General features: G+C 37.3%; 2 protein-coding genes across 7 annotated transcripts in view; both read right to left on the bottom strand.

Moving 5' to 3' along the window:
• The window catches only part of FSD1L (fibronectin type III and SPRY domain containing 1 like), a 38396-nt gene extending 19173 nt beyond the window's left edge, over positions 1–19223 (bottom strand). For 2 of the 5 annotated variants that reach the window (XM_087926463.1, XM_087926464.1), the window contains exons 1-5: positions 19034–19220; positions 12255–12350; positions 10054–10185; positions 5630–5731; positions 1579–1601 (exon numbers count right to left, since the gene is read on the bottom strand). In XM_087926463.1, coding sequence (XP_087782589.1) covers positions 1579–1601; positions 5630–5731; positions 10054–10185; positions 12255–12350; positions 19034–19048 — 368 coding nt within the window. In that variant the 5' untranslated portion in view covers positions 19049–19220. Of the gene's footprint in view, positions 1–1578; positions 1602–5629; positions 5732–10053; positions 10186–12254; positions 12351–19033 lie in introns of all 5 variants that reach the window. The other 3 variants (XM_026718560.2, XM_026718559.2, XM_087926465.1) reach the window with 3 other exon arrangements.
• A 21835-nt stretch (positions 19224–41058) lies between these two features.
• Positions 41059–134607, bottom strand: SLC44A1 (solute carrier family 44 member 1). 2 transcript variants are annotated; one of them, XM_026718547.2, is made up of 16 exons: positions 134270–134607; positions 113411–113500; positions 112118–112260; positions 105529–105665; positions 87668–87761; positions 74953–75122; positions 72457–72546; positions 63167–63306; positions 62426–62612; positions 60549–60714; positions 58846–59002; positions 57005–57088; positions 55572–55709; positions 49731–49967; positions 48773–48853; positions 41059–45306 (listed from the first exon to the last, which is right to left on the bottom strand). In XM_026718547.2, exons 1-16 carry the CDS (start codon positions 134297–134299, stop codon positions 45283–45285), a joined length of 1968 nt encoding a protein of 655 aa, XP_026574332.1. In that variant the 5' UTR covers positions 134300–134607; the 3' UTR covers positions 41059–45282. The 2 variants fall into 2 exon arrangements, with proteins under 2 accessions (XP_026574332.1, XP_026574331.1); XM_026718546.2 differs by lacking the exon at positions 41059–45306 and having other exon boundaries at positions 48539–48853.
• Positions 134608–144179: the final 9572 nt, after the last annotated feature.

Below are 144179 nucleotides of genomic sequence, written 5' to 3'. Positions count from 1 at the left end.
AGTACTGAAACTATAAAACTATAAAGAAAGGAGCTTTAAGAAAGGGCAAATTATTATAATGGACTTTGATTGCAGAAGAATTAAAAGATAGAATAACTTTTTCTGAATAGAAAGAAATTTGGAACTTGCACAATTATAACAATTGTGTACTCCTCTGCAAAGGATGCCACTGTTTTCAGAATCACTTTAATAACTAGTAACTCTTAAACTTCTTTTCTAAGGCTTGTGAAAAAAGAGCATGAATGTTTTAATTAGTACAGCAGAAATGCTATGCAACTGTATATATCATTAATATATATTCATACATATGCCTACACACAAATATGCAAATATGTCTCAAAAGGGGCATTTATTGCAAGAGAAAATATCTTCCTGATTGGTTATTGAACTTAAAAACTCTAGGTTGACAGATGAGGCACATAACAGATATTTATTTTATGTTTCTTTAGGTTTGTTACATTTCCTTTTGGAGCATAATATTCTTAAGTCTTGTTCCTTTTATTAAGGGTGTCCTATAAGATATTTTAAAAAGAAAGCTATATGTGAGCAAAGTATAACCACACAAGTATAAAAAATAATAACAATGGTTCATAAATGGTAGTTATTCTTGCTATCTAACAGGAAAACATAAAAGTAGAACAACAGCCATTTTATGAACCATTTGATTTGCTCTATGCTCCCTTAATAAGAAATAAACTGCCTTGGTTTGTGTAATAGAAGTGGACACGGTTCATTTTTATGCTCAGTATTCCATGACCTGAATCTATTTAAAATTCCAAATATTTTGTATATATAAAAAAACAATCTATTCACCTATATGAAGTACAAGTATAAAGAGCAAATGTAGAAAAGCTCTACTTGAAATCTCTTCTAGAAATCTGATTATTTTGGAAATATGTTCCATATCAAATTTCAACTTACTAGGTCACACTGAAGAATACTAACAAATCGCAATATTTATATCTAGCATCATGGAAACAAACATCTTGAGATCGTCTATCACAGGGGTCTTCAACCTATGGGACTGTGGCCCATTACCAGGCTGTGGCCTTTTGGCCACTAGGCCACACAAGTGGCTGGCCAGTGCGCACGTGTGTATGTGTGCCCACGCATCCCCCACTTGTGCTAGCATCGCCGCGAATGTTGCACAGGCACTTGCAGCCCCATTTGCATTGTGTGGGGGCTCGCAGCCCCATTCGTGCATGGGGGGGCTGTTTGTGCATGCACATGTGCGCCTAAAAGTGCCTGCCCTTCCCCCCCCGCTTCCAGGCTACCAATTCTGATCTACCAGAACCTCCAACCAAATTTTAAATTTCTCTTGAGATAACAGACTAACATAAAATAAAATATTATCTTACCTAATAACATTTCTGTTTAAAAAATCCTTTTTGCAAGTGAAAGTTAATACACACCACAGGCATAGGGAAACATAAGGCCAAACAGAGCAATGCAGCATGTCACCATGCAAAGCATAATCTTTTGGTTGCATAAATCACATCAGAAAAATGGCCTGATTCTAGAATTCTCAACTCTAATTAAGAATAATTACAAACAGAATCAAATGAGTTTGTACTGTACCTATCCTTGATCTGTCTGGCAGCCTTGAGGTGCATCAGGAAGAAGAGAGAGAAGGTAGTTAATGGTTTCATGCAAGTTTCATCTGCAGTAACATGCAAGAAAGAGTTAGTGAATGATTCACAAGGTCAATCGGAAGGTTATAATTGAAGATTTTGTATCATAAGCCATTGTTAATTCAAATTAGACATTCAGTAATAAGCAACAAAGCCACTGAAAGTACACACGAACTGCACATAATATGCCATCAAATGTCTGAGATATTAAGGAATTGCCCAACTCAGGAACATCGAAGAGATTCTTGTTGATTCCTTGGGCACAATAGTAATCAACTGGTGTTAGGACGACACAAATATTTCAAAAGAGGTAACATGCAGGACCATGTACTAAGCACCCCATTTTGAATAAAGCAACTCCATATTCTTTTCAGGCTTGTGTAGCTTTTTGGAAACTGCCCCCAACCAACTCCAAAGGTTTGTGCATCACAGCAAAAGATCTACTGCAGCAGTTTCTGAAGCACCCGTGTAAGCCTGAAAAACAATGGGCCTGCTTCAGCTGTTTGAAAAGAGGTGCATCGTACATGCTAAAGTATCTTTTGCAGAATCTGTGCAGCCCAAATAAATGCAAATTACTTTGCTAGACAGTTGTGTGAATGCCACTTATATAGTTACAGGTATACTTTATTTTTTTATCTGTACAATCAAAATATATTCTGCACCTCAAACAATATTATTACTTAGTTTTGGACAGAAAATATATTAACATATTCTGGTTGTGAGGTAATTATTATTTTTTGAAATAGTTAACAGAAAATGAAACAAAATATTGGAGTAAAAATGTTAAAACTCAGCCCGATAAAATTTGAAATTGAATTTAACATTTAAAGAATTACTGGTTCTTTTTTTGTTAACCTATAATTCTCCTTAGAAGTTGCATGTGGAAAAATACTCAAGATTATAATTCGATATTAATTTTGCACAAATGCATATTCTCATAGGATAGGGGTGTCAAACTCGATTTCATTGAGGGCCGCATCAGGGTTGTGTTTGACCTCAAGGGGCCAGAGTGGGCGTGGCCAGCTCAACATCACTCATGTCACGGACGCCTAGCACTCTGCCAGAAAAAAAGGCTCCTGATCTCTGTTTGCAGGTGCAATGGCCTCCTGCAACCCACTGTCAGCAAAAACAGAGATCAGGAAGACCCACCTCCGGCCATCCCGAGCTCTGTTTTTGCTGGCAGAGGCACTGCGGGCCAGCCCTGTTTCCAGAGTGGCTCTATGGGCCAGATCTAAACACCCTGTGGGCTGGATCTGGCCCCTGGGCCTTGAGTTTGACACCCCTGTTATAGGAGAACCATTTAATATAAGGGAAAAAAAGAAATTGCTACAATCAGCAATTTCCTTGCTGAGTATTTGATGGAACATCCATATTCACTGAACAATGGATAACAACAATGAATAGGGAAAACAAATATGGAAAACTTGCACGTTCTCGAAAGCTGGGAATTTGAAATAGTTTGGATAAAGAAAATGCTAGTTCCTAAGGATCTCATATCCACATTTTAGTTTTCCTGTAGAGGTAGCCTTCGACTTAAAACCACAATTGACCCCCAAATTTCTGTTGCTAAGCAAGACAGTTGTTAACTGAATTTTGCCCCATTTCATAACCTTTCTTGCCACAGCTGTGAAGTGAATCACTGCAGTTGTTAATTTGGTAACATGGTTATTAGGTGAATCTGGCTTCCCCATTGACTTTGCTTCTCAAAAGGTTGCAAAAGATGATCACATGACCCAGGGACACTGCAACTGTCATAAATATGAGTCAATTGCCAAATGTCTGAATTCTGATTGTGTGACGATGAAAATGCTAGGTGTAAGTGTGAAAACAGTCAAAAGTCACTTTTTTCAGTCTGTTGTAACTTCAAATGGTCACTAAATGAACTGTTGTAACTCAAGGGCTACCTATACCTGCCCATCACAAATGCACTAGGAAATGTGATATATTCCAATGAACTTCACAGCCTACCAATGTAAATATTTTCTCTCTTAAAGTCAGTGCTGTCAGTGGCACCATTGCCTGATTCGTAAATGCCTGTGAATTATTTTCTTATGTTTCTAGCTAAAATAATTATTTTATGAAGTTCTTGTTTGTTATGACTACACCATTATACCTCAATTTAAGCTTCCTTATTGAATAAATATTTACTGGATGATGGATCTAAAAAGTGGATTACTCAACGTCTTTAGCTAGAAGAAAAATGATATGCAATACATATATTGCTACTTCAGCAGGTAACTATGTACAATGGCCATGTATTTCATGGTAATGTCATTAACATCAATCATTTCTGGTAGTCAGAGCTAAAGACTAGCAATAAAATAAACACAATAGAACTATGAAACTAAGTTTCTTCCCAGATATTAACTACAAAAGGAACAGGGAGAAAGATCCTGCTCCTCCAAAAAGATTTCTCATATTTTGGAAGCCAAACAGAGTACCTATTAGCTGACAGGCATTATTTTATTTGTTTGTTTGTTTGTTTGTTTATTTATTGAATTTATATTGCTGTCTATTCGCCCATGGCAACTCGAGGTGACTTACAGAACGTAAAACCATATTTAAAATAAAAAATACAATAAAAACTAACAAAAAGAATCAAATAAATTAATAAAATACAATAGAACAAAATCTGGAAAAAAATAAATAAAAAATCACCCCCAATTCCCACCCACTCCGCCCCAACAACAGCAGATTACATGAACCATTTGATGGGCTCCATCCTGCTCGGAGTTTCCCAAGCCTGCTGGCAGAACCAGGTGTTCAGTGCCTTCCGGATGAGTATTAGTGGGGGGAGGGGATTCTAATCTCTGGGGGAATGATATTCCAGAGAGAGACGGAACCACCATAGAAAAGAGCTGTTATTACTATTATTGGGCTAAGCTCATCAAAAAGTTCATAAATAAAGAAATTGCTGAAGTAGCAACATTTCAACACACATTGATAAATTTGCAGGTCTATGCTCTTTGGATCTAAAGAGGTTTGGCAATTATAAAAGGATGGGATAACGGAATGTAAAAACCATGTTTTGTTGACAAGCATGGGTAGGAATGGGGAAATACTGCAGCCAGAAACATGTCACAATCTGAGAGAAAATAATATGAGTTATGTGGAATTTTAAAGAAAGAAAGGATGAGTTATTATGGAGACCAGAAAGAAAACAAATGGGACTTGAGAAAGCAAAGTGTATGTTTTACTATTTATATCTTTGCTTTTCATTTAATTTACAGGAAAACAACAGACTTGTAGCTCTTTTTTCACATAACAGAAGAAAGTCAGATACCAAAGTTGGTCTTTTGATTGATTCAAAATTATTTCAATTATTCATTTTAATACATTCTTACTTGCCTTAGTCAGGAACATTCAATATATACAAAGAAATGATAAGAAAAATACAAATAACAGGATTCAGAGCTGATTTAGCACTGTTAAATATAAATAAGATGAAAACACAAAAACACTGAAAAGCTAATAAGAGAAAGCCAAAAAATTAAATGTGGCAGCCTCCTATATTGCTAAGATAAATTGATTATCCAAAAGTATATTATACTCCTAGTTTTACTCATTCAATATAAGGGACAGCATTTTACTCTTAGTTTGCAGATTTGCCCATTGAGCTATAAATATATGATTTTATAAATGAATAATACTAACCTCATTCTTTTGGGTTCAAAAAGGCATACAATTATGCAGATATACATATTCTAAACTTTCTAACTGTAAGGCATTTTTACTAAAGCAAAACAAACTCAGCTTTTTAAGATTTAAAATTATATTATTTTATTACATATATGAAATATATTTTGGGTTTCAAATCTTGTTTTATGAATTCTGTTCTCATGAGTAAGTTTAAATACATTCCCTTGAAATACATAAGAATGAAATGTTTAAGAAATGCTAGTTTTTCCACAAAGTTTTATTATACACTACTGAAGTAACTGCAGACAAATGATACTATATAGTTTTTATTTTTTGTTCATGTCTGGCAAGTTATATACCTTAGAAAATTCTTCTGACTCTTTTATATCCAAGGATCGTGCAGCAAATTCCAACAATTCTTCAGAGTTCTCCAGGGCATTACTACATTGACTAAGTTGATTCTAGGAAAAGAATATGAATGAGTTCAATATGCCAGCCTATTCATGAACATATTTCTTATCTGGTTCATATCTCCTTTTTCCAAATTTGTCTATTCAGAAGAATAAAGGGGTCTTCAGTCTAGTGATAAAGCAAAGGGTTTTTTATTTAAAATGTTCCAAGGTTGATTATTTTACATAAAGAAAAGCTTGGGGAATTGTAAAAACTTAGTAGTTGATATAAAAGTTTAAGTAGCTTTGTCATATAACAAGTCTATTATCAACCAGAAACAAAACTGGCCTAGATGGAAAAGCATATATTTGCAAATATCAAAAATAGGTAAACTTCCTTTATCATATTTGCCATCTTTTTTTTTTTTTGCTGTATTTGTCCAAACACTAAAAAAAACAACTCCTGTAATATACCAGCCTCATTTACATTATTTTCTGCTAGCTAACAGCTAACAGCTTTTGATTCAGCTCCATATGGTTATTCCAGATTCCCAGCAGACAACTATCTTAATGTGGAAACTATCCTTGTCTAATCTTAAATTTAATCATTGATTTTTGTCTCCTTATGGTAAATAAATGTGATCAAATAATAACTATTTAAAACAGTGATTTCTTAGGACTATTAAGGTATAAGAAAGTTTTATATCAGACAAATAACATGAAGACCTGGCTCAGCTGGTTGGGGAAGTTCCACACTGGAGGTGGCTGCTAGATTGATGGCAGACTCCACTTCCCCCAAACCCCCACGGTCATTTTTTTGGTTATCATATTGATATATTATATTGACATATTATATTGATATATTATTCCCATTGTGTTCCTTTGTCATTGTTCATTTTATTGTTCTATTATTCTATTTCTGTTATTTACATTCTTTTCATTTTCCTAGCTTTTTATTATTGTAAGCTGCCTAGAATAGTCTGCGATGAGATAAGCAGCAAATAAACAAATAAATAAATATAATGGAACAGTTTATTCAACCACTGACAGAAATTATCCTGTTTATAGTCCAGTCTGAATTTGTCATCTTTTTCGAAAACAGTTTGATACTTGAACTGTCTTGGAAAATGATAACAAAAATAATTTCCCCGACTCTAAGGGAACAATCTCGAACTTTTCTATTGTTGATATTCTATACAACCTCCCCTCCAAACATCATAATAGAATGATATGTATAAAAGCATTACTGATAAATCGCTTAGTGAGGCAGCATATAGGGTTGATGGGAGGTTTTTGGGAGGGAAACATTCTCCATTTTTGAATAAACAATTTAGTCTAGCCTAGAAATGCTGGTGATTATTATTATTCTTTAAGTCACAGAGAACTATTAATTGGCCTTAACTGGATAATTAATAAAAATAGTTAATTCCAAATATAGATGGAATAATTCCAAATATAGATGGAATAATTCCAAATATAGGCTAGATATACCTTTACAATGTTTAGAACATATCTTCTTAAGTTTCTTGAGTTTTATTGTGTTGATATTTCTACTCCCTTATCTTATGTTGTCCTGCATGCAGTGGCTGTACACTACTGTTAAGCTTTGGAGGACATCATCTGCTAAATGACATTTTAGCTATGCAATATTAAAATTTCAGTGCTCAATATGGCTTCAATAAAACATGTTTCCAGTACTTTATCCTCAAGACTTCTGTTCAGTTATAAATCTATTATTTCAATCTTTTCACTGCCTTACATAATTGAACATACTAAAAGTTTGACTGTGTGACAAATGATGGAGGTGGCTTACAAAACAATTGATTTTGCTATGATGTTACTTGCAGGAGGACCAATCCAGAATATCAGCTGTTTTCAATCTTCATTTTGATTTCAACAATAAGTGGAAATATTGTAGAAATAACAAGTGGTTCTTGGTTAATGAACACTAATTCTGCAACCATTCAAAATTATGACTATGCTAATAAGTAGTACCAGCACACCCCCTTTCACCCGACAGCAGCCACCCCCTGCCTGCACCAGCCACTTACTTGCCTGCTGGTCTGCTTGTAAGCAGCCCTGAACTTGTGATTTCTGGCTGGCTTCCAATTGGCTTTGCTTTTTTGGAAGCCAGCAAGAAGTTGCAAGTTGGTTCTCACTTAAGAACCCACAATCTTCACTTAGGGTTAGCAATGAGAACTGCTGGGACTGCCACTGCTAAGCAATGTGGTCACATAATAACATACTTTACAACCATATCACTTAGCAATGGAAATTCTAGTCCCAATTACAGTTGTTAGGCAAGGACAACCTGTACATGTTGCCTTTATAAACTCTTACAATTCGGCTGAAAGGTCTCACAAACTGACTTGCATATACTGCCAGAACACACAAAGGACACAACATTTTTAGTAATACTCAAATTACTTTGTGGACTGACAAAGATATCTCTAAAAAGAACAATAGATTCACTGAAGATTTACCCAAGACAAGTGCTTCATCTTTTATTTTGAATAATTTTATTAAGAACTATACTGAACAGGCTTCCGGTTTCGCAAGGCTTCAGCGGCGGCAGGAATTCGCGACTCTCCGTGATTCCTGCAGCGCTCGCTGCTGAGGTGCCTCCAATCCAAACGGATCTGGAGGATATGGTTGCCCTGTAGAGGCAACCAAAGAGAGAGGGGATCCAGATTGGGGTTTGGGGGTACTGCAAACCCCCTCCTCAGCCAGCAAACCCCCTTTTTCCCAAGGCGGTGGAGCGGCGGTCAGCAATGGCCGTCACAAAGAAGCCTGCAGCCGGGTAAGATTCGTGCTGGAGGAAGTAGGAGAAAGCGAAAGTGAACCGGGATAACAAGAAACTCTTAAACACCCTAGAAACTAAATCGTTTGAAGGATACATTGTCTCCCAAAGAAGATTGTAAAAGTGGCGGAAGAAAGATGGAAAGGGAAAGTTATTTTCTTTCACTCTCCCTTCCCACCGAAACAGCAGACGGAAATCTGAAAAATCTACTTGGGCATAGAAGGTAATCTAACTTGAAATTTAAAGCCAAGGGGATAAAAGATTTCTGGACATTGGAATTAAAAACCTAAAAAAAAAATTATTTGCTATAAGTGGAAGGGAAGAGATAAAGACTTATTTTAAGATTGTACTGAAGGAGACTGCTTTGAGTTTATAAGATCAGAAATAAAAGATATTACGATTTCTAGAAGACTACTTTGGAACTGTGTATTTGAATTCTACCCTAAGAAGTGAAAATATAGAAAGAAGAAAGTGCTAAATGAAACTGTTTGCTTTGATTTGGATTGCTTTGTGACTTTGGATTTTTGTGAACTATTTCTTGAAAGATTAAAGATATTTGGGTTGTTTTAAAAGAAAAAAGAAAAAATGGCATTATCTTTTGAAGAATTACAAATAGAATTTCAAAAACTGAAAGAAGAGGAACAAGAAGACAAGGGCTCTTCTGGATCTATTTTCCACTTTTTAGAAATGTCGATTTCTACCTATCAAGAAATACAACAACGACAGGATGGCTGGGATGAAGAAGGAGAAGCCATCTTTAATGGACAAATACTCTTAGTGGAGGAAGAAAAGCGAAAGGGGGGCAAGGAAAAGGTGAACTCAGGACTTAAAAAAGCAACCAAGAAAAAGAAAAAAAAAGAACTATACTGAACTGATAAAACTAAGAAAGAAACCTAATACACTCTCGCACACACACACCTCACATACATACACGACTAAATGTGAGAAAAAAGAAACAACCCCCCAAATATTGAGAAAAAGAAACTTCCCCTTCATCCCCAGTCAACATTAACAATTACCAGTCTCTTAAAGCATAACCAGATACCTTTTCATTCCATACCTCACCCCATCTCTAGGTCTTCAACTCCCCTTATTAATCAACAAGCTCAATAAAAATTAACATATATACTTAGCAGAATATGCTTATAATTCCCCTTTCCATTTAATATAAATCCCCCTCATCCCTTTCTTAAATATTACAAAAAAATCAAAACTATTACACATTAAAAAAACTCCAAAAATAGAGACCTAAATATTACACATACTAGTCCATTATACCACTGAACATTTCTAAAAAAGAAACTATCCAATCCAGATAACCACATAAGAACTTCATCTTTTAGAAGGGCATTATCTCAAGAAAATTGCTTTAACACTTTAAAAACTCCATCATTATGTTTTTTGTACACAGAGTCTAATTAAAATTTTATTTTCCAAATCAATATAATTTAACCATCAGAGATTAGGGGACAAAGAATTAGGGTTGAACCTGTATATAAAAATATTTAAGTAATAAACTATTTTCTTTAATCAGTAAAATTCTCCTAGAAGAATTTAAGAAAATATTCTAGGAATTTATTATATAAATAATTACCTGAAGTTCCTGGATTTTATGTGCTTGTTCTTGCTTGATATTAGTTGTCATGATACCCTTCATTTCATCAAGTATTGCGTATAAGCCATCAAATTCCTCTTCCAACTCAGAAATAACACTGGAAGAATTAGTCTGTAAAATGATTTTAGTGCTTTATCAATATCCCTGGTATTTTGTATACTTATTTAACAGAAATTGTAAATAAAAGTAACATAGTTTAATGATACACTTCATTTACTAAACATAATAGTAAAGTTAATATTATATATTAACATTCACACATTTAGCCATACACATAAGACTTGACCTATTGCTTTAATAATCTTTATCAAATGTAAGACATGAATTTCCTATACAAGCCAACATTCAATTTAGCAAATTAATTGTTTAGCACCCACTTTAAAAGAAAGTAGTAAATGCTACTGCTACACTGTGCAGTGGTATGTATTTATTATGAGGTTGTATAGGGAAAATACAGGCATAGTTCAAGTGTTATATCTAACAAAGTTAAGAACATTTTAAATACATCATTTACGAATCTAATTTATAAATCCTGATCTTCAAGGAGTATTAGGATAGGCCACAAAAAGTCCCTTCACCCCAGTTTACACATTTTATGTTACTACACATAGCTGATTAATATTGAATAAATACACCATAATTTTATATCAAATAGGAAAGATGTGTATCAAGTCAGTTTCCTCAACAATATTTACAAAAACTACTCATGTAATATGTTTCTAATGCAATTCATCAAACAGTACTGCCAAAACATACAATCTTCACTAAAATCCATGCTTTGAGCAGAAGACTAGTTTTGCTGCTACTTTGCATTACCAGGCAGCTACTACTCAATTCGGGCAATAAAGTATCCCAACTCTTGCAAGGTTTTGCTATGCCTATGGCAAAGTATCACAAGATTTACTCTCCCTACATGACTTAAGCCTCAGTGTGTGAACAATTGATATCTGTAAAGACTTGTTATGGGTTGGCAGAGGAATGCCAGCCAAGATAGCTGCTACCAATATGTTGAAAACTGAGGAAGGAGGGAGTACCATCAATTCAGCAGCAGAAGTTCTGTCAGATAATATAGGTATGTGCGTATGGGGTTATTCTACATTCTTTCCATCTAAAATCATTATTTCAGTATCAGAGGTAAAATGATAATAGCTATGGAACAGTGGAAATTTTGGTTTCATGACAAAGAAGTCAGTTAGCCATATCAGATTCATAAATCAACTCCTGCAATTAACTTTAATTAGTTTTATTTATAACATACACATAAAGAATTAACAGAAAGTTCTCTGGCCTCTCTGTTAAGACTACTGGCTTTCTATGCTAAACACATACTACTGGATTTTGTTACATTCCCAGCAGATAAATCAGTGGACTAGCAGCAAAGGTACCTGCCTCAATCTTGTCTCCACAAGACTATTGTTCTTTTGCAAGATGTATGAGGTTGCTTGCACTATACCAACCACAGAAATAAGCTGGTTAGCCTTACAAAGATGAAACTTCATTACCGCTGTTAACCTGCTATGCTCCTATGCCATATATTTAAAGAGGAACCTTATATCTCATGTCCAATATGAAAATGTGGTGAATTAGTAGAAAAGAAATAACACATTCTTTGCCACTACTGTACTAGAAACTTCCTTTGCTTAATAGTATTGCATTCTCTCAATGCCCAGAGTAGCGAAGTAACAGTTGCTGAATACCATTTCACTTCTACTAGAAATTTCAATTTAGCCATAATACCAGTCACCTTTGGGAATGAGGAAAGTAGCAAAAAACCAAGTAGCAATGTTTTATAAAGCATTTGAACATGCTCTTTGGGGATATTGCTTCTTGATTTCATAAACATCCATGGACAAAGTATTTTTCTTGTATATGCGTTATTCACATAAAATGTACGAATGTGCACATTTTTTTTATGAAACGTGGGTGTTAGGAATTAATGTCGCCATTCTTTAACTCTAAGTTTTCTAAACAACTCCCTTCCATCTTAGTCTAGCCTTGCCCAGAAGGAGAATGGGTGATTCAGCATCACCTATTTATTTTTTTAAAAAAAGTTTCTAATTAGAACTCCTACTGCTTTTTCCTTGCTGGAGTGGTCAGAAAGATTGATCATTAACTTGTATTATTTCATATATTTCATACTATTAAAGAAACATCAATCAGTTTACAAGGATCCAACATACCTGTACTCCTTCCAAAATGTGATTTAAAGTTTCAATAAAGTTCTGAATTTCATCATTTTTATGTGCCAATGTGGAAATAATTCTTTGCAACGCTTCCTAAAAACAGAATACATTTGTCAAACCATGTATATTCATTTTCTTAGAATCAGAACAAATTCAACAAAGTATACAATATTTTCATATTTATTTATATAAGGAGACATAGATCAAAGGAAGAAAACAAAAATGAGATGTACAATTAAAAGATTTAAAAAAACACAAGCAGTAATATTTGAAGCATAACAGAAGTCCAGATAATAAGTCGAACCTGACAAGGGATAAAATGTTGTAAAATATAACAAGATTCTGTATACAGATAGATGGAAAGGCTTGGAAAAAGGCAGCCCACAGACTTCTGAAGACAGGTATGAAAAGATATACAGCCTGGGCTTAGTTGGTTGTAAAGCATACCCCTAGTTTCTAATTGGCATAGCTATAATTAGGAATTGTGTGACTTTTTTCGATAGTTCAGTCCACTGATCTTAGCTGCTGATCATGATACTCGCAAATCAATGGTTCAATAAGACTGCAATGTCAAGTAAGAGATAAGAGGCAGTCTAATAACACATGAACTACCAACTTAACTTTGTGGTCTGAGCATATGCAAAGATGATCCTGATAAGAAATATTGTGGTATCTACACTATTGATAAGGAGAGAGGTGCATCAAATTGCTCAGTATGAGTGTGAGGCATGAAGAAAATGATAAAAGTATCTGTGTATGTAAAAAGAAGCACACAGTAATATTTACTTTGAATCTGAAAAGTTACTGAAATCTATTCACTGGCCTTTGTTGTCAAAGGTAGGAAAAAATCTCCAAGAAACACTTGAAAGAAGCAAAATGGAGCAAGTCTCTTACACTTAAATTTTATACAATTTATAGCAAATATGCAACTGTCAGGTTTTCAGGCTGCCTGCACCTCAAATCTCATTCAATATTTTTTTTCAAATTATCTTTGTAAATATGTCCTATAAATTCTTCATTACAAATTAAACAGTCAGAAAAATTATCCTCTTTTTCTCATTACTGCATTATGTACAAGACCTGCAAGTTCAAGCAGACTCTAAACATGTATTAATTCTGACAGTTATACAGTAGTTTTCTTTTGCAATGTTAGAACCGCCTTTGGTCATGACACTTAGAATTCCAGTCCTAAGAGAAGTGGAGGTGTTACAGTGGGGAAAGCTACAGGATAATCTACAGGATAGTGTGATGATTATCAGCAATTGTAATACTGACTTGCTCATGCCTTGTGCCGATCTTATCCAGATGTGGATTATGTCCTAAAACACATCTACAAGCCAGATTTATTATATGACAAAGAATTTTATCTTACTCAGCTGCAAAAATGCCTGTTAAGCAAAAATATGAAAGAGGCTTTGGCACATTGTACTAAACATTACTTTGACATTTTCATTTAAGACAATGTGCATTATTAAAACTTCAAATAATGTTCAGTTGGTCCAAACTAATTTGACATTAGACACAAATAGAATTTAATTAAAGGGGATTGGAGATCTTAAAAGGTGCTACAATTAGGATGTTGAACATTTCAGAGTGGAAACCCCTAAAGGCTAATCTAGTAAATGGTCCACAATGATTTTGCCTCCTTTGACAAACTGGTTATGATACTAAGACTGCCTCTCAGTTGACATAGGATATCTGAACATGAAGAATGGAATTACTGGTATAATGGGGAAAGTGTTAAAGAAATACAAGTAGTCCTCCTTTAGCCATAACTGAGCCCAGAATTACAGTTGTAAATCATTGCAGTTGTTTCTGCAAGAGTCATTAAGTGAATGCCATGGCGATTTAAGCACATAAATTTTACCCCATAGCCATTTTGGGGGGGCTGGAAACTGGAAGTAAATCCTAGAAACCAACAAAAAATGTCAAAAACCATGGTCACAAACCCCAGGACACTGCAAACGGCCATAAAGGTGAGCCAGTTGCCAAGCAACCAAAATATGCTTATGACCGTGGGTGTGTGTGCACACGCATGCGCGTGTGTGTGCAGCAACTGTAACTTCTAAATTGGGTTGTAAGTTCCATTTAGGGGGGTATTCATTGTAATTCTGAACAACAGCTAAGCTACCGGTTGTAAGTTGAGAACTATCAATAAGGTTTATCTTCAATAAAGGAAATGCAAGATGATAATACCAGCCTTATAAGGGACAAACTCAAATGGAGAAGATCCTTTGATCCCAATTGACAGAAATGTCACAAAGAAAAGATATGACTTTTGATATGATGGGTACTAGTGGAATTAACACTGAATGGTGGTGCATACTATTAATTCAGACAAAACAGTTGGTTTGAAGCAACAACTGTTCTGATATAAAAATTATAAGATAGAGTCACCATATTATCATCCCAGTGATTTTTTACTAATTTTTTAAATTAGTGAATTATATGTCATGCATTTGAAAACCATGATGATGGATTAATTAAGGGCAAAAGAAAAACATGCAACAATATCCATAAATAGATCAACGTTCTTGATAAACCACCTCTTTAAATGATTTCCTAGAAACCCATAATCTAGAAGGGGATTTATGTAATATGGACCCAGGAGGAAAGAGAGATATATCAAAATACATGCTAGCACCCACTTGTTCATATTAAGGTATACACCATACATTATCATCTTTGGCAGAAGAATGCTGCCAACTCATTATGTTTGCTGTACTGCTATCACAACTTAAAATAGTTTGCAAAGGATGAAGAGATTTTCACTCTATTGCAGAGTGTCCAAAATTTTCTAGGGTTATGGCACCCTTAGCAATTCCCTACTACGTATGGCAGTGCTCTGGGGCACTGCAGCAAACTCAGTAATAGTTTTGCTTATAAAGTAACCAAATATCCTATGACACCCTGTGAGTTTGCTATAACATCCCTATTTGAAACACTATTGTTTAAAAATTAACTATAGGCTCTAGGTCTAGCATTCTAATATACAAAGTAATAATATTTTCTTTGAAAGGCCATACTTTTATCCTTTGCTATATTTAATTAGCCATAGACTTCGAGTGTACTACATTCTGTTCAGTCTCAAACTTTATATAATGTATACTGCTTATGTCCTAGAGATTACATTGTCTCAACTTGGAATGACATGCTGCCTTTATTACCGATCAGACTCCGATTAGGTGAATAGTATGGCTAATGGCCTTTGGTTATACTTTAGATCCAATAAACATTTATAGTCTTTCATTTTCATCGCAGTCTTTACAACATGGAAATAATTTCATATTTATTTATATCCCACTTTTATTTTACGAATAACTCAAGGTGCCAAACATATCTATCATACCTCCAACCTCCTTCTGTCTCCCACAACAATAACCCTGTGAAGTCAGTTGGGTTGAGAGTGTGACTGGCTCAAGGTCACCCAACTGCTTTCATGGCTAAGGTGGGACTAGAACTCACACTCTCCTAGTAGAAAGGTAGAATCTAATTTGAAGATATAAAAGTTTCTATTGAAAGGTGCCAAAAATATCCAGTTGTCTTTCTTAAATTATAAGCATGTTGTATTGTTTTCATTTATCAACTATCTCACTACGTAACTTTAGATCCAATAAACATTTATAGACTTTCATTTTGATTGCAGTCTTTACAACATAGAAATAATTTCATATTTATTTATATCCCATTTTTATTATTTTACAAATAACTCAAGGTGCCAAACATATCCAACATACTTTCCTCCTACTTTTTAGACTAGAAAGTGAAGGTTATCAAATGAAGACAGATATTTAAAGTTAATATTATTGTATATCACAGATGTAACTTCCAAATTATCCATTATATTGGTTACAAAGCAAAATCCAGTGTGAATTTAAACTCAGATACCTTGCAATGGCCTCAGTCAGCCAGTTAATCCAGCAGTATTTTGCTAATTGGATCAGCATTGTTTTAATTAATTTTAAAGATATTAAGCTGAAACCCACAAAAGTTTAAATAATTGTAAGAATAAAAAAGATTTGCAATTTATGGACAAATCAAAATTATCATTCTGCCCAGATTTTCCTAGTTATGAACAATAATTATGTATACTTCCATTAAAGAACAAAACCCTGAAAAATTTCCAGACATACTTATGACAGAAATCTTAAGACTTTAAAAAGAAATCACTGGGAAGAATTCCAAGCTGATTATCAAAAATATTACTTTTAAAAGCAACATCTGCTGATTGTTATGAATTAAAAAGAAATGATTTCTGTATATGACTATCACTAAGTGATAGTCTATAATATATCACTAAAAGTTGTATCTTACGATTCTTGATTAATGTATTCTATTTTTCCTTTATGTACACTGAGAGCATATGTACCAGACAAATTCCTTGTGTGTCCAATCACACTTGGACAAAAAAGAATTCTGTTCTATTCTATTCAGCAGCTGTTAAGACTTTAGTTATTCAAATTAACAGGTAGGCTGTAGCAAATGGCATTTTTTTAATCATTAAAAGCAAAGAAATGCCATCTGATCCATGTTATAGGAATTATATTCTCTGCTGCCACTGAAGATAATCTAGGTAGTCCTCAATTTACAACCATAATCAAGCCCAAAATTTCTGTTGCTGAGACAGCTATTGAGCTTTGACCCATTTTATGACATTTCTTGCCACACTTGTTGAGTCACTGTAGTTCTTAAGTTGTTAACACAGTTGTTAGGTGCTTCTAGCTTCCTCATTGACTTTGCTTGTCAGAAGATCACAAAACCCTGGGACACATGACCCTGGGACACTACAACCATCATAAATATGAAACAGTTGCCAAGTATCCAAATTTTGATCACGTGACCCTGGGGATGCTATAAGTGTGAAAAATATTTTTTCACTTTTTTCAGTGCCATTGTAACTTCAAATAATCAAATGAATAACTGTAAGTCAATGACCCCTATAGTCACAAATGATTTACAATTTTTAGCCTTTTTTTACACACAATTATACTGTAGGAATCTAGTCATCATCAAGAAAAAAACGGAATCTATTTCTATTTCCTTACATTATGCTACTTAGATACAAAGCATCTAAAACCTGATACTTCAAATGAACAGCCTCAGTATATGTAGTGTCTAGTATAATGAAACCTACTCCTATTCCCAACTCATATCAAGTAGTAAGAGACAAATTAGCAAAGTAATTTATATTTTAATACTATTAATAAGTTCCAAGAAACTCATGCAATAAAAATGAATACAGAACATCAAATTCATAACTAAGCACCTGGATTTTCAAGGGTTCCCTTCTCTTATTCATGGAAAGTCCCATCCATCCATTCTAATGAATTTACTACACATGAAAAAAAAAATCATGTTGTATTGTAAAAAGAATAGAAAAGTTGTGGTTCATTTTTCCTTTCTTCAAAATTAAAACAATATTTCACTAAGTATTTTAAAAATCTATCTAAAAGTTCACAACACTTAAAATATTAAAGTTCCTTTTGGGTTCCACTTTAGTCTTGCTTGAGACTGCAAACAAGTAGAATATGCTTAAGCAATATGCTTATATTACAAATGCACTTGGTAGAATTTGCATGCAAAATGTTTTTTTTTTCTGTTTTAATCCATGTGCCTATAATTTCACAGTGTCAGATTATGACTAGGCAATACTTATTAAGTATTATAAAGATGGTTAATATTCAATTAGGGCCATTCCCTGCCTAAATGACAACATCACCTTTTATGAGATTGAAGGATGGAAATGGAATTCCTACAGGAAGAATACAAGTGCAGGAAATAAAGCTATTTTAATTGCATTGTGATTTATGTGCAAATAAATGCCTTTGGGACTTAACTATTTTGCTAGCCAACTTGACAAACATCTTGTACATCCTACTAGCAGTACTGTCACCAGGCAATGTAGAATTGGAGAAATCCATTCAGGTTTTATTGGGCTATCTCAAATATAAATCATTATTTGCTCCATCCCCCAAAACTGTATTTAAGGAAAGCTCTTTTTCATCTTACTAGTCTCCCACCAACCTATTTGGAAGAAGGCGAGGAAAAGATTGGCAGTTCACATAGTAATAATCACAGTTTTGAGGGTTTTTTTTTTTTAAAAAAAACAGAACCAGCAGTTCCCAGGTGCCCTTTTCCCCGACAGGACCCCTCTCTCTTCCATGAAGCAATTGGATCCAACCTCCACCCTCCTCCCTTGTCACCAGAGAAAGTGGAAAGCGGCCCACGCCCAGAAAGCAGCCTTGCACTCCCAGACCAGAGAAAGCAGTGTCATGCTAGCTGCTTTGGGGATGGAGAATAGGAGTTGCAGGTCTAACCACCACCACCCTTCAAGAACAGAGGCTGCTTCGGAGTTCCTAATCCTTCCACCCCCACACCCCCAAAAAAGAAAAAGCATTCAGAAGGCGAGGTCTCATTGCATTATAAGTCCTCCATTAAAGCGCCTGGGGGGGTGCCCGTGAACGGGCCCCGTCCTCTACCGGGCATCACTTGCTCGCCAGGTAGGGAGGAGTTGCCTCGCGCCAGCCAACGAATAACGGGGGGGGTCGACGGCTAGGAGGGAGCAGCCGCGAGATGGCTCGAGACGCTCGGAAGGTAAGGACTTTCTTCGCAGAGGAGAGGCCCACTCGACTCAGGAGTCCCCTCACGGCCTCCTCGTCCTTCTCTCGGGGCCCCGCTCTTCCCCCCCCCCCCTCCGGGAGGTTGCAGCCGGACGTTTAGCGCTTCCTTTCCCTCCCCCCGCCCCACGCCTCCTCTCGGCTCCCCCCCTCACTTACTTTCTGCACCTCCATGGCGGGGGCCGATTCCAGGCAGGTGAATGAGGGAGGAGGGAAGAGAAGGAGCGACGGCTGAAGGGAAACGTCGCCGCGCAGACCCTCCCACCAATCCAAACGGCCGCCGCTGTTCAAGCCCGACACCGGAGCAAAAGCAGCATTAGTACCAGTCAAGCCCCGCCTCCTTCCAACCCCCCCCAACCCCACCCCGCCTTGCCTAGTTCTGGTGTGAGCATGCGTGCTGACTCCGGCTGATTTTTTCCCCGGTTGGTGGGGGCTCTAGTGAGCCTGCGTGATCGAGTCCGTCGAGCGCCGCCCGTGGATTTCGCCTCCTTTTTCCTGCGAGGGCGGGGCTCCAGACAGGCGGAGAGAGAGAGAGAGAGAGAGAGAGATGGGGTCGGCTTAACCTGAGTGGCGGTGCAAAAGGGGACCCGCCCGATGCGCGCTCGCAGGCGTGGCTCTTTGCCTCTGGCTAAAGGGACTGTAGTACCAGGATGCTTGCAGAAAAACGCAGGGCGGCTGTATGCAGCCTTGCGTGTAATTCTTTTCAGAGCCAGGCTAAACATGGGCCCTGCGTGCCTAGGGCTGAATGGGGTATGCAGCTTTCCTTATTATTGGACGGGACTTGCAGGATCTTATAGTAGAATAACCGAGTTGGAAGGGACCTTGTGGCTAGTCCAACCCCCTGCACAAGCAGGAGACCCTACCATTGTAGACAAGTGGCTGTCCGGTCTCTTAAAAGCCTCCAGGGATGGACCACCCACAACTTCTGAAGGCAAGCTGTTCTATTAGTTGATTGTTTTCACTTTTAGAAATTTCTCCTTATTTCTAAGTTGAATCTTTCCTTGATCAGTTTCCATCCATTATTCCTTGGCTGGCCTTCAGGTACTTTGGAGGATAAGTTGACCCCCTCCTCTCTGTGACAAGCCTCTCAAATATTGGAACATGTCTCCCCTGGTCCTTCTCTTTGCTAGACTAGCCATGCCCAGTTCCTACAACGGTTCTTCATATGTTTTAGCCTGTACATGGAGCTGCAGAATGCAATTGCTGCTAACATTTCTTTAATACGTAAATGACACTAGGGAAGAATAATGTTGTGGGTCTCTATGCTTCGTAAACATACTGTTTTTTAATCTTTCCTGGTAATATAGTAGTCCTCAACTTACAACAGTTTGTTTAGTTACCGTTCAAAGTTACAACAGCACTGAAAACTGACTTATGACAATTTTTCACAATTATGTCCTTTGTAGCATCCCTATGATCATGTGATCAAAATTCAGATGCTTGGCAACTGATTCATATTTATGACTGTCCCAAGGTCATGTAATCCACTCTTGTAACCTTCTGACCAGCAAAATCATTGAGGAAGCCAGATTCATTTAACAACCATGTTACAAACTTATCAACTGCAATGATTCACCGAACAAATGTGTCACGAAAGGTCATAAAATGGGGCAAAACTCACTTAAATGTCTTGCTTAACAGAAGAAATTTGGGGCTCAATTGTGATCGTAAGTCGAGGACTACCTGTAGTTCTGGAATAATGGAATACTTCAACCCCACTCTCTGGGGCCCTTTCTGTTGATCCTTGCAAAGGTATTTCAGAAGAACACAATGGGAAATCACTTCCGTGTTGCTATAGAGACCAGGAATTAAATTTCAGTGAAGAAAACCTTTGACTTTTTTTTATAATGGTGTTGCTCCATACAAGTATAGACAGTTTTTTTCTCATAGACCAACCCAGCTTTTTATGTACGTTACGTGTAGTAAAGGAGCTCCCAAAAACCAATATTAGCATGGGATTTTACTTCAAGTGTAAAATATTTGCACACCGGGGGTTCGCGGTATTGTACTTGAAGAATGTTGACCTATCAAGAGATTGAATTCCTAATACAAGTAGCTGAATCTTAGTGACTATTCCTTCAGCAATTGTTTGATGTTTCAGTGGCACTGAACAGGTAGTACTTATGCTCAGTCCCTAAAATTACAACTGTCGCATGTCTGTTGGCCACATGATCAAAATTTGGCCTCCCATATTTGCAGTCTATCTACAACTCCCCCCCCCCCAGTCTATCCCTTCCCTCCTCCCCCATTTCTGCCCTTTTGGCTGCTCTCCACAATAGTGGTGGCACTGGAACTGCAGTAGAAGTCAATCTCAGAACTGGCTGCCCCAAAACTCTTTTTTCAGCTCTACACTTCCAAGGAGTACTACCTTGAGTGTCATAGCCAGCCACCTCGGCGCAAAGCTCCCACTGTCCTGCAGTCCACCAGTCCTCCTGCACCCAAATGACTTTTGCTGTCTTCTTTCTCCCACTGCTGACTAGGCATGCTGGGCCTAGCACCTATACATGGCAGCTGCTGGCTGTACCAGGTTTTCTTCCTGAGGCCACGTGCACCATTCCAAAAACCATGTGAAGCCTTCTCACAAAGTTTCAGAAGGCCTCAGAAGCTTTCTTAAGCATCACAAGAAGGGTGTGTGCAATTTGGAGAACGGCATGCACAGCCTTTGAAAAAAGGCCCGGCACGGCTAGCATCTGCTTTGCATAGGACCAGGCCGAGTATGAGAGGAAGAAGGTGGCAAAAGTCAGCGGAGTGTGGCAAGGCTGGCAGAATAAAGGCAATGGGGGCTTTATGCTGGGACACTGGGATGGCTACTACAGTATGGGGCTTGAGACAGCACTCCTTGGCAGTGGGTGGGCCCAGTGGTGCTGGGGCTGAAATAGAGATATTACAGCAGTTGGCTGAGACTCCTGAAGGGCCTTCAGGCCCACAGCCCCTCCCAAGTAATACCACTAGGCAGGGCAGCCAAAAGAGCAGAGATGTGGGGAGATAGTCTTGTGTGGAGAGTGCTGAAGGAGGCAGTTCCTTACAAAGACTTAAGGATGGAAATCACTTGGATCAGGCTAAGTCCTACTGTAATATTGTTATGTTATTGTGTTATATTTTATATCATGTTACATTCCTCCCTTTATTGTTTTATATGTAATTCAAGGTGACAAATACCCCTTCTCCTATTTTCCCCACAACGTCACTCAGGTGAGTTGGGCTGAGAGAAACTGACTGACCCAAAGTCACTCAGGTGGTTTTCATGCCTAAAATGGGATTAGAACTCACAGTCTCCTGATTTGTAGGCCAGCACCTTAACAATTACATCAAACTGGCTCTCCTAACAACTCCTCGGATTCAGTTAATGATAGCAACATGGATTCCCAGGATTCCCATTATTAAGTGATGTGGTCATGTGAGTTCACCTTTTACAATCACAATGTTTTATGAGGGAATTTCTGGTCCCAGTTGCTAATGTTAACCAAGGATTTCTTGTATGGATGGTGTATATGCAGCATATGAACATAAACAGCGTACGTTTTATACCATTCTAGTGTCCATACATTTAAATTTAAAGCAGGGGTGTCAACTGGCGTAGGTATCATGTGCAGGCCACACCCACCCCAGTTCCACGAATGGGAAAAACATTGTGAAATGTCATAGGATGGCAATGTGATGCTGCAAATTTGACACCCGTGATTTAAAGGATGTTGAGTTCTAACTTACAAATAACATTTTTGGTGAGGAGCCTAAATCTGAAACTAAAAGCCCTGAAAAGGCAAAAGTATGGCTAAATTGTCACATGTTGTATCAGGAAAAAGGGAGTACCATGAATAGTTAGGAAAAGATGAAATACTGCAAATGTTTTTTGGATTTGCATAATACACGGGTGTCAAACTCATGGTGTCACGTTGCTGTCATGTAACATATCGCGATGTTTTGCCCTTCGCAGAGCTGGGGTGGGTGTGGCCTGCGCGTGATGCATACGGCCTGTGAGATGCCAGTTTTACATTCCTGGCATAATACATTGAATCATAAATTAATTAGAACAGGTTCACATAACACTCCAGAACACTCAGAAGATAATTAAGGTCAAAACAAATGTTTGTTCTATGAACTTAGAATTTCTAGAAAAAGTAATTCTGTGTTTATTGTTTAAAAAAGGACTGGAGACTTATTCCATTGCTACAAAATCTATTATCCTCCTTCAACACATAACATTGTAGGAATGGAGAGCATCATGTTGGAGAAAGCTGACATACCCTTTTCCTAATAATGCAAAATGCTCCATCCATATAGACTGAGTTTGAATGTTGCTCAAAGCCATTCTGTACATGGTTTACTTTTACTTAGTGCATTGTATGAATCCAGTCATTGTGTTCACAGTGTAGCCTGTTGTATGAGCCCAGCCAGGTGGGATTTATGCAATAAATTCTGGCTTGCTACAATGTGGGAACTCAGTAATCTTCACAATAACCCAGTGAAGTAGATGGCTTGTGAATGCACACATAATTGAGTGGGATTGCTTGAATACATGCACAGCATTCCTGTTAGGAAGAAAAAAAGAATTTTACAGTAAGAGGTAATGTGAAGCATATGGGAGATGTTGGCTTTCTCTTCAGAGGGGTGGAGGTAAAGTAGTGGTGTTGTCACTTGGGTGGTTACAGTAATGAAGACTTGCTAACATCAACTATAATTGCATTTCTTCACATCCATTGTCATTCTCCTTCAGGGCAAAGCACCAAGTGTCATCACAGACATTGCACATGCCCAAATCCCAGTATTACTGAAAGGTCATTTCTATTATTTGCAGCTTGTCTCAATAAGTAAACAGGCTCCTGTTAATGCTGCATTGTCATGCTATAGACTCAATTGTTTCAACCAATTAGAAGCCTGGATTTTCGAAAGCTCTTATCCAATATGGATTATCGCCTTGTTCTGTTAACTAGCTTAAGCCACTTTTTGTTCTATAGGCTAGTTCCTCAATAGGTTAAAGAAATGAGCGAACTATCGTCTGTCTGTCTATCCATCTATCTTTTTATAAGATAATGTTATTAAACTTATTAGAGTATAAGATACAAATGAAACTGAAAATACTTGGAAAGGGGAAAGGTGGGAAAGAGAAGTGTAGGAGAAATAAAAAGAAAGAGAAAGCATTCACTGCCAACTCTTCAGTGCAGTAGAATAAATATAATGTTACAGCCTCAACTTTTTACTTTGCATACTCAGTATATATTAATCATTTCTATAACAAAACAAAAATTCCTTGTCTAATCAGTGAATCCCAAAATCAATTTCATTGTTTTTTTTATCTCAAGCACAAAATCCAGAAGCAATTTCCAGATAGAAACAAAGTTAGGTACATTCTTCTCTTTGATTAAAGCAGCTAATTTGGCCATCTCAACAAGTTCCATCAGTTTCTCCAATCATTCTTCCGTCTTTCCATTTTTCCACATAAAACATTCTACACATATTACAAAAAAATCCATTTCCCCCCCAAGTTCATTACAAAGCTCCATTTTTTTCAAGTTCTCTGTCTTCTTCTTCTTCCTTAAAATTGTGGATTGGTGACATAGGTTGGCAAATTTAGTATACTAACAGATGAAAAGTAGAATGACTTGTCTGAACGTGTAGGCAAAAACTAATTACCTCTTTATTTTATTTGTCATATTTAAGAACAACCCATCACTCTCACAGAAGGACTCTGGGTGGTGTACAATAAAATATTAAAAGCATAAAAAACAATATGTATAATTTAAAAGAAGTAAAGGGTGTTAAAATGGATTAAAAGGCAGAGGGGAAATTTCTCAAGGGATCAGCCAATCCCATTCTGGGCTCCCCAGATGTGCCCCTCTGGACTCCCCATGTGAGGCCACAGAGTCATGTTTTGATGCTTTCTGGAAGACCAGGAGAGTGGAGGCCTGCCTCACTTTTGGAGGGTGGGGAGAATATTCCACAAGAATACATTTTCAGCTGGCACTAAAACTTCTAAGACTTAGCACGACTGTAACTGATCAGGGATTCAGGGTACTTGAATCAAAAAGCTCTCCAAATCTCTGATAGATGCAAATCACCATCAGCTCTGAGTTGATGGGCAGGGGTACTAAGAAATACCCAGGTTCTAGAACCATATATAGCTAATCCTTGTCCTACAACCATCATTGGGACTAGAATTTTGATTGCTGAGTGATACAATCATTAAGTCATCACACAACCAGAACTTTATCATAGTTAAATGTTTGTCACATGGTCATTAAAAGAACCATACGGTTGTTAAGCAAATCCAGTTTCCCCAACTGACTTGTCAGAAACTGGCTGGGGAGGTCATAAGTCACAATCACGTGACCACAAGACACTGCAGCCATCATATGTGGGAGCTGGTTGCCAAGCACCTTAATTACAATCGTGTAGTTGTAGCTTCAAGAATAGGTCGTAAGTTAGTTTTTCTAAGGCCACTGTAACTTGAATCAATGAATGGTCATAAATCAAAGGACTACTTGTAGCTTTTATATTACAACAAATACTCAGATTTTAGCTCAGTAACAAACAACCAGCTACCCCAGTACCTTCCAAATAAACGTGTTGGGTTATCATAGAACTCATTATGGAACTGATGACTATAAATGTGATGGGTTATAATAGAACTGGTGACTCACCTATCATTGCTCCTTTATTCTTCCAGTGGTCTCACAGCGTATATGAAATAGTGTAGTATATCACATAACTCTGAATCACAGGAGATCATTGTGGCCTTCTTACGCTCACTTATTAAAGTGTTCATTTTGGTGCGCATTTCTGTTTTTTGACAGTTTCAATTTTTTCTGAGTTTCTACTTCTTGCACTTTATGTTCTTAACGCTCTTGTAAATATTGTCAGTCTTGGTACTACCAATGATTACATTTTCTTGCAGCTTTAGTTTGATTATCTTGTCTTCAGATCTCCTGGTGATGCTTTTCCCCAGAGCCATTTGGCCTGGAAATCTCATCCCTCAATATACAACTTGTCTAAATGTTATGTCCACATAGGTAATGTTCACCTGAAATCAATTCTTCAGTGATAACAATTAGTTCTTATCGTTTCATAATATCATCCTGGGCTAAATAATAAATACAAGTTAATCCTCAAGTTATGACTACAACTGTGCCCAAAATTAATGTTGCTAAGTGAAACATAAGTGAGTTTTCCCCATTTTATGACTTTTCTTGCCACATCTGTGAAGCGAATCATTGCATTTGTTAAGTTAGTAATGTGGTTGTTAAGCTAATCTGGTTTCCTCATTGACTTTGCTTGACAGAAGGTCGCAAAAAAAGGTCACGTGACTCTGGGACACTACAACGGTCATAGATATGAACTAGTTGCCAAACCTCTGAATTTTGATCCTGTCACCATGGGGATGCTGCAACGGTCATGTGTGAAAAATGGTCATAAGCTGCTTTTTTCATTGCCGTTGTAACTTTGAATAGTCACTAAATGAACTGTTGTAAATAAAGAACTACCTGTACCATTTGTCTGTTGCTATACACTGGCAGTATTTGCAGTATTTATTCGTTGACATCTTGATTTGGATTGACAGCATTTTCAGCTTTAGAGTCATGTGAATTATTAGAAGTGATTGCTAAATCTTATCAAAGAAGCCATTGATTAGACTTTAATAAATGTATTATAAAAGGTATTTTAAAATGCTATAAATGTGTAATATCAAAAGAATATAATCAAATGAATATTAAGACTGGAATAAGGAACAAGAAATTCCCACAAAATTTCAACTCTTGACAGTTGAATCAAACATTTCTAAGGTTTGTTCAATGCAAAAATATTATTTCAGTCTTATTGATGCTTGTATAGGAACGGAATTAATTTATCAGGCTGTTGGAGATGCAATAGAATAGTGCTTCATTGTAGCATAAGTTTTCACACTATCCTAAATTGTTTATGTTCTGGGGGAAAGTTCATTTAATTTTGAGCTACGGTTTAATATTTGAAGTGTCCATGTCCCTTTGAACTATATATTTATTACATGGTAGAAGAATGATGTTAGACTAGTGTATGGGTGGTAAAAAGCCAGGAGAGATCTGGTATTGTAGTGAATTGGAGCTCGGGAAAGCTTTTGCCTTGAGGTAAAATGTGTTACTGTAATGGGGAAAAGGTACTACTAAACTCCTCCTGATATCTGTTTCATGAAATTGATACTTGGACAATGGAAACTGATTCCCTACACTGAACTTATTGCTAAGAGACTTGTCCTTCAACATTGGTAAGATAAAGCCGCTTATCCCTCCTGGTATATCAAGGCAACAGACCCCAAGGGGCAGGGGAAAGGGTTATGTATATATTGGCAAGCGGTAGCTTACTTCTTGGCTAATTACAGTCAGTGGTTGATTTAGTACATCACATTAAATTACAATGTGGCTTGCTTATTTGAAGCTTAGCTACTGCAGTTAACCAGAAATGGTTGGTGGCAGGTTACTCAAATTGTGTGGTATCCAGAGGCAGTGAATGTATTTGTGTAACAACCCCTCCCACCCTTCCCCAGTCATCAATTAAAAAAAAAAAAATCGGGCAATGTTTGGGCAGCATTATTAGTTTGGCAGCAATAATATAGCAGACAGATTTGCATATCCTGGTTATTAATTAAATTTCTGTTTATTTAATATTTAACATTTTCATGTTTGTATCGTCATTTTTATAGCATTTGCAAGTTGCCCAGAGTCACTTGACAGTGAGATAGCTGGTGTGTGTGTGTGTGTGTGTGTGTAAAAACATTCAAAGCTGGATTGCTGTCATCACAGGGAAGAATATCATCAACAGGGTAAACCCAAATAGAGGTTTGACAGAAGCACATCCCCATCAGAGTTGGTTGATTTACAGATGTACGGATAAATATTTCGATTCTAGAACCATGTGACTTTTGTTGTGCAATAAAGACCCTGAATTTAGCTCACTAGCAAATTGGTAGCCACCCCATTAAAGGGCGCTCCTTAACTAGCTGCCAAGCATACTAGATTCTTTGTTACAAGGTATGATTTTCCTGCCAGGGGTAGAAGAAGTGCCCAATCTCATTTTCCTGGGTTTCCACATGAGGAACTGTGCTGGGTTCAAGTGCTGAGTCGACATTGTTCCTCTCAGCAGCTGAAGGGCTGCTGCGTCTCTTCTGCTTCCTGCAGAAGGGCGGTACTCCCAATGAAGAAGCCCTTGAAGAGGAGGAAAGTAGCACTAGGCCAGGTCATCTTGAGCCAGGCCTGTTTGTTGTCAGGATTAAGGAGTGGGTTGGGCTGTGGCAGGGGCTGCTGCCATTGCAACACCTTCAGGGGAGAAGCTTGGCTCTCATGCATGGCCTGATGCACTGCTGTAGCTTCATGAAGGCCACTTATATTGAGACAGAAAGAAGCCAGGATGACTCTCCACAAATTCAGTAGCTCTCCTGCTTCATGGTTTCAGATATCTGTGTGAATCTAGGCAGGTGTGGCCAACAGAGAAAAAAATCATGATTAGCCACATTGAGGCTTCTTGATGTAATTAGCTGAATCAGGACATTGTAAATTTAATTTTCTCAGAGTTGATTAGAAAAAAATTGCTTAAAGATTTTATCTTGATTTTAATGATATTGTTCTTATATTATTAAGATGCCTGGAGCGTTGTATAAGCAGGCAGTCAGGATACAAATTTAATTAATAAATAACACATTTTATAAACCATATTCTGTTATTTTTAGTAGAGGTGCCGGATCTTCCTCCCTTCAGTTTCCTTTTTCTTGTTCTAAATATTGATACTTTGATGGAATCTGGCACTGACTTATAGGAGGGAAGAGCAAAGAGACAGATCGGTCTTGAATCATTTGCATGCTGGAAGAGACTAAGAAAGAATCTTCCCTAATTCTTCCACAGCATCTATCTGATTAGTTATGCAAAGTGTGCCTTAGTCTGGCAAGATTCCTGTCTATGGATGAACTGTAATAAAGAAACTGCTTGAGCAATTCCTTATGTTATCTTGATTTCCTGCACCTGACATTAATTTTGCCGTACTCCAGGCTCCTTTGTAGGAGAGAAACTTGAAGAATTAGGGAGAATATTTTCTTACTTTCTTCCTGCAACGAATTTTGGCCACTTGGAAAATGGTTTCTGCTTGCAGGATCTCACCACAGGAAAATGTTTCCTTCCCAAGAAAACCTTAGGCTTTTAATTTTGACTCTATGCTGCCAGCTTGTAGATTTTAATCCCCCCACCCATCCTAAAGATGCCACTAGTACCACCCTCAGAAATATAAATAAATAAATAAAAAGGACCAAGTCTGTTCTTATTCGGGATAATGGCCCAAGTTCAAACCCTGTTTGACCCGCAGATGAACTGCTATGGTACAAAGCTATGTAACTAGAATTTGCAGGTGACTTTCTTTCCCAAAGTCTGCCATGAGGAATGGTCTTGGTTAGCTAACCAAATTCATAACTTATTATAACAGTGTGGGTACTTTTCAACCATATTGTAGATATATATGAGATAAGAGTATGTGATATTAGTTGGATGCCTATTCTGTAGAATTTTTTGCTACTCTGATTACATGGCCAGTAGAGGGTACTGTGGGATTGTTCTACTCTCATACCACCACTTTCTAACACTGGTGAGCAGGTATCTAATTCTCTGATGACTCCCGGTCATGATATACAGGGCATGAACAATATAAATCTCTTCCAAAATCAACACAAATGACCTAGACTGCCACCCATTGACGCTTTGCATTGGCAGGGGATGAGCTAGATGCCCTTTGGTGAAGCTTCCAAACTTGTGGATACTGAGATTTAATATGCATTGCTTGTGTTCTTGTCTTAACTAGTAATAAAACCATTTGAATATGCACTGGCTGACTGGAAGTGACGGGAAAGTACAATGGCGAAACATCTTATGAGAGTTGGCAATGCGGACCATTGGTTGGATGGGAGAGTAGATGAAGATCACTGAAGGGAAAAATGGAGAAAGTTGATGTTTGACTGAGAAAGATTTTATCTAAGGGGTCTGCCACAGATGGTAATTTGCTCAATTTGAACAAGGTGTGAACTTTGTTTATATTTGCATTCAATGTGTCATATTAGTGACGCTAAATGTTACTAAAAATGTATTCTTTAATGTTGAACATACTCATTGAGGACTAGTTCCTTAAGAAGCACGACCGGTGAAAATCACCTTCCATATTTGCTCACCCACAGAACTCAAGCCTCATGCTAAACTTACAAAGTGGGGCTACTTGTTTTAAGCAGTACAGAAAGGACCCCCACTTTCCCCCCATAATAGCAGTTTGGAAGCTTCACCAAAGGCCATCTAGCTCATCCCCTGCCAATGCAAAGCGTCAATGGGTGGCAGTATAGATCATTTGTGTTGATTTTGGAAGGGGTTTAGATTGTTCATGCCCTCTATATCAGGACCAGGAGTCATCAGAGAATTAGATAACTGCTCACCAGTGTTAGAAAGTGGTGGTATGAGAGTAGAACAATCCCACAGTCCCCTCTACTGGCCACGTAATCAGACCAGCAAAAAATTCTACGGAATAGGCATCCAAATAATAGAGGCCCTTTGCCTTGTTTTAGCCAGGGATTGAAAAGGAAGCGTGGGTTTGAACGCCACACCGGAGCACAGAATTATAAGAGAAGTTAATCCAAGGGAAGGAAAAGACTCTTTTAAGAGCACGAGGAAGCGGTGCCCCTTAACACAGCCATGGAAATCATTCTGTGAATTGAAAGGAAGAGGCCAGAACTGTTGGCAGAGAGCAGAATCAGCTGGTCTCAAATTTGGGGTTTGGCACATTCCGGCACAGGCAATGGGGCAGGAGGAGGGCCTGTCTGTCTTAGAAAGGGCTTGGTTCTCCCGTTGAACCTACGGGGGGTGGGGGAGCAGGCTGTGATTTTGATGCGCCCCCTGGGAAGAGAAGCAATGGCTTGGGGCTTGTTGACTCAAAAGCACATGCCTGATAAGCAAGCAGATCTTGTCAAGGACAGCTGGAGGGGACAGGTCACGTCCCCAGAGAGCCATTGCGTTGGGGACTGATGAATTCTCTCCTGATTGCTGGCTGAGCCAGTCCCTGGGCAGCATTTTATCAATGCTGGAAGCTCCCCACGTTCATAGGTTCAAGATTGCTTGGAAAGGGATAAGGTCAGAGATTTAAACAGCAGGAAGCAAATATTGACACAAATGTCAACCCTTTCTAACACAGTAGATAGGAAATCGGGTATTGATTCCCAGGAACATCCAAAGCAAGAAATTGCTGAGGCTGCAGACATTTCACTTATTGGCAAGGACCCTCTGTAGATTCCTGCCTCCTCCATCACAGCTGTTCGGGGTCCAGTTTAAATAATGCCCCTTCCTCCCCAAGGACATACTAAAATGGAGAAGGCATGGTCTTTATTTTGGAGGGCCCCAGGAGAAAGAAAGAAGTTAAAAAAAAAAATCAGACACTGCAAGGATAAGAGCACATGTGGCATTTACTCACACGCACGGAGAGCCGATTTGGGAGGGCTTTATTCTTTTGCATTTTCAGATTCTATGAATTTGTTTAAAATCAGCCCCTTTTTGCTTTTGATATCAGAATAAAAGCCAACTACAATGACACAGAAGCTTAGTGCTTTTCAAAAACCCAAGAGTTGCCTCTTGTGTGTGTTTGTGCCCGTGAGTACGTGCTCTTAATGCCAACTATTTTGCAGAGTTCGGCTGTACAGGCAGTCCTCGGCTTACAGCAGTTCATTTAGTGACCGTTCCAAGTTACTATGACACTGAAGCAATGGCTTGTGACCAGCTTTCACACTTACAACCGTTGTAGCATCCCCATGGTCACGTGATCAAAATTCAGGTGCTTGGCAACTGACTCATATTTATGACGGTTGCAGTGTCCCGGGGGTCATGCGATCACTTTTGTGACCTTCTGCCAAGCAAAGTCCATGGAGAAGCCAGATTCACTTAACAACAGTGTGATTAATCTAACAACCGCAGCGATTCACTTAACACCTGTGGCAAGAAAAGTCGTAAAATGGGGCAAAATTCACTTAACAAATGTTTCCCTTAGCAACAGTAATGTTGGGCTCAGTTGTGGTCATAAGTCAAGGACTACCTATATTCTGTTCTTTGACCTAACGGTAGCTTCAGGAATTTCATGACTAAAATGGGGACCAGAATTTCCGTTGCTAAGCATTGTTAAATGAGTGATATCTGATTTTATGACCTTTTTAAGCAAAACATTGAAGTTGTTAAGTGAACCGTGTGGTTGCAGGTCACAGGTGACAATTACATGATTCCAGGGCACTGCAGCTGTTGTAAAAATATGCCAATTGCCAAATGGCTGGATTTTGATCATGTGACTGTGGGAATGCTGTGATGGTTGTAAGTGCGAGGACTGATCATAAGTCACTTTTTCAGTGTCGTTGTAACTTCAAACAGTCACTATAGGAATGATTATAAGTCATGGACTACCTGACTAGCTCAGAGGGAGTGACTGGCCCACAGTCTCCTGGCTGGCTTTCGTGCAGGAGGTGAAACCAGAACTCAAGTCTCCTGCGTTCTAAGCCAGCACCTTTACCAACAACACCAAATTATATTCTGCTTTATCAAGAAGAACAATCCCAGCGTGTTCCATGACAGGCTGTAAATGCAAATGTCTGCGATTAGGTCCAGAAAAGACCTTCAGTAAAGCGTTAGCTAGAACAAGGGCCTGGCTGAGCATCACATTTTGCACTTATTAAATTGAGGCAAGCAAAGAAAGAGAAGATAGATTCTGCTTGCTTCCTCTGCAGACTGCCAGGAACAATGGGTCTTAAAAGGGAGCCAATGTGGACACTGCACATTGGCTATCTATCATAGCTTAGGTAGAACTTGAATGATTGCTACCCATGATGTTCCTAATCTGCTGTTTTATGGCTTAATTTGTTAGCGTTCATTGCTTTGTTCATCCTCCCTATTTATCCCTGCAAATCTGTCAGTTGGCACGAGATCAACCCAGCCTTCTTGGATAACTGAGACATATTCTATATAGACAAGATTATAGATTTCCCTCCAGAATAATTAACATATATAATTACACATTGGAGATGTCTCTGTTCTTCCGAAAATCCTGCATAGAAAACTGTGTTTCTCCAACTGGCTTACCCTTATTCATGTACCCATAAACAACATTTTATATACACTATGGTAACTGTGACTGATGCGCTCAGAGATTTAGCTAAACATACTTTAACAGATCAAACAGACACAAGACAGTGTTGGATTGTGTTGGTGTGCAAAAAGCATGATAGCCCAGCTACACACACCCCCATCTATACCATAAATGTTCTCTGAAAGTTGTATTTTTAATTGCTATGAGTTGACACTGATTTGACAGCATTCAATGAAAGAACTTGCGAGGGCTCCTAACAAGGAACCAGTATCGTTCATGATTTATTTACAGGTAGTTCTCGACTTGCAACCACATTTGGGACCATACACTAAGTGATGAGTTTGTTAAGTGTGTCTGATTTTATGACCTTTTTTTGATATGGTGGTTAAGAAAATCTCACTTCCTCCCACTTGTTGGGAGCCGACTGAGAAAGCAATCGTGTAAGTGCGAGGACCAATAATAAAGTCCCTGTTTTTCAGTGCCACATAATGCCATTTGTATGGTATAAACTGTAATGGGCTGAATATGCATATCATGATAACTAATAAACCACAATGACTAGCTAAACAGTAAGTTACAACTAAATACAGTGTGACTTTGTGCTGTGTCTGAGTCCAAATTGGGTTAATCTTTAAGTAAGACTGGCTTTTAACTGAAATAGCTATTTCTTTTTCAAGCTATTTTTTTCCTTCTGAGACTGAAGTCCAAAGGATACTTACTTGGTGATAGTGGTGGGTAAATTTTGTTAATTTCATTTAACTGAATGGGGGTGGGTGGGGGTGTATTCAAAACATTTCATATATATTCCCTTTTCATATCTTTATTGAGTCAATATTGTTGATTCCACATTGAAATGGGGAGAAAAGGCAGAAGCTATTCAATGAGTTCAGGCCATGGATGAAATCCCAGATATTTATAAAGCAGTAAATTCATCAAGTTTAGCTTTCTTCAAATTCAGCAGGGATAGGCTTGCAACTAAATCTAATCTGGTCAGTGTGAATTCAGTATGAACAAGAATGATAAACTTTCCGTTTTTCAGATCTCTTCACCAGGCAGGATAATACAGTTAAAGAATAAAAGTTTCCTCTGTTCATTTGGGTCCAACTCTAGGGAGCGTTGCTTATCTTCGTTTCTTTGCTGAGGGAAGCATTGTTGTTCGAAGATCCTTTCCATCATCATGTGGCCAGCATGACTATACCCTAAAGCACACAGAACGCTGTTACCTTCCCACGGAAGTGGTACCTATTTATCTACTCGCATTCGCATGCTTTCAAACTGCTAGGTGGGCAGCAGCAGAGGCAAATACAGAAGCTCACCCCATCGCACAGCACTCAGGTCTCAAACCTGGACTGTCAGCTTTCCAGCTAACAAGCTCAGGGAGGGTCTTTAACTGCTGACCTATCATGCCCCCTCCAAATACCAAAATAGAGAAAGGGAAAACAACCCACCCAATCCAAAGTTTGAACAGCATCGTGAGTTTACTCACAAGATGGCCCTGAATTCATCTGTATTTAGGTGAAGAACATTACCTAGTTGGAAGATTGTTTTTTTTTTTACAATTTTTTATTAATGAACAAACAGAAAAAAGAACATTAAAAACAATGAACGTGGTGCATACATAACACAAAATACAAATTTACATATGTGCATAAATATTAATAATCTTTGCTACAATTACTCCTTTCTTTTTTTAAACCAGTGGTAAAACTTCTCCCAAATTCTGTAATAATCAGATTCAATCTTATCTTTTAATTCTTGAGTTATTCTATCCATTTCAGCGAACGGCCAAATTTTTCTGATTATTTCCATCTCTTCTGGCATTATCATTTCCTTTCCACCTTTGGGCAAGAGCTAATCTCGCGGCAGTGATGAGATGGATTATTAGGTATATTATCTCTTTATTGTATTTCCCCACATTAATTCCCAGTAAGAAAATTTCAGGTCTGAACTCTATTTTAATTTTACACATCTCTTCTAACCAGTTTCTGATTTTTATCCAATATATTTGGGCTTTTTCACATTTCCACCATACATGGTAATATGTTCCAATTTCTTCATTACATTTCCTAGTTGGAAGATTGTAATGTCCTTGTTCAATTTCCTGGTTGGTATGTTCTCTGAACCAGGGGTTGCCAACCTTTTGGACCTCAGGGACCACCAAACTCATAATTTTAAATCCCGCGGACCAGGGACCCTGGGAAAATCCCCCCCAAAGTCTGCAGGAAAATCCCCCACCCCGTTTTCCTACCGATCGATCATTCTTTATTTGGAATCGCAGGATACTGTTTCCAGCTTTGTTTTTTTGGCGGGGGGAGGGAGGAGAGACTTTTGGCTTCATGCAAGCAAAGCAGCAGAAGCAGCAGCAGTTTTTCTTTCTCTGCTCCAAAATCCACCAGAAATGAGTCTTTGCTGGTGCAGCCTCTTGGAGCATGATGCCTTGCAGGGTCCCAATGACACATTTCTGGTGGAGTTTGTGGGAGAGAAAGAAAGACTTTTGCTGCTTTCCTTGCATGCAGCCAAAAGGAGAAGAAAGAAGCAGAAAGAAGCAGCCCGGTGGCCAGCGAGGCACGTGGGGCAAGTTCCCCACTCTGCTCTTTCCCCACTCCCCTCACTACCTTGTGTTGTTTGCAATGCAAGGGACACAAGCCTTGTGTTCTGCGGGCCATGTCAGCAGTGCAGCCTTGTGTTCCCTTGCAGCCTGGATTAATTGCTTTGGGGGGTGCTTTGGGGGTGACATTTCTCTGCGGACCACCAAAATTTTCTCGTGGACCACCAGTGGTCCCTGGCTCACTGGTTGGTGATGACTGATCTGAACATTGTAGATGTCCTTCTATCTGTCTATAATATATACCGTGTTTCTCACAAAATAAGGCCGGGCCTTTTTTTTTTTTTGACCCCCGAAAAAACGGCTAGGCTGTCTTTTCGGCATGATTTAAATTTCTCCCCCACCTAGATCGGCCTATATGCACGTACCTCGCCGCAAGGCCGCTTCTATCGGCTGACGAAAGCTCCCCGAAGGCAAAGTCCCCAGCCGCTTTGGGGCGAGGCGTGGCTGCCCATGTTCCCTCACCATTAGGCATTCTCTTTCGGGCAATGGAAGCTCCCCAAGTGCAGTCACTAGCCACTTCGATCGGACAATAGAAGCGGCCTCAGGGCGAGCGCGCACACACACTCCCCTTGCTGCGAAGCCACTTCTATTGGCTGACGAAAGCTCCCGAAGGCAGAGTCCCCAGCCGTTTCGGGGCGAGGCATGGCTGCCCATGTCCTCTCGCCATTAGGCATTCTCTTTCGGGCGATGGAAGCTCCCCAAGTGCAATCACCAGCCACTTCAATCAGCCGGTAGAAGCAGCCTCAGGGCGAGTGCACACACACACTCCCCTCACCGTGAGGCCGTTTCTATCAGCTGACGAAAGCTCCCTTGAAGGCAGAGTCTCCAGCTGCTTCAGGGCGTGGCATGGCTGCCCATGTCCCCTCGCCTTTAGGCAGTCTCTTTCAGGCGATGGAAGCTCCCCAAGTGCAGTCACCAGCCACTTCGATCGGCTGATGGAAACAGCCTCACGGTGAGGGGAGTGTATGTGTGTGTGCGCGCTCGCCCCGAGGCCACTTCTTTCAACTACACTGTGCACCCCAGGAAAAGCTCTTCGCGCTCTGCCCAACGCCAGGCAGGGATGGCAGCTGGATGCTTCTCCTGGGGTGGGCCAATCCTGCACTGCAGCTCCAGGAGATTCACCTCCCCATGTGGGGTTGGGCTGCCCTCTCAGGCAGGGGAGGCTTTGTTGTAGTAGGGTGTCATTTTTAAAAGAATGGGCTTTGCCTTAAACGATGCCTGGGAAGCGCCTGAAGCCGAGTCGGGCTCCAGTTGCAGGGAGGAGCCCTGGCCGGCCCCCATGTGGCTGCACCAAATGCCACGTGGCTGCGCCAAATGCCGCGTGGCTGCACCAAACACCACGGGATTGCCCTAAACACCGCGGCAGCATGGGGAGAAAGGAAAGCAATGGTGGCAGAAGGTCTCCCGATATGAAGTGCCCCACCAATGCCGAGGTCAACATCCAAGTCGCCGCCTGCCCACCCGAGATGCAAGGGGGGGAATTAAGTCACCCCCAAAAAGATGGCCTAGGGGGTAAAAAAAAAATAAGTCCTGGCCTTATTTTGTGAGAAGCACAGTATGATCTAAAATGCTATCTGTTCTTGACACAAGACCTACAGCTAGATAAAAGTTTTAAGACAGCAGTCGCCAATCATTGGGCCACTGGTGGGCCGTGAGAAAATTTTGGTGGGCCACAGAGAAATCTCACCCCCAGAGCAACCCCCCAAAGCAATTAATCCAGGCTGCGCAGAAACACAAGGCTGCGCCATCCACATGGCCCGCAGGAACCCTCCCCACCCACTCACTCCTTACTTGGCAAACTTGCCTGCTAAAATTGCTATTTTTCCTTTTTCCGACCATCATCTGTTCTGCTGTGTCGGGAGATTTAGATTAGCTAGGAAGCAGGAAATGGTTGGAGTTCTTTCTTTCTAGCTAGTCTTTAGATCTTCAGCTCAGCACAGCCGAACCTCCCTTAGGACTGAAGGTTTTTATTCAGTGCAGACTCATGGCAGGCAAATTTTATGTGACAGACTGAGCTAGCTGATGGCAGATAGATTGATCACTGAATGATTCTGTGAGCAATTCAATCTGCCTGCCTGCTTTGCCTGATTTTGGGTAAAAGTTGCTCTTTTTTTATAAAAATTTCAGTATTTACATACATGGCGTGTTGAGTTAATTGTATGAGTTTACTTGCAAGCAAATTTTATATGACAGACTGAATTAGCCAATGGCAGATAGATAGATTTCTGAACGAATCTGTGATTCTATGAGCAACTCAATCTGCCTGCCTGCTTTGCCTGATTTTGGGTAAAAGTTGCTCTTTTTTATTAAAAAATTCAATATTTATATAAATATTTATATTTACATACTAGCCATGCACAACCAGTCACATGACCAAGCCACACCCACAAATTAGGCCACACCCACAGAACCAGTTAATGGTCCCTGGGATTTAAAATTATGAGTTTGGTGGTCCCTGAGGTCCAAAAGGTTAGTGACCCGTTTTACACTGGAGAGATACTTTAGGTTGGAGGTAGCACTACTACCCTCTGCTCAAACCTGCCATTTTTAAACTCTATTTATTCCTCATCATTTTAATTATTTTTATATTTCTATTTTTACTACATTGTAAGCTGCCCAGTCACCTTGGGCGGCTTGCGATGTAATAAAAATAGAAATGTAAAAACAATTAGAGCTACAAGAACAATCTTAGTTATAAAGTGATTTATGAAGTCAATTTGGATAGTGACAGACGATTCCCGCATAAATTCTTCTCTGATTGAAATCCAGCTATGTCTGTGTTTTTATAAGCTGCTTTTTACTGGTCATTGACTGAATACTTCTGGACTCTCTTCAGCTGAATATCTGCCAATGAAATAAGTAAAAATGATGCTTTCTTAATCTGTTGCTTTCTCATGGTTTCCCCAAAAATCATGTTTTGGGGTGGGACAAAGTAAGCTTAAGAGCAGGGAAGCGTTTTTATTTTATTGTAGGAGTGGTCTCCTCATCTGATTGAATGTTCCCACTGCCTGCAGTTTGCTTTAAAATAGAAATTATAGGGGAGATGGGTATTAAGGTCTTCGAATTTAAGAGCTGACGAGCAGTGAATTTGATACAATATAGGCTGATGCAATAAGAATGTATCAGCATAGCATGGGTATTTCCCTTTAAGACTGGGGTGTTTATATAGACAGCCATTAGAGTGTGTGTTCTCCCTCGTGTCCGGTATTCATTGCAGAGTTCTCCGAGCAGAGTTAAGAAAAAGAAAGGTTGCTTGTAAGGCATTTTGCCTATCACGCATATGTCTGTATATAACTGTTGTATATAAACCACTGTTAAATGTCTAAGTCTCTGCTGTGTTTTGCTCCTGGGTTGTCTCATAATAAAGTCATGCTGCAAACACTGACAATGGGCGGCATAAAAGTTAATAAATAATAAATTAGGAAGTGGTGGTCCTTCATTCTTTTGTAAACTACAATTCCCAGGAGCCCTACTCAACATGCCCAATGATGTGTGAAGTTGTAGTTTCTGACCTCTGGTTTACACTATGTAGTCAGTACAAAATGCCTGTTTCCAGAATAGAAATTGTGTTCTAATTTAGAATATAGCACTTAATAATTTTAATAGGGGAAATATAAATTCATTTAAGAATAACTGATTCCATAGTGTGCGGCACCAAATGCAAAAAAAAAAAAAAGAAATAAATAAATCTTGGTTGCTTAAGATCAATAAAAACCATCCCAATTTCATGGTATCTTTCAGAATGCTTGTACATAGTCCCCATAAATACATTAATGCATAATGGCTTCTTAAAGGGAACAGGAAAAACTTCCATTTGCTTTGCTCCAATTAATTTTTCAGCTAGGAATCACCAAAAGAAGCAATCAACAGTGGAAGAGATGACAGATGTAACTTGAAAAGCATAAAGATAAAGTGTGATAAAGAGTGAAAAACCCTGTCCAACTGGCTTCGAAATCCAAGCCATGTTCAGTGCTGAAGAAATTTCAGCAAATCCCAATTAAAACAATGGAGATGGTTTCCATGGCTTTTACAAGAGCTTGTTATTTTACAAGGGATCTGATAGACCTTCACAAGCTCATGGAAATACGGAGACCTCTAGGGGGTAGACGGAGTTCTACTATTAAAATAAGCATTATTCAGACAAATGAAACCAAGTAGGAAGATAATCAAATCAAGATTTCCTGTCTTCCAGTCTGGCCAAAACAAGCATGAAAGATATTTACAATCAGAAGAAAAATCAGGTTGTTTTAAAAATCTTTTTTTGTGTAAAGTACTATATCATGTGGTTGCTTAAAATAATATGGAAGTTGTATCCCTTTCTCTTGACTCCAAATTGAACAAAGTTGTCTAGCAATTTTGTTCCCTATAACAATAGAAGAAATGTGCAGTCAGGGACTTAACTATCAAAACAGAAGCAGAAATGAGAAAATATTTTAAAGAAATAAGCCAAGGAATTAGAGTTCTTTAATATCATGATCAAGTAAAACCATGTTTAATTTAACCGAGAACATTAACTTTTTTAAAAAATGTAATACTTGATTACTTCTGAATTAAAAAATCAATACACTGTTTTTGGTATCGCCAGTTAAATAGTTATATTGCAAGAATTAAGAATCCAATTGAAAAAAAAATATGGGAGAGGTGATTTTCAGGACATGCATGAAAATTAAATTTTGCTGCTGGATCATCATAGCATGTCATCATAAAATCATGTTCCATTAGTCTTATGGAAGACTAAACAGAATTAATGGAATTGTAACTGATTAGAGGTAGTGATGTACCCAGTTGGGAAATAATTTTATTAATGAATTTATGAGATTCATAAATGAGAAAATGTACATTTCAAAATAAAAGTACTTTGGAGGAAAATATTGCTACTTCTTGGTTAAAACTAAAATGTTAGAAGCATCAGCATTTTGCTTTGCAAAACTATTAGGTTGGATCTTCTTAAAAACACCCCAATTGCATTTATTTATTTGTAAAATTTATTGCCCCCTCCCCTTTGTGTGTTTTAATGACCCCATAATCCCTTACTTTGAGGTGGAGTCTGGGCAACTGAATGAAGCTGAATGTTTACTGCCCGGATGCCCTTCCTGTCGCCGACGCAGAGTTCACAGCCGATAATTACTCGTTGTGCCCAGAGAGAGAAATATCTGCCGCTACCTAGGATCAAACTCACAGCCTCCCGATTGTGAGGCGAGATCTCCACCTCTAGGCCACTGCACTATTGCCCCCCATTACCAGAGAGTAACTCTATTTTTTTATGACGTTCTGCCTAAAAATATCACTGCTTAAACAAGTAATTTGACCAGTCGGGTGCCATTTCATGCTTGGTAAAATATCTCAAAAATCTCCAGGTCCTACCAGCCTGAAGTGTACCTTTCTGCCTGAAAATAGGAGATATGTTCACCTTGAAGATCACAGCTCCTAAGAGAAGTAATATCCATAAAACTTTTTAAACACCAGGTTAAGAAACCAATTTTATTTGTAAAACAGGACCTGTATATAAAAATGCTGCACAATCAAGGTATACAAAAATACAAAAATTTGTTTCTCTTTACAATTCTAGTTGCAAGTTCAAACCCAAAAGCATCTCTTTTCTCACGGCTTTCAGCAAGCAGGGAACACAGGTTTGTAGAGCCTGGAATGCAGGAATTGGGATGATATCAGTGGTGAGTCTAATCCAGGTCTCCTATCTTGAGTCATTGTTGAAGTAGAACTCGATGGCAGATAACCTTGGAGGAGCTACTTAAGTGTCTTGCCGTTCCTTTTCTGTTGGTGGTCCAACTGCTGTGGTTTTCAATCTGCTAAGTCCAGATTTCTTTCATAATAAATATCACTTTAGTGACTTACAACAATCTACATCTGAAGTTAAGTGCCAGGGCAAAGCTACATAACTTCCTCCTGTATATTAAGGCTCCTCCTCATAATTCTCCTCCAATATCATTACAGTAACATGTAATATTTACATTTAAAGAGATTTAAAGCAGTGCTCTAGTTTAAGCCTAGACTATTACCTTGGTTCCTGATAAGACGTGCATTTCAAACCTTGATTTGTGTCAGCTACCTTAAAATGAAATTTCATGATATAATTCACATTGGTAAAATCAGCATGTTAGCAGGAACAGAGGCTAATCTACTTTGCTAAACTTACAGTTTCATAATTGGATTATGTGACTGACTGAGAAAAGATTATTCTTGTTTTAAACTGTCCTGATTTTTATTGCAAGTAGCCTGAAAAGATTGAGATGTTATATGATTTATAAAAATTAACTGAAGCATTTAGTTACACAGCAAAGACCACCAGTTAATTACAGAATGCTATGTTTCATTCAGCAGCAGTTTGAAAAGGTCTCATCCTTTGAAAGGAAGCACAGAATTAAAACAGCCATATATAAAAACACTGGTAGCCAGTCACCTTGTCGCTACACCTATTTTCATAACTGTTTGCTAAGCTTACCTAGAGCAGTAGCTCTCCTCCCAAAAGATTCTCTGGAGTGATTCAACTACTGAGGCATTCCTTTTTTCTCTCTCCACATCTGCATTTAGTGCAATAAAGTTTAAAAATTTTACTCTGAAATATTTACTTTTATATTAACAAAAATAGTTTCTTTAAAAAATTGTAACAAAAGAATATATAGCATAAAACAGATCATGAAATTATTCTCTGCAATTACACTATAAGCATTTATCGTTACATTAAGCCAAACAGAGAAATATTAGCATTCATTACATAGTAAATTTCAGAATGAAGAAAGGAATTTAACACACAAAACTGATTACTTGATAAATGAAAGCTACCAACAGGCAATGAAGTTCTTCCAGAGGTCTCTGGCTATTCATATTAATAGGGAAGGAGCCTTTTCAAACTCTGGAACCTTCTGGAAAGCAAGATTTACCAATCATGCTTTTGGCTTGATCTAGTTCAAAAACCAGAAGCAGAAACACGTTCCTGGTTATTACTTCAAACTACAGGATGTTTCCCCATAAAAATATTACCTTGCATCCTAAAGACACCTAAAATAGTTGTTCTGGCCCAATCATGCTAGCTTTTGGTGTATAATGGTATTTGGTGAGATGATCAGGAACACTCTTACTAGTTTGTGTCCTGGTTATGGACCCCATGCAAAAGAAGCAGCCAGTTTTCTCAATTGCTTCCTCAATTACTTACAAAGTTATAACTTGACTAACATAAAAGTTGACGATCTCAAGGACTATACTGTATCTTACAGCATCCCTAGAAAGCTGATCTAGAATAAGAGTCAACCTTCTAATGAATGAGGGACATGGATCAAGCCTTCAGAATTTATCAGAAGCAATACCCTAAAAGTGAAAAGCTATTGATAAAAAGGAAGAAAATGATCCCAACTATTAGAAGTTAGAAACTTAATGAAATTAGGGCATGAAGATTATCTATTCTCAAGAACATTTCAAAAATCAATTTCCATTACAGATCAATCATTCAAATATCTGACATGGTACCGAATGCCTTCTCATAGTTCTATCCAGAAACCAACATGATCAAAGGAAAACCAAGGTGTGATTTCCAGAATGTATGCTTAATATGAGAGTATCCCGAGGGTTCTAAGCATCTGTATATCAAAAAACTTCCATGTGTCAAATAGGAGACAAACTGTACATGTCAAGCAAACAACTATCATAGATGTTCAATGAGAGTTGTGCAGAAAGGTAAATGGATTTAAAGTACAGCATAGACTGGTAGTAAAAGTTGCTGAATTATTCTCCTATCTGTGCTTACTTTTCTATTTTCTTCTAGTGAAATCCCAAAATAACACTTACTACAGTTTGGGGCAGGGTAGAGATAAGGGCTGATAGAAGAATAAAACAATCTATTAGGATACAAGTAGAGTTATCAGACCTTTGCTTTATGAAACTGGGAAGGGGATAAAGGATACTGTAAAAGGCATTGGTTAGACTGACTAAAAGCAGGGAATGCAAAAGAAAAAGATACCTATTTCTCAGAGGAGAAAAGACTGGTAACGTACTACTAAAACAAATGAAATAACATTTGGCAGTTAAGCACAAAGAAATGTTGTTGATATATTTCTTTAAAGAGAAACATCCCCAATAGTATCTCCTCATATTTGTCATTAAATATTTGAAAGGTTTATTATCCATTTATCATCTGAATGAATGGATGAACTTTCCACCTCAAGTTTAAGATACTATGTTATCAGGAAAAGAAAAGATTAAAAGGGCCAACAATATCTATTTAAGATCAAGATTCAATGTAAGAGTTCTATGTTTGCATTCTTGGTACCAAAGACTGAAAAGATATTTACCAATTCCCAAATAAACTTAGAACAATAATATTATTACCATTCAAACAAATCTTGGTTTGGCACACACAAAAAATCACTTTCTACATACCCAAGAAATTCTGATATTCTCCCCATCCCACTGCAAGAAGCAGAGCCTTTTAGGAGGGCAAGAGTTTCAGTATTTAGCCTGTTACTAAAACAATTAGAAAAAAATATATTCTAAAAATGAAGGAAGATGGAATGGGAGAGAAATATTGCTTTCTGGAAGTTTCTGAAGTATTCATGTGGCTCTCAGATCCTCTGACCATGAATATACAGAGACTACTTTAAGACCTACATTATATACTAAGACAGTGACATTTCAAAAAGATGTTCATGTGCTCTTTCCTACTATACTCCACTAAATTATCAAATGTATAATGAAATATGTCCCAGATAGGGGGGTCAACAGTAACAAAAAAAACCCACAAGCAACTTACAGTACTTATTTTTTGTATAGTAGTACAATTTGTCTCTACTCTTAAAATCTTTCCATATTGTTATGAATGAACAACAATGGAGCATATCTCAGGCTGAGCATCAGAATGTTGTTATTGTTTAAATGAAGAATCTGCTTAGTTCAAAGAAAAAACAATGTGCAAAGGACAAGATTAAACCTAACAGGGAAAATAAGATAACACAGGACGGAAGTTGCATATTAAACTCATTCTTCCTCATACATCTTTAGTTTGTCCTTCACAGATTCAGGGGCTGTCTCAATATCTTAATACCTGAGGAGTTAGGATGTGTTGTGTGTTTTTTTTTAAATGTCTTAAATTATATAATACAAAAAAAATCTGAATATGCTAAACTTACTAAATCCTATTTGTATTCCATTACAAGGAAGCAACAAAATCCAACATGGTTAATGTATTATCCATTATGATTCTAATTAATAAAAAGTTTTAACAAAGGATTTTTTCCCCTCCCAGAACAGTCATTACTCACTGAATTATAAAGTATTATGTTAAAAATAAAAATGTGGGGAAATTATTTAACCTACTTATGTTATTCCAAATCTGAAAATCTTGCATTATTATTTTTAAATATTATGGAATTCTCCTCCAAATTTTGAAAACTCTATCGGATTACAATCATAACATCACCATGAATCACAATGATTTTTTTAAAAATGGAACAATGATAAAAGTTGCTTGTAAAAGCCACCCGTATGAAAAGAGTACATGTTTCACAAAAATAATCATTAAAAAAGTATTAAATCCCTGTTCCTTTTCTCTGATTTTGGCTGCTTTTTAAATAATATAGATATATATATATAGAGAGAGAGTGCTAGAGAAAGAGAAAGAGAAATAGAGAAATAGATAGTATTGTTTTGGAATGTCAATGCTTTCCATATCGGCTGACCAACTTCATGATGAACTTGCTCCAGAGACCTGGAAAAGAAGTTATAAATTGGGGTGGGTGGGTTAAAAATTAAACATTGCATTTCTAGATCAAGAACATAATTAAGAAACCATGCTAATTTTAAAATTATAACCGCAGTTAAATTTTGAAAAAACACAATGCTGTATCTCTTTGACAAAAAAAATGTGGGAAATTGGAGGTTTTTAAAACAAACACACATGTATCATAGCAGTAGTATGCAGAGAAGAAGAAGAATCTGTTTCTTTGGCACAAATGTTTAAAGTTCAACTTGAAAGCTGTAGACAATATTTATGCATATACACTGCTCAAAAAAATAAAGGGAACACAAAAATAAGACATCCTAGATCTGAATGAATGAAATATTCTTATTAAATACTTTGTTTATTACATAGTTGAATGTGCTGACAACAAAATCACACAAAAATTATCAATGGAAATCAAATTTAGTAACCCATGGAGGTCTGGATTTGGAGTTACACTCAAAATTAAAGTGGAAAAAAAACACTACAGGCTGATCCAACTTTGATGTAATGTCCTTAAAACAAGTCAAAATGAGGCTCAGTAGTGTGTGTGGCCTCCACGTGCCTGTATGACCTCCCTACAATGCCTGAGCGTGCTCCTGATGAGGTGGCGGATGATCTCCTGAGGGATCTCCTCCCACACCTGGACTAAAGCATCCCCCAACTCCTGGACAGTCTGTGGTGCAACATGGCGTTGGTGGATGGAGCGAGACATGATGTCCCAGATGTGCTCAATTGGATTCAGGTCTGGGGAACGGGCGGGCCAGTCCATAGCATTAATGCCTTCATCTTGCAGGAACTGTTGACACACAGTCCAGCCACATGAGGTCTAGCATTATTGTGCATTAGGAGGAACCCAGGGCCAACCGCACCAGCATATGGTCTCACAAGGGGTCTGAGGATCTCATCTCGGTACCCAACGGCAGTCAGGCCACCTCTGGCGAGCACATGGAGGGCTGTGCGGCCCCCTAAAGAAATGCCACCTCACACCATTACTGACCCACTGCCAAACCAGTCATGCTGGAGGATGCTGCAGGCAGCAGAACGTTCTCCACGGCGTCTCCAGACTCTCTTACGTGTGTCACATGTGCTCAGTGTGAACCTGCTTTCATCTGTGAAGAGCATAGGGCACCAGTGGCGAATTTGCCAATCTTGGTGTTCTCTGGCAAATGCCAAGCGTCCTGCATGGTGTTGGGCTGTAAGCACAACCCCCACCTGTGGACATCGGGCCCTCATACCACCCTCATGGAGTCTGTTTCTGACCGTTTGAGCAGCCACATGCACACTTGTGGCCCGCTGCAGGTCATTTTGTAGGGCTCTGGCAGTGTTCCTCCTGTCCCTCCTTGCACAAAGGCAGAGGTAGTGGTCCTGATGCTGGGTTGTTGCCCTCCTACGGCCTCCTTCACATCTCCTGATGTACTGGCCTCTCTCCTGGTAGCGCCTCCATGCTCTGGACACTAGTCTGACAGACACAGCAAACCTTCTTGCCACAGCTCGCATTAATGTGCCATCCTGGATGAGCTGCACTACCTGAGCCACTTGTGCAGGTTGTAGACTCCATCTCATGCTACCACTAGAGTGAAAGCACTGCCAGCATTCAAAAGTGACCAAACCATCAGCCAGAAAGCATAGGAACTGAGAAGTGGTCTGTGGCCACCACCTGCAGAACCACTCCTTTATTGGGGATGTCTTGCTTTCCACCTGATGTCTATTCCATTCTCACAACAGAATGTGAAATTGATCGTTAATCAGTGTTGCTACCTAAGTGGACAGTTTGATTTCACAGAAATGTGATTGACTTGGAGTTACATTGTGTTGTTTAAGTGTTCCCTTTATTTTTTTGAGCACTGTATATTTATGGACTGCAGTTGTTTACTATAATTTATTTCATTGCATTTCTTTCAAGGAGCTTAGGATGGCTTCCATGGTTCTCATCCCAGAAGGGGCCATTTGGGCCACCAAACCTAATGCCAACTGTACAGGATTAAAATATGTTCAACAAATGACTGTCCAGTCTCTGAGGTCTCTCTTGGATGCAGAGAACTGGTTGTAGGCCCTGCTGTTTTGGACTGGTCATTTTAATTGTAAATTTGCATGTGAGTCAGTTCGGGGAAAAGAGCACAGAGGAAAACCTTCTTACCCAATGTAATATCTCCAAAGCAGGTGCTGATTCAGGAAGAAAAAAAGCAAGTACCCATATGTTTTAATTCCAATCCGACTACAAACTACAGTAATAATGCTATGTTAATGAACCTGCTCTTGTCTCTGAGTTATTGATACTCAGTTATAAGCAATGAAGCTTTTCCAACCAAGGAAGCCTACATTATATATTTATTCATAAGTCATAAAACATAGAAGAACAATGGTAAAGAAAGGAAATAGGGAGGGGATAAGAAGCAAAACTAGGAAAAATGATATTTTAGCAGGTTGGAAGGAGTTGCTATATCTATTTCCTATCTGGTAGGGGAGAATAGCAACTTAAAATGAAGCCTAAATGAATTGCTTACAGTATGAAGACTACACATGACTGCTTTTAATTGTTTCAGAGAGAGGCTCTACATTGGCTCACTGAGGCAAAGCTGTGATAAAATTTACTAAGATGGTTTGTTCAAGCCTTCATCAAAGCAGAACATCCTTTCAAGGACCTGATTGTTGATACTAACAGAAATAAAATATGACAGTGAATTAGATAGGACCACTTCCATTCACCCCTGAGCTTTCCAACCAAATATATCAGAAGATCAGTTGCAGCCAAATGGAAATCACGGATCTGGTGTGAATGTTCTCCATCTTTGCAGTGAGGGGGGGTCATGTGATCTGGGTGTGGCTGCAGGCTCTTGCAGAATTCCATTAGCAACCCAGGACAGAGCAGGGGAAGAGAGAGAATAGCTAGGCAATTTACTCGTAGGTCTGATATTTCAAGATATTGCAGTGGTTAGAATGCAGTCTTGCAGGCTAACTCTGCTCACAGCCAGGAGTTCAATCCTGACTGGCTCAAGGTTGACTCAGCCTTCCATCTTTCTGAGGTTGGTAAAATGACCCCAGATAGTTGGGGGCAACAGGCTGACTCTGTAAACCATTTAAAGAGAGCTATAAAGCATTATGAAGTGGTATATAAGTCTATGTGCTATTGCTATTGTTAAAATAAGCACTTTCCCTCTGTTTTTAGCCCTTAGAACACTGTGAATACTACTAGTAGCCTTGGTGACATAAACGCAGAAGAATGAAGATACCATTCCTTTCAGCTTACTTTTATGGGAGGCGCTCTCAGCTGTGACAAAAACTCTGCCATCCAGGTAAAAGGCAAGCTCACAAACAGAAAAAGCAGGACATCTTGAGTGACACAAATGACAAACGCTTCTTCTGAAGAAGCACAGTCAGTGAAAATCGAAAGGAATAGGAAGTACAAATGAAATTCTTGGAAAAGAGCAGCTGTCTCTTCTCTTGGACCTACCATTGGTTTGAGCTCCTTGCCTTCACCTCCACTCCCCCGGCCAGCTTCTTTCAATGCTTTTCTGCTGTTCTCCACAAATTCCTGAAAAATAGTTGGGGAAAATTCACTGCATTATTCTCTGGAACCTAAATACTAAAACCTTTTCCATCATGGTTTTAAAGAACTGACTCCAACTCCCAGATAGGACAAGAAAAATTATCTGCTGCTTGGGCAATTGTGCTGTTGCTCTCTAAAGACTTTCCACTCTTCAATTTCCTCCCAGCATTAGCTTAGTTGTCTGGGCAAATGTCCTGATGCTAATGCGCTTATTGGACACCCTCTTCCCTTTGGCTGCTAGGAAGTAGTAATGTCAGTTGATCCTTGACATTTATCCAAAGAACCCTTATGATGATCACATGTTAAAGGTTAAGCCATTTGAAATGCCAAATTATGGCTAATGTTCTTGAAACAAATTCTATAACTGATGCACTTTCCCTAATGCTTTCTGCTTTTTAGCATTTATTAATTTTATTTATTACATATTTAATGAGATAAGCATGTGCTGTCATGGTTAAGTTGCATCAGGTCCTACTTTTCACTCTCTTCCCAGCTCAACCTACCTCCTAACATTGTTTTGAGAAGAAAACAGGAGGAGATGCTCTATATATGCTTCTATGTGGTCTAAAAACTCAAGTAGCTTGTAATATATGTCACAAAAAAGAACCACTGAAAAGTCTTAGGTTTTACACACACACACACACACACACACACACACACACATAGGTATGGAAGCTTGTCAAATAACTTCCAACATGGTGTGGCATAAAAACAAATAGCTGTTAACATCAAATAAACTAGCAAACATTTCAAAACATAGTTCCTAAGGGAAACAACATTCAACAACCACTGGACTGGTGTTTTTGCAGTTAATGATTCCTCCCACTTAGGAGAGTGCAGGAATATAGAAGAAGGGCCTCACCATCAGGACTTTATCCATGTAGAACTCCTTTCCAGGACTGCCATCATTATACTTGGTGTCAATGGCAAAGCACAAGAAGAGAACATCCACTACCATCTCATAAATAGACAGGAAACAGTGAGCAACCAGGAATGCAAACAGGCAGACAATGATAAGGGGCAGCACCCACACTGTGTAGTCTCGCTGGTAATTCAGCAGCATGACCCCTGCCAAGCCTGTGCTGCACACTATTAAGACCTAGGGAAACAAGAAAGCAGAGTTGAGAAAGCACAGAGCATCACTGATTGCCAAAGGACACCTCGCCTCCAGGATTTAGGTGACCAGCTGAACTACTAAAGTCTGTCAAATCTCTGCCTAATAACAATGGACTTTAATGATGAAGTATTCCTTCTCCCTCTCTTTTCATATGTTATGCTAACTTTTTAATTACTTTTTCGATCAGGACTTTACAGCAGAACAAATGTTACCTCTTTTTAAGATAATCAAAAAATAAAACGTTTAGTTGTACTAATTCTTAATTCTTCCTTAATGGACAGTTTGTCTTCTATTCATATCATTTCTAGCCAACATAGCAAGGCATCAGACTTGGTAAGGACTGGGCCTGAAACTAAAATTATTAAGAAAGGTTCAGTTCTCATATATGTATTATTTAACCCAAGCTTTAATTCTAATAATATAATGACTTTTTCCTAATAATTAGTGCTAACTATATATCACACACACATTCCAAGATGGCAATTTTCTTGGATTTTTTTTTTTTTTTTGAAAATTTTATTTGGGTTTCACAAAGAAAAAAACATAATATAAATAAAACATCTTTTTTTGAAAATAGCATGGTCCCGGGTTATCACTTCTTCATACAGACACAAACTCAATTTCATGCTCATTTTTGTGTTCTATTCCATATCTTATTCCTGTTTTACATTTTGTACATAGTTTTTCCCCTCTTTTAATTTTTTCAACTTTATTTTGATTATCTCATCTCGATTCAAATCATTATATTATACTTTTGTCTGTCCTGTTTCAATTTCATATTATCTTTTCTCATTAAACAAATTTTTCCCTGTAGTTACTAATTGGAGTAAGACACCTTTATATCTTTTAATTTTATCCATTCAACTCTTATTTAGGCTTCAATGTATACATTTAAGATTATAACATTCAATATAATACATAACTTCCAAACGAATTCTGCTTGGTACATTCTTAAAATACACACTATATTCTTTTAAAAATAATATATATATATATATATATATATATATATATATATATAATATATATATATCGTTTAAAAGAATATAGTATTTTATAAGAATATAGTGTGTATTCTTTTAAAAACGATATATATATATATATATATATATATATATATAAATATATATATGTATTTTAAAAGAATATAGTGTGTAAAGAATGTACCAAGCAGCAGGGCCTATATATATATATCACTCATTCCATTCCAATTCAATTCTATCATTAATAATCATTAAAACCTTAACATCTTCATTAATAATAGTTAAAATGTTCCCATCCTTTCCTAATTTAATTCTCTCATTCACTTTATTTCATTTATTTATTAACAAACATTCCACTAGATTACGATATTTTATCCATCATTTTAATCATATTTTCTAAAATTATTTCTATTTGTAATATAACAATACTATCTTATGTACCTTTGCAGAATCCCTTTTACAATTAAGTTTTCACCCATTGTCTCTAAACAGGTTTATACTGTATAAAGGTATACTTATACCTTTTCTCTGTTTCTCTATCTTGTTTCTGTTCTTTATAACTTCTTTTCCTTTCCTTCTTCCCCTCTTCTTCTTCCTTCCCTTTTTACCTCGTCTCTACTTCTTTTTATTTTATCTTTTTTTTAAGAAAAACTTTATTAATCTCTCTACTTCTAATTCTCTCTTCTGTAATCCCCTCTTCTGTTGCTTTCTAATGTTATACTTATTTTTCAAACTATTCTTTTCTTTTGGTTGTTTTTTCAAATCTTAAACTTTTCATTCTCTTTCCCCCCCTTTCCTCTTTTTCCCCCACATAAAATTACTTGATCATTAAAGATGGCTTCTTCTTTGTCTCAATCTTCTTGTTCTGCAAGCATTTCTTGTTGTTTCTCATAGTTCCAGATCTCCATTTCTAAGAGTTGAAATACAAAGCCAAAAGAACTTCTCCCTTCTTGTGCATCTTCTTTGTACTTTTTAAGTTCCATTTTCAGTTCTTCAAAAAGTGGTGCCATTTTAAACACTTTTAAACAACCACCCAATTGATTTTAGTCATTTAAATGCAATAAGCAAAAATCCAAAGATCCAAAGGTCACCAAGTAATCCAAAGAATGTTTCTTCTTCCTTCTTTTTTCCACTTTCTCTTCCTGGGGTTCTATTATTTTGTTGCCAGGTTTCAGTTCAAATGTATCTTTTAGGAATCTTGTTGAGATTTCACTGTAATTTCCTTTTAATTCCAGGCAGTCTCCTCCATTTTTCCAGATCCTGCCCCTTTATGCTTTTTCTCTCCTTTCCTGCTTTTAAAAGCTTTTAAGTATCCAGAAATCTTGATTATCCCTTTGACATTTTATTTTCAGCTTAAATGCCTATTGATGTCAAAGTGGATTTTTTTTCCAATTTCTTGCTTACGTCTCTTAGCTGTCAGCATAAGGAAGGAAAGAAAAAAAAACCAAGTCCTTTCCCTTCCCTCTCTCCTTCGCTGCTTCAAAATCTTCTTTGGGAACAATGTTATTTTTTTTTATATTTTAAATTCCAGGGTACCTTACGTTGTTGCTTTTGCGGTTTAACCCGGTCAACCAAAACTTTATCTTCTTATCTTCCTCCTGCACATTCTTTTCCGGTCGAGTTCTTCTTTGAGGTGGTCATTTCTGACCACCGCTGCAACCGCCTTCGGGAAAGGGAGTAATGGCCAGCTGAGGAGGAGAGATGCGGCTCTCCTCAACCCTGCTGGCAATCTCCCCCCTCTTCACCACCTCTATGGGGTGGCTTAGCCCCAAAACTAGCCGGCTTGGGGCACTCCAGTGGCGAACACAGATTGAAACTGCATAGGATCGCGGTTTCGGTCTGTCAGCGAAGAGACTCAAACCAGAAGTCCCGGGATTATTTTTCTTAAAATTTGCGGTGTAGAGATTCGTTATATTTTTCCAAACAATTGTAGTATGCATTTTTAAAAAAATAATAATAATAATAAAATATTCACAATTGAAATTGAGGAGCACTAAAGGCCAATTAAAGTTGACCTGAAGACTTGAACGCTATAACAGCAAGAGAATCACTGTGATAATTTAAAATGTGTGTGTAAGAAAATTTAGTTAACTATTGCACTATTTTCTGAAGTATTCCCTGGAGATAGAGAGCCAGGCCTATCCCCAAATCTCTTCAGCTGTTTGAAAATGGAAAATTAATTTAATTCTATATTTGTTTTAGAAAAGTAATATGATCAGTTTCAATATTTTTTTCACTTATCTAAGAAATGCAAGCCTTGAAAAGAGGATTTCAAATGCATTTTCAAAGTGCAAGTCATGCTGTTTATGAAAGATACTTATAAAAATAGATCTTTACATCCTACAACAATGTGAACGTTGGCTTAAACAAAAGAAACAGAGATGCACTGATTTGATACTGCTATATTGGTTAACTGGAATTAAAGATGAGTTTCAGTATTTCTAATCAGTATTGTTAGTTCTGGTAAGCAGAATAACAGAGTTGGAAGGGATCTTGGAGGTCTTCTAGTCCAACCCCCTGCTTAAGCAGGAAACTATATAACATTTCGGAAAAATGGTTGTCCAATCTCTTCTAAAAAACCTGTGTTGGAACACCCACAAATGGGAGGCAAGTCTGATATCTGTTCTAACTGTCAGGAAATTTCCCCTTACTTCTAGGTTGCTTCTCTCCTTGATTGGTTCCCATCCATTGCTTCGTGTCCTGACTTCAGGTGTTTTGGAGAATAGCTTGACTCCCTCTTCTTTATGGCAACCCCTTAGATATTGGAACACTGCTGTCATGTCTCCCGCTAGTCTTTCTTTTCATTAAACTAGACATACCCTGCAATCAATCTTCATATGTTTTAATCTCCAGTCCCCTAATCATCTTGTTACTCTTCTCTGTACTTTTTCTAAAACCTCAACATTTTTAAAATGTTGTGACAACCAAAACTGGATGCAGTATTCCAGGTATGGTCTTACTTAAGGCATTATAAAGTGATACTAACATTTCAAGTGATCTTGATTCTATCCCTCTGTTAATGCAGCCTTGGACTGAAATCTAAAATATGTAACTTCCCTGCCCTTTCTTTGCCTTTTTAACACATGTCAAATCCAATTCTAAATTAATGCTCCAATGCACATTATGGCAGGCATATTTTATTTATTATATTTATTATCTCAACTTACAACTATCATATATTGATGATCTCACTATGTAGTATATTAGTGGGATTACAAAGCCTTCACTTGGAAGTTTAATTGCTACAGCATGAATTCCTTAATTATAATGAGCAGAAATGACTTCATAACTATGACTCTAATGCTTTATGAAGATGTGAGATGTATTTGTTTGACAATTCAGGTACTTAATATTTTTCAGTTAAAGGAAAACTTTTTTAATATGTGATCAAATCATGCCTTGTTCTCTAATTATATAGAGACAATATTAAGTTTATCACCAATCCAACTGGAATTCTAGAAAATATGGTAGGAAAGGCCCCAAATCATTAGCATTCAAGTGCATATGCAAGTTTCAGTTCCTTTTCACATCTCATGGTAACATCTGCATTATACCACACAATTGGTCAGCTTCTCCCTATTTGAAATGAGAATACTCACTAATCCTCAGGTCCCTGATTAAAAAGGAACACAAAATATAATATCACAATGAGCAGCACAGGCACCTGTGTTGTCAAGTGGGGAACTCATTTGACTGTGAATCATTTAACTGAATCTAGTCCACACAATGTTTCTCCCCCTCCCCCTCTGCTTGGGGGTGGGGGGGGGAGAATGTCCTTGCTGCTGTGGATATACTTTTTAACAATTGTAGACATCTGTTCACATTGCTTCATTTAAACAGAAGACATACTCTGGGTGTAACTGTATCAGTAATGGGATAGTGTAATGCAGAGGTTTCTCAAAGCATAGAATTTGTTACTTTTTTAAAAAAAAAATGAAATAGTTCTGTATAGAAAATTGTCTCTCTTCCAGTGAATTTTGTGGTGGTTTTTCTCTTGAAACAGAACCCCACTATATTGTTATGGAACCCCACCAAGTGCTGCATGACACTGATTGAATAACCTGCTGAAATGTACTATGAGAGGTGCTTTTAAATCCTCCAGACTGCAGAAGCAGGTACAATAGCACTTTATGCCACAAAAAATAAGTAAACATTATGTATATACTGATTTCCAGGCCATTAAGAGGTGCTTCATTACAATTCAGATTTCATACTGTCCGGAAATCATCTCTCTGCTTTGGAGCCAATGACTTAGGTCAACCTGGACACCTCACTGGCCTTTGTTTCCTCTGACAGATGTGCCAAAACTGTTTCCACAAAGCAGCCACCTTAACGTTTTTAGTTGAAGGCATCAAGGCCCACCTTTTCCATGCGGAGACAGCTCGAAGAAGCAGTGTCACTGTGCAAAGCCCACTGGATACCAACAAATATCAGAACTGGAATCCTCACATATCATCCAACCATTCTTGGTACAGATTTAAAATTCAGCATCTAGGCAATTTTAGTGATTTAGCGTTTAAAATCACAGCATGTGTATTGCTTTGGGTTCAAATAAAGAAAGGCTGGAGAGGATTCTTGACATTTTTTTCCCACTCAATCCTACCTTTCCAAGAAAGAGCATGAAGTCTCCCACTGTGTTTATAGCAGCCACTCGCAATGCATTCTCTACTAGTATCACAAAGGCATCCTTTGCTGAAGTGCAGAAATTGGTACTGTTGATAGCTGTAGCTGTATATGCATTCTGGGCAAGAAAGATACCGTATTATTGGTCAGATCCTCTTCTACTCGTATTTTAAGCTCTTCCTGTTTAAAATCTTTACAACATTACATTGACAAATATCTCTCACCCCTCAGTCGTTAATATTATCAGAATGAAGATCTATATGAAACTGCTCAATAGACCAAATTAGTTTTTAGCAAGATATGAACAGCCAAATTGATACACTTCCAATATCCCCTCTATTTTTCCTGCAAGGTTGCCAATGTACTTAGTGTTAACTACGTCAGCATAAACATGTTTGCTTCAGAAACTATATTTTGTGGCAGCAAGAGATAAAAGCAAATAGAGGGATATAAACTGGGATGTGGTTAAACTTGTTTATATCTGGATAACCCATAGTGTAATGCCTATACCAATTCTTTTGGGGACTAATAAAAAAAGACTTTGTTTTCAGTTAATTCTTGCATAAGAATGGTTAGTCTCTGCAAGCTGATTTTTTTTAAAGGTGTACCTTAGGAAGGAAGGGAAGGATATTAATAATTTTAAAGTACTGAAACACAGGAGAATGTAGTCCAATATTTTCATATTGAATTTGAACTTTATTTTTCTATTTTAGAATTTAGGTTTTTTTTTGGGGGGGGGATGAGGACAACTAGGTTGAATAGATCTAAGTAACAAATTATATAACTAACTCATTATACAAGCATTTGCATAAAACTGGTAAATACCATATGGTTAGAGCAAAAAGTGTAAAATGATAATAAGGCAGTCAAATTGTATTTGATGTAATTCAGTGAAGGCCTCCTTAAACAACATGAGATTATAATTCTTTGTTTTCTAAAACAATACCTAAATATGAAAAAAAAAAGTTTTTACTCTTTCTGTTACAAGTTCATTCTGCAATCTCTATACAAATTTCTCTCAGCATTCAAACCTCAGTCATGGTGGTGCAGCGATTAGAATGCAGGATTGCAGGCTAAATACAGTTTTGCAGGATAACTCACTGCTTACTGACAGCTCAAGGTTGACTCAGCCACCCATCCTTCCAAGGTGGGTAAAATGAGGACCCATACTATTTGGGGCAATATGCTGACCCTGTAAACCACTTAGAGAGGGCTGTAAAGCACTGTGAAGCAGTATATAAGTCTAAGTGGTATTGCTATTTTTTTTTACAAGCGCCATCCTATCTAAAACATATTTATTCTTATTTTCTGCCAAGGAATCTTTTGCATTTTAATTTCAGTAAAGGCATTTATGTCTTTAGTGCACAGGTACTGGAATAATTATTTCATCCTCTGCTTTAAGTATGATCTTACCTGATTTAAGTAAGTCAGGCACTTTTCTAAACACCAAAGGCAGCAAATGCAGGCTTTTAGAATACATCGAGCACAGACATTTTCCTAAGGTAATAATATTAATAACAATAATCAGAAAAAAAGAAATTGAATAGACACGGAATGCTTTTTTAGATGAAAAGTTTCAAATATAGGATGTTTACATAATACTTTCTTGAAGATAAGACCTAATTTTAATAATTATTATAGCTATGTTATATAAAGCCAAATCAAATATGCAAGACACCCACTACTTCTTTCCATAAAAGGGAATTTATATACTTAAAGGGAAAAATCTCTGGGTAAACTTGTCTACAGTGGGGATTACTGGAACACTACCATTTCCATTATTGGAATGATGATAAAAGTTATGGCTGCTAACCAAGAAATGGTTATAGCTTATACCAGCTTAGATCGTAAGCATCTTCCTTGTATACCATTCAGAATTAGGTAATATCCAAACATTTTTTACAATTTATAAACAGAATTGCTGAACGTCTTTGCTTAGTGACCCTAATTAGGGCTGGAATTTCCATTGCTAAGCAATATGATTGTTAATAGAAACACCATACGATCCCATCGTTTATATTGGCAGTTTCAGTAGTCCTGGTCAGTCCTCTTAGGCCAGGACTTAATACCTTCTGCCCTACTGGGTTCACCCTTGCTTCAATTTCCCCCACCCATCTGTCTCCTGGCATTTCTGCCCTTTTGACCACCCTACCCTCTCCCATCCCAGCTGCCCACTGTTCTCATGTTCTTCCTCCTGCTGCTATTAAGATATGCCTGACCTGTCCCTTCACATAGCAGCTTCTGCCTACATAAGGTCTTCATTCCAAAGCTGTGCAAGGCTTCGAGAAGGCCTTGTGAAGGAGAAGGAAGAAGATGAAGAAGGTTTAGTCAACATTGGGATGAAGAAAGTGACAAAGGTCATTGAGGGGTGGCAGCGGCAATAAGATAGCAGAGGGTGGCCAAAAGAAATAATAGAATAAGAGTTGGAACGGACCTTGGAGGTTTTCTAGTCCAACCTCTTGCTCAGGCAGAAACTCTAGACCATTTTGGATAACTGATATCCAATCTCTTCTTTAAAACCTCCAGTGTTGGATCATCCACAACTTCTCCCAAGTTCTAGATTGCTTCTCTCCTTGATTAGTTTCCACCCATTGCTTCTTGTTCTGCCTTTCGGTGCTTTGGAGAATAGATTAACCCCTCTCTTCCTTGTGGCAACCCCTGAGATATTGGAACACTACTATCATGTCACCTCTAGTCCTTCTTTTCTTTAAACTAGACATATCCAATTCCTGCAACCATTCTTTATATATTTTAACCTCCAATCCCCTAATCATCTTTGTTGCTCTTCTCTGTACTGTTTCCAGAGTCTCAACATGTTTTGTTTTGGTTACCAAAACCGGATGCAGTATTGCAAATGTGGTCTTAACATAGCATTAAAAAGTAATATTAACACTTCGTGTGATCTTAATTTTTTCACCACTGAATTTTATTTTACGAGATAGGGCCCAGTGTTCAAATCTGTCCATATCCTTCTATATCTTAAGCTTATCTTGTGGAGTGTTGGCTATTCCTGACAGCTTGGTGTCATCTGCAAACACACTGTCCCCAAAAAACGGTTTGTGGTTTGTTTGTTTTTAATCTGAGAAGGCTGATTTTACACATATGGGAGGTATAGCTGGTCCACATCCCATTCCCACTTCATGGCACATGAACTGATTGCATGGGTCTCTGTTCTGATCTGTCAGAGCATTTTTCTTATTTTTTCCTGTTTTATTAATATTTTTGCTTATATATCAAATTTAGTTTCCCCTTACTTTTCCTTTGACTTGGCTATGAATATACATGAGAATCATTCTTGGAATCTTCACTAAGGTAATAATGAAAGAACCTTTAGCCACAGTTCCAAGGTGGTAACAGATCAAGCGATTGACAGATGCCAGAATTGGTGTGAATGGCAGATTCCGTTTTTCTCTGTGGGGAAAAATGTAAAAATTGCAAAGTGTGAGAGTGCACTGCATTTATAGGCAAACGTAGATGGCAATGTGAAGAGTTCAAGTCTTAATTTTGTCAGGCCTCAAATTTGTAAATGCTGCTTTTGTCAAGGGTAGAGTTATAGTGAACTAATTTTTTTCTTACAACAAAGTGGTGATGAAACTGAGTAATCCTGACCTGTGCTTAAAAATAAGCGGTGACTTGGGCCAGCAAAATGACTGCAAATGTTTGGCAACAAATTACTGAAAGGAATTTTATCTGAGAAGCCGAAATTAAATGATTGATCACTTCAGCAAATAAGACAGAAAAACACACTGATTAGAAATAAATTCAGCAATTTATGAAGAATATACAGTATATGAGTTTATATTTGAACTGACTTACAGAAAGAATGTCTTTTTCTGGGTCAGATTTTTTTTTTTTAAAAAAAAAAAGCTCCACAGAGAAGTAAAGAATTTTGGGAGCTGAGCTTTCAACATACGGCTGGATGAAAGTTCACACTGAGCTTGCATCTTTGAGATCGAGACACCTTTCTGTTTGCTTAATTGCTCTCAGTTTAGGTGAGGATCAAAAGAGTATCATATCAAGGACTCCACTCTTCTCTCCATTGCAGAGAGTAAACAGACATTTGATAGTTGTCAAGATTGCGAGCCAGTACCTCAAGTGCAGAAATCCATTATTCTGCACAGCAGGGACTATTTCAATTGGTTTCTCATCCAGGCAGGGAATAAACTACCCATAATCTAAACCTCACAAGGAATGGGGCTTTTGAATCATTGATAGATTCAGCTACTGATTGGAAGGTGGAGAATAAAAGTCAGATCTCCTATCTTTAAACATATCTTCCAGCAGAGTGGGAAAACTAAACCTTATATCCTCCTGATAAATTTGATGAGTCAATTATGTTTTAAGAGATTTCTCCAATGACATGTATCAAAGCAATTGCATTTTGATCAATTACATTTTTTAATGTCATGGGAACCATGAAACCACTGATGTTAAGGTCAAGCCCAAGATAACTTCCATTAGCTTAAGCAAGAAAGCTACTGAATAGCAACTGATACCAATTGTCAAGATACAAAAACCTTAGATTGGTACTAACTAGAATAGAAACCTGGGTTTGGAGTGGAACCCACTTGAATGACAATAGTTCCTGCTAATGATCCTCAAAGAATCCTCTACATAGGAACACTCCTGATCAAAAGAAATTGGGGATTAAGGATTTTATGTTACTCATCAATATACAGCTGCAATCTTATAGATAAGATTTAATTTTAAGAATTCTAAGAATTAGTTTTTCGGAATTCCATATAATGTATTTATGAGCTGACGGTGTTACATTCACTCTTTATTTGCTACAAAGACTATAAAGGACAAAGCATTATTCCAGAACTACTCTCCCCAGTTCTAAACTAGCTGAAATGAGAATTTGCTTTTCTTCCGTTCTATCATTTCACCTAATCCAGTTACTTTTGAAATTTCAGAAGTAGGATCACTCATGATTCGATTGTCCAGACTCACTCACCTTGTAAAATAATATGTCACAACAGCTCCTGCTACAGTCATCTGCTGACAGGCAAGAATAAATTCACTGATCCAAACTAACCCCACGATGTGGTACCACCACATGTACTTCAGTGGTCCTGTAATTTGGAACTCCACTAAGCCCTGTTTATTTGGAACAGGGCTACCTGGAAGGAAACGAAGGCAGGAAGATTTTATAATATTAATTCTATGCGAAAGCTGTCCTTTTAATATTTGCATACAAGACTACAATTATGCTTGTTTTATGCTTGTTGTTAATAAAATAATAATATATAAACTGCCTTTCAGAACACCAGTATGACAAAAATATTTTAGTAAAAATAGTACAAATAAAAATTTTAAAAAGGCTAACCGGTCAGTTGGAAGGAATATGGGAAATCTTTTAATCCAACCTACTGCATAGTACAGAGATCCTCATACCATCCTAGACAATGACTGTACAATATTTTCTTGAAAATTTCCACTGATAGGGCACCCATGACTTTAGGAGAGAAGAACCCATTTACAATTTGGTTCCTGGTTTGGCTAAGCAATGCTGTTGCACTCAAGTCCCAATGTCTGAAGACTCTACAGGCAGTCCTTGATATACAACTGGACACTTAACAGCCATTCAAAGTTATTAAGGATCTCCCTAGTGCTATTTACAAAGCACTTTCAACATCATAGCAGCTTCAACTCCACCCCCACCCTTTGTTCACGTGTTCTTATTTGAGCACTTGACAACTGGCTCACCATCATGGCTATTTGCGGCATCCTATGGTGATTTGTGGCCTTTTTTGTGGGCATCCAGTGTTTACTTCTGGTTTCCAACAAAAACCGCCTGGTGGGGAAAATGGATTTGCTTAATGACTGGTGCAAAAAATGCCAAAACAAGGCTCCAGTCGTGTGATCCCTTGACTTATGATCTCAACAATTTATGACAACAATTCCAGGCTCAACTATGGTCATAAGTTAGGGCTATCTATAATGGTTTGGATAGGGAGGAAAATCTCAAACTCAATCCTAGCAAGACTGGGTGATGATATGTGTTTGAGCCTTCTGGTGTCAAGTTCAACCTATTTCATGCAAATTAGGATTCTCTGGGGGAAAAATGAAAAGGTGCTAATACTTTCGATTGCATCTGTACATATACTGTGGAATTACTGCTCAGTCAGTGGGAAAGCAATAGAAACAATACATGTCAATATTTCAAAGATGGTGAATAAAGCCTCTTTTGGTGCGAGTCGAGTCTATGCTGCTTGCGACCTCACCTCACGATTCCTAGGTAGTTGGTAGGTAGCCATTTGCCAAGAATTAGAGAAAGGAAAACAGAGGTCTTTCCTCGTGGCTGGCTGAATTACAGCCGCCCAAAATCTGAGTCGGAGCTTGTTTTACTATCCTGCCGGCCAGCTGGTTTTAATTGCTGTGGCCGTTTCTGAGGGAAATTATATAGCGCCATCTGAGCGGCACTCCACTCGCCTTTGAAGCCCTGACTGAGGGCTTAGTACTTGCCATGGCCAGCTAATGATAATATTGGCTGTCAATAGCTATAAAGATTTATTGCTGAGCTACTGCCCCCCCCCTTTTTTTTTGCTTTAACGAGCTGCGTTTTGTTTTCTTACTGCTTTTGCTGTTGGTTTCAGAGAATCCAGCCAAGTCAAGAATGTCCATCTCTTATGAAGGCTGAGCAAAAACTGGGGACACCTTCAAGGAGGAAGCCTATCAGATGAGAGAAGAAAGTACTTCCCATATATGGATGTTCTGAACAGCTCATCTAGAGAACCTTAGGTTTCTTAAATTTAATTCGACCCAATATAAAATATTTTTCTGCAACTGAAAGTAAAGAAACAGGGGGGAAAAAAACTACACAGCACATACCAGTAGTACCTAGGAACAGCAAGACCATAATCCAATATATCCAGAAAAGTATGAGGGCAAAAAAAGTCCAAAATGGCTGGAAGACAAGCAGTGGCAGGTGAATGAAAACCTTGCCAGCCACATGGAACAAGGCAATGGTGAGAGCTACTCTTTTGCGCATAACTAGCATTATTAAAAGAAAGATAACCTGAAAAAGAAAAGAGATTCCATAATAAACTTTAGGAAAACGTATTGAAATAAAGTAAAATATGTCACCTATTCAAATCCCCAATTTTTTTATAATTACATAATTTAAAATGTCAACACAAATATATGAAGTAAACTTAATTCCAGTAGCAACCTACTAATAACAGTTGGTCTCAGGGCATTTTCCAATATTAGCGTAAGGAAATAATCTTATATCTTGGTTATATATGATCAGAATGCTTTTTTTTGCAATTTTTTTTTGTGCTTATTGTATTTTGTACTTATTTACAATAATAAAATCAACACCCAAAGGTGTATATTTTATTACCCACTTTCCCTGATAAGAGATCCAGTTTGGTGTAGTGGTTAAGCCAAGTCACTTTCTCTCAGTCCCAGGAAGCAGGCAAGGGCAAACCAGTTCCAAAAAGCCTTGCTAAGAAAATTGCAGGCAGTCACCGGGAGCCAACACTGAACTGAAGGCACAAATGTAAATTTCACCCTCCCTTACAGAGGCCTTCTTCACATGCCCTAATTTGACAGCCATCAAATACTCACTGTGAAGATGGTAGCCGCAATGGCATAAATCAGGAGGGCCTGACGATTGTCTTTGGCTATTTGAAGCTGTTCATCATTAAGAGTGTCACTGGGAGATTTCCACATTTTAATATACAGCCACCACAATACTCCTGTGCCACCTGTGTCCACATAGAGAAAAATATAGTGCATGGCAATTTCAGAAAAGAAAAGAAATATGTATGCAAATAATTTGTAGTTTCATTTTCTACTACATCAGGCCATATTGAGATACACCTAGGGTTGACTTTAAATATGGAAAACAGAATGGTACTTTGATTTCCCAAAAGACAACTAATTAAAAAAGGTCTGGCTTCACAAAGCACATACTTATATTCCATAATTAGAAGAGATTAAAGTTTTCTATGCCAGGAGTATCACAGTCAGCTTCATTGAGATACTGAGCAGTCTGCTTTGGAGGTACCACTTAGTGTCTCCTTCAGAATGAGCAATGAAGCCCCTGAGACTGACTCTGCAACCATCCAGAGTAGTTGCTCTTAAGAGTCTGACGATGAAGAAGATAATCCAGGGGAACTGTCCAATCCCTATGTGCTGAGCAAACCAAAGATGCTCTGCTTGCTTTCTCACCTGGTTCCCATCCTTCCACTCAGAAGCCGCTCTAATAAAAGCCACTGCTTTTTATCTGGAAATAAATATTCGGGAACAACTGTTCTTATTTGGATTTCATGTGCTTTTTGCCTCCTGAAACTCTGGGAACTGACCTTACTTTTATATTTTGAATAATTTGCAGGCAAGCTTATGTGCATTTGGAATTTTGCTGAGAGGGACTTGCAACTGCACACAGACTTTGCTGGTTGCTGCCACCACTTCCTGAATGTGAAATCAAAGTCTGAAACCTGGTCTCTGTTTATATACGGATTTGGTCTGAATTGGACAAGAAGACATGGTTTATGAAACAGTAACAGACAAAATAAACAATAGATTCGACTATGCAGATTTGGCCTTGTTCCACCTGTTTTACTGGCTAGAACTGAGATTTTCAACTGTGACCAATAAAGTACCCATTTTATTTTCCCATCATCCACCAAATACATATTTTGCCACTAACTAAACTATTCCATTCTCTTTGAAATATACAATTATGGTTGAAGCAATAACTTGACAGGTACTACTTTTCATCTTAAAGAAGACAGAAACATTTAACATTTTAAAAACAATGTTATTATTTTTATAGATTTTTATAAAAACTGCTTTGAGTATATTCTATATACTGAAAAAATCTCAAGCATTGTATAAACACTGTTTTGTTTTGTTTTCTTATATCCCAACTGAATACCAGAGAGCCAGTTTGGTGTATTTGTTTAAGGTGCTGATCTAGAAACCAGGAGACTGTGAATTCTAGGCTTACCTTAGGCACAAAGCTATTAGGGTGACCTTGGGCCAGTCATACTCTCTCAGCCCAAGTCACATCATAGGATTGTTGTGGGAAAAATAGGCAGGAATATGAGGTAAGTTTTCCCCTTGAGTTATGTACAGTTTATAAAAAGTTTGGATAAAATATCAATATCGCTACCACAATTACCACCAGAGATTGCTAATCTCCTGCCTTTTATTATTTCATTAGAATATTGTTTAAAAATATTAGAAATACTACCTTTTATTTTATTAAACATATTTTAAGCAGTGCATATGTAAAAAGAGTGGCAATTAAATTAGAGTATGGAAAATCTACATAACTTTTAAAGGTTTCTGTAGCTTATATCACTACTTATCATTTTCCTCACTTTTGTACTTTTATATTCTATGGTGTAACTCCCTGAATTCATTAATATGAAGTCATTCTGCAATATAAATATTACTTTCTGCAGGGTAAGCATTGTCACTACTATAATATTTTTGTCTGATTTCTAATAATTGTCAATAACCTTATTCTGTTTAATAAATCTTTATGTAAACTTTGATGATTAACCAAATTGATACTGATGTTTTGCAACTTGCTGTTTCCACCATGGCAATGATTTTTTTTTATTATACAAGCTTCCACCATGACATCCTTGTGAGAGAACACTCCCACATACTTTCAAAACCCCAAATTTGCTCACCAACCTGAAAGGCTTCCTATCTCTGAGATAATCTTAATTATATGTACACAATCTATTTAGACAGATGATTTCCCAGAACAGACTGCAAGTCCTTTTTGAATCATAAAGAACCATTAAACACCATGTTGACAACAATGACAATTAGAGCTAAGCAATCTTTCCTCAAAAAGGACTGGAAAGAGATTCAAACTCACGACTGAAATCTTAAATTGGGCATCAAACTTTCTTATTAGTAGCTTTAGAATCGAAACAATGTTTAACTATTGTTGAAGCTGGTTTGCCTGCCCCCAATTTGCAATCCGTGTCTTCTTATTTCTTTAATTCTGGCTAAATAATATGGTGTATGCTACATATATAGAATACATATTCTATTCTATCTATTCTATTATGTGATAAAAATGCTCAAAGGCAGTGGCTACTATTCAATTTTTTTCTCTTCACAAAAGCAGAACAATACATCCCAGAAACAGCAAAACTTTATTCAGCTAAAGTTCATACACAGCTACTTTTTTAGTGGCAAGCTAGGACTTTACACTTCCTTTACTCCTTGAATTCCAAACACAGTATTAAGCAGACTCAGAGCTATCTACTCAAAATAGGTGCATACAACTATATCACAACACAATGGTTGAAGTTATAGTTTTTTCCCACAGGTTGTGTTCTTCCACTGCTAAGGCAATTATAAAGCAATATGGTCAGGGGTGGGATTCAAATTTCTTAACCGGTTCTCTGGGTGTGGCCTAGTTTGTGGGTGTGGCTTGGTGATCATGTGACTGGCTGGGTGTGGCTTGCTGACTGGCATGGCTGGGTGGTCATGTGATGGGGTGGGCATGGCCAGGCAGTCATATGACTGGGGTGGGCGTAGCTAGGTGGCCATGTTACTGGCAAACCAAATATAAGTGGTCTTCGCTTAACGGCCAATTGCTTAGCAAACGTTCTAATTTATGACTGACCTCCCCAGAGCTACTTGACCTGTTTTTGGTGTTTTGACAGCCATACACACACACACACACACACACACACACACACACTTATGACCAGTTACAACATCCCACACAGTCTTGTGACTGAGGTTTTCTATGTTTTTTTGCCAGTTTCCAACAATTCCTAATGGTTTCTGGTTAAAAATGCCCATTGGGGAAAATGGACTTGTTTAACAGCCAGTGTTTGGTTAATGACCACAAGGTGCACTTAACGATCATGGTGTTTGCCTAACCCAGGGATCTGCTACCTTAAATACTCAAAGAGCCATTTTTATATTTTCTTTTAAAAAGGTATCTCTGTCTCTGTCTTTCTTTCTTTCTCCCTCTCTCTTTCTCATCTCTCTCTCTATCTCTTTCTCCCTCTCTGTTTTTCATTTCTCTTCCTCTCTCTCATCTATAACTGCTAAGATTGGAAGCTGTATTTTTATAATCCTATTTGCAGTTTTTTTTCACACACATTTGGGTATATGTATCCAATACTTTCTTCCTTTCCGCTATGTATTCAAAATGGGCAATGATTTTGTGTGTGTGTGTGTGTGTGTGTGTTTGTGTGTGTAACATGTGTATATGTGTGTTATGTATGCGTATGGATATGTACATATATTTCACTTTTAATGTGTGCCAGTGTACTTACAGTAAAAAAATGACAATAAAAATGATCTTATCCTATCTTCCTTCTTTCCTTCCCAGCCCCATTCCTTCCCATACCCTATTTTGTGTTGGCTTCCCAACCAAGTACTGATCCAGGTCTGATCCTGTTTAGCTTTCTAAAATCAGCTTACTGAAATAAATACCAAACTAAACTGTCCAATAATTTACCTACCATCACTATCTTGCACCTGATTTCAATGTAAACAGCCAAACTGTAGTATTACTAAATTTTGCTAGGCATCTGCTGCATGTTATTCTCTCTTCCTTGATAATCTAGTCAAGAGGTCTCCAAACTTGGCAACTTTAAGACTTGTGGACTTCAACTCCCAGAATTCTACAGCCAGCTATGTCCACAAGTCTTAAAGTTGTCAAGTTTGGAGACCCCTGACATAGATCAACCACATGTACATGAAGTACATACAAAGCACTTCCACACCATACAAATGGATTACAAAGACAAAATGATGAAAAATGGGAGACACTGATTACAACATAGACCAAAAAAATCATATATAATTATTGGGTAGGGGATGATAGCAAAAAAGTAACTTAAACCACTCGTGGTTAGAACTTGCTTCCTAGCGTCCCAGCACTTTAGGATTGTGCAGTCCATTGGCAGCCGTGCAAAGCCATCCAGTCCCTTAGAATTATCCATTCACTTTAGACACATATACACACACATCCCTTATCCTTGCAAGAAGGCATCGAGTTCCGAGGGAAGCTCACCTGTTTGCGCCCCAGGTAAACTGAAAGCCCTGCAGGGAGTGGAGGATGCAGCAGCAGCGAGGTGGCAATGGCGATGGCGATTTCGACGGCATAGGGGCTTCCAGGATCATTTTCCACCCACCCCCGCCACCCATGCAGCTGCACACATGGTGCATCAGGGGTTCTAGGCTCTTCTCCCCCCCGCAGCCACTGTCAGCTGTCCTGGAATTGATTAAGGGGCACCTTGCTGACACAACCCTCTGGCCCAAGAGAGGAGAGAATGTTCTCTCGCTGGCAAGCATGGCCCCAGCCCCACGGCGGCTTTTCTGTGGCCAGAGGGGCAGGAGAACGCTCTCCCTGCTCACTGGCAAGCACAGCCCCAGCCCCGCGGTGGCTTTTCTGTGGCTAGCGGGGCAGGAGAACACTCTCCCTTCTCACTGGCAAGCACAGCCCCAGCCCCGCAGCAGCTTTTCCGTGGCCAGTGGGGGCAGGAGAAGGCTCTCTCCTCTCCCTGGCAAGCACAGCCCCAGCCCAGGCAAGCGGGGTGTTTGGAGACAGCGCAGGAGCCTAGGCTGGCCCAGGTTGGGTGTAGACTCGACTGGGGCTTGCTTGTAGGCTCACTCACCCAGGGAGATCAGGGCCACAGTGGAAAGCAGGCAGCAATGGTGGGCAAAGGCAGGTTAGCAATGGCGGGTGAAATGAGGAATAACTGGGCAGGGCAGGGAGTGGGTGGGCAGGAAGGGGTGGGGCCAACCAGGGGCATGATTTATTGGTTCTCCGAACTGCTCAGACTCATAACATCCGGTTCTATAGAACTGGTCCGAACCGGTAGAAACCCACTCCTGAATATGGTTCAGGACTATCTTACAAAAACACCAATACCTCGGGCTTCTCCATGGAGGCTTTCCAAATGATGAATTGTGAAATGCACTCAGTATATTTAAACAACGTATCCAAGACTTGGAAGCCCAATAGGTCCGGTCTGCTTTACTTAAGAACATATTTCTCAACACCACACAACTGTGTCCAAATTCTGAAGAGCACTAATGCTAGTTGGCTTTAACATTCTCCCCACAGCAATTTTGGAGTGCCAATACAAAAACTCCCCTATGAGCTTAAGACTGTGCTCCTATGGACAAGGAGCTATTGAAAACATAGAAATCTACACACTCTATTAAAATGCCCTGTTTTTGAGTGGTAAAAAAATCAGGTTAGACAAATGGTTATCCAACTTTTTCTTAAAAACTTTCAGTATTGGGAGCATTTACAACTTCTGGAGGCAAGTTGTTCCACTGATTCATTGTTCTGTCAGGAAATTTCTCCTTAGTTCTAGGTTGCCTCTCTGGTTTCCTTCCATTGCTTCTTGTCCTGCCTTCAGGTGCTTTGGAGAATACCTTGACTCCCTCTTCCTTGTGGCAGCCCTTGAGATATCAGAACACTGCTATCATGTCACCCTCAGTTCTTATTTTCATCAAACTAGAGTCCCATAATTATCTTTGTTCTCTTCTCTGCACTCTTTCTAGAGTCTCAGCACCTTTTTACATCGTGGCGACCAAAACTGGATGCAGTATTCCAAGTGTGGCCTTACCAAGGCATTATAAAGTGGTATTAACACTTCACGTGATCTTGATTCTATCCCTCTGTTTATACAGCCTAGAACTGTGTTGGCTTTTTTGGCAGCTGCAGCACACTGCTGGCTCATATTAAAATGATTGTCCACGAGGACTCCAAGATCCCTCTCAGTTACTACTATTGAGCAAGGTACCACATATACTGTATCTATGCATTTTGTTTTTCTTGCCTAAATGTAGAACCTTACTTCTTCCACCACTGAATTTCATTTTGTTCGATGGTGGCCAATGTTCAAGTCTGTCAAGATCCTTCTGTATCTTAAGCCTATCTTCTGAAGTGTTGGCTATTCCTCCTAGCTTGGTATCATCTGCAAATTTAATGAGTTCCCCATCTATCCCCTCATCCAAATCATTGATGAAGATGTTGAAGAGTACTGGGTCAAGTTAAGTCACTTTAGAATTCTTTCCACCTTTAATATAATATATAAGCTATCCAATTCAATTGAAAACAAAATCTTTTAGTGGGAAAAAATCCTAAAATAATGTGGCTGCATAAGCATTCACACCCTCTTATAAGTAGGGATATGGCTGTGTTCAGAATTAAACAATCACAATCCAAATGATATTAAACGGTAGTCAGTACACATTTGCCATCAATTAAAGGGATTCTGATCAAGCCTGTATAAAGTTCAGCTGTTCTAACAGTTTCTTACAGCAAAGTCATGGTCTGCAAAGAGCTTACAGAGTACCAAAGGGACCTCATTGTTAGAAAGTATCAGTCAGGAAAAGGGTATAAAAAATGTCCAAGGAATTGTGAAGTGAAGAGTCATCAACAAGTGGAGAAATATGGTGCCACAGTGACATGACCAAGAACTGGTTGTCCCTCCAAAATTGATGAAAAAGAAAAAAAACTGGTCCAGGAGGCCTACAGCAACATTAAAAGAACTGCAGGAATTTTTGGCATGTGCTGATTGTTTACTATGTATGACAACAAGCTCCCATATTCTTCAGATGTCTGGGCTATGTGGTAAGTTGGCAATACAATACCCTTTTTTCACAAAGAAAAGCATCCAAACCTGGCTACACTTTGCAAAAATCTACTCATGTCAGACAAAAGCATGTAGGAAAATGTTTTATGGCCTGATGAGACCAAGGTTGAACTTTTTGGCCACAATTCCAAAAAGTATGTTTGGCACAGAAACTATACATCACCAAAAGTACATCATACCCACAGTAAAGCATAATGGTGGGAGCATTATGTTTGGGGGCTGCTTTTCTTCAGTTGGAAATGGGACTCTAGTCAAGATGGAGGGAATTATGGACAGTTCCAAATATAAGTAAATTTTGGTACAAAACTTTCAGGCCTCTGCTGAAATGCAGGCCTCTGTTAAAATGCTAAGTATGAAGTATCACCTGTCAACATAACAACAATCCAAAGCATTCCTCCAAAGAGAGAAAATAATGGGTTTACCAGAAGATCACCAAAGTTTTGGAATGCCCCAGTATAGCCTAGACCTGAATCCAATTGAAAATCTGGATGACCAAAGAAGTCTGTGCACAGGAGACGCCCTCATAATCTGTCAGATTTGGAGTGTTTTTGCAAGGAAAAGTGGGCAAAGATTCCCAAGACAAAATCAAAGGCTGTCAGGGTTCCAGAAAAACCCAACTCCAATTAAAAATTCAGGGGCAGGCATTTTCTCAAAGTTTCTCAAAAGTAATATGGCTTCCAAAGCTGACAAAGATGCTTCAGTAAAGTACATAGTACTTTAAAGATAGGTGTGTTATTGTGCATTTTATTGATATTTTCCCCCTTAAAATATTTCATTTTGTTTTTCAACTGAATTATATTGCTTATATGTTACATTAAAGGTAGAAAGAATTCTGAAGTGATTTATCTTGGTCCGGCTTTTTTTTTTTACACCTCAAAATGGCATTTTAATAAGGGTATGTAGACTTTCTATACCCTATGTATAATGTACCCTCTGTGATAAAACACTTGGGAAATTATTATCCTTTTTATGTACAGGTTTTGTTATAAGCATGATTCATGATATACTCTTTGAATATAGTTAAATTTTGTTATACTGCCTACAAAAATAGGCAAGCTTATTAACCTCTAAAGTATCTATAACCCATAATATTTTATCTTGTTTTATTTTTACTTTATTTTTCTCAATAATTCTGGTCAGTGGCCATACTAAAAATATTCATTCATTTGAGCTGTATGTTTTCAACAGATGGGCTAGTTGGATTGTATGCAATAGCTAAAGAAAATGCCAATTTACTAAACTCTAATTCCAGAATACAATTTGATATATAATTTTTCTTTGGCTACCATTTTAACCACTTTATTTCTAATTGTCTATAAGGAAATAGGCTCTGTAATATTGTAATATCCTGTTAGCTCAGGAATTCTGGGAGTTGAAGTCCACAAGTCTTAAACTTGCCAAATTTGAAGACCCTTGGATTAGAACATTACATCAGAAACAGGACTGAAATATCTATCCCATATATACAACTCACCATGTATACTGAGCCACCCTCACAAAATCTGGTTTGACTTGTAACTGCTACCAAGTATTTTCTACCCCCAAATCTTCTAGCATATAAAAATGACTTGGGAGACAGGCAGTGATATGGTGGTGGAATGTGAAGAAGGTAAAAATGTATATTTTATTGTTTTGAATGTTTTTCCCTTTCTTCCAATGTAGTGTAAATGGATAGGGTTGAAGAAACTACTAGAGACATTTCTAATCCCAGGGCCCAGGTCACTGTTTTACAAGTTGCTCCATTCTTGTCAATAAATAACACTGATGTAGACTGTAGTGAAACTCATGAAATTATTATTTTAACTCCTAAGGTTTGCAGTGGAAAAGGTAAACTTGTTTTGATGATATGTTCCTTTAGCAAATGTAACACCTAAACTTGTTCTTAATGCTATCTGGAAATATCCTCTATTCTAAACTAATAAAAAAGGCTGCTCTGTTTTTCAGATAGTAGTTTTAGGGTTACTTTCCAATAAAACAACACCAATTATATTCTTCACTGTACTAGCCATTACATGCGGCCTATTTGAACAATTATCACTTTCATTACTTTATTGCCAGGATCACGTAATAAAGGAAGCATGGGAGTAGAGGCTTTTTCTGATTATTTCAATTATCATAAAGCAGAGAGAATGGTTTTGAGAAAACTCTTGAAACAATAGCAAAATAGTTCTGCAGCAAAAAAAGGTTTAAACACATGAGGAAAGGTACACATATGTAGTCTGAGGAGACCGAATACTTTCATTTACTTACCAAGTGAACCCAAAACAACAACAATTGTTAAGATCCAGACAAGTACTCTTGAAATATATCTGATTATCACCATCAAAATCATGGAAAGCACTGCAGAGAAACAAAAGGGAATAGATTAATTACTCCAACTACAAATAGCCAAAAATAATGGCTGTCATAATATAATTTAAAATTAGTAAAAAAAAATGCATTTACCTTCAACAATGTGCAGATTAAGCTATTCTATTCTGCTTCCCAGTTGTAAATTAAATAAAACAAGCCTATATGCAGATTAATATCAATTTTTATATACACACACCTATAATATACAAAGAGATGCAGGCACATACAACAAAAGATTAAATGACATGATAGAACAGCACATTTATTATCATGAGTTGCAAAAGTATCATACAACTCATGGTGAGCAAAAACCAAAATGTTCCATGCAGACACACATGCTTAACATCATGTCAACGATGAATAAGGATGTAAAAACTGTGAGAAGAACCATGTAGTACTTTATGCTTCAATTTGATCAGTGTGATTCATTTAGCTAACTCTTACGTATGTAATGCTTTGTTTGGAATGTGAAAATCTTGCCTTTTCACTGTATTGTTTGTGACATTTTGTTTCATACTGAAACATATCAAAAATGCCAACAACAGATAGGGTGGCTTAGAAAAGATGAGAAGTTGCAACTCCTTCTGGACTGCATGTATCATTTGGTAGGGATGCTACTTTTAATGTAATTAACAAAAGTAATGAATTATATTAAATTATGTATGAATGTGCGTCCAAGTGCACATAAATACATAAACATAAATTGCAGCATAATGAATATGTAATATTTAGCAAGTATCAGCAAAGTGAGGAATGCATGGGTGAACTGTTTCCGAAATGTGATCTTTAATGTACTTAATTTTAGCAAGCACTGATACTGTGGAGAAGATTAAGTTATACACTTTTGCTCATTTGCTAACTTTAGCTGAGATTATCAATATTCATCAAGTTTGAAGATATTCATTTCACATTGACTATGACATAAATATGCAGAGAGGTAAAGGCTTTCAAGCGATTAAAAAGTTTTTTTCAATCCACTATGCTGATGAAACAAATGTAATTATCACACTGCTACATGTCTTATTATCATCTCAAAATGAACGGCTTTAGAAAGTCATGAATTCTCAGTCATTGCAAATAACCCTAAATCTTATTATCATCGGGTATGTGTGCGTACAGTGTGTATTATAAAGAATATTTAATGAATATTTTTCATTCAGAACTATTGGCTCAATGTAAGACCATACCAAGGACAGTTCTCTCTTATTATCATCATATTTATTTTAACAATTAAGTCTGTACAGAGTTAAGAATTTTTAATTAGGACTGCACTCTTTAAACTTATGTGATTGAAAGATCAGTTAATTAGTTCAACAATACTATGTACACTAATTCTAATTAAAACTATACAAAATATTTGCCGTTGAACATTTGAAATAAAATATGAACTTTACAGAGATGTAATGTTTTATAGCTGTGAGAATTCTTTCTATTCACTGTATGCCCATATAAGAAACAAAATGATGTCAATATAGACAAATAAGCTTGTACTGCTTTCATTATGGAGTCCTTATTGAACTATAATCATGCCACAATGAGCAGACAGATGATATTCAGGCTTGGATGCTGTCTATTATGTATTCTTATCTGCATTTGGTTAATTCTTTCAGTTTGTTTCATTGCAACAACTTTGTTTGGATCCCCTGTTTGTTCCTGCAAAGAGGCCAATGTGGGACATGTGAAAAATGTCTATGGATATGTTGCTTCCTTCCACCTATTCATTCTCCTCTAAATTCATAAATTAAATTCATTTTAAGTGAAAGGATACTTCAATTGGAAAAACAAAAACATGCCTGCCTACTTATTTACTATGCAGTTAGTTGAGTTATGCTATATAAAAGCCAGTGTTTCTTTTCTAACAATGAATAGTACTTCTTAGTAAAAAAAAAAAAAAAAGAAAAGTTCCCTTTATTGCACACAATAGTATTTGGGCATTTGCATTAAAGTAGTGGCAATCCTGATATTTATTTTAGGGTAAAGGATTAATCTTTTAATTTGTTTTAATATACCTACAGCTGCTATTTATCTGATGAGCTTACAGCAATTTATCTATGGTTCTTTATCACTAAGCAAAGTTATGTAGCTATATAGCTGTATATAGCTATATATATATTTATATAGCCAGATTACTTTAGCTACAATAAAAATGCAACATTGTGCCTTCAAATAATTCAGCTTTCATCAGGTAAAATCCCCACACTACTTAAATATAAGGAGAATCAATACACACGTTTTAAAAAGCATTTAAGTCAGAAGCTGGATAAGAAACATTTTTTGGAATAGTTTCCTATTTTGTAAGAATTAATAATGAGCATGCGTCATTTTCATATTGTGGGGATAGGATAGAAGTTGTTCAATACTATAGAAATAGCTAAGAATGAGGAAAAAAATTACCTAGTGATAATAAGCAAAGTCCCAATATAATCTCTTTGCAGGTCATTACTCCACTAATCAGACTGTGCAAGATACTACTGTCACTGACAAAGGTGATCAGGGCTTCTGCAAACTTGGTATAGCAGGAAATGTTCACAGGAGCACAGCGATGGAAGAATGGAATAGGTGCACTGGTGATACAAGAAAAAAAATCAGAAAAAAAATTACTCCTATGTAATATAAATGCCACATCAACACACAAATGGAGGGTGAATTGATGCAGTACACTCCACCCTCATAAATACTGTAAACCACAAGCTGTGAGATAAAATAAAAGTGCTGCTATAAATGAAAATGACTGTAATGGGTCATGAAGTAATTTTAAAAAAACTACGAAGAGGGTGGAGTGCACATACTGATATTCCCAAAACATCATCTTAACACACACACAAAATCAATCAATCTAAAATAATAATAAAAGTCCACTACTATGGAGTCTTAAAAACGATATTCTATCATTTCGTGTAAAAGAGAAATGTTCAGATTTTTAGAATTCTCATCTATTACCACCTCAACTCCCTTCAGAAAAGTAAATATTTTGTAGCAGAAGAAAGTATCCAACAACATCTGTGCTAGAACACACACACACACACACACACACACACACACACACGGAGAGGGGGGAGGGGGAGGCAAGGAAGGAGCGGGGAGAGAGACAGACAGACAGATGCATTTTATGGAGATACTACAAGCATCTTATCTCAAAATTTACTCTAGTTATTGGATATTACAATTTGATGGTTGAATCACCAGTTCTAGAAAATTATATATTTGTACACCATAGGATACATAACCTGCTTCCTTGGATTCAGGTGGTGTAGTAATTCAAAATAATGACATTAAAACACCAAATGGAAAAAAACCTAAAATAATTTTTCTAAAGACAGCCATGTCATCCTTACTGCTTAGTTGTTGTGCAGAGTAATTCGTAATTATAGCATCAGTGCTAAATGGGCACCCTACTCTGGACCAAATGGAAGTTTCTGCCTGATCGTTGGAAACGGTCCCATATAAAATGCGTTACAGCACAAAGAGATAAGGAAATAATAGCAATCTGATGATTTTTTGATATAATAATAGATTCCTTTTGTTGTTCAGCAGTTGTTATGGCTTTCACAATAACAATCATAAGCTTCTCTACTCTCTACCCTGGGTAGAAATACTTGATAGCCATATCATTCAACACATTATATGGTGTTCCAAGTTCCGCTAATTAAATGACAAGCTCCTACCATATTAAATATTCTTCTTCATTCTGGCTTAATAGACTGCTGCCAAAATTTATAGGAAACTGTCAAACTTACCTATTTTTAATTTTCTTTGGGATACAGAAATTTTTTGCAATTTTATTCATTAGAGATTCTAATAATAGAAATAATGTCTATATCTAAGTGGAATTTTATTCAACCCCCTTCTCTGATTCACTTCCTAGTGCCTTACTTGCCAAGTTCAGCAAAATGTGACAAGTGGAGTATGATACGCCTTTTTACTTCTCAGCTGGATATCTTTCAAAAAGAAAAAGCCTTCACATCAAGGAAATAAGAAAATATCTCCCTTTTCTATATATTACATTTTATTTGCAGAGACAAATGTTAAACAGTAATTGTGTTTTTAGCTCCAAGCTGAAAGAAAATTGTCTATTATATATCGAAAGAATTTTTTTAGAATCTGTTTCCCACATAACTAAAAAATCACTTTAAAATATAAATATATACTAATTTCAGACTATGCTTAAAGGTGTAGGATAAACAATTGTCAAGACACCTATAAACGATGTGAGGCATGCTATAACTTTAATTCCATTTTCTAAATTGATAGAAGTGTTTAATATAAATATAAATCTTTAAAATATCACCTTTTAATAAATATTGTTTGATTTTATCAATGTTTGTTGTTGTTCAGTCACTACGTTGTATCTGACTCTTCGCAACCCCATGGAGCCCAGTATACCAGGACCCTCTGCCTTCCACTGTCCTGCCAAATTCATGTTCTTTGATTTGATGACACTATCTAAGCAGTTCATCTTCTGCCATCCCCTTCTCCTTTTGGCTTCCAAAAATTGAAAGAAGTTGTGCTTGACAGGGTAGCATAGAGAGCACTTGCCTATAAAGTCACCAGAGTCGGACACGACTAAAAGGTGAAAATAACAAGGTTTGCCATAGTTTTCCTCCCAAGGACCAAGCACAGCAGTCTAAAATATATATGGTTGGATCCCCTATTATTTCATTCCTTAAAATCTAAACTTAAATTATATAATATAGATGCTATTAAAAGTTAAGGCTTTACTCCTATAAAACTCACTGCTTCATTTCTCATTACTGTCTTTTATATGGGATATTGCTAAAACATTCAACTAAAGCTGAATTATTTACATTTTTAAAGCAACTACTGGCTAAAATTAATTTCTCAGAGGAGAAAGTTAATATATTATTACATTTGCATCTTACCCATATCCTCATTAATATGATACTGTATGTATGTGAAATATCACTTCTTTTTACTATGACTTAACATCTGTCTTGTATAATTGAAACATTAAAAGAATTACACTATTGGGGACAGAATAGAAGGCTGTGATATTTTCAAATAATTTATGATACATTAAGGATAGAGAGATTATTTATATTCTAAATTTTATTTTATTAAAGGTTTGGAGATAGACTTGATATTAATAGGTCTTAACAACAATTTACACAATTATAAGTTGTTTGTTATGACTTTTAATCTTTAACTTTCACATTTCACATACCTCATTTTATAAGAAAAATTTCATAAACCCAAGATTTGTACTTATACCCTGTTTAGTTGCAAATAAAGGGTGTTCTCCCAGTCAATTTTTAAAAGGGCTAAAATAAATTTGATTAATAATGCCTCTGACACTGATTGGTTTGAGAGGCCTTGTTAATATTTAATCTTACACATTATTTTCAATGAATTAACAGTATACACTTTTTATTGCAATGGCATCCTGTAACTTTTACTGAGTTGTGCAAGGTGATTTAATTTTTCATACTTTCAGCTTGTCATTGATTTATCTTACTTTCCATTCCTGGCTTATCCAAAATTTGATAACTCATTGAGAAGTTCTGTTGACTGTCTTTAGCTTTGAACTTTTGTTGATATTTTTCCTACTGTTTTTAAAGTATTAGCAACCATATACATTGATTTATTTGTTATTTAAATGAACATCAAATGAATAAATAAGCAAGTAACCAGTTTTCCAGGAGGCCATTTTCAATTAGAGATGTGTAAAATATCTCAAGTTGAACAGTTGACCTCAGTACTGCTGCCATAAGTATTCCAAACTTGAAATTAACAAGGTTTTGTTCTATGGCTGGAACAATATATTGTTTATTATAGCTGCAAATATAAATATAAGAGTATTTTTAAATGTAGATTTAAATACTAGTCATTGAACTTTTTGATACAAGGGCATAGATTCTAGAAGGTTTTTTTGTTAACTGACTACTATTTATAGGCATTTTTAGCGTGTTTAATGTTTTACAATTCCTTGAGCCAGTTTTCTGTATGTTGCTGCAGTTGCAATATATATGGACTGCCATCTCATCTAAAGTGCAAACAAAAGACCAAATCCCTTTTTAAAAAATTCCCATGTCTGAAACAATAGAAATGATTCAATTTTTATCCCACTGGAATACAGCTACTTTGGAACATTCATGACAAAATGCTGCAGGTAGAACGGTTTGTTTTCTGTTCAATTGAGAAAAAGTGAGATACATTGGTCTGTTTCTTGGTAAAAGCTCTTGTTCATATACAGTAAAACATTCCAGTCCAGAAGCAACTTTATTATCTTGTCTGCTATAATTGGATTTGTAAATGCTCTTTAAATCTTCTTAGTTATAGAATTCAACCTTCCCTTGAGGAACACAGAAAAATTCTAAGAAACATCTCATTGATTTTACACAATATAGAAGGAGTGTATGTTTGCCAATTAACAAGGTTAACAAACTAGGATGAATCTGGTTCCAAACGTTTTTTTCCAACCCCTGGAAATCCCACTGACAGCCATTGCCAAACCCCAGCAACATACGTTCCTGCTGTTTTGAAAATGGAACCTCTAAAATAAGTGATTGAGGTTTTTGGTGTAAGGTCTTTTTTAGCTACACCTGCTGGCAGGAAGGATCAAGCAGAAATGCCAGGATATGCCTGCATGATGCTTGTTTCATAGCTAAGCTTGAGAATTCTGACTCAACCCTGGTTGTCAACACAGCAACAATATGTCTCTTATGGAGTGATTATTTTTTAAAAAACATGAAGCTGCTTAATTTGCAACAACTAATTTTAAATAGTATTCCAATAATAACCTTGTTCAGATTTTACCATTTAACATGGTCAGTTCAGCATGTGGTCTCAGTTCCTAGTCCTATTGATGGTGGTCTCAGTTCCTAGTCCTATTGATGACTTCAACTGAAAAGAAAAATCTCCCTGATTACAGCATGATTATCATCAGCAGGCAATCTTGGTGTACAAATACTTCCATATTTGCTGCAGGCTTAAGAGGGGAAGGTTCTAAATCAAGTGATTTGCAGAGAGTTAAGCTGAATATAAAAGTTGAAGCCTTGCTCGCTATTCCTCAACTGAGCAATACTCAGCAAAACCTGAGCAAGCATTTTGAATTTATTATGGGGTAAAGAACTCCATTGGGTAATAGAACTATGGCCAGTCAAAGCAAAGGCCTAACCCAGCATTCTGACTCATGGTGTCCAACTAAATTCCTGTGAGAAATCCAGGATATAACCATGCCCCTATCAATCTAATTTCTGTTTAATGCTATACAGTAGAAGTCGATGGCCACCTCCACATCTCCTGACAAGTGTCTCTCCCATTTATTTATGCACATAAAGAAGCTTTCCCCCCCATTGTCCCGAATTCCCTATATTCCTAACATTGTGAAAGAAGGTGTCTTTCTCTTCACATTTTTCATACTGCATATAATTTCATAAGCTTCTATCACTATTCCTTGGCTATTAAAATATTTAATTCTCAAATTATCTCAAACAATGTGACTTTCCCTTATAGTGAAATTGCTGCCATCCCTTCACCATTTGGGATCCCCTTCTTAGCAGTTTTGCCAGTTCTTCAATTATCCTTTCAAGATGTAAGGACGAGAAGAAAATGCTGATTTAAGGAGTCAATATCCTAACTTCAACTCAAATAAACCAGGTTTTACATAATTTTGGAGAAAAGCTGCGGATACTAACTTCTATTTATTGGTAGCCAAGTGGAGTGGCTGCAACTGAGAATGAAATGGGGACATTGTGTCTGCTCCACTGAATCTATCAAGTAGGTTCTTTTTGGCTTCTCTGCCTCCACCACCATTTGGCTACAATTCCCCGTGATTCTTACTGAGGAAGAAGTAAACTGTTGTAAAAATGATATTACAGCACAGCTTTCAGAAATGAGGGCCAGAATTTCCCTCTTCATCTCCTTTGCACTGATAATCAAACGAAATCAACCAACTAATATGCATAAATATGAGAATATGGTTTATACCACAAAATCAAACAAATGAAATATCCAATTACAATGTTATAAAGAACAATAATAAATGTATAAATTAAATTAAGGCCCATGATCAAAAAGTATTTTTTTAGAACTCTTGGCACCACATCTAAAATGTTAGGCTTTTGGTGAATACGAATAATAAACAAAGTATAAATTAATAACCTGGTAATACAAAAGGAAAAATGAATAAATAAATGTATTCCTAATGAAATTATGGCTTCAAACTGACTCAAATATTAGGCACTGGAACTGCTTTAGGATTCTTCTTTAATCCAATTAAATGGAAATATTATTGAGAGCAAATCTGTAATACTTCTTCCATATAGAAGCACTATAGTAGAAAGGAAAGTATTACAATTTGTTAAGAACTATTTTATAATCTCACATACTTAAAGAATGTGAATAAAGCTCTCAAATATTGGTCTTTTAAAATTTTATCATTAACCTGAAGATACTGGATTAAACACACAGAAATAACGATTTGTAATCTTACACTGAGAAAAACAAACAGTATGACTGCTCCAAAGTCAAGGCCCAACACTTTTCTTTTGTAAATGTACCAGCTTTAGGGAATAATTTTCAAATCAACATGTATGTTTGTATCAGAATAATAGTTGATAAGAAATCAAAATCACTAGGCTGGCGCTAGACTCATGGAATTTTGGATGTCGTTTTTTTTTTCCAAAACAGCTAACAGATGCTTCACGGTAAGTTCTACTTTCCTTTATCAGCTCTGCGTTGCTGAGAGGTTTGATCATTATTTGAACAGAAAAAAGACTGGCTCTGGACTACCTTTATGGTTGCTTAGATTTTTATCAAAACTATCATTTCTCTCCACAAAGATACATCTTTTATAACCTGGAAAAAACTTAATACATTTACAAATCCCTTTCCTTCATTTATACACAATTAAGTATTGCCCTGAAATGTCTTTTGCTAGACAGTGTGATATCTAGCACTTCTGAAATTATCTAGTTTTATACATGGAAGACAAATTCTATAATGAATTAAAAAATTAGGTCAGTGAATATGACATTATATCTTAGAATAAATGAGACCCCAGAGAATGTAGTACAAAAGATCAATTTATATTACAGCAGTTTTCGCTCTGGTAGGTGTAAAAACGCAGATCTTTCCTTTAATATTAAATAGAATAATAAATGTATTCAGAATCATTCTGTTATTTTATTAAGGATTACTGATTATATCATTTGATATTATAATAAATAATGATTATAACCAAGGAAAGGAAAGAATGATACCAAAATGTGTAATGAGGAGACAGCTCTTCAACCAGAGAGAAACCATTATCAATATTAAACATAAATTTCAAAAAAAGACAGAATTGCTATACAGTCCTGGCATGGAAAGAAAAAACATAAATCTCATTTTTTTAAGTCTAGTTAAATGAAAAATTGACAAATGACAGATTTTTTTCTGTTTCCACTTCGCATTTCAGTCAGAATGTGAAGAAACTCAGTCAAATTTATATTGGCTTTGCCAAGCAGAGATCCTTACTAAGAAAATATCCATATACATGTTCCCTTTAAAAAAGGGAAACTCTTTTCCTCTCAAATAATTCCAACTTTGAAATGGAAATTCTGTTTTAAGAGTTACAATATATGGAGGAAATGGGGGGGGGGAATTTCTGTGGGGGAAATTTCTGCAGGTTAGGAAGATAACTCTGAATTTAAAATGATATTTCCTACCAGGGATTAAATCAGAAAGATTAAACATAAAGGAGGTTAAAGTATTGTGAAATTTCCAAAAACAAACTGATAAAAATCTTGGCTTATAAGGCACCAAATTTAACTGTGGCTGAAAAGAAAAAAATATGGATAATAGAGCTGGCAAAATAGAAAAAAAATGGATAAAATCACAAAGTACCAAGATCTGAAAGTTGAAAGATTATGGCATAAATCAGCCATAGTGGCCCCAGTGGTTATCAGCATACTTGGCACCATACCAAAAAATCTTTAGATGGCACCTAGAAAATCTGTGCAATGACAAAATTTCCATCTGTCAATTACAAGTATCACACTACTTGCATCTACACATACTCTACCCCAATACATGGCAAAGATCTCTGACTCTCTGCCTAACCTTTTACCTTTTTCTTTTTGACCAATGATGCTTCCTGGATGGGAAGCGAAACATCTCAGTTTAACAAATTTTGGTCCAGTTGTCATAATTCAACTTTAGATACCTTTGGCTTGAATAATTGAGTCTTCAATGACATACTGAGGAGGAAGAGTTTCCAAGTAAGTAATCAAGTGCCATTGAATGAAATATAACCACAAAATCACAACTGACTAAAAAAAGGGGGGGAGGGGGAATCTCATGCACATGCACCCAACTCAACCCAAGATTTTAGTATTTAGTATTTATTTGATTTGTCAATCGCTTACAAGATACAGGTATAAGAATAAACATAGTTTTGAATACATGAGATAGATACTTATAAGAAAAGTAAAAGGAAACAATAGGACAGGGATAGTAGGCACAATTGGTGCACTTATGCATGTCCCCTACAGGCCTCTTAGAAAGGGGATGAAGTCAATAGTAGACAGTCTAAGGTGAAAGTTTTGGGTGTTTGGGGAACAAATCACAGAGTCAGGTAGAGTATTCCAAACACTGACCACTCTGTTGCTGAAGTCATATTTTCTTCAGTCAAGTTTGGTTCGGTTAACCTTGAGTTTGTATCTATTGTGTGCTCTTGTATTGTTATGACTGAAGCTGAAGTATTCATTTGCATGTAGGACATTGCAATGTATGATTTTATATACTATATTTAGATCAGACCAAAGGCGGCGTAGTTCTAAGTTTTCTAGGTCTAGAGTTTCAAGTCTGGTGGCATAAAGTATTCTGCAACGAGTAGAGGAGTGGAGAACTCTTCTTGTGAAATATTTAAGGACTTTCTCAACTGTGTTAATATCAGATATGTAATGTGGGTTCCAGACTGATGAGCTGTATTCGAGTATTGGTCTAGCAAATGTTTTGTATGCTCTACTTATTAGTGTAATATTATCAGAGAAAAAGCTACGTAAGATTAGAGTAACAACTCTTAACGCCTTTTTGGCTATGTAGTTACAGTGGGCTCTAGCACTTAGATCATTTGAGATGAGTATTCCAAAGTCCTTTACAGAGCTTGGATCTTCAACAAGGTCTTGATTATTTAGCTTGTATTTTATTTTCTGATTTATCTTGCTAATATGTAAGACAGAACATATATTTGTTGAGATTTGAAGTTGCCGTTTGATTGACCATTCTGATATAGTCAAGGTTTTTTAAAAGGGTAACAGTATTATCTGTGGTGTTGAATAGCTTTACATCATCAGCGAAGAGAACTCAGTTGCTCTTGATATGATCACAGAGGTCATTTATGTAGAGTATGAAAAGAGTTGGTCCTAAAACACTGCCTTGGGGGACACCACTGTTGACAGGTACAGAATTTGATAGGACACTCCCAATTTTGACCATTTGTTGTCTGTTTGACAGGAATGCTTCCATCCAGTTATGTAGGTGTCCAGAGATACCATAAGATTTTAGTTTTAGGAGTAGTTTCTTGTGTACCACTGAATCAAAGGCTTTACAGAAGTCTATGTAGATTGCGTCTATTGCTTTGCCCTGATCAAGTTGTGTAGTCCATATGTTTTTGTAGTGTAAGAGTCGCAGATTACAGGATAGTTATTTTCTGAAACCAAATTGTTTATCAGAGAGTAGGTTGTTTGTTTCGAAGTGGAGGATAATGGATTGGTTAATAATTGATTCCATGACTTTACAGGTGATGCAGCATAAGGAGATTGGTCTGTAATTTTCAGCTATGCTGGGGTCTCCCTTTTTGAAGATGGGGATGACCGTGGCTTGTTTTGGCAAGGAGCTGGTCCTGAACGATTTTTCAAAGATTATGCTTAGAGGTTCGGCTATGGCAGTGGATAGCTTTTTTAAGAAGTAGGCACATATTCTGTCTGGTCCAATAGATAGGGACGGTTTTAGATTGCACAGTGCTTTTTCAACGTTGTCTTCTGTAAAATCGATATGTATTAGATCATTGTAGTTGTCTGTGGTTTGACTAAGAAGTACTGGGCTTGATCCATTGCTGTTTACAAACACTGAGCCAAAGAATATGTTAAAGAGGTTTGCTTCGATGGTGTCATCATTGCAGTCTCTGCCATTAGGTCCTTACAGGGGGTGGGATGGACCTTGAGTCTTTTAGTTTGTTATTTACAAAATTGTAGAAAGCACGGGTGGAATTTGTGCATAGGTGGTTTTCCTCTTGTTTAATGTGATAATTAGCGCATTCAGTTTTTATCTGGTGGCATAGATCTTTGTATCAGCTTTTGAAGTTGGCAACATGACCAGATTTGTTTTTTCGCCAATGTGATCTCTTTTTGGATTGAAGCTTCCTTATTGTTATGGGTAATCTGTTTTTCCTGGTTTTGGGAGTTGTTATTGGTACATATAGTTTGATGGCTCTTTTGACTTCAAGTAAAAATATGTTGTAAAGGTCTTCAACAGTATTGCATCCAGAGAATAGAAATTGCCAATCAAGGGAAGAGAGATTATTGATTATAAGATCATAGTTGCCTTTTTTAAAGTTATAATTGGGGATTTTGTCGTTGTGATGATTTTTGTGTGGACATAGGTTGAGACAAAAGTCAATCATGTTGTGGTCACTGTTGGAAAAGGGTTCTTTAATTTGTATTCTGTAAATTGAAATCAAACTATTGCAGAAGATCAGATCAGGGAAGTTGTTAAGCCTAGTATTGTTGGTTACTAGTTGTTCCAGTCCCAGATTTGTTACAGCACTGTAGACGGTTGCATGTATGGGTTCAGTTGTACATTCCTTTAGGGTCCAGTTCATATGAGGTAGATTGAAGTCACCAAGAAAGATAAAAGTGTGTGGGCAGGATACTGCCCATGTTAGTAGTGAATTTAGCTTGTTTACATGTTCAATGTCATAATCAGGGGCTCTGTAACATAGCAAGAACCAAAATGTGATATTTAAGGTCAGTTCACAGATAATGGTCTCAGGAAGAGCAAGCTTTTGGGTAATTTGGATGTTTTTTAGATGTAAGGGCTTTTATAGAAGGTAGCAACGCCACCTCCTCTACGGATTTCCCGATCGGATTGGTAAACATGATAGTTTCTTACTGAGGTAGTGGAGTCAGGGAGAGATGCGTTGAGCCATGTTTCACAGACAAATATGATGTCGAATTTAGCCGTATTTAGTAAGAGAAGAAATTCAGGTATTTTATTTACAAGGCTTCTTGCATTGAATAGCTTGCATTTAAGGCCAGTTGTAGTTTGAATTGAGGTAGTTGGGGGTGTACGTGTCTAGTCTTGGGTGATGGTGGACTGGTTGAAGTAGGGTTGGATGCTGAGTTGTGGGTTGTGTGACTTTCTTTTGATATAGTTTGCACGATAATCAATGTACAGGTCCTTCTCTCCATTGTCTAGACAATTTTTGAGTTCTGTGCTTAGTATGCGGGAGCGGGCATGTTGCTGTAAGGTTAGATCAGGACGAGATTGGAGGTTTTTATGGTTGGTGTTGTTTTTGGCGAGTGAGTTTATAGTATAAATGAATTTACATTTGCTAAATTCATTTTTGCAAATGACTCTGCAGAAGCGTGGGCCCACAGAGCCATCTCTGTTTTTGAGCTCTCGGCCAATGCAGGAAATGTCAAGTGTTTCATCAGGAGAAATAATTGATGCTTGATAGTCACTGATGATATTGCGGACAATTGTGATATCGTTAGTGATGTCCTCTAGACCAAATAAGATGACGTTAGGGTACTTTCGTTAGCGCTCGATAGCTTCTCTGACAAGGATTGTGATATCATTATTTGTTGGATTTATGTTTTTTTGTGGATTAGGTTGCAGTTATTGGTTTGTAGCTATTGGATTAGGTTGCAGTTGTTGATTTGTAGCTATTGAATGTTCAGGTTTTTGTGTTGTGTCTTTTTTTTTTCAAGGTTAGTTAATCTTTCATTTAAAGGATCCAGGGATGCTACTATGGTGTCAAGGGATGATATTTGCTTTTCTATGGAGTCAACTTTCAAACAGGACTATATGTTTGTCCAGTTTGAGTTTGCATGGTGGGCAGAAAAATGGAAATGCATAATTGGATGTTTCTAGGAACTGAGTCATTAGCTTGGGTAATTCCAGGCAGTCATGATGAGTGTATTTTTCACATAGAGAACATTTGATGGAATTTTCATTAACCTTTAGAGTTACAAAGCATATAAAGCATGTGCAGGAGTCTTGGGGTTCATTGGTGGAGATTTTTTTTTCTTTAGGTTGTGGTTTGGTATTGGACTTTTTTACTGGCATGGTGGGTTTGCTGAGATAATACGTTGATTAAATTGCTTAATAAAACAATTTTGGGTAATCAATACAGCCAATATCACACCAATTAATGAATTACAATAACCTCTCTAGCCAAGTAATTATGCTAAACAACAATCAGCCTAATTAAATTACACTAATTGTTAAATACACTATTCAATTAAATTCACCAAATCACTAATTTTACTAATCAATTAAATTACATTAAGCTTGATTTTTTATATTAATTAGTAATCACACTATTTTCATTAAACACACCAATCACACTGAGCAATTAAAATAAATCAATTGAACAATTGATAAATTTATTATTTTTAGAAATTGATTATCTAATCATTAATATAGGTATTGAGGTAGAATTAGAAAATGCTTTCTTTAAATCGCTAGTTGAATGTTGAAAATCTCTCTTTGGGGGGGAAAAACACAGCCCGTTTCTATGGAGATGGCTGATTAAAATGTTTGCTGGTTTTAAATTTTGTCATCAAAAAGGGGTGACTCACAGCCCGATTAAATGCCAGAGCATTTAACCTAGTATCTCCAAACTCCCTTGAGGTCCTAGCTAAATTATAATAGGGAAACCAACATTTTTTTCCAATACTTTTTCAATGCCAAATTTGAAGTATATGAAATACAGAATGGAATATTTTGCATTATGTACTAGTTGGAGGGAATTCTTTACAACTAACATAGAGTGCCATCCTGAATGGTCTGTAGAAATTTTCTGATGATTAAATTTCACAATAATACACACACTAATACATAGAGTTTTGTCACAAAGTAACACATTGAGCAGTTTGTTTACCTCTCTGGAACTGGGAGCTTGGGACAAAGCTTAGCAGTATTTAAATGAGTAGTGTATTCAGGTGGCTTTAACTCGTAACTACATAAAGCAGAACCTGTTTAAAGCATAAAAAACAAAACAGAACATTACTTGATGAATAGTGATATAACACATCACATTAACACAAGAAATACAACATTGATTATAGTATCCCATGCTGCAATAGAAAATGCTATGAACAATATAGATTTTCTGACAGCGATGTTGTACTTAGGTAAATAAGGAAATGCAGTGTTTTTAGAAATAATTAGACTGGTCTCAAATAACTACATATTCAAATCTGTATTCAATTTAATCTATATTCAAATAATAACAACAAAAACTTTAAGAACTATCTGGAACAGGATCGCCATGAGGACAGCTCCTTGCAGCAGTCCAGTTTAGTTCCTTGCAACGATCAACTATATCATCCAAAAAAATGGGAGATCTTCATGCAGAATAGATTATTCATCACTCATTTTACAACTACCATAAGGAACAGGCACCTTTCGGAAAGCCTTACAAGCAGCCCTATGATTAACATAATATGAATGTGACAAGTGAATGGGTAGGTGGAAAAATTATTTTCAAATTTAGTATGATTCAACATGGGTAATAAATTGTGCCAAGAAAAAGAGGTTCATGAAATGAGAAACAGATGTACATGTACATTTTCAATAATCAAAGCCTGTCCTATTTTAACATATCAAACCAATGAGAAATTCTGTGATTCTGGAATATTGCCTTTTTCTACCTGTCTCTTCTTCTACATCTTTTGGAAGTAAACCAACATTTTTCTCCTGAATATTATCATCCAGTCTAAACTAAACTAAGTAACTTATTTATATAGCTTTTAACTTTTAGCTTGATTATTGAAAATGTACACATACATCTGTTTCTCATTTCATGAACCTCTTTTTCTTGGCACCATTTATTATCCATGTAAAATCATACTAAATTCAAAAATTCAATGGATGCAGTACACTTTCCCAAGCTGATGCCTTTTATTTTGTTTTATTTTGTAAGGAATATTGTTAGAAGAACAATATTTAATTTGTCAGAGAACTCATATCCTATCAGAACTTTTGTTAGCACTGCACATCTTAATAGCTTTCCTTCTGTCATTCTTGTAGGTTTAAGGAAACTGCTAATTTTAAGACAATTCTAATTCTTGGAAACACAAAACTAAATCATCCATCCTCAGCTCAGACTGGTACACTTTCCCCCCCATATTTAGAGACAACTGACATTTCTTTTCTCTAACAAACCTATCAGTACTTCACCCACCCCAATAATTTATGTTACCAACCAGCAAGAACAATGAAGCCCAAAGTTTCCATCCTTTTTTTTTTTGAACCATTGCATTCTTTACAAAAAAAAAAGATTTACAAGTGTGTTGAAGAATATACAATATACAATAATGTATATTGAATATACAATAGGGAAGAAGGTGGAGCCTCCTCGCTGACAGACCGTAGATTGCATCTCTTTGCGGCTATGGTCCGTGCTCTTTCATTGGAAAGCCCCGATCATTACGATTAGGGGCTGAAGCTGTCTTGGAGGGGCGGCGGAGTAAGGGGAAGCCACAAGCCAGGTTGAGGGGAACCGCATCTCCCCTCCTGGGCTTGGTTCCCCCCCCCCCCGAAGACGACTGCAGAGGTGGATTAAAATGGCCACCCCGAAGAGGAGGACTCAGCTGGATTAAGATTTGTGTAGGAGGGAAAAAAGAGGTGGATAACATCTGAACCGGGACAATTGGGCGATACAACTAAACAAAAGTACCCCGGGATTAAGGTAATATGGAATTTTTAAGAAAAGAAAAGTGAGCGGCAAAATTACAAAGGGACAGGAAAAAGAATAAGAAAATATTTCTGACAGCTAAGCAGGGGTTCGAACTGAAAAAGAAAGAAGCCGGAACTAAAGATTTAACTAAATTGGACTAAAATATTTTGACAATAAACAGGCATAAAATAAAGCTGGACTTAAGATTGTCAAAAAATAATAATAAAGTTTACAAATTGGAGACTGGACTGTGTTGGAATATTGAGGTTCGAAAAACCCTAAATAAAAAAATAGGGGGAAAAGGTGAAGACTTTGTATAATGGAGAGTGCCACCTTTTGACAAAAACTTGAGCTCAAACAAGGGAAAGCATCCTGTTTCTGAATGAACTTGTGTGGATATAATATTAAAGAAATATTGAAACAAAGTAAGAATCTTAGAAAGTGAAAGCAGAACTAGAATAAAGAAAAAAGCAAGGAAAGACTGACTGAGGGATTGATTGATGTTTTTGGTATAGACCCTGGGCTGGAATAATTGAGAACTTTAGAAAATTGAAAGAAGAAAGAAGGAAAGTACAAGTGGTTTTTTTTGTGGACTTTAACGATCATAAAATACAAGAGTGTGCAATGATGATATCTCTTCGGGAATTAAAAATGGAACTTAAAAATATGAGAGAATTACTACAGGAAAGAGGCGAATCACTTTGTTCTGTGTTAGAAAAAATGGAAATGGTGATTGAAGAACAAGAAGAGCTTCATAGGAGGAGTCGACGACTCAAGGAGAAGACATCTTAAATAAACAATTAACACAAAGAATGCTATAAAGAAGTGGGGAAAGAAGGAAGGTTAAAAAGTTGAGATTTAAGAAGGCAATCAAAAGGGGGAATACTTGTGAAGTTGGGAAAGACAGAAAGACCCAGCAGAAAAGGGGCAAAGAAGATATTAAGAAAGAGAAGGATATAAACTGGAATGAGAAAAGATATGGGGAAAAGAGGGGGAGGAGAAGCAGTAAGAAACAGGCGCATGAAATAAAGAAATGCAGAAATAGTAAAATGTTGAAAAGAAATTGGTTTTTCAGAGATAATGGTTGATGAATTAAAAAGGGGATTCTGCAGGGTGACAAGGGGTAATAAGAATATTTCTGCAATTAAAAATATTTAGAAAATAGGGTAATATAGATATTGATAACTCTTATTAAAAATTAAGGGGGGGAAATATGCTGCAGAATCCAAATGAAAAGATGTAATGATTATTATTGTAACTTCTTAAAAATAATGGTTTATTGGGAATCAAGATGAGGGAATGAAGGTATATTTTAACCACTGAGGTGTCACACTCAAAGCAGTAAAAGGGGAGAAACCTATACTTGTTTTTTTCTTTAGTGTTAAAACTTGTATTAATTTAGAATTTATAAAAAGATTGTGTAATGGAAAGGGAATATGACAGACTAAAGAACCAACTAAATTAATAAGTCAATATAGACTATAAAAAGCAAGGAGAGACATTGGCAACCTATTACTATTATTATTATTATTATTATTATTATTATTACTACTACTACTACTACTATTATTATTATTATTATTATTATTATTATTATTACACATATTGTTTATCTTTATTTTTAACATAAATATTATAGGATTATATTTGAAATAATTGAAATGAAACAAAAAGATGTTGCGATTGAGATTAATGAAAGAGGCTAGAATTAATGTGTTTGTTTCTCTCCTTACTGAAAATTTGGAATGGAAAAGGTAATAATAGAATTAAGTATGCATATATGAATGTATAATTGCTGTCATATTTGTATGTAAATGTGATGACCCGGAAATATGTTGTCCACTAAAAAGAGATTTTTGTTTTTATGTGAAAAACTGAATAAAATTTGTATGTATGTATGTATGTATATATGTGTGTGTGTGTGTGTGTGTGTGTGTGTGTGTATATATATATATATATATACACACACACATACACACACACACACACAACACACACGACACACAAGACACATTATCTATAGAGCTCTGCATGTCATGAGAAGACAGGTATTATGTTAGTAACTTCAAATGAGCCCTAAGGAGCTTTAAAAACTCACATTGATATAAAATAATTTTTAAACGAATCTCCAAACAGTAACTTTTTGCAATCATTCTTTCAAGATAAATCTCCAGTAGAATTCATTCCATGGTCATTATCTATTTCCAAATGATAGCATACTTGTTCTTAGCCAAAAGGTTGCAAATCTATATATCATTTAAACCTTGCTGTTCTGAAGTGAGCAAACCAAAACATAAGCTTTCCACTGCAGGTTCATAATAACACTTTACTATGGAAAAATGATAGCTATAATCAGTGGAAATTTCATTGGTAAGTTAACAGTCATTTCAAAAATTGTTTTGAACTTTATAAAAATGAAAATTTTCTTTGTTTTACTTTTTGACTACCCGTTTTTTAAAAGACAGCAATGTAAACACAATTCATGAATAAAGGACTCTCACTTTCAAAAGTCAGACACAAAGGATTATTTCAGAGGTTTTTTTCAACCCATTTTATATTTTCTGTAAAAGTAGATATGACATTCACTTATGTCAGCTACAGATAATTCTACACTGCAAAGGTCACTCCAAAAGTTTCCACTCAAAAACACTATATATAAATTTCAAACCTGCCTTTGGCTACATCTAGCAAATATGTAAGAATTTAATGAAGCCAATTTTCCACAGAAATTTCGACCACCAGTTCTATGCTATTTTCCCATTCCTTTGTACATTGTTAAAATTACTTGCTTCATACATGACCTACCTAGAGTTGGAGATGAAATGTGTTGCCTCACCTGAGCTGGTGTGTTAGAAGTAACTCTTTTCTGACACTCTCTATTTTTAATGAATTCATATCCTGATTCATCCCAAAGTGGATCCTATTCTGTGTTCCAAATATAAATTATTTGATAAACATGAATAGTAAAAGGTACAATTGATCAGTACATAAGAGCTGTTGCTTTGAACATAATGCATCCAGCTCTAGCTGGATTTACATGGGGCTATCACGGTTCTATTAATATTGGATTTCTAACTGATACAATCACTTGAACTACAGATTGGTGGAATTCTGCAGCTTTTATATGTGGGAAGCTGAGGAAACTTTAGTTATGGGTTGGTGGAACTTTATGAAGTGCTTTTTGATTTATGAATTCTTTCAACGTTTTATATCTTCAAGATATGATTTATCCAGCTTCTAGATCACAAGTGTTTACTAATGATGGATTTTGCATTTTAGAAGTTATATTGAAATATACCCTCTCTTTTCCTTTTGATTTGGTCTTAGAACCTTTTGCTCATATTATCAAAAAAAATGAAAAGATTAAAGAAATTAATAGATAGATCTATTATATGATATTGTATGTATATGATCTTCTGTTTTATACATATATCATAAATATTTCTCTCATCTTATTTTCTTATACAAGAATTTGATATCTTCTCTGGTTGCTGAATGAATTAGGATAAATCATAATTGATGTTACTTAAGTGCTATCGTTATTGCAATTTTACAAGGTATTCTGTTTTATTATTATTTAGTCACCTCAAAGTGAGATGGATGGCAAACAAGTCAGATGGATGGATGGATGGATAAATAAGATAGATTTAATATGCGATTCTACTGCTTCCTATAAAAGCAATCTGAATTGGTTTAAAAAGAGTATAATGAAAATACACACTAAAAACAATTCAATCAACATACATACTAAAAATGAAGGAAGATGTTTCAATAAAAATTGAGAGAAACAAAAATATATTCGTTCAATTTTTACCTAGAGAGGGCCTGTAGTAAGCTATAGGTGTTCAACAGATTTCTGAAGCAAGAGATTGCTACAGAATCTGAAGGGAAATAACATTTTTCATTTGGTATCAGTCTTAGAAAGCATTCTCAACTAATAAATACAAATTTAACTCCAATTGTGATCATGAATAAACATGATCTAGATTGACTATTCATAATGCCTTCATATATTTGGAACAAAATATACCTGACATATTGAATTTCACTTATTTTTAATACTTTCATATTTTTATTCCTTTACATTATTTAATATAAATGTATGAAGTTATTAAATCATATTCTTTCACAAGACCATTCTTTATTATTCTCACTGTATAAATTACATTTCCTAATGTAATTTTTTATATTTCAAGGCTTAACCTTAGTCATTCATTCTTCCTTTGGCTATAAAATAGATTATGGAATTTCAAGGTTCAGGTCCTCTCAGATTCAGTTTGAGGATTATTATTTAAGCATTTAAGCCACAAGTTAATTTAAGAAAACAAGGTTGGGGATACTTGGAATACCTTCATCAAGGCCACATTTTTACCATCTAGCAGCCACACAGATACAGTTCAATGTTGCTAACTTCCCTTAGTTTTTTTCTCTTGACGGAAACATTTGACAAAACTATCAAAGATCCAACCATTAAATTATTGTTTCTCTGCACTGTTTCAAACTCTTCTGGATCATACAGTTACAACTACTTTCTTATACTGGATTTTATAATTATAATTTTGACCACATTCCAAATGATTCCTGAGCTGAGGTAGAAGAGAAGAAAGGGAGAAAGGATGTGATTCAATAATAAAACAACAGATTCTGTTGACCTTATATAGCAGATAGATCTGAGTTAAGATCTATACTTGCATTACTAACATTTTAATGGAACAAGTTGTGGGGTTTAACTAAAAATTACTGTACGTACTTGTGATTCATACAGAATTACAACAGTGGGGGAAACTGTTTGACTGGAGGCTGACCTGGAGTCACTTGTCAGTTCATTTTTTCTATTGCAAAATATAAGAAGAAATTTCACTAGATGGCTCCAAATAAACATGTATTAAATTGACACATTCCAATTAAAGATTAAATGGATTTAAGGATTAACCCAACCCTAATCCAACAGAATTTACACACAAGATAGAGTTTTAGAAAAACTTGCAGAAATTGATGGAGTGGTACACAGACAGAAAGCTAAAAAGTAAGTTAAGAATGTGACAAAAAGGTAACAACGGGAGAAGTATTACAAAAGGCAAAGATTCATGATTTATTATTAGAATGGAATAATTAGAAAGAAGCAATGGTTGGTTACAACAGTAGAAGAAGAAAACATTGTCTATGGAAAATATTTTTACTACCTGCAAAGAAAGAGAAAAGAAACAACGTCAAGACATGGGACAAGAGTTGAGGCCCATAAGTGAAGGGGGCAAAAACAGAGAAAAACAACAGTAGAAATATTAAAATTTCAGCAAAAACAAAGACTTTCTACATATTAAATAATTTTTCAGAATACATTTTATATTTGCACAAAGAAGTCTCTTCGGGTATCCTCCTAAAGTTTTTGCACAAATGAAGGAGAGATGCTATTCTGAAACAGCAGATTGAGACACACTCAACTGTAGATGGGAAGCAAATGCAAATATTTGAAAAAAATTTCCCTAGAATGTTTTTTTAAAAAAGGAGACAAGTCATATTTCTTGCAAAAGACCTAAGAACTAAACATTAAAAATACATGGAGAATTGGAAGACTGCTGGGAACAAAAGAAATAACTGCTAGGAGTACTAACAGAAGCTTCTTTATATGAAAATGGAAATCACAACTGAAAGAAAAATAAAAGAATCAGGACAGATCCACAAAACCAATCCAAGAAGACAAGCATTGAGTTAAACAAAGTTAAATAAAATTATAGCATTTAAATGTATCGAATGTGAAAAAATTTCAAAAGAAAGTAAATGTCAAAATCATTTGGGAAAGGCAAACAAACTAAGAAAACCTTTGGTATAGTGACTCAGAAAAAAGAGAGAAAGACAATAACAGCAAGAGAAAGGGAATACACTGTTACATACATATTTTTTACATATTTTGGGGCCAGTCACTCTCTGTCAGCCCAACTCACAAAATAATGGAGGAAAGAGTATTGTGTATGGTTGCCACCTTGAATTATTTATAAAAATAATAATCGTGGGAAATGAATAATCTGAAATAATAGCAGTTGCATAATTTTTCAAGGAATTATATTCTTTGAAAATATGCAAGATAATGGAGAATAATAAGAAACAGAATATAGCAGTAATAATTTTAGAAGCACAAAAAGACCTTTAACAACCTGGGGCAGTATAGCAGAAATCTGCAGGATTGGTAAAGAACAATTGATTTAATTTAATTAACTATTGAGGAAACTATAGTAAGAGTAAGATTCAAAGATAATTTTACAAATCTCAAAAGAAAGCAAATCAGCTTTCCCTAATCTTAGGCTATACTACAGACATGTTGTGAATTTTGAAAATATTTGAATTAAAGCTGCAACTATATTTACTAAGAATGATTCCAAAAAGTATACATGAAAAATATCTTAACCAATAAAAATATATGCTGACAATGGTAAGAATCAATTCACCATAATACTGGAAAAGAGAAAATGTACAAAGAGACCAAAATTGGAATATACGTGTACATGTGTGTACACACACACATACGTCAAAAATCTAACTAAATTCAAATAGGAATTGGCTCGCTGACATACAGAATTTTACCCAGCAAGGCAAGACTTTTGCTATTTAAACTTGTAATATTCTTGCTGTATTTTACAAAATTATATAGTCCTTCAAACTGAATTCCTTCATGCTGAATTAAGCTTGTTTGCAAATTGCTGCACAGATATTACAATCATTCTTCTTATGAGAAAGGTTGCTTGATCCTCATATTGGAAGAACAGCTAAGTTGAGGGAGTATGCTTCAGTATTTAGAATCTTAAAAATAAACCTGATATAGAATTCAATTCAAATTGGAAACCATTCCTCAACTACATTGTATGAGTTGTGCAAAATCCATGCATCACAACCTGACTTTTTCCCCAGGAGCTTGGGTCCAGTTGAGAGAAGTGAGGGACACATGACATGGATTTTATAATTTGTTCTCTAAGATAGTTACTTTGTCTTTTAATTTAACCTATTTTTCTCTCTTTTAAAATATTGCTATGGCTCATTAGAGACTGGAATGTAGGAAAATGTTTTATCTTATTGCTGCATGGATTGATCGATAGTTTTTAACATTCCTAAACTGGAAAGATAAACTGGCTAGAGACTATCTCCTGATTAAAAAAAAAGTTTGTTAGTGCAAACGGGAGTCTGATGTGTCTCTTCATGAACTCCAAACAACCTTTTTGACATCAGACCACATTTTAATGAATATGTGTGATATTATGGGATGCAAATATTTAACATGTAATTAATTTCCTATGCAAAGAGGAGGTTACTTTTATCCCATCCAATCAACTTCTTGCATTTTCTTGTTGTGTTAACTATAAAAAGGAATGTAAGAGGCTCTCCCCTTTTCATAGGGAGATCCCACTTTACCAGGGTACCCTAATTAATTGCTTTTAAATGGCCTTCTAATTCAGTTGCTTATTGGGAAGATAAACTGAGGCAGAACCTGGGACTAGATATGGCTATCAGAAGTCTCCTTCTGATTGTTCCATTTGCATGTTTGGTCACATTCATTTTATATCTTGCATACATTTTTAATATTATGTGATTATTTTCATTTATTGGTGTTTCTTACTGTACATCATCTACACTAGTTGAGTTGGGAAGCCCTATAAATCCAAGTAATCAATCAATACCCATCAAAATTTGGAATTTTCAATGAACAGAATCCATATATAACTTTTACTAGATAATTAAATTTACAAGATAATTAGAGCAGAATCTTAGCAACATGGATTGAATTTGCTGAAGCACATAATCTTGAATTATATACTGTACTGACCATGGTTTTTGATATTCATGTTTAGCTTAGAGTTTACCAACAATTTTTAATCTTGATATATATTCAATTATTCATAATTATGATAGAAAATTATCATATTTATGATATTTTAATTCCTTATTTATTCATTTATCTTTTTTGTTTGTTTATATATCATCTTTAAAATGTGTAATAAAAATTCAACTAAGGAATCTTTTCCCATAATAATAATATCTTTCTTTTTTCTTACCACCAACATTTTGTTCTTCTGTTTAGTATCTACTATGCTTACTTTGAGGACAAGCAGCAGTCCTCTAGGTTGCATAAAGTGAAAAGAGATTAGAACTGTCTTTTCGGATAAAATCTAATGCTCTGGATTAAGAAGATGATGCTAATTTAAAAGATTTAATGGGATAGCGCAACAGAATTAAACTTCAGAGATACACAAAATAACTTTTACAACTATAACAAATATAAACTATCAAACTCTAGCATTAGTATTATTTTAAATTCAGTGAATATTCTTACTGGAATAGGGTTAAAAACAAAGCTTGTTTAATCTCCTGAAGTTTACCTGAAGAGACCAAACTGTTTCCATTTCTATAAGCAACATTAAAGGTAACATTTTTCCGGATTTATATTTTATCAAAAATATTACAAAATATACCAGTTTGCATATAACACTATGGTGTTTGCATATAATGCTATAGTGTCATCTTCCTCTCACCTGATATCATTTAGGGCACATTTTTGTCAAACTGGCATAAACATCAAGCCATATTGACTCACATCTATTAAAATGTAGTTTTAATGCATCACTTAATATTCTATTGATAACTTCTAAAAACCTTCTTAGACTGAAAACCAGCATTCTGGAAAATAAATCTGACTAGAATTCTTCTTAGCATCTGGCACTTTATATATATCAGAATATATCATACATATATATATGAATTATCAGTATTTATGCATAACATATACTTCTGGCATCTAGTTATGTAAAAAGAAAGTAATTCAATCTATTTCAGAAAAGATGGAAAGAGAAAGGAGAGGGAAGGAAAATGTGGTTTATAGATTCTCAATTTACAATCACAATTGATATCATGCAATTTGCATACCAACCAAATAGATCAACAGATGATGCTGTTAATATGGCTCTGCATTACATCCTACAACTCCTTGAATCTCCAAATACCTACGCAAGAGTCCTCTTTGTAGACTTCATTTTAGCATTCAACACCATCTTTCCAGACATTCTTCTAACTAAATTAAACCAATTAGCGGTACCTGAACACACTTGTAAGTGGATCATAAGCTTCCTAACAGACAGGAAGCAGCAGATGAAGCTAGGCAGAATCACATCCGATACCTGTACAGTCAGCACAGGGCCCCCCCAAGGCTGTGTGCTTTCTCCACTTCTCTTCTCCCTATATACCAATGACTGCATCTCAAATGATCCATCTGAATACTGTATGCTGAAGTTTTCAGATGACATAACAGTGATTGGTCTCATTCGAGACAACAACAATTCTGCATAGACAGGAGTACAACTTGCCTCGTGCTGTAATCGGAACAATCTGGAACTGAACACATTCAAAACCGTAGAAATGGTGATAGACTTTAGAAGAAGCCCTCCCATACTACCACCTCTTACAATACTAGACAACACAGTATCAACAGTAGAGACCTTCAAATTTCTAGGTTCTATTATATCACATGACCTAAAATGGACACCTAACGTTAAAAACGTCATCAAAAAAGCACAACAAAGAATGTTCTTTCTGCGCCAACTCAGAATGGGTGTTGGTAAATTTACCTGAGAACGCCCTTTCTATCTATGCTGCTAGAGAGCCCAGGATGGGTTAGACTCCTCCTGATGACATCATCAAGCTGAGTCTGTCTTGTATAAAAGGAGCAGCCTGTGGGAGTCTCCCCAGCTTCGGCGAAGGTACTTGACAGACTTTAGTGAGTGTCTCTGAAAGCCAAACAGAATCTTGAACAATAACATATCTTACCATAGTCCGGATGAAACAAGGGAGGGATTGGGCTCTCTAGCAGCATAGATAGAAAGGGCATTCTCTGGTAAATTTACCAACGCCCATTCTCCTCAATGATGATGCAAGAGCCCAGGATGGGACATACCAAAGCCTGCATGTCCACAGGAGGGTCCTTGTCCGGTCAATCACTCCGAAGTTGGAACCACTTGCTGAAGCACCTGTTCACCAAAGGCCGCACTCGTTGAGGCATAGGCAGTAGTGTCTGATGAACGGAGACAGGGATGTCCATATAGCCGCTCTGCAAATCTCTTCTAGGGGTGCCTGGGTTGCACAGGCAGCTGAAGTCGCGGCACTTCTAGTAGTGTGTTCTGTTAGGCCCTGGGGACCCAGAAGGGCTCTGGTTTTGTAGGCCTGTGCAATACACGCCCTGATTCACCTACTTAAGGTAGGAAGGGAAAAAGGACACAAACATGGCCTCCATCTTTCTAAACGTTGAGGTGAGTTTGAGGTAAATTCTAAGTCATCCTAATGTCTAGGATGTGCCACTTGTACTCTAGGTCATGGTGCGGAAGGGGGCAGAAATCAGGTAACACTATATCCTAGGATCTGTGGAACAGGGTATTAATCTTAGGTACAAAGGTAGGGTCTAGACAGAGAACAACTCTGTTGTCATGAAAGGTGCAGAGATCCTGCCTAATTGAGAGAGCAGCCAACCCTTCTAGCTGATGTGATAGCTACTAGGAAAGCCATCTTCAGGGTTAAGAATTAAAGGGACACCTTTACGAGGGGTTTGAAGGGAGGTTCTGTTCAAGCCTGGAGCACCTGGTGAAGGTCCCAGGATGGAAACCTGTGTACAACAGGAGGGCAGAGGTTGGAAGTCCCTTTTAAAAATCTCCGGACCAAAGGATGGTGAGACAAGGAAGTAAATGAGTCCCAGGAGAGGACTGAGGAAAGAGCTGCTACCTGACGATGTAAGGTGTTAGGTGCAAGACCCTTCTCTAGGCTGTCTTGAAGGAAACAGAGGACCTCTGCTACCTCAGCCAATGCTGGAGTGATACCAATGACAAAAAAAACCCTACAGGTGGCATCATAGATGCGCATCGTAGATGGTTTATGAGACACCTGGATAGACACCTGGGAGATTAGCCTCCCTTAACAGTTGCCGCTCAATCGTCATACCGGCAGTTTGAACCACTGGGGATCTGGGTGGAGCAGGGCTCCCTGATGAAGGGAGATCTTGTGGTCTGGGATGCTCCAGGGAGTGGCTATTGACAGGTTCACTAGGTCTGCAAACCAGGGTCTCCTGGGCCAATGGGGGGCCAGGAGAATCAGCTCCGCTCATTCCTTCAACATCTTCTGAATGATGGGAAGAGGGGGAAAGATGTCAGAGGAGACAAGTGGGCCATCTGCTTCGAAGTGCATTGGTCCGCTCTGCTCCCTGACTGGTGAAGAACTTGTTTACTTGAGTGTTTTGGGGAGAGGTGAAGAGGTCTACATCCAGGGCCCCGAACCTGAGGGAGAGATCCGTGAACATGGACTGGTGAAGGGACCATTCTGCGTGGTCGACTAGGCTCCTGCTCAGTCAATGGGCTTGAGAGTTGTCAATTCCCGAGATGTGACCTGCTGTAATAGACAGCAGATGTCTCTCTGCCCACTGCCCCAACCATTTGGCTTCCCTCATAAGGGCCCTGGATCTTGTTCCACCTTGCCTGTTGACGTGCACCTTTGCAGCCATATTGTCTGTCAACACTAGTACATGGGATCCAGCTATCTTGTCCCTGAAATGTTTCAGTGCTAGATATATGGCTCTGAGTTCTATCCAGTTTATAGGGCCGGTCCTGCCCATCCAGGACCAAATCCCTTGAGCTATGAGCCTGTCCATGTGGGCCCCCAAACCCAGACTTGCATTGGTGGTGATGAGCAGTCTGTCCGGTTCCTTGAACTAGAGTCCCTTCCAAAGGGCCGGGGAGAGCCACCACTTGAAGGAGCAACAGGTCTGCAGAGTGAGCTGGACCCTGGCAGATGTGTGGCTGGTTCCTGCTCATTGAAAGGGGAGCAGGAACCATTGTAGAGCTCGGGAATATAGCCATGCCCACAGAATGATGCCGATGCATGAGATCATTTTCCCTAATAGTTTGGACAACAGTGACAGGGAGACAATCTGTTGATGTTGAACCTGTTGAATGATCTCGGTAAGGCTCTTCCCCGGATCTGGAAACAGAAAAACTTGGCACAGAGTTGTGTCGATGACAGCTCCCAGGTGGAGCAATCTGGTTGTGGGGAAAAGATGGCTCTTCCTGGAGTTGATGGAAAAGCCGTTGTACTTGAAGACAACAGAGAGTGATTTGTAGATCTCGATGAGCGGAGTGGATGGAGGACGACAGTATCAAAATGTCATCCAAGTAATATTGGATCCTCATAGGAACAGACTGGAATGAAGCCACAAAGGCCACTAGTATCTTTGTGAAGACCCTTGGAGCCGACAAAAGCCCGAAGGGCTCGATATTGGTAGTGAGAATTCTGCTAACAGAAACGGAGAAACTGGCAATGATGAGGCCGGATGGGAATGTGGAGGTAGGCCTCCGTAAGATCAATGGAAGAGAAGAGATCACCCTCCCGAACTCTCTCTAGAATAGAATGCAGAGTCTGCATTTTAAAGCGCCTGTACGGGATAAACTCATTCAGAAATAGCTCACCACTACCACCACCCCGAAGCCTTAGGGACCACAAAAAGCCAAGAATAAAAGCCACGTCCCCGTTGGGAGTTCAGGGACTGGTTGAATGGCCCTTATGTCAACCTGGTGTTGAATGGCTGATTCCATAAGGGCCCTTCTTCAACTGTCCCGCGAAACAGGGCAGGACACAAAATTTTCTGGGGGTGACGATAGAAATTCTAGTTATAACCCCGACTTAACTGTGTTGAGTACCCAGGCGTTGTCGTTGACTCCTCCCATATGGAGGCGAAGAAGGCCAAACAACCTCCGATGGGTGGGGAGAACGAGGGATTACTTAGAGCGACAGAATGAGCAACCCCCTCCCCCACAAAAGGGCCATTACCCGGAGTCTGTTGTTGTCTGCTGGGCGCATCAGGGCGTTGCTCTTGGCTCTGGGAATATGTCCTCTGTGACCTGGAGAAATAAGAAATAGTTTTGGCCCTAAATGGAGGTGGCCAATATGGGGCAGAGCGGTAGTCTGCCCTCTTCCCCATCAAGGAAAGAACTTTTCTTTTGTCCCTCGTTTCGATGATGATTGGGTCTAGTGCATCTCCGAACAGCTTCTTGCTTGTGCAGGGGCTGAAGTCAATTTCCACTTGCACCAAGGCTCCACTTGCCAATTTTGTAACCATAAAAGTGTCCTCGCTGCCACAGATGAGGCCATGGCCCTGGAGGAAAACTTGGCAGCGTTAAGGGTTCCGTCTGCCATGAACTCTGCTGCTGCTATAATCTTATTGAGTTCTTGATGCGATCTAAAGTCTGATGGGAGTATGTGGTCTTGTAGTTGGTGCAGCCAGTGGATAGAAGACCTCATGAAAAACGATGCAGCAGTCAAGGCCCGGACGGCCCAAGCAGAGACTTGATGGTTACACTTTAATGTTTGTTCAGAGTGCTTGTCTTCTGCCTTTACTACGTCCTCGGGCTCAGTTGGAGTGCCTGAGGAGAAGGAAGCCACGACTGGGGTGTCTACCGAGGGATCTGCAAGAGCAGTACCTAGGGAAGGGCCCACATTGTAAAATTGCCTATCATGGGATGATGGGCGGAGACCTGTAGAAAATTGCTCCTTGACTAAGTCTAGAAAAATGATGAGTGATAGAAGGACCTCCGAGTGAACTACAGGTTTGGAGAAGAGGGAATCCCCATGCCCCGATTGCACTACTTGAGGTTCGGGGGCAGCTTCCTCTGGAGACAACTGGGCTGTGACCAGTGCCTTGTGGAGAAGGGGTTTAAATAAAGCACGTTTGAAGCCCATGGCTGAGGGAGGTTGATTGCACCTCAGATCCTCCTCTTCCTCTGAGAGGTTGGGGTCCCAGATTTCTTCCTCTTCCCATTCAGATGCAGGAGAGTGGCTATGCTCAGATGGTTCTGTGTAGTCTCCCTGCTTGAAATCACCCCATTCTGAGTGGGTAGAAGGGGCCCTGGGCTCCATAAGGTGAGGCAATCCCCTTTTGGGGGTCTCAGCCTGAGAGTAGGCCGGCAAAATGGGGAGGGACATATCTGAGGGCCTAAAGATTTGTTGAAGCCCTTCTGCTAGGCCATGTCTGGAGACTACATCCTGAATATCAGTGGGTCTGCCACTTGATAGAGGATCTCGGGGCAAAGGCCTGCAGATGTTGGAGTAAAAGTAGCCTCTGGTCTAGGTCGAGAACTACTTTGGGCTATAGATAGCAGAGAAGAAGAGAGGTCCCAAGGGGCCTGTTTAAAGTTGGGGCCAAATTAGGATTGAAGGTGGCCAAGGGGGGCTGGAGTTTCCCCCACCCCCCTGGAAGTACCTGCCTGAACCACCAGAGGATTGGCTGGCTGGGAAGCCTGTTGCAGTTGTCCCCTCATTTGCTCAATAGTCTTATTGAACTGTCTCTCTAAGGCCGCATATCTTTGTTTCTCTGCTTTTAGATGCTTTTAAATACCTGGGATGTTTTCTTGGGGCCCAAGGCTTTGGCCCTGATCTTGGCCGCTACCTCCTTTTGTACAGATTGAGAGCGTTGACTCCTTTTTCTTTTTGCAGTCTGGAGGCCCTGGATGTCTAGGCTCGAAAGCTCTGTGTGGATCTTGTCTTGATCCATAGTTGGCATAAGCAAGCACAAGATGTGCTGGGAGCGACCCTCACTATGTGCTGCCTATGCAATAGCCTTAATTAGGACCCTTTTGAGGACAGGAGTAGGCCGTTGGTAAATGAGGCCACCTAAAATGGCTGGTTGCCACATGCATTCAAAGAAGCAGCTTTTTAAATGGCCCCTTGCACAAATTGCAGGCTACAATGGCTGGTTTTCGCTCCCTAGGCTGGAAACAGTCCCGAGCAGTGAAATCGGCAAGAAAGGGAAAAACCACAGTTTTGAGATCAGCTGTGAGGCATGGTTATTGCCGATCTGATTTTTACGATCATGGCGGCCAAATTCGCAAAGGGAGAGCTGTAGGGGAGGGCCGAGGACTTCTCCCTTACTTACGTCCTCCCCTTGGATTGGAACGTCGAGTTCTCGGCGTTGCAGGACAGTGGAGCCCCACTCTCCTGAAGGCACAGCTGCCTTCAGGACCTCGGGTCCCCAGGAGCTGTGCCAATGATCTGAGATCACTATTCCGACTTTGCTGCGGACTAAACTGCTTTCAGAGACACCAGCTCAATTGTCATCGAAAGGAGCTGAGTCAAAGCAGGGCTCCCACAGGCTGCTCCTTTTATACAAGACAGACTCAGCTTGATGATGTCATCAGGAGGAGTCTAACCCATCCTGTTCTCACAGCAGCATTGAGGAGAAAGCTCAAACTGCCCAAGGAGCTGCTGATACTGTTCTACGGAGGAATTCTTGAGTCTATCATCTGCACCTCTATAACTGTCTGGTTTGGTTCTGCAACACAACAGGACAGACACAGACTTCAGAGGACAATTCGGACTGCAGAAAAAACAATTACTACCCACCTGCCTTCAATCGAGGACCTGTATACTGCACGAGTCAAAAAGAGGGCTGTGAAAATATTTACAGATCCCTCACATCCTGGACATAAACTGTTTCAACTCCTTCCCTCAAAACGACACTATAGAGCACTGCACACCAGAACATCTAGACACAAGGACAGTTGTTCCCGAAAGCCATCACTCTGCTAAACAAATAATTCCTTCAACACTGTCCAATTATTTACAAAGTCTGCACTACGATTCCTATTAATCTTCTCATCACTCCTTATCACCCATCCCCTCCCACTTGTGACTATATAACTGTAACTTTGTTGTTTGAATCCTTACAATTTATATTGACTGTTTCCTAGTATGATTTGATTGCTTATTGTACCCTATGATTATTATTATTATTAAGTGTTGTACCTTACGATTCTTGACTCTTGACGAATTTATCTTTTCTTTTATGTATACTGAGAGCATTTGCACCAAGGCAAATTCTATTCTATTCTATTCTAAAAATTTATGTTGCTAAGTGAGACTGTTGTTAAGTGAGTTTTGTCCCATTTTACAATCTGTTTAAACACAATGCATGATGGTTGCTTTTTGATATGTTATTGTTTCCAAATAATACTTTAGTTAAATTAGAAATAAAATTTTATTCATCTTACCATTAATGTCTGCAAATTTCTGAACATCAGCCAGAGTTTTCAACTCACTACGTGGGCATGCTGATACACAAAGAGCAATGGACTTGATCTTCCGATGTACTACATCTACATTGCATGGCTCCAGAAAAAACACAAACCTTAAGGAAAAAATGCACATACATGTTGATTTAGATAAAGAACCTAAAACGGAATTTTCAATCAACAAAAAGTAAATCTACTAGTAAATAAACTATCTCTGTAGAAGTAAATGCACTATATATAGCATTTATTTAATTATACATTTCCATTTAAGATTACAGTGGTCCCTCTCTATAATGATAGTGGATGTTAAATATCTATATTTAGTATTATGGAATCACCACAAAGAAAACCATTAGCAATTCAAGTGACATCTACCCAGACAGAATAGTCAGCATTTGTTCTAGTTACATCTGACTAATACCATTCCTAAAATGCATTTCTAGGTAATGAACTACAAAGGTTGGTTGCCCATGTACAATCTTAAGTTGGCTATATTCTTGCTAAATACCTTGTATTTTCCTGAATTCAATAAGAGCTAAATTCAGGGAACAAGTAAATAACCACTGAAAGAAAGTCTGTTAAAGTATGTATTTATTTTATCTCATTCAGAAATATAGCAATATATCCACAGTTAGAGAATGGTCTCAACATGTTAACTTCTGGAAGCTTCACAATATCCACTTTTGAACATAATGCAATTTTCACATCAAAGGTTGAAGAATAATCATACTATATATTACCATCCCATTGGATTTACCACTTTTAACAAAAGTTCTTGTACTATCAAGTTGGATCACTATCATGTACTTTGAGTTAAGGAGCAACGTTCTTTTTTAAATGTAACCTTCACAACAAAAATATTGCTTATCTTTGTTCATAGGTTTTGAGAAACTAAGAGCCTACTATATTCTAAATGTGATCTTTAACTTCATAATATATATAGTACTCCAATTAACATTCACATTGCACTCATGTTGGAAGCTCTGAGGCGCTTCTGGGTTGAAAGAATTAGCTGGTGACATCACCATTGCCCAGGGACACCCAGCAATGGGTGCTCCTTTCATATCCTTTGTTAAGCAAATCTTTGCAGTTGTTAAGTGAACCAAGTGGCCACTTAACAAATCCAACTCCCCCTATCGCCTTTGTTTGACAGAAGCTGGCTGGGAAGATTGCAAATGGTGATCACATGATCCCAGGAGGCCATAGCTGTTGTAAATAAATGCCAGTTTCCAAATGTCAACCACGGGGATGCTGCAAGACTTCTTTCAGTGTCATTTTAATTTTGAACAGTCGTTAAACTAATAGTTGTAAGTTGAGGACTACCTGTAATATACACAATCTATTTATAGGGTGAGGTTTGGGGGCTTGCAGACATGCTTGACACACAATTCAAAAGACTTCTTTCTTGTTTTTGTCTGAAAGGGGAACTCTGAGAAGCATCCCTGACAAAGGTCTTGAAAGCCAATAATATTTTTTGGGAAGTCATTGTGATGAATGATTTGGGGTAATGTAACAGTTGCAGAAAATTAATTATTTAGCTTTGATCAGCACCATGAAGTAGTCCTCTAAGATGAAATAAGAGTTCCCAAACTGCTCACCTTAGAAACTTTTCCACTGGCAATTTTGCTATCCTCAACACATCTGGAAACCAAAAAAAACCAAGTGATCTCAATGCAGAAATGAGGGCTCTTAGGATCAGTGATATCACACCTGCATTTTTCTAGCTATTTCAGAATGTAGAATGTTATATTGATTTATGCTGTATATGTAGCATTACACAGAAAGAACATGAAATAATCACAGGAGGGTATGTTAGTTACTTTACCTACCCATTATTTGTATTACTATTGCCATTAATGCCTGAAATAATATCCTTTCATCTGTCAACCAATCTTTTTGCATTTTCTTTTGACCTACTTTACAAAGGACCATAAAGATTAGGATATGTATTTTCAAAGAATACTCAAAAACAGCAAATAAAAGTCACAGTCATAACTTTTGTCTATTTCTTGTACAACATATAGAAAAAAGCAAGATATTTAAGGAAGTAGAAGCAGCAAGAATGTTGCAGAAAATGACATAACACTGACTTTCTTCATTTTCTTCATAAAAATTGAGCAAAGTCAAACATACTGTAACATGGACTTCTAAAACGTAGGTTTTAATAAGAACAGTAGGATCCATTGGAAAGGGAAACTAGCCCAATGAAGACATTAAAAGTACAATTGCAAACAATTTCCAAGGGGGGAGAGGACAGCTCAAAAAGTCAGTATGACTGCACAAAAAGTCAATATGGTAGCATTAGTGAAGTTTAGTGAAGATCAAAAAGAAAAAAGACACATCCAGGAAAAGTAAAAAGAGTCCGGTCAGAAAAGAGTACAAACTCTAGAGATGTTTTCAGGGAAACAAATGCCCAGAATGAGCTAAGCAAATGATCTTAACAGTAACAAAATACTGAGAAGGCGGCCTCTGTATTTGGCATTGGAAACAGCCCCATGTTGTTCTGCCCCAATTCTTGAGCACAAGTGCTCTAGTGATCTGGTTTCCTGACCTTACTATTTTAAAGTACAATCAATGATGGTGAACCTTTTCAGCACCGAGTGCCCAAACCGGAACGTGCATGCATGTGCACATGCTCTGGAGCACTGGAAAACTGAAGACCAGCTGGCCGATATGTGCATGCCTGGTTTTTGGCCATTTTCAGGCTGTTTTGGGGGCATTTTCAGGCTGTTTTTCACACCAAAAATGGCCTGAAATCAGGCTGATTTTGGCCATATTCAGGCCATTTGGGGGGGGCATTTTCTGGGCCATTTTCAGGCTGTTTGGGGGGGCATTTTCAGGCTGTTTGGGGTCATCTTCAGGCTGTTTTGGGGGCAATTTTTGGCCAAAAAAACAGCCTGAAAATGGCCAGGAAAAGGCCCGGAAATGGCCCCCAAACAGCCTGTTTGGGGGGCATTGTTTGGTCTGTTTTCTAGCATTCCGGTGCCTGTGAAAACCAGCTTGCTGGCACACCAGAAACCAGAAAACCAGCTGGTGATGATGTGCGTGCCCACTGAAAGGGGTCTGGGTGCCACCTCTGGCACGCCATCATGGAACTATAATAACACTCTCCTTATCCATGATTTAATTGTGGATGAGCGAGCCAACATTGTATGTATTATGTATGCAGAGTAAACCTGTCTAAACAGAGGTAAGAGCCTTTCTAAGGATTACCTTATGGCAATAAGGGAAGCAAAATATAAGCTTTTTTTTTTTTTGGCTCTCATTGCATCAATAGAGAGCTGGTTGACAAAGAGCTGTTTTGGGGTAAGCAGGTCTTTTGGGGGAAAGGCCTAACTATGGGAACATCTATGGGGTTGTTATGAAAGAGAGGTATCTCTCTGTGTTTAAAAATTGAGGTGCCAAAGTTGAAAATATTGAGAAAATTTTGGGCTAAAAATATTTTGAACATATTTTTGAACTTTCCATAGATGAGCTTTTTTACTTTGATATGAATAAACTACCCCATTATAGTGGAAACCAGTTTTCTTCTACTATCCAGTCCTAATGGACACTGCTTCTGCACTCAATGAAACTATTACTGGATTCAAATGATAAGGACACTGTGTATCTTTCAGCTCACAGGTGTAAAGATAATGTTCACAATTTTGATTTTGATTTTCAGCAGGCCTTGAAGATGCAGAAAAGACAAGGCAGATAAAATCTCAGCCTAAACTAAGTGATTTGGCTCCTGTTTATTAATTAAGGTTATCAATGTATCATTAGACCAAGTCACCCTCCCACAAACACACATTATTAATTTGTTAATTAAGCATTTCAAGAAAATGGACATTTTAAGAGAACAAAATATAGGAATTAATTCATGAGTTTGGATTTCTGTTCCATATGAACTGAATACTCTCCTTGTAACAATATCTCTTTGGGGATAACTACAAAATATACCATTATATAATACAGAATATTATAACTGGTTGTTCAGAGCTTTGTTTCTTACATCCTACAATGCATCTGTCACATTTTGAAGTATAGAAAGTTAGAATTCTATCTTGGCTCATGAATAGTATTGCTGCAATGTAGTGTAACTATTATTACATTCCACTTTTTTTTCATTTCCCTGAGATTGCCACAAAAATTTCTCCATCTGTTCAGCAGCCAAGATAGCAGATGGTTTTAGCACAGGTTCACAAATTGTACATATAATTATTTCATACCCCCTTCCTTTTTCCCCTAAATGTTTATTACAAATCTTTAGTTTTTTTAAAAGAATCTTTTACAGCCATATTAGGAAAAAAGCAAAACTAAGATTTTTTTTTTTTCAAGAAACAGAAGTATATCCTGCAGAGAGCGCTAGAGGGACTTAGAACAATTTGGTCTATATAACAAGTGGATGAATAGAATGATAAAGACTTACTGTACTTTAAAATACAACAAGCCTCTTTTCCTTCTTGAAGATAAATAAAATATCTTCTATTCAAACATTGTCATCATAAGTATCTATTTAAAAGGTGTGAAATGAACATGCAGTTTTCTACCATGAATGCATAGTGGCTAACACTGTGGAATCTGTGGAGAATTTTCATTCCTCATTTTGCTTTGAGGCGTGCACACAAATGCATATGCATTCAGAATACTAACTTGCCTTGTAGACTTTTTAAGGATACACAAACTATTGTAAATGAGTAACACTGTCTTTTTTTTATTTGCATTTGTCTTTTACCATTGTGGGGTTTAGTAGCATACCGTATCTCCCTCTGTCTATCACTACCATAATATTATCACCTGCCATTTTCCTGCCCCCGCTCCCCAAATCACCAACCTCCACTCACCCCTACCCTTTCTCTGAGGGTCCATAACACAGCAACCATTCAATTAGCTTAATGGTCAGATGTCAAGGGTACTTTTTTCCAGGACTCCATATCCTTCATTTTAATCAACAACCTATACTCTGAGCCACAACCATATCCATACCTCATCAAAAATCAGATGATACCACTCCTCCTAGCTGTGCCACACTAACCCAAGTCATCAGAGGTGAACAAAATAACAATCTTCATGGAGTAATATAAGCTGGCATACACTTTGCTCCCTTTTTCACCCAAGGGGGAATGGGTGACCACAAAATGATCAACACTCATCAAAAACAAGTCCAAACCAACTACAGTATCACAAGGCCAATCTAGGAATATTTCATTGCCATTGTCTTTCCCACAATCACAAAGAACATAATGCAGTTCCACTGACATCTCCTTGCTGCCAAATCCTCATCAGCTGAGCAACAATACCAAGATAATAATTTAACCAGTGCCAAATACCTGATTGTTGTTCCTGTTCACCAAAGCTACTGCTCCTTTGATGATCCTAGCAGCTTTATATTTCTAATCAACTCAGAGACTACTCCAGAAGATCCATGTTTCATCAATTCTTATAGCCATAAGGTGATGAAATATCAGCCCAACTCAGTGATAACTCAGCTCCGATGTCAGACCTTCCTCTCCTGTACCATCACTTTCACAAACTTTTATTAACATGATGCAAAACTAACCATTTGCGCAAGCACACATATCACCTCAGTGCCATTTTTTTAAAGTGCCTGACTCTTTAACTATCCTCCCTTGTATCTTTTGTCATTATTATCACTCCTGATAAGTCAGGATGTCATTCATTCATTATGCTAAATCCAAGGCACAGAGTATCTGTATAGGTTGCTACTAAGTTCTAATTTTTAAAATATTAGAAACAGAATATTTTGGGTCTGTTTTGATTTCAATCGCCAATCTTTCTTTGGGCTTAATTTTCAATTAGTTGTCCCTCATATTTACAGTGGAAATATCCCTTAGTCATAATTAAATATTGTTCTCTAGGGGTCCACTTACACTTTTCAAAATTTCTTTGAACGCAAATAGTCTGAAATTGCATCAGATATGCCTGGAAAATTTCTTAGGGCATCTAATGCCATGACAGCTTATGTAAAGATGTGAGAAACAGTGAATTTTCAATATTTTCAAAAACAATTTCCATGATTCTTTTGGGTAGTGTAACATTAATACTGCCATAGTTTCGATAAAACATATCTGTCTGCAAACAAAAGTGCATCATCTTGTGAGCAGGTCAAACAAAGAAAGCACTCAAGTATATTTGATAAGAAATAATTTGTGTGAAAGCAGCAAAGAGATTCTAAATTTCAAATGATTCATAGGAATGGATGTTATTTGCACAAAAGTATGCACAACCAAATGTAGGAAATGTCTGGGAAAGAGATTCCTTGACTAAAACAGCAGGGTCTAAACTTATAATAAAATGTTATTGTTTTACTTATTGTTTATTTAATCTTGTGAACCAAAATAACATCAGGCTAGAAACTGGAAGACCATAATTTTTAGTTCCGCCTTAGGCACAAAGTCAGTTGGGTGACCTTGGGCTAATCACTTCCTCTCAGCTCAAGGAAGGCAGCTATGGCACACCGGTTCTGAAAAATCTTGCCAAGAAAACTGCCGCACTTACCCAGGCAATCTCCAAGAAAGAATTAAGAAAAAATTTGAAATGGAACTCCTTAGGATTATATACTTACTTTTTTTCTGTAAGATCTTGGCCACTGTTCTCTATTCCCTCTATTTTTACATTCTTCTGTCCACAGATATTTCCGTAACTATCATATCCTGAAACCAATCTTGCAGCTGCTCCAGTAGCTATTGAAAAGCCACAAATAAAACCCTGGAAGAAATAAATTGAGAAAGCTTTCAGTGCCATGCTGTAAGAGAAATGCTATTTCCAAAACTATGTCTTCCTGTTAGATTGCCAATAAAACTTCATTCCCTTTTGCTATTCCAGTTTCATTCTCTTTCCTTTGAAATACAATAATTTTAAAGATAAAAGCATGATAGTCCAAGAGAAAATTGGAAAATCAGGTGTGTACAACATGATACATCATGATACATATGAGATGCATGCTGTAAAATTAGCATCCAAGAGAAATCATGCACTGGAACCATAGCTACAGTGGATTTATAAGTCCAAGTTATCACTTCTTTATTTATGGTCTTGAAATTTAAATACGTTTTTTGAATCAAAGTATTATGCAGAAGCTCAGATGGCAACACTGACTAGAAATGCATTTGATTAATCACATGATGCAAAACTTTATTGTTGATAAGGATCTGACCGTTACTATCTATACTCTAAGGAATTCTATGCTATAATAGAATTTATTCAAGATCTTTCAAATAAAAAACCAAAGCTGAATATATCTGAAAGAAATAGGGCTGTTAGCTCATGCCCCAGTAATTTAGATTGGCGCTACCAATTTATTCCTAATTTATTTAGTTATTCATTTTGCAAGACTGCCTGCTAGTTATGTGATTCTGGGTGATGAACATATTGTGCTGAAACAATGGCAAAATCAGCAACAAAAACTAAAACACAGGAGTGTTTTGTTGGTGATTTTGCTGTTGTTTTAATATGACGTGTATATATATGATAAAAGTGGCCCAGACCTATCTGATCTCAGAAGAGATGCTGTTCCACAAATCAGCTATAGTAACAAAAGGATGCTATTCCCTGCATAAGATAACACTTCACCAAAGCGAACTGAAGCTGTCTCCTCTGTTGGTCCTCGTGGGATGGACAGAAATGATTAGAGACACATGGTCTACAGAAAGTAAATCTTAACTCGAATACCAACATATAGATAAGATATATTAATCTCACCAATGTGCTGAAAGTGTCAATTTAAGTATTTTAACTTGGCTGCTTAATACAGCACATATATAAAAATAAATGAATCTTCTGACAAGTTGTGAAAACATAATCCAGTTCCTGGGGGGGAGAAAATAATGTTTCTTTAGATATGTCTTTTGTTACATACCATGCCAATGCAAAATAGAATGAACAGCAAAAGCCATGGGATATCTGTGCAGCTGCGATCCTCCAGAGGCTTCCACTCTCGTTTGGAACTCTGTAAGTTTGGAATTGAGACAGGGGAAGAAAAAGGAATGTGAAGAAAATGGTTATGAACAAAACATGAATATAATACCTTGGCCCCTGGGAATACAAATGATTACTATAGTCTACTGAAGACTTCCCACTGTTTGACTCTAGCTCTGCTAGGTTTCATTAATTAAAAGTAGCTACTATATTTTTGTTTATTATATATATAATACAATAATGAATGCAAATGTTTCAAGTGTCAAAAACAAAACCATCCCCTTTGCACCACCCTAGATGAATCCCCGAAAATTCATTAAATTCTGTCAACCAATCAATAGCTGAATTAGAATAAATATTCATTTCAACCACTCCAGACTTTTTTATCTTTCTGCCCGAAGTTATAAACATGTGGAAGTACTTTTAAGACACTTTCATTTCCATGATCATCTGTGTTCCATTATTCATGTATACATATATATTGAACTCTCTGTAAGATATCAAAGAAACACATAAACTGAACACAGCTTCCTAATCATCAAATGTCATAAAAGTACTGAATATATTGTCAAGACTTTTCTACAATAAACAAAATTTACTTATTTAACCTTTCCAAGTTTTGTATAAAAACGAAAGGAAAGAAAAAACAAGTTTCTTCTTCAATCACAGAGGTGATCAATTTATGCCACAAGATTACAACTGTAGTGATTCACTTAATAAGTTGGGAAAAATTAAAATGGGACACAACTCACTTAACAATTGTCTTGCTTATAATAGAAATGTTGAGCTCCATTATGGTTGTACTACCTATGCTCCATTATGACTACCTGTGTAATATAAACCAAAGATTGTAGCTACCAATGTACATTACTAGTTTAAATTTCATATCCATCATAATCCACTGGCATGGACAATAAAGAGTATCCACTTTGCCACAGAATTCTTGGTCTTAGCATTTTGAAATCTAACAAAGGGTAATGATTCTAATTGCAACCGTTCCTACCATTTCCAATGTTCTGTTTATTTAGGCAAAATGACCCTACTCATGCATAAGACGACCAAATTTGTACAACAAGAATGAGCTACAAAATAGCTCACAATATGAGGCTGAATACTGGCATGGGAAGAATTAGGAAAAGAAATAGTTCCCATTCAAATTCCTGTTGTAGAAGCAGATCATCTAAGACTGTAATATGTTAGCATTCTTTTATTTGTCTTTTATTATTATTTTTCTGTCACTGTAGACTCTGTGGTTCTGTTCAATGTCAAGATCTTAATATTGTTAAGTCTTAAACAGGGAGAACAAAAAACAGGGTTTGGATATTTTCAACACCTGGCTATTGCCTAAACAAGTCCCTGCAGCTTTCTGGGCAAAGTTCCCCCACCCCGACCCCAAGTGGTTTGCCCTTACCTCCTTCCTGGGATGAATGTGTGTGACACTGGCCCAAGGTCACCTAATTGACTTTGTGCCTAAGGAGGGACTAGAACTCAAAAGTCACCCAGGTTTTAGCCTGGCACATTGCACCAAGCTGGCTCTCTTGATATAAACATGTAGACTTTTCTTTTTTGTAGTGCATTCCACTGCAAATACTATCATGATAGGTTTTGAAAAAAAATAGTTGAAAAAATGGACAAGAATCCAAGAGAAAAAAGTGATAAGTCCAATCACTGTAGCAGCTTTATTATGATTAGGTAATAGACAGTGTCATCTTCAAAAAAGGAAAGCAATTAAAAAGTCAGATGAAAACAAGTTGTACTACCTTCACCTAGAATTTCAATGTTGTATATCACTTTATATTCATAGCCATCTTTATGATTAAACCTATAGATAATATTGCTCTTCCAATTTATTTAATGTTTTCTTTAAGACACTAAGAAGCTCAAATGATATCACCTGTGTGATAAGCATGTAAAGATTTTTACTCTTGCAATTATGCAAACCTAAGTACCTTTAACATTTCATTTATGAGCATCACATAGTTTTAATCTAAATGTTATTATTACTTGCTCTGTAGTCTGGCATTAGTTCATTTTGCCCCATTACTACAGAACACCATAAAAACGGCAGCTGACAACCCTGGCCTGCAGCCTAAATGAATTTCTGCTTTCCCACTCTGCATAAAAACATGAATAAGCATGATAGTTTCCCCAACTAGTTGCCATAGTGTAACTATTTTCTGTTAGCACTATTATTAAAATATGCACACTGATGTAGTCCTATCCACTAAAAATGTGGGATCCCAAAAAAATTTAAATTTGATACACTCAGTAACTGAGTGATATACTCAGTAACTGCTGTACATGTTTATACTTGCAGCTTCTTTGATGTTTTCTGTTTGATTACTCTTTCATCCCAAGGACCACATTCATCTGTACATAAATTTGTGGAGATAAACTGTCAGTTGGAGCCAGGACAATTGTTCTCTCTCTCATTCATGCTCCCTTGTTATTATCTTAACTTTTTCTTCATACTCCCTGCCACTCCCTACTTCTATGGAAAAAACAGAGTGAATTGGGATTACTTTAGCCTTAATTTCCAAAATATGTAAGAGAATCTAATCAAGTTAACAAAATAATTAATGACAAAAAACTGTTTAGCACAACAATATATTCATATAAAATGAACTACAAAGGCCAAAGACCAGGAAAATCTCCAGCTGATTTTGTGTGTGTGTGTGTGTGTGTGTGTGTGTGTGTGTGTTTAGAACACTGGCATCTACAAACTGGCACCTGACATGAAAAGTATTAAAAAATTCAGAACCTGAGAATATCTTTGAGACAGAAATAATTAAGAGTTCAGGGTTTTTTTACATGAGCATCTACTGTTTTGCCCAAATCCATACCTTCAGAAATGCAATTTAGAATTGTACTAATCTAAGAATTTTTGAAAGTTGCTAATCCTGTCATATTGTTGGGAGAAAGCAAGTTAAAAAGAAAGCCAGAAACCCTTGCTGATATACTATGAGCCATTAGATTTTCCTTTTATCCACCTTCAACATATGACAATGTATCTACTACACAGTTCACCTTTCATTGCTAGAAGAATGCTCATGTTAGTAGCATCCACAAGGTGCTGGTGATAAAAATCAAGATGGTGGCAACAGCAGGACTGAAGCTCTGCCCTTTTGTACCAAGTTGCATTTTTGTAGCAAAGTTGATGAATGTGCAAAAGTGGCGAGGCTTTGATCATTCAACCACAACCTCTGTCTTGAATTTTTTGACTTCCGCTGGAAACCCTGCTGGCTCAGATCACAAGTGTCAAAATTACAGATGTGACAAAAACAATGCCTATCTTCGTTATTTTTCTTTCAGAATTTTCTTTGTACTCGCCCATTTATTTCTGTCTAAAACTTATTTGCAAGATTTTTCAAACCTGGTAGTTTTCTTTATTCCAAACACATTTTTACTTCTCTTTTCTCCGGTTATAAATGTTCAATAGGAATTACTGTAGATTCTGCCACTGGATTTTCAACAATTTTATTTTTTTAGTAATTTTCAATAAATTAGGATGAATTCCTATATTCAAAATTAAAAGTTTTATTTCTCTTTTCAGCTCAGATGCCTACTGTTATGGCAGTGTTGCATATTGCTATATAGTACAGAGAATGGCACCATATTTTTACTTTTATTTTTAATTATTTTCCTTTGATAAAAACCTTTAGATTCTGCTGTGCTATTCTGTGGGAAATATTGTTGGCAAAACAAATTCATATAACATTTTATTACACTGTCAAAGCAAAACATGATCCCATCAAAGAATAACAGTATTATATTTATCCAAAGGAAGTGGAAGTTTTTACCCTATAATTGTATTTTGAATAAGAGATTGCTTTATAGCAATAGCACTTAGACTTATATACCGCTTTATAGTGCTTTACAGCCCTATCCAAGCAGTTTATAGTCAGGAAATAAAAGCAATGTGGAAGACAGGGATACTTAGCTACAAATAATGCAAGCAAGTGGCTAGAACGGAAACACAAAAAAGACAAGCACTATATTATAGTTTTTTCATTTAAAGATTCTACACAAATGTGTGGTACCCAAGATTAGACAGCTTAAATGGAAACTTATTTCTGTCTGAATGAAAAGCTACAGAAAACCTAAGTGCAATCAGTCCATATATTTGTTATCTTGGGACAGTACTATACAGTATAAATGGGCAATCTGTAGTTTTATGTAAGAGAAAACATGGTGTTCCTTTGAAGAAGTAAAACAACTACAGAGAATCCAATTCCAAACATTGCATAGCCCTAATATTTACTATGTACTCCGTAGATTACAAAGTATCATATATAGTCAATATGTTCACACCATGATAATTAGTTGTGACAAATCCTTCATCATCACCAAACATAAATTTTATCTAACCCAATTAAACTTTACAGAAAACCATATTCTATTGCGGAGCATGCTCCACGAGTTAATTTAAAAATTTGAAATTATAGTAATAAAGAGATTGATAAAGTAATACCATATCACCTTAATAGCTAATCTGAAGTTTTCCCATTTATCTAGTTACCTATTAATAGAAGCAAGGGATATGTAAAACTTCCATGTTTCCATGTCAAGCAGAAGATTTCTGTGAAAAAGAAAGTGTAAAACTAAAGACATCATCGTGGGGGGTAAAATAAAAGGAAGGTGCTGGGCGGAAGGGCTACCTGGATATGCCACGCCTGAACTATGGACACTGAAGGCAGAAGCAAAGAGGCAGGTAAAGGAAAGTATTTGGGGGGACGGACAGACAGGAAAGGATAAATTGGATATGCTGCACTTGAAGCCAAATTAATTACTGCTGTTCCTGATGCTGTTGCTGATGATGATAATGACACTGTCTTTGGCTTCAAGTGCAGCATATTCAATCAGCCTACCCATCTGTAATCCTCCCAGTGCTTTCCTTTCCTTACCGCTATTAGCTGTTGCCACTGGTATCCTTGGGGTAAGCAAAGACAGGCAGTGGGATGATGTGGGGAAGGCAAGCTGGTTATGCTTGCTTGAAGACATGGACAGTAGCTCAGGAAGAAAGGAAAATTAAGGCGCTGCAAAGATCAGCAGAGAAAGAAGAAGAGAAAAGAAGGGGTGAGACCCTGATTGCCCCACAAGAACCCATGGAATCTTGATTTCCCCAAAAACAACCTACGTGTTCCAGTATCAGTTCTACCAAACCACAACCCATTGCCAAAACTCTCAAATGTATTTATTTGGGTTTGAAACAAAATACTTTCCCGCCCCCTCCTTTTAAACTTCAGTTCAATTGTGTCTGATTCTTGGGACTGTCTGGCTATGATTTTTAAGCAAGATTCTTCAGAAGAGCCCATGCCTCTTTCCCAGGAGAATGATTGGCTCAAGATCACCTAGCAGGCTTTGTGTGGAACTGGAATTCATGGTCTCCCAGTTTCTAGCTTGATGTCTTTGCCATTGCACCATGCAACATTTACTATTTATAACTGTTTGCTGCGAACTCTGCATAGGCATCCAGAAGGGCATCTGGCCAGTAAATATTCAGCTCCGATCCCACCCTGAAGCAAGGATTGCAGGGTCATTAAAAGAAAAAAAACAACTGTAGAGAGCTTCATGAATAAAATATGCAAAACAGAGCAACTATTGGACCTAATAATGTCCAAAATATGAAACATTTCCTCTTCAGAAACATTTATACATGGAAATGAATGAACCATCCAGTAATGCTAAGATTGGGAAGGAAGACGATATTCCAAACTGCTCCATTTTGCACATCTCTGTGCAAACTACTCAATCAAATTGGTTAGGATAATACAATATACTAAATAAAAAACTAACGAACTCATTATAACTTAGTGCAGTGAATAAACCCAATAAATTTTATGCTGCTTTTGGAATATTGGGAGGATAATGTACAGTATATAGTTGAAGTAGAGGTTGAGATGAAATGTACTGCAGAATATTAATATTTAATGTTAAACATGTTCTCTACAAAACAACTAAATAGTCTTGTTCCTGACAAGACTATAGGGTTTTAATTTAAGGCAGAAAGAACAAAAAACTCTTTTTGTGGTTATCACTGGTTAAGGTGAACATTCTTTCTCTTTTTAAATATTTTTTTCACTTTTTGAAAATGCTAACCCATTATCTCTTCTAGACTTCGACATGTCCAATTTTTTTAGATCTCAAATGTCTTCTTTTTCTGTTTGTCGCTCTGTTACTTCTTTACTGGAATATTTCCAATATGTCAAGTACTTTGTTAATTTTGGTAACAAAATCAGATTAATTCAATCCCTTACTTTAATAGTTTTCTGGTCGTCACTGGCAACAAGAAATTTTACTTAAACAACAAGTTTGGCAGCTGAGTATCATGTCTATAATACAAACAGACACAGTAGAAATAATACTAAAGCAGTTGAAGGGGCAATCAACAACTTTCCCTGCATGGACAGCTCTATGTGACCAACTCAGGTCACAAATAGGAAGAAAAGTTTGTTTCCTATGTGTAATTTTCTATAGTTACTGAAGAAATGGCAACAACAATCTTTTCATTGTTACACTAGAAAGAATTCTGTGAACTCCAGAAGTCAGTATTTGTCTACCATTTGGTTATATAAATACATGAAAAGTGCTTATTTTTTTTGTTTGATATCCTGCCTAACTCAAGGCAGTATACATGTCCAACCCATCTTCCTCCTATTTTCCATACAGCAACCCTGTGAAGTGGGTTGGGCTGAGCAAGAGTTACTGGTCCAAGTTGGCTTTTGCGACTAAGGTGGGACTTGACCTCACAATCTCCTGCTTTCTAACCTGATACCTTAACCACTAGATTGGGTGTCAGCAACCCACGGCTCTGGAGTTGCATGCAGCTCTTTGAGCCGTGTGCTGTGGCTCCTTGTTCCATCACTGGCTGGCCCTGCCCCTCGCCCTCCTTCTGGTCTGAGAAGGTAAGGGTGACGGCAGGGGATGGAAAAGCAGCTGGGGCTGATTCTCCGGCACCTCATTCTTGTTGCTTGTTGGTGCTGGGAGTGTCTTGCAACAGGCGCCGGCCTCGCTAACATGAGGGCTGGTGGGGTGGGAATGGGATCTGGGAGGATGGGATGATGGAAAGGGCGATGGGCCTGCAGCGCCCGCTGTGGCTTTAAGAAGCTCAGGACAGCAGGAAAAGGGGGCTGGCCCTGCCAAACCTTGCACACCCACCCTGGGGGTGAGGCTCAGAGAAAGCTAGCCAAAGATTCTTGCCTGTCAGCCGGTTTCCTCCCGTCTCTCTCTCTCTATGTATCTCTCTTGTGCTTTCTGTCTGCGTCTTCTCTCTCTCTCTCTTGGAAAACCAGAGCCGGCCAGGAGGTCGTGGGAAGAGCGGGGAGGAGGAGGGTTGCCCGAAGAAGAAATAAAAGGAATAGCCAAGAGCTCAAGAAAGCTTGCTGGCTTGGCCCAGCATAGAGAGAGAGAGAGACAGAGAGCAGAGAGATAGAGAGGGGGAAAAGAGATAGAAAGGAGGAAATAGTGAAAGGGAAGGGTGGAGAAAGATACTAAGAGAGAGATACAGAGGCCGGGGAGACAGACACAGAGAGAGAGGGAGAGGGGCAGAGATAGAGAGATACAGAAAGGGGGAGATACAGAAAGAGGGGGGAGATACAGAGAGAGGGGAAGATAGGGAGAGAGAGAAGGAGAGAGATACAGAGGGAGAGATACAAAGGGGGAGAGAGAGACAGATACAGAAAGGGGGAGAGGCAGAGAGATACAGAGACATAGAGTGAGAGAGAAGGGTTTTGTGGCTGAGTAGGCATGGTTAGGGGTCATGTGACTGGGTGGGAATGAGTAGCATCACTGGCCATGCCTACCTTGGTTTTGTGGCTCCCGGTGGTTTTTTTTCTAAACAGGTCCAAATGGCTCTTTGAGTGTTTAAGGTTGCAGATCCCTGCACTAGATCAAACTGTCTCTCCCTTGATTATTTCTTTATTGGAGATTGCTAAAATCTTTATTGGAGATTGCTAAAATTTGTAATTAATAGAAAATATATCTTCAACATTTAAAAAGTTCTAGGTCAGCATATATAAAATCAGTTTCTACAACTCACAAACCCATCCATGTTTATTTATTATTCAGCATTTATTATTCTTTTTGGGTTTTTTCAGGTGAGTGATGAAAGAGCAAATGAATGTCCAGGTATGTGTGATTCATTGTATGTCACATATCTCTTAAAACTGATTGTTCAGAAATAAGTCTCACTGACTTCAAAGAACATTATGACCAGGACAATGTATGAATGAAGTAAAGAGGAGGGAGACTTAAGTTTCTATACAATTAAAATATATCAGTTTATGTGCTTTATTTACAGTGCATTTTAATGTTTCTGAATTATTTCAAGAATAATTTTAGCAGCCAGTTAAAATTTATTTAAAAATATTGTTTTCTACATGTTCTGTATCTGCAACACAAATAATTTTCTCTAAAAACTACGGATTAAATATCGTCCGAAGTAGTTACACAGACTTACTGGATTAATTTACAAACGGAATCCATCTTTCTAATTTAGAAACATGGATCACACTATAGAAGTAACTAATAAGTAAAGGAAATATAAATCTGGGGTAGGTTTCCTATGGAAAAACATATACAGTCCATCAAAATGTTTAGCAATGGATAAGAACTACTATTTATGGCTAGGAGGTTGTAAATAATACTATGAAAAAATACAGCAATCTGAACCTATAATTAGTTGCTTAGTAGTGTTTTAGAAAAAGTGCTCTGATTGGGTTAAGTATTTTACATATTTTAAAGTTATTATTTAGCTTTAAGACAGCCGTCTACTCCAGTGGACTATGATTTCTATTAATATCTTCTACTATTTTATGGCATGGCTATTAGAAGTTAAAACCAAAGCCACTCATATCTCTCCTTTCACATAAGAAGGAAACAGCCATTCCAAATAAATGGACAATAAAGCAAATGCTTGTGTTTTGCTCTGTTGCAGTGCGTTCAAGTCCAGTCTCACAGTTATCAGAATTAGATTCATCTTTGTATTTGGATAACAAGGATCCAGAAAGGAAACTTTATTGGCTCTGATGACTCCTGTTTTATGTGGCTTTAAATCTTATTTATATACATATAAGGGAGGAAATCACATATTTAACAACTGCATATTAATATGAAAATTTATACTTGAATTTACAACACACATTCTTAATTTATTATATTCCTGCTGTGAATGTTGTAAGATAGTTTAACACAATGTAGACTTTTATTTTATCCTCAAGAAATATTTTCTAGTTCCATTTGTAGTTGGGGCAATTTTAGATACCTTTTTAAATACAATTTTAGATTTTGACTACCAGTCGTATCTGTGAAAGTCCTAATTGTTTGGTCCAGTGGTTAAGGCATGGGCTAGAAAGCAAGAGATCATGAGTTCAAGTCCTGCCTTTACCATGAAAGCCAGCCTGGGGCCAGTCACTCTCTCTCAGCCTAATCCACATCATAGGGTCGTTGTTGAGGGAAAAATATAAGGAGGAAGTTATGTTGAATATGTTCATATCCTTGAGTTATTTGTAAAGTAATAATAATAATAATTTATTATTTAATTATAATTTAATGTAATAATTAAATAATTAAATATAAAAATGATTAAATTTAATGTAATAATAATTTTACAAAATACATCAAAAATTACGGCTTCCTTTAATAACATCAGCAAAACTAAAAAAAAACAGTGCTATTCAGAACATCATACATTTTAAGAAAAATACTTGGTCAATACCTAGGATGCTAGCAGCAACCTACATAAACTATCAGTGTAGTCAATTATATTTGTGATATATTTTTAAATGTTCAATTGACCAAGTTTCATATTTAATAAATAATAACAACGATGGAATATAAATAATTTTAAAAAAATTAAAAAAATGAATCAGGTAAGAGCCAAGCAACTCCTAATGACTTATAATGTCAAGATATTGGCATTCTGTGGCTGCACTGGTTCAGACCACACCTTGGATACAGTTCTTGTCTCCTTAATTCAAAAAAGGACACTGAGGAATGGGAAAGAGAGAAGAGAAGAGCAACAAATATGGTAAAGGTCTTGGAGGCTAAATCCCAGAAAAAAAACAAGTTTGTAGGATTTAGGTATGCTTAGCCTAAGGAAGTTAAGGCTGAGGAGTGACATTATAGAAGTCTTCCAATACACGAATAGAGCAGAGGGGTAGATTTATTTTCCAGAACACTGCAAGATAAGACAAGAATCAATGGGTGAAAGCTTTACAGTAAGAGATCCAAAGTTGAACTGTTTATCTGAAAAAAAATGTATTGTAAATATAAATATCCATAATATAAAACTAGGTCTCTCAGAAAAATGGTGTGAGAAAACTATATTAAATTCTATCAGCTTTTGAAACTGTACAACACTTTCAGTACAAATACATTAAATTTCTATAATTTTGAATACCCTTTGTACATATTATCTAGACTAATTATGGGTAGACCTTAGAAACACTATTTATTAGAGTTATATCCAACCTTTTCTTCAAAAAGCTTGATCAGCATTCAAGAAAATATTTTGTTTTACCTCTACATGGGATCTGTGTTTTACTTTAAAATATCAAGAATTATCCACTGATTCTATACATTTTCAGTTTAAGAATTCTGAAATGCAGCATTCATTTTCTGATCAAAATTCATTTATCACAGAAAAGCAACTACATTTTGCTTACCTCAAGACTTTTTCAGTTTTAATATGATAGATGGGGTGGAGCTGTTTACTGTTTAATTGTGGTTTACTATCCTGATAAAGATGGCACAAGAAACTTCAACAAGTCTACCACTGATAACCCAGTTGGATAGAACAAACTATGTTTCCTGGTCTATGAAATGCAGTCTACTTCTGCGTAGAGAAGGTATATGGAATGTAGTTCAAGACCCACCGGATGTAAATGCTTGAGATCCAGCTAATGAGGATGATGCCAAGAAGCTTGCTGACTTTAACCAGAACAACAAACGAGCTCTTTGTATAATTGGACTAACACTGAGTGACCAGCAACTAGTCCATATTCATGGAGAAGAGTGTGCTGCTAGGTGTTGGGAGAATTTGAAGAGGATTTATGTTCGTGACAGTGTAGGTGCACACGTACATCTTACACGTAAACTGTTTACAGCACGTCTTCTGAAAGGTGGAGATATGTTAGCTCATTTAAACTTTATTAAAAGAACTTTTCAAGAGCTACATGAAAAAGAACTGATATTTTCAGAGCTGCATCGTTTATATCATTCTTTCCTCATTGGATGAAAGTTATGATGATTATGTATCTTCACTGGAAGTCCTGCCCAGAGATAAACTGACATTGACTGACATTACTGGAAGATTGTTAGAGGAAGCAAGAAGACGACTGGATAGGGACCAACTGAGGAAGGAACAACCACAAGAAGAGAATTTGTCTTCAACTGCCTATACTGTTAGGAAATGTTTTTCTTGTGGGGCTAGAGGACATACAGCTAAATTCTGTAAGAAGGGAAAACAACAGAATACTGGCAAACACCAGAAGGCCAAGAAGAATGTTAGTTTAGCTATGTCTAGCAATTCAACTGTAAACCATGATTTGTGAGTTGTTGATAGTGGAGCATCACAATTCATTACTAAAGATAGAAACAGGTTTGTAAAGTTGTCCACGAGTAAACAACATGAATCATTGGCAAATGGATGGAAGATGAACGCATCAGGTCAAGGTACTGCATATTGTTTTGTATAAACAAACATTTAACTATGTTATATATACCTAAACTGAAATTTAATTTGTTATCAGTAAGGGCTTTAGTTAATCTTGGTTATGTAGTAACCTTTAGGGGAGATAACCGTATAATAGAGAAAGAGGGTAAAAGTGTTACTGCTACTTTACAAAATGATTTATATGTAATACATGATGATCAGCTGAAGATGGCGAACTCAGTTTATAACAATGTTAAGCCACATGATGAATGTATACATTTATTACATAGACATCTAGGGCACATTAATTTCAAAATGCTCAAACAAACTGTTGAATTGCCAGAGGGAGTAAAATTAAAACCATGTAGCAAGTGTTTAAACTGTAATGCTTGTAGTCAAGAGACTTAAGTCTGGTTACTCCAGCAAACAGACTTAATGGGTTTAAGACCAAAGAACCTTCAGAGGTTGTGTTTGCTGATATAACTGGTCCTAAAAAACCAAGTTTAGGAGGTGCCTGTTATATTTTGAGTATTAAAATATAGTATCACGATATGGTTTCTGCTATCTTATGAAAAACAAAACAGAAACATTCCAACATTTCTTTAACTGGCTAAGGTTTGCTGAGAGAAAAATGAAAAGTAAAGTAATTACTTTAGTTACTGATAATGGGATTGAATTTGTTAACAAAAGATTCCAAACTATGTTAAAATTGGCTGGTGTTGATCATAAACATTCTGCACCTTACAGACCACAACATAACTCATTTGTAGAACGAAGAGGACAAACATTACAAGCCATGGCTCGCACTATGTTATCTGATTCAGGTTTACCTGAAACACTGTGGGGTGAAGCCATAATGTGTAGTAACCATGTTTTAAACAATGTAGTTAATACAACAACTGGTGAACTGCCATTCACTCGTTGCTATGGCAGAAAACCAAATTTAAGTTACCTACACACATTTGGAGCTCCAGCATGAGTGCATATTCCCTCACAAGTAAGACTGAAAGGGCAACATAGAGCTAAAAAGTTATTTTTTGTGGGTTACGAGGCCAACCATAGATCGTTTAGATTCTGGGATCAAGGCACAGCTCATGTTTATTGCAGTGCTAGTGCAAAATTTCTTGAGCACGTTGGGTGGGATAAACTGGAACAGGAATCCAGCAATGACATTATTATTGACACCCAAATAGTCCCTAAAGATAAAATCAGTAAACCCCAAAGAGCCATTAAAGAGGAAGAACAGGAGGAAGTAGGAGGACAAGCACAGGAAGAAATAGAAGAACAGGAGCAGGTAGCACAGGAAAGTCCACCAGTAAGCCCTGTATTACCAAGACGTTCAACCCGAGTAACACGACCACCTGATAGATATCAGGCTGGTGTTGTATGCCAAGTGAATACAGTTCCAAGTAATTATAGTGAATTAAAACTGTTTCCTACTAAGGATCAGGCTGCTTGACAGAAAGCAATGGATAAGGAACTGGAATCATTAAAAAGAGTGGAGGTATACAAAAATGTTAAGTTACCACCAGGTAAACATGCCATAGGATGTAAATGGATATATAAGCTAAAGACAGGTGTAGATGGGACTGTTACCCATAGAGCCAGATTAGTAGCACAAGGGTTCAATCAGACAGCAAATGACTATGATCAGGTGTTTGCACCTAGTCTGAAGGCTACTACATTAAGGGCAGCATTAGTGTGGGCAGCCAAGGAGAAATACATTGTAAATCATTTGGATGTAGAGACAGCATATCTGCATGCACCGTTGCAACACACTGCATATTTAAAGAAACCTTTAGGTCTCAAAAATGATAATACTGATAAAACAAGTGATTGCTGGAAATTGAAAAAGAGTCTTTATGGTTTGAAGCAATCAGGATATGAATGGAACCAATGTATAGTTAAAGAATTAACTAAGAGATTTTGTAGCTGGCATGGCTGATCCAAGTGTGTTTAAAAAGGAAAGTAATGGTATAGTGTCATTATTGTTATTATTTACTGATGACATAGCATTAATCACCAAAACTGAACAAGAAGCTACTGAGATAATTTCGCTATTGGAAAATAAATTTAAGATAAAACAATTAGAAGAAATAAAAAAATATCTTGGTTTAAAGATAGATAGAACTAGAGGAGGATACAAGATCTCACAAGCAGATAAAATTAATCAATTACTAAAAAGTTTTAAAATGGAACTTTGTAAACCGGCTAAGACACCAATGAACCAGGAGTTTAGCCATAGTGATGTTCAAAGTCCTATTTTTGATAAGAACATTTATCAGTCCTTGATTGGTAGTTTATCTTATCTCAGTAATTGGTCAAGGCCAGATATCGCATACAGTGTTAATCAATTAGCAAGTTTTAACACTGAGCCAACTGAAAGGCACTGGCAAGCTGCTAAACGTGTGTTAAGATATCTGAAACAAACAATGCATTATGCATTGTATGTGGAGCCAAAAGATGAACTGAATTTAACTTCATATGCTGATGCAAGCTTTGCTACAGACATAAATACACGAAAATCTACATCGGGTACTGTGAATTATTGGGAAAAGCATTGATTGGATGGAGATCTATTAGACAAAAACATCTAAGTTTGTCAACAATGGAGGCTGAATTCTCATGTTTGTCTTTATTATGTACAGATTTAGTTTTGTATAAGCAATTATTAATTGATATGGGAATTAATGTAACAGATCCTATTGTTATTTACAAAGATAACCAATCAGCAATACAGATGGCTTCAAATATTGCTGTTAAAACAGGAACGAAACACACAGATTTAAGATATTTGAATCTGAGACAATGTGTGCAAAGTAAAATGATTAAGCTGGAATATTGTATGTCAAAAACAATACAGCAGATCATTTTACAAAGACCCATGGCTCTATAAAGCATAAGGTGTGCTGTGAAGATTATGGACTTAGAATATAAAAGGGGAGAATGTTAGGAATATGAGACACCTAACAGCTATTTGGGTTAGAAATATATAAACCAGGATAAACATTTTAAAACTGTAACTTTAAGAAAATGCAAAACTGTAATTAGGTGTGGTTTCTCAAACGGCCATAAGATGGAGCCAGAAATCTGGTTTGTCTTAGTCTGAGTCTCAGAAGAGAGTGTGAGTGTATCTCTGTTTCCTTCTATTGGAAAGTATTGCCGTTCCTTTATTTCTTCTAATTGACTGATATTACTGGATTTAATGTAAGTCTGTTACTGAACTGTTTTTTGACACTGGACTTTGATATTTGGATTATCCCTGGATTGAAAACTGACTGATTTACTTGTGAATGACTTTGGATTGCTTATTCTGGACTTTGCTTAAACCTTTCTGGAAGTAAAAACCTACATTTACTGTACAGTGTATCTGTGTACTGTGTATGTATTATTCAAACACTTCTCTCAAATACGTCTCCCTATATGCGCTCATTCTCCTAACGGGGAATTACCTCAACAATCTCTACAGTCATTATTAAATAATTAGGCATCAGAAATCCTTACTGATTTGCAAAATAGTCAGACATATGTTGTATTATATAGCTGATATATTTGCAGATAACAGCTTACAGAAGAAGCATTGCTAAATGGTTATTATAATATTAATCATGTTAATACATGAATATTAATATTCATGTTCAGTTTTATTTCCAAGTTCGGAATCAAAAATTGGACCCTGCAACTTCCTAGCAAAAATGGAAAAAGAATAAGTAAACCAACAAATATGCATACTTTCTATTGGAAAGTAAGCTTTCCATGAAAATTTTACTTCTGAAAATAACAAATTCTATTATCTTATTGCTAGCCATGTAGCCTGGATAGCTATGGTTCATATAGGTTTGTTATTTATGTATGGAAAAATTCTTTTGAGTAAATGTAATGTGGGATTCTACTATTTCGCACCTATTCGCTAGGAACGGTTGTTAACATTCTAAGCAGTTTGGAGAACCGGTTGTTAGAAGAAATTACTGGCCTAATCCTGTAAGGAAGGCAGGAAGGAAACATTCTGGTGTTGCTTACAGAAATTGCCTCTCCGTTAACCCTTATTACATTCTTGGCAGAACTACACTTCCTGTCTCTGGAACTTCTCTGGAGTTTTTTTCCCCCTCCTTTGCTGGTACTTTGCTTGTGTGGAGTGACCATTGAAAAAAGTGACTTATGACCGTTTTTCACACTTACGACTGTTGCAGCATCGCCACAGTCACGAGAGGCCAGGCAAGGAGATGCGTGCCTCGATGTGAGTAATGTTGAGTTGGCCACATGACCACCAAGCCATGTCCACCCAGTCACATGACCACCAAGCCACACCCACCAACTAAGCCACACCCACAGAACCAGTTGTTAAAAAATTTGAATGCCACCCCTGACTAAGGTTATGTAGCAAGTCTTTGTTAGATGCTTTCCCAAATGTTCAACAGATTCTACATTCTGTATATTGTCACTCCCAGGTAAGACAACAATTTTTTTTTACCTGCTTGAAAAATAACCTAAGTCAAACATAGCATGAGGCAATTTCTGCATCACTTTCAACTAATTTATTGGCATCCTTAGACCTACATATACTGCACAGTTTCCACCATCTTTAGTCCTAAATGAGAAGTGGCAGAAGTCAAATAAATAGCTGGAAGAGTAAACTAAATAATATTGATTAGTAGCAAAGAATACAATAAGAACCAAATAGCAGAACATACATACTGTATATATGCTCACACACGTGTGCATTTAATTCCTCCAGTAAAGGAAGTTTCGAGGGTATTAGAATGGGAAAAAACATAAATTTGTAAACTACAATAGAACTTTATACTGTCTTTGTCTGCAGGAAATAGCTTTAGATATTAAAATAATATAAATAAATTTCTCCACTGCTCCTAATAGCCCTATGCTGCAAAGATGTCATAATCAAGGACTTTAGAAAAGTGTGCAACTATTAAAGTTATATTACATATGCACCCCACTTTTAAATTTTAAACACACAAATAGTTGGGATTTATAGAAAAAAATAAATTTAAGCTCTACATGACTTCAGTTAGTTTTTTATTTTTTTTCTTCCAATCAATTATATCTGATTCTCAGAGACTGCCTAGGTAAGTCCCCACAATTTCTTCAGCAAGGTACTTTAGAAATTGTTTACCATGGTTACCTTCCTAGGCCTAAGAGAAAGTGACTTGCCCAAAGTCACCCAGCTGGCTTTGTGCCTAAGGCAGGAATAGAACTCATAGTCTCCCAGTTTCTAGCCTAGGGATGTAACCACTTCACCAAACTGGCTTTCTTAAATTAGTTAATTTAAGTCAAACAGTATCCCAATTGTTAGGCAAAGATAATAAATTATTATCTGAGCATCCAATGTGATATTGGGGGAATGACAATATATTTATAGACATGTTCCTTTGCACAATTAAACACTCCATTCTTCCTGATTTTTTAATCAATTAAACCAGAGCAACCAGAACAACTGCAATAAGTGGCAAGCTTCCATGTTGCAAAACATGGCAGCTTCAAGCATGGCCTGTACTATAATGCCATCAATACCTCTGGGTCCCAGAAGCACAGTATTCTTAACAAATAAACTGAAGAATAAGTGCTGCCCAGTGGACTGTTTGCCTTTTGATATGTCGATGTTGTGTGTGATTGGTGACACTTGAAATGAAATTTTGAGAAAGTGTCATGCACTCCACATACAAATGCTCTCATGGGACCCAGAAAGTTAGGGACTTTTCTGTTTCATATAATTTTGTCCCATTCTCCAAAAAGCCAACAATCAAATACCTGTTTGTCAGGGAATAAGAATAAGATTTATGGCTATACCTTACTCCTTTAAGGATTTCAAGTATGCTTCAGTGACTAAATTAATTAATTTATACATTGAGTTTTCCACCTAACGATTAAACATACTGTGAGTATGAAGATTGTTGCTTTCACACAGGCTTGAACCTTCCCTTCCATTTTAGGATGAAGTTTAAAATATTAGGAAAAAAGAAATAAAAACAGTATGTTGAGATAATTATTAAAATGCTTTACATGAATAGACACCGATTAGAAATCTATATGAATACTGTTCTAAATGCAGGGGCAATTTTTCTAATAATTTCCCATTAAATTCAGATGTAGATAATAGTTTAAATATTTAAATATAAATCAGGATAAGGATATTTTGAAAAGTCCTTTATGCTCTTTGTATTCAAGATACATACAATATATATGGAATACTAAAGGAGTGAAGCATAAAGAAAAAGAAAAAGAAAAAAAATCACTTGGAGACAGAACATATGAACAAAAGGTTCAAGAAGAATTGATGTAGTATATGCTACCTGCAGAAAGCTTTGCAATAAGCACAAAGATTGAAGTGGATGCTGTTGTTATTAGTGAATGCACAGAATAGATCACTGGTTTTTTTTCACAATAGTGATGGTCTAAGTAAGAAAAATCTAACAATTTGACAGAAGTGACACTGGCAAATAGGTCAAAGAACAGAGAACCAATTCAACCTGAAGTGAAAGCTCCACAAGAAAAGAAAATTCAATGTGTTGATAAGGAGGTAAAGAATGAGGGGAGGGGAGTAGAAAAGATAATACACAGTCTGAACAATTGATGCTATGCTTTAAGTCAGCACTCATCTAGAATTTGTTAAAGCTTACTAACTAAGCCATTGCTGTTTTTCAGTCATCTCAGAACAGAGTTATGGAGGTGAATTGAACCAAAATCCCATCTAATGGCTCATTATCTACTGCTGCCACATGGCATGACTATTTACAGAACTGCAAAATCCAAAACCACAGAATGCACAATCTCATTATTGAAGTACACGAACACTATGTAATAGACACTAAAGCAAGCAGTTTGTTTCAAAAAATCAAACAAATGATAGCAAAAGAAAGGCCAAAATACTTCAACGGGCATTTTGACAAAGAAAAAATAAAAGACATTTGGTACTAAGCTTTAAAATTACTGACTAGTTCTCATTTGTTCATGTATTAAAACAAGAGGTTTAAATTAGCAAGGATAGAGTGAGTACTCTATGATCAACACAATGGCTTGACTTCATCTTCAGAGATGATCTGATTTCTCCCCCTCACATACCTCCATTCAAATAAGAATCACTACATAGATCAGAAGACAAGGTAGTAATCACAATGCTGGTTTACAACTAATATCCCAAAATTTGGAATGTGGAATATCTACTACATGTAGTTTTCAACCACACCCAAATACATGAAGTGTTATTATGTAATAAACTATCAGTTCTATGTTTGGATTGAAGTTTCGCTCTACAGTCTTGGAAGAAAGAATAAATGAAAAATGATAGTGGGAGAGATAGAACACGGACAAACTGCTTTTTATTTAGACAGGCACAGAAAAACAGAAAGTAGTCTGAAACCAATTAACTATGCCTATCATTTGAGAAAGAAAATTCCCCATAGCTCAGTAAAACATTGTGTAACAGTATAAAAATACCTGGAAGACTCAAGAGAATGTAACTGCAAAGATAATTATTTCACTTGAGATTACTCCTCCTGCCTTTCCAACAACTTGTGCCCATAAATTCTAATCGAAATTAAAAATAGGTGTGTGTAAAATATTTGTTTTGAACTTTTTCAAATGTTACATTTTATAATCATCCTGATAAGCGAGAAAGGATTTTGAACACAAAATGGACAGTTTTCAGTATTTTGAAGTTGGAACAATTCTACTTCTAGCAAGAAAACATTAATGATTGAGGGCTTCCAGTGTTCAGTTTCAAAAAATTCCATCCTCATAATGAATCAAAATAAAACTATGAATGACCCCCTCCCCCAACCACACACAAATGAATCAAATCAATGTGTTATGACTTCCATCTTTATTCTGTGTGGATAACTATTACAAAAATCATATACACAGAGATTATTAGGATAGCCATTCCTGAGTTCTTAAATGCATATAAAAGATAAGACAACTGGATATTGGAAGAAAGCAATATGATACAGGAACTACAATATTTAACCTGGATGTAGGTAATCCTCACTGGGTTACAGCTGTCACCTACTGATCAGACACTTTTGCAAAGATAAAATGGTCATATCACACCAGACATGTTGAATTTAAAGGAATTGTAGGATATTGATGAGAGACAGATTTGGAAGTAGATTTGCCCAAATTAGAGAAAAGAGAGTTATGAATTGATTTGTAAGACTTGAAGAAATGATAGCTAATCAAAAATTAGGTCATTACTAAACAATAATATAAAAAAGCAAACTAGAAGCAGAAGAGTGGGAAGGAGGAAAACAAAAGATATGCATATGCAAAATAAGGCATTTCAAACCAGAGGCTTTCCACAGAGCAAAAGATATTCTAAGATTCCACACCCAGAGGAAAACCAAATGTGGAAGAAGCTAGCAACAGGCCAATAAAAGTTCAGGTTCTGGTTCAATGAAGGACAAAGAGACAAGGATACCAAAAGCCAACACCGGAAGATGGGAAGGATGCAGAAGAAATCAGACAGCTGTCATCTTCCTCTTACTAATTATTAGATTTTGTTGTTGTTGTTTTTAAAAAAAAAGAACTGCAAAGGCTCTGTGAGACAAATGCTTTCCTAGCGTTTTCTTTAATATGTGGCATGTGTGTGTGTGTGTGTGTGTGTGTGTGTGTGTGTGTGTGTGTTTGGTCACTGTGTGTGTGTGTGTGTGTGTGTGTGTGTGTGTGTGTGTTTGGTCACACCGTTTTCAAGCAGAGCCTACCTTTATCAAATAAAACGAAGGTAGTAGCCGCGATGGTAGCAATCCGACTCATATCTTGTGCTCGATTCCGGATTTGCAACCCCGGGAAGCGGCTCAGAGGAGAGCAGCAAACATGAAAGGAGAGCAGAGAAGGAAGGGGGATGGCGATTCAGGAAGTCCAGGGCACTTTTTTCCAAAACAATTTAGTTTCAGGTCGCAGTAAGTTACTGGCTGCCCGTCGGAAGGAAGGCGGGGAAGAAGAGAAAGAAACCCGGACAAACAAAACCAGCCAAGGAGGCGGGGGGAGGGGGCAGACTCGGCCGGGAGGTAAACGAAGTCTCACCCCAAGGAGACAGTAACAACGCCGGGGGAGAAACCCCTGACTGAGGGGGAAGGATGCCAAGGCTGTGATGGGGGGATTTGTCTGTCAAGAGAGCCACTCTCCCGCGCTTACCTGCGAGGCGGCGCTCCCACAGCAGCCCATGGCGGGCTCGGGGCTAGGTCTCTGTCGCGAGCTCCAGGCATCCAAGCGCCGAGGTCTCCCGGTCGCCCGCCCGGCCCCAGGGCAACGGCGGCAGCGAGGCGACGGGGGGAAGGAAGGAAGGAAAGGGAAGGGAAGGGAAGGGCTGCTTGCGCCGCCGGAGGGGCCGCTCGTGAGCTCAAACCGCCGCTCCGGATCCGCAGCGGCGCCTCAATCCCCTTTCTCTGAGGCGACGGCAGCAGCGACGGCTCCTCGTCCCTCACCCCTCCACCCGCATCCCAACGACAGCGCCGCGCGGCGCCTCCGAAGGCGGGGCTAGGGATGGGGCGGGGGAAGGAGCGGAGGAGGAGGAGGAGCAGCAGCAGCAGCAGCAGCAGCAGCCCTCCTCCCCCCTCCCCCCTCCCCCTAGCAGGCAGCCGGCTCGCTGAGATTGCGCTGAGATTGCGCTTCGCTCGGGCTCCACCAACCAGGTTGCCGCGCGACCTAGAAACAAACCAGGAACGACGCTGCGGGCGTCGCGGGAGACGGTCGAGCTGAATTAGGAGGAGCTCCAGGACCGACGCCGACCTGCCCGCTGAAATTATTGTGGTTCAGGCGAAGGGCTCGTTGGCACCTCCGTCAGGGAAATCTTCCCTGATGCTGTCCCCCCACTTTAAAAGAGCCCGACTCGCTTCCGGTTTGTATTTCATTAGTAGTACCTCTCTTTTGTGTTTCCCTTTCTTATCTCTCCGCCATGGAGAAGGTTAGGGCGAAGTAATTAGGGCATAATTTTAGAAATTTTAATTAAACTGCAACGGTATCTCCGTTTATCAACGAGGTAATCACAGGCAAATCAATAGGATTTATTTCTGAGTAGGTAGTCTGGGCTTGTTCTATTGACCGTTGTTATTCGTTTAAATCCCCGAGTGACCTTGGGCGCTTGCCTTTTCATGTCCTTCATAAAGATCTGTATGTTTTGATCATATGATGACCTCTGTATCACCCTTTGTTACTCCTTGGAAAAGGTGCAGAACAAGCAAGAACAGCTGCACGTACAGTATATAGCAAAATATGGCAATTCGTCCAGTGACCAAGTTTGGAAAGGAGAGTTACTGTTTCTGGTAAATTAAAACAGTAGCTATTTTACATGTATTATATGCCATGTTTCTTTTCATTTTGCAAAGAATGGTCTGGTTAAGAAGAGGAGGACTATGAGGATTAAACTTGCATGCCTGACTAGATGATTGGATGGCTCATAACAACGAATTTACAATAAAATAAAGATAAGCTATTATAAATATTATTAAATAAAAGATTATTGCCAAGAAAAGAATAGAAGGTATAGCAAGATAATAAGAGCCTCTTCTATGGAGAATATGTCTAGTATGTGACTGAGAGACCAATAGGGTGAGATAGAAATGAAGCATAAATGGGAAGAACATGTATGCACTTCATTTGCATGCACAAGGCAGTTGCAATAAGAATTGTGTAAAGATTGCCTGGAAAACCAACAGTTCTGGAATGACAGGATTCAAAAAAGGAAAGAACATGATTGCTACAATCAGGTAGGTAGTTAGATCGATAGATGCTAGGAATAACCCAATTTGAATAAAGTAGGGTTTTTTTTCTGAATACATTGGTCTATATTACCATAGATGAGCAGCTAGAACAGTGCTGTGGAACCTATAGTCTTCTAGTGGTTGTACAATAGAAGGGTATAATGGGAGCTCAGCAACATTCAGAAGTGAGTTTTCACCTCTGAATTAACATCTCTCAGACTTGTTCTCAAATATGTAGGCCTCAGCATTTGACACTTTTACAAATATACTGCTGTATGATGAATGTCTTGTAACAATGGAATTATGTTTCTCCTTTTTGTTTCCTTTTTCTGCTTTTTCATATAATCAAATTTCCTCAGAACTAGTCATATTGCAGCCACTGATAAAGTTTCAAAATAGCCTGTTAGTGAGGGATTAAAAAGTCACTATTCCATACTGAATGAACTAGTTCAGAAATGAATAGAAAGGTCTAAAGGTCACCCAAGTAAACACAAAAAAATTAAAGAATAGTTTTCAGCATCAAAATCTGGTCTTTTCATACTATGGCATAGGTATTTAAGATGTAAGGAAGCAATCTGATCCAGATTGTTTGGACTATAAATCCTTCATTTTTGTCAGTGGCCACAAAGGATAAGGATTGAGAGGAGAAATACTGCTCAGTACGCTCCTAAACTTTCATTCCCCTTTCCCTTTTACTCACAGGTTATGCCATTTCTATGAGAGTGCTACATGTTATTCCAACCAGTTCCTTCAAGTCAATATTACATAGTTTGCAAAATTCAACTTCAAAAGATTTGTGGTTGGGCTAAGACACATGCTGCATTTGTTCACTCCAATATTTTCTCCAATATGGAGGCAGCCAGGGGTGGGATTCCAATTTTTTAACAACCGGTTCTTTTTTTTTTTTTAATTTTTATTGTTTTTTAAAACAAACATAAACAAACAAAACATAAAAACATCAAGTCATGTTCCATATATTGTGCCGGTTGGTTCACAAATTGTTTTGTGCTTCCATTTCATAGTCTTCAATTATAATTACATTGTATATAATCTCATATTTTCAATCAAATATTAAATACATTAATATCATTAATCATTTGACTATACTTTTATTCATTCATGCTTTACAAAACATTTTACTTAATTTGTTTTATGACAATTCATATTATCATCCCAGATCTATCCTAGAATCATTTTGTAGATATAATAAGAAAAGAATACATCCTTATATATTTATTATTTTCTAAAAGTCTACATATTTCATTACTATATTTTATTGTCTAACCATTGATAGAAAAGATCCCAAATTTTATAAAATTGTTTATCATCTTGTTCTCTAACTTCAAATGTCAATCTACTCATTTCAGCACATTCCAATATTTTCTTAATGATTTCTTCCTGTGATGGTATTTTCTCATTTTTCCAGTTTTTAGCAAATACAATCCTAGCCGCTGTTAATACATTTACAATCAGGTATTTCAAGTCTTTACCACATATTTCAGGTAAAATTCCCAATAAAAATATCTCTGGTTTCAAATCTATATGTTTCTTTGGTCATTTTTTTCAACCACGTGTGGATTTTAGTCCAGTATTTTTTAGCATCCGCACAAGTCCACCACATATGGTAATATGGCCCAGGTGTCTGATGACATTTCCAACATTTTTCGGATTTATTCTTGAACATTCTTGCTATTCTTGTCAGGGGAAAATGCCACCTGTAAAACATCTTATACAAATTTTCTTTATATGCTGTTGACATTGTCATTTTATAATTTTGAGACCACAATTTTTGCCATTTCTCTAGATCAATTCCATATCCAAAATTCTTCCCCCAAGCAATCATAGTTTCTTTAACTTGTTCTTCTTCTAGTTTAATTTCTAATAAATATCCATACAATTTTTTAATCACCTTTTCATCAGTACCTGTCAAAATCTTATCTAAGTCAGTCAGTTTATCATAGAAACCTTCTATTTTAGAATCTTTATCATACCTTGAATGTATTTGTGCATATGAAAACCAATTCATCTTTATACCTTGTTCCTCTAGTTTAGAATGTCAACTGGTTCTAGCAAACAGGCGCGAACTGGTAGAATCCCACCCCTGGAGGCAGCTTTCTTGCTGATGGATAGCAAAAACTAATTTCAATACAGTGGAAAAAATGCATGGATAAGAAATACTAACTTTTGGACTAAACTTTCTAAGAAAATATTCTTGAGACTGTGGTCCTCACAAAAATGTAATAAAGATGAAGATTCTTAAAGATTTTTTAAAAAATAACAGGAGAAATAGGAAAAACTTGATAAGAAAAACATTATTTCTAGTTAAGAGCTTAAAAGATATTTTTCTTTATGGAGGGAAAATGAGTTAGATAAACAACCTGAACTGTACAGGGTCAAAATGAAAAGAAAGAAGTGATGAAAACCATGAGAATATCAGTCAAACAAACAGGCACATTACAAAAAAGCAAATCTTTTAGACAAGGAAAGCCGAGTCCTTCTAGATAGCACTAAAATGTTATTATCCAGTGCAGGAGTCAGTTTGCATTATAATATCTTAAAGAAGTGCTGATCACATTTTCAACTCTGCTTTGGCAACAAAGCAGAGTAGAAGATTTATCTATACAGGAGGAAGAGAAAGGTTGAGTGTGGAATGCCTCCTTTGATGGCATTACTGGCAGCAGTAGAAGTCCTTGTTGTGGTGGAATTGGGTCAGTATGGGTGGGTCTATGGGGCATAACAGTTACTTTGAGGCAAGATGGGCAGCCAATAAATTAAATAAGCTATACCTTTCATGATATCCAAGCAACAAATAAGCTATACAGAGGTGCTACATTCCAGTAACATGTCATGATTTTTGAACGTAGGGCTATTGATAAGAAAACCCAAATGACAGGAAATATAGCAAACCTTTTTACCAATCCATCACTTTTCTGTAAGACTGGTAAACCTCTGGCCAAATATGGCGTTAAAGCAGAAAATATGGCACTGTTGCACTACTACTTTGCACTTACCTGGGAGGGTTCTCTGTATGACTTTACATGGGGTGTGTAAGTGAAAGGAGCCACTATATTACCAGTGTATAGCAACTGAAAGTCCTGAACTATTCAGTGCTAGCCTCACCTGAATAGGAACCATTATGTATTTTATTCCAAAACATCGGTGTTTTCATATACACAAGCTGACAGAAGGCCTGAGACATGCTTTGTAAAACAAAGTGCACTCAGTCTTTATGTGAGCAGTTTCTTTCCTGGGGGAGGGAGGCAACAGTCCCAAGACAAAATGGCCGTGAAGATAAATGGCCAGTGACTGGTGGAGTGTAGGCATTACCAGAATGAAATAAAGTGCTGGAAATGACCTCAAAGCTCCTCTTATGTCAGTAGAAGTTGCAAACATTTTTGATGTGAAGTTGGAGGTTAACCTTGGAGCAGGCCAGGGGTGTGTTCAGGGTGATTCATGACCTCCTTTCAGTCGTCTTCACACCAAAGTAAACAGCCTGTTAAGCTCTGTTTCTATATTTCTTGCTTCTAGTGGTCAATTTATATACTGTATGCCAATGGTTGCTGCATACAAATTTGAACTCCTATAACAGCCGTTTGTTCTACTTAGAAGATCCCCCTCATCTGCATGTTGAGGGCAATTAAATTACATTCTCAAAATAAAGGATACCTACCTTTCTGGTGGTTAAGGTCGGAAGGTTGTTGAGACCTGGCTTTTCCCTCAGACACTGGACAGGAGCCTAGCATTGTTTGGTGTTTTTCTTGAGAGGGTAATATAGTAACACTGGTGGTGTGTTATGAGGCTTAATTCTGTATTTTTATGGTGTATTTGTAAGCTGCCTAGGGTAGTTTTATATAATATAGGCTGCCATGTAAAATTTGCAAACAAATAAATCAATCAACATTAATTCAGGGGCTGTCCAACCACACATCATTAGAAGATTGCTGTATTCTTTCAGTTTGGCTTTAGGGAAGCTACTTTAAAGAGTGCTGGGATGAAGAGCATTTATGACAGGCAGAAGACTTACGGCTGTGCATATTTTCTCAGAAATGAGTTCCCCTGTATTTCCCGGGGCTTTTTCCTTAGTAAATATATTTATGACTGCAGCTTTAAATCTTACTTTGTTCCCATGCTGGGGTTTCATATTCATAAAATAATGAAGTCAAATCTGTAGTTCTATCACCTTCAAGGCTCCTGTAAATTCCCAGCTAGGGTGAAAGAAAGAGCATTTGCAGAGCAGCTGGTAATGCCTGGAAGCCTGCGTCTAAACCAGGATACTGCTCCACTTCTCGCCGAAAGGATGAGCTTTGAACACTAAATCAACCCAGCCCTATTTTTCAAGACGTCGGTAGGATTCACAATAGTAGGCAAAACAACACTCCCTTTTCTCTTGGATCTCCTCCAGCTTCTGCAGAGCTAGATCCTTCCTGTCTGTTAACTTGCATGACTCAGAATGTGTTTAATGGCCTAGGAAAGTCCAGCCGGTCTAGAATACAAGTCAGTGCAGCTCGGTTTTAAGTCAGCACAACCAAAACTATCAGCAATGGGCATACAGTATTCAGAACCGGTTTCGGTTATCATTATAATCATTCTATAAATAAGGGGCTAGTTGGAAGTACTGTATAGGATTGTCATGATACGATGATTGGTTCGGTTCACAGGCATCTTAAATAGAACAGATTTGCATGTGATGGATGAATCATGGAGGGAAAAAAGCCTTTGGTGCTAACAGCAAACAGTGTCACCTCCCCAGAATTAGCTCTAGCGCCTTGTTGCAAAATTGCTAGAAAAACAAGTTCTGCCTTTTTTTTTTTTAAACATACCTGCTCGCATTGCAAATAACATCGTAAATTTAAGGTATGCAAAGTGCCTTGCCTTCTGTATTGGAGACAAGAAAAGGCAGTTCTCATACTCCCTTTATGAAATTCATATATTAACATGCTTGAAAATATTGCCTCCTTATTTTTGTTTTCCCTAATCCTATCAACCTAAATTCATTTGTTTATGGAGGTTTTTTTCCCTAACAAAAAACAATTCAGATAAATTATTTGGTGTGATATATTAAGAAACCAATGAAACCAACACTTAGAAGGATGGTAGCCTTCCATGCTTTAAGTTTGATCAGTGTTGTGCAGAGTAGGAGGGAGAAAATATCTCCCTCCTGTGTCTTCAACCACTGCCCAGCTATTTTTAATCTAGAAGGAAGAAGACAAATGGAAAACTGTGGGTGGAAAGCCAAGAGGAAAAAGCTTTCTCACATATTTGCTGCTGTATCCTAAATGAGAATCTGAAGAAGGCCATCAGATTTGTTACATAAGTAAATAACACAAACTGACTCATTTTAAATGAATAATTCTCCCTAAATCTCTCATTTATAAATTGTTTTTTTTAAAAGGAGTGCCTTGCTTTTCAAACAATGGAAAATGGTTTAGTGTTCAGATATGTAATCATGTTAAGAGTTAGTTAAGCAGCTCATGGTTTAAATCCAAATGGCAAAAAAAGAAATGGTGTAACTCAGTTTTACAATATAATTAGAATCAGTTCTTCTTAATCGAATAATTCACCTAGGGCTCAACCTCAAAAGTCAATTTTACAATCAAGGATACTTAATAAATCCGGATGGCTCAAGGCTTTTCAGCAGAGGATTTGACCTCGACTTATCAGGCCAAGACCTTCACCAATGGAATAGGTCAAAATGTAAACAAAGCTGGATTGTTTCAGAACATTATGACTTCAGGCATGGCAATATTGGTCCAAGAGCATTTCTCCATGCTTGGCTTTCTAAATATTTGCACTGGTTAATACATTGTGTTATTTTGAAAGAATATGTTGTTCCCATGTTCTTCCATTCTGACTGTCAAAAATATGAAGAGCGATACAGGGCATCTTTATTACCAAAGGTTGCACAAATTGCAGATTTTTACCAAAACTGCAGGAGAGTGTCCAAAAAGTGGGTGACACAGTGGTTCGTATGTGGTTACAGCTAGTACTTATGACCACAACTGAGCCCAAAATTTCTGTTATCGAGTGAGGCATTTGTTAAGTGAATTTTGCCCCATTTTACAATCTTGCCTCAGTTGTTAAGTGAATCACTGCAGTTGATAAGTTAGTAACACGGTTGTTAAGTGAATCTGGCTTCCCCATTGACTTTGCTTGTCAGAAGGTCGCAAAATGATCACATGACCTTGGGACACAGCAATGATCAAAAACATGAACCAGTTGCCAAGCCTCTGAATTTTGATCCCATGATCATGTGGATGCTGCAAAGGTTGTAACTGTGAAAAACCATCGTAAGTCAATTTTCTCAGTGCCAAATGAACTGTTGTAAATTCGGACCGCCTGTAGTCTATTATGAATGGGAAAATGGGGTTAATAAAGCAACAAGTTATAAATCCCTTGTGAGAGCTTCAGAAACATTATATAAAAAGTGCTTTTTATTATAAGAAAGGACTGTTGGAATAATTATCCTTCTGGGTTCAGTTCCAAGTGGGGGAAAAGACACTGGAAACATGGAGGCTGTTTGGAAGGTTTAATGGTGGACAGGACCACATGTCTTGAAGCTCCAAAGTGAAAAGGAAAGGATATCCCGTGCTTCAAGGTGAAGGAAGAGATCAAGAAAAGGACTGATATGCTGAGAGTGCCTGGGTTTTATAACCTTTGTTGGGATTTGAATTGAAGCTTGTTCCTAATTGGTTGTCAGACTCTCATGGGGCCATGCAGGGGCAACTCTGTAGGCTGTCCTGAGTTCCAGGCTTGGTTGGATGATGATGCACTGAAAAGGGCTTTTGGCAATTGCTATAGCTTTACCTGGAGATCTTTGTTATGTAAAGCATTCTGGCCCAGGCCTTAATGGCCCACCCATTAACACAGGTGGGGGTAAGCTTCTACTTCTGAGGTGAGTTTCTGCTTCTGAGTTTCTACTCTTTTTTTTTAGAGGAAATATTCTGCCTTTTTAATATTTCCCAGGATATCTCATTTTTCTAGAAGAGGGTGGGTGTTAAGTTCCTACAGGACCATGCACAAAGATATAGAATGAACTAATATTTCTTCGAGCAAACTATGAGGGAGGATAATGTTATAAAGGCTTATACATCCAGAATATTATCAGTGTATGGTTTTGAGGGACATTATGGTGAACTGAAGATGGTTCTATGAAAGAAAGCCAACGACCATAGCAAAAAACCAACAAACTAGTGAGAAGACTAGTCCCTTGGGATCTCTCCAGATAAGAAGAGGAAGGGAGATTGCCCACCTGTGTTCCGAATGACTATTCCCCATGAGATCATAGAACAGAGCTTTCCTATGGGTTTGAGTGCTAGGAGATACTGGGGTTAACCATTTTGTTCACAACTGCAACGGAGGCTTTTAAAGGACATTTAAGTTTGCAAAACTCACTTTCTAATCACTTTAGGAAATTGCCCATTAACTGTTTCTAAGCTATTAGAGACTGTAAGAATAACAAATTTGAAAACCTCAGGAGAGTCTGCCTCCGAACAAAATAAAACTTTTAATTATACATTTAAGAGCCGTGGTGGCACAGTGCTTACAATTCAATATTACAGATTAACTTTGCCAACTGCTAGGAGTTCGATCCTGACTGGCTCAAGGTTGACTCAGCTTCCCATCCTTCCAAGGTTGGTAAAATGAAGACCAAATTGTTGGGGGCATATGCTGACTCTGTAAACTGCTTAGAAAGAACAGTAAAGCACTATGAACCGGTTATATAAGTCTAAGTGCAATTGTGAAGAAGTTAAACAACCTGAAATAAGTAGCAAAAAGCTAAACAAGATTTTGATCTTAGAAACTTATGGTTGGACTAGGTCCAGATAAAATTAGAATATTGAAACTATTACAATAAGATTTTGGAGTTAATTACAAGGAGTAAATGGGAAATCGTTCCTGCTTTGGTTTTTACAAGACACAGCATAAATAAATAAATTCGTGATTTCAAAAACTGGACAGTAAGGGGGGGGACTAATGATTTTAGGTGGAAGAAAGATATATAGGCCTGCAAGATGGTTAAGACAATAAAAATACTAAAGGAGATTTTTGAAGAATGGAATCGGAAAATAATGGAAACATTGTCAACAATGCCAGTAATGGTGTCTGCCACTATGGATGAACTAGATCCAAACGATGTTACTGAAGAAATGTTGGATGTAGAAGAAATTTTATCTGATAAGATAGAGATGGTATTGAACGTGGATTTATATCTGACAGACCAAGAGAATTATAGAAAATATAATTGGATCACTGGATCTACCCCACATCCCAAAGAATGGCTGCGGTTTTAAAATTTAAAAAGGAAATATAAATGACAAGCCAAGAGAGTGACCTGGATTTTTTTT

Source organism: Pseudonaja textilis, chromosome 2, assembly GCF_049901715.1.
Source record: "Pseudonaja textilis isolate UNSWEBS1 chromosome 2, rPseTex1.2, whole genome shotgun sequence".
NCBI classification, from domain to species: domain Eukaryota; kingdom Metazoa; phylum Chordata; class Lepidosauria; order Squamata; family Elapidae; genus Pseudonaja; species Pseudonaja textilis.
This window is presented reverse-complemented; position numbering and strand designations above follow the sequence as displayed.

Excerpts from the sequence above, each read along its gene's own strand:
- SLC44A1 (XM_026718546.2), bottom strand. The coding sequence starts at position 134,299 with ATGGGCTGCTGTGGGAGCGCCGCCTCGCAG. Across the intron at positions 60,715-62,425 it reads GCTGTTCCTAGGTACTACTG|GTAGCCCTGTTCCAAATAAA; the intron begins GTATGTGCTGTG and ends GTTTCCTTCCAG. Across the intron at positions 59,003-60,548 it reads GTGACATATTATTTTACAAG|AGAAAAACGGAATCTGCCAT; the intron begins GTGAGTGAGTCT and ends TTTTCCCCACAG.